We start from the raw sequence: 109493 nt of genomic DNA, 5'->3' as shown, positions 1-109493 counted from the left end.
AATGTGGGCCTAGGGCATTTAAATAGTTTCCTAATTTCTAACTGTATCAAAACGCTAGTGAAAAGTACATTTAAAGAAAACATCCACATCTTAGATGCATGGGTCTATGGCCCCGATTCATTAAGGTTTTTACATTTTGAATTAGGGCTCGTTTCCATTTGCGAGAAACACATCCGTGTCTCGCATGTGAAAACCAAGCTCTGGCGCCGGCACTTGGGAGCCGAGCGTGCGGCCGCATAGCAATACGTGGAGCCGCACGCTCCGCTCTGGAGTGCCGGCGCCAGAGCTTGGTTTTCACATGCGAGGCACGGACGTGTTTCTCGCAAATGGAAACGAGCCCTTAGAGTTAATTTTCACACAGTGTAGTAAAAAAACAGAAAAATAACCACTAGAGGACAAAAGAGGCAGACTCTTGTTACTAAATAAATTACAAAATTGTGTCCAGTTCTCACCTCTCAAGATAACAAAACTCTTCAAGCATGTATTTAGTTTGCATTTATTTATGTAACATCGCTACTATTAACCATGGCCCTGCTGGAGTATAGCAGCCTGCATATACTTTTTTGTTACTCCTGAGTTTAAGGCTCTGTGCACACGATGCGGAATTAGTGTGGATCCACAGCGTTTTTTTCCACGCAGAAACGCTGCAGATCCGCAAAGTGATTTACAGTACAATGTAAATCAATAGGAAAAAAAATTGCTGTGCTAATGGTGTGCGGAAAATTCCTCATGAAAAACGCATGGCATGTCACTTCTTTTGTGCGGATCTGCAGCATTTCTGCACCCTTCCATTATAGAAATCCGCAGGGGTAAAAAACGCATGAAATCTGCACAAAATCCGCAGCAAAAACGCACAAAATCCGCATAAAAATGTGTCAAATCTGCACCTGTGTTTTCTGCCAGGAGATGCGGATTTTGTGCAGAAAATTCTGCACCCCAATCCGCAACGTGTGCACATAGCCTAAATGTTGCCATGCTGGAAGATACATGACTGAATTCTTCTGATTAAGGCCATGTTCACAGGTTCCTGATTTCCCTGCTGTTTTTTCTGCACTAAAAACCGCAGCTCTTGGCAGAAAACGCAGGTGCGTTTTTTGGTGCTTTTTGGTGCGTTTTTTGATTCGTTTTTTGATGCGGTTTTTAGTGCAGTTTCTGTGTGTTTTCTAGGAAGTTTTTTTAGGGTTAAAATGGCTGAAAATACCCTAACCCTACCCCTAACCCTACTCCTAACCCTACCCCTAACCCTACCCCTAACCCTAACCCTACCCCTAACCCTACCCCTATCCCTACCCCTAACCCTAACCCTACCCCTAGTTCTAACTGTAGTGGGGGGAAAAAAAATTCTTTTTATTTTATTATTGTTACTACCTATGGGGGTGATAAAGGGGGGGGGGCATTTACCTTTTTTTTATTTTGATCACTGTGAGGTTATCACAGTGATCAAAATGTGCCTGGAATGAATCTGCCAGCCGGCAGATTCGGCGGGCGCACTGCGCATACGCCCGCCATTTTGGAAGATGGCGGCGCCCAGGGAGAAGACGGCCGGACGGACACCGGGAGGCCCGGTAAGTATAAGGGGGGGGGAAATTAGGGCACGGGGGGGAGGAGGGGGCGTCGGAGCACGGGGGGTGGCATCGGAGCATGGAGGGGTGGGATTGGAGCACGGGGGGCAGCCACACTGCAGCGGTTCTGCACCACAAACCGCAGAAAACCCGCAGATATTTTTTTCGTCTGCGGGTTTTACTGCGGGTTTGACCTCACAATGGAGGTCAATGGGTGCAGAACCGCTGCAGTTCCGCAAAAAGAAGTGACATGGTACTTCTTTTTTTACCGCAGCTATTCAGCGCGGCTTTTTTGGGGATTTTCCGCAATGTGGGCACAGCAGTTCCTGTTTTCCATAGGCTACATTGTAATGTACCCTGCATGGAAAACAGCTGCGGACCCGCAGCGGGAAAATCGCGGCGGTTCCGCATTAAAAAAAGGATGGTGTGAACATGGCCTAACTGCTTCCCTGTCAGAAGATACCAGTTCCTTATACAGTTGGTGTTCTCGTATGTAGGCGCACACCAGGCTCCACTTGATTTGTGCTACCTGCTCCACTCATTGTCGTCCTTCTGTCCTGGTCACTGCTGATCCAGCTATTGATTGTCAGGACCCACTACACTGCACCGTCGCATCCAGTTCTTGCTGCTCAGCCATACCTGTGTCTTAGAGCAGTGTTCCCCAATTCCAGTCCTAAAGAGACACCAACCGGTCATGTTTTCAGGATTTCCTTAGCATTGCCCAGGTAATAGTTGCAGTACCTGCACAGGCAATTATTCCATAATCTGTGCAATACGAAGGAAATCCTGAAAACATGACCTGTTGGTGGCTCTCGAGGACTGTAGTTGTGTAACGCTGTCTTAGAGAATCCTCCTCACCAGGTGAGTCTATAATGCTACGCACATGGTATAATTAAGAACATTTCACTAGTGTGTAATCAATAGTGTAATAAAATGGTAGAAGGCCATACGATTACTGTGGTGCGTGTGAGATTAGGGGGTCTGGTGCTGAACAGCTCTGCCCCTTGCCTGGGGTCAACCCACTTTACCCAACATTTAACTTATACGTAGAGCAGAATTCGGATGGATTTATATGGAGCACGCTCATGCACTGAACCCCCTTCGACGGAGACTTTCTTGGACTCAGGGAGACTGGAAGAAGCCAGTGGCGAAACGTGCATTGGGATGAGAGAACGTCACTCCACGCTCCAGATTGCAAGGTGAATCAGTCTCCTATTATTGTGGGCACTGTCCCCCACTAATTGCGGGCATGGTCTTCCATATGGTCTGAGGTCATTAGTTCATTTGTTCTCCTCACTAGTAGATTTACTTTACTATTTCCCAGATCATGGAACATATACCTGCTGCTACACTATAAAGTTTCATAAATGGTTAAGCATAACAGGCTTCCGTATTTCCCTGTACTCTTACCATTATTGCAGAGGCATGTCACCTTCATGTATTCTGGTTTATAACTAGCCAGTGTGGATTTACTCTTTTCTCACAGCTACTTGTCTGGAGATTGGAATATACAGCTCTGGCACAAATTAAGAGACCACCACATCAAATCCCTGTCATGGGCAGCCCAATCTCCAGACCTGAACCCCATTGAAAACCTCTGGAATGTAATCAAGAGGATGATGGATAGTCACAAGCCATCAAACAAAGAAGAACTGCTTACATTTTTGTGGCAGAAGCAGAGGGAAAGACTGGTGGAAAGCATGCTAAGACCGTAAGACGCATGAAAGCTGTGATTAAAAATCATGGTTATTCCACAAAATATTGATTTCTGAACTCTTCCTGAGTTAAACATTAGTATTGTTGCTTCTAAATGATTATGAACTTGTTTTCTTTGCATTATTTGAGGTCTGATAGCACTGTTTTTTAAAAAAATGTTGACCATTTTGCCTTTTCAGAAGAAAAAGACAAAATTTATTGCTTGGAAATTCGGAGACATGTTGTCAGAAGTATAGACTAAAAAAACAATTTACATTTAACTCAAAAATATACCTTTAAAGGGAACCTGTCACCCCCAAAATCGATGGTGAGGTAAACTCACCGTCATCAGGGGCTTATCTATAGCATTCTGTAATGCTGTAGATAAGCCCCCGATGTAACCTGAAAGAGGAGAAAAAGACGTTAGATTATACTCACCCAGGGGCGGTCCCGCTGCGGTCCGGTCAAATGGGCGTCTCAGGTCCGCACCAGCGCCTCCTATCTTCATTCCATGACGTCCTCTTCTGGTCTTCACGCCGCGGCTCCGGCGCAGGCGTACTTTGTCTGTCCTGTTGAGGGCAGAGCAAAGTACTGCAGTGCGCAGGCGCCGGAAAGGTCAGAGAGACCCAGCAGTATCCACATTATGTACACAAACAAGTCTGTAACGTACACACACAGCACTTCTACATGCACATGTTCTCCCTAACTCTCTCAATGTTCAGTGAAAAACTGAGAAACAGAAGTAAAAGCTTGTTGTCATGTGGCCGTCAGTATGAAAATCACATGACTGATGTGGCCATGTGATGACTGATGGAACATACAGAGCAGAATTGTGACAGCGAGGATATTACACGCTGTTAGGATTGACTACAGGGCTTCATTTTATAATTAAAGGGTGCATTCAGGTTTGAGATCAAAGCCTGCAATCATTCTAGGTGACTGCAAGTTTCTGAATTCTCACAGCGCATGCACTGCACACTTTTAAGATTCTCCATTGCAGGTGGCAAGAGTGGACGGTCATGTCAGCACAAGCATGCGATTTGTTTACTTCTAAACACATCCTGACTAGACGTGCCCGGCCTTGCTCAATTCATTTTCATTGAGTGAGGCCACACATGTCTAGTCGTCACGTGACCGCATGTATATAAATCGCCAAAACCAGAGAATCCTGACAGCATGCAGTGCGCACTGTGAGAATTCAGATGTCTGCAGTCACATAGAAGGACTGCAGACTCAGCATAAACTTAGACAACCCCTTTAATGCTCTTAACATAAATAAAAATATGAGAATTGGTCAGGATCACAAAAAACATTTACATCCAGGTACTTGATAGATGAAGTCGTCTCTGGAGTCGTTCTCTTTCTTGTCTTCTTCATCTTGTCAAGTTCTTCTTTGCAGACGTTCATCTTTTCCAGTCTTCTGCAGCACATCCCCACAAGATGCACTTAGACTATGTTCACACTTGCGTAGCGGGGCTTTGCGGATAGCTGCGTACTTCCTCGCTGAAGCTCTGCCCACTTCCTTCCATTTAGATCCGCCTACTTCTGCATGTGTCCTGCGTACCTATCTTTAACATATGCGGATGCGTTGTTTTGACGTGCCCGAACTTGTCCCTGCCCCTCACTATATTCCCTGCACAAAATATGACCCCCACACTATCCCTCTTATTATACATGCCTTCCACACTGCCCTTTTCTTTCAATACTGGGCCCCTCTTCACACTGTCGTCTAACACTCCGTTCCCAGTATATGGCCCAGTCTCTATACTGTGCCTCTTCATTACACTACTCCTCCTTGGTATACTGTCCCCTCCTGTATGTGCCCTTACACTGTTCCCCACACTACTAAGTCTGTATTCTGTGCCCTGTTATGACCTGGTGGTTAGGAGCACCCGGAATGACCTGATAGTTAAACCTCATACAGGACGAGCTCTGGGATGTGGGAGCTCTGCTGACCGCAAGCCCTAATCCTATCACACACACTAAAAATAGCCGTGGAGCGCTCCTGACCAGACCTAGGCGCCTCGTCACAGCCTAAGAGCTATCTAGCCCTAGAGATAGAAAACAAAGCCTACCTTGCCTCAGAGAAATTCCCCAAAGGTAAAGGAAGCCCCCCACATACAGTGGGGCAAAAAAGTATTTAGTCAGTCAGCAATAGTGCAAGTTCCACCACTTAAAAAGATGAGAGGCGTCTGTAATTTACATCATAGGTAGACCTCAACTATGGGAGACAAACTGAGAAAAAAAAAACCAGAAAATCACATTGTCTGTTTTTTTAACATTTTATTTGCATATTATGGTGGAAAATAAGTATTTGGTCAGAAACAAACAATCAAGATTTCAGGCTCTCACAGACCTGTAACTTCTTCTTTAAGAGTCTCCTCTTTCCTCCACTCATTACCTGTAGTAATGGCACCTGTTTAAACTTGTTATCAGTATAAAAAGACACCTGTGCACACCCTCAAACAGTCTGACTCCAAACTCCACTATGGTGAAGACTGAAGACCAAAGAACTGTCAAAGGACACCAGAAACAAAATTGTAGCCCTGCACCAGGCTGGGAAGACTGAATCTGCAATAGCCAACCAGCTTGGAGTGAAAAAATCAACAGTGGGAGCAATAATTAGAAAATGGAAGACATACAAGACCACTGATAATCTCCCTCGATCTGGGGCTCCACGCTAAATCCCACCCTGTGGGGTCAGAATGATCACAAGAACGGTGAGCAAAAATCCCAAAACCACGCGGGGGGACCTAGTGAATGAACTGCAGAGAGCTGGGACCAATGTAACAAGGCCTACCATAAGTGACACACTACGTCACCATGGACTCAGATCCTGCAGTGCCAGACGTGTCCCACTGCTTAAGCCAGTACATGTCCGGGCCCGTCTGAAGTTTGCTAGAGAGCATTTGGATGATCCAGAGGAGTTTTGGGAGAATGTCCTATGGTCTGATGAAACCAAACTGGAACTGTTTGGTAGAAACACAACTTGTCGTGTTTGGAGGAAAAAGAATACTGAGTTGCATCCATCAAACACCATACCTACTGTAAAGCATGGTGGTGGAAACATCATGCTTTGGGGCTGTTTCTCTGCAAAGGGGCCAGGACGACTGATCCGGGTACATGAAAGAATGAATGGGCCATGTATCGTGAGATTTTGAGTGCAAACCTCCTTCCATCAGCAAGGGCATTGAAGATGAAACGTGGCTGGGTCTTTCAACATGACAATGATCCAAAGCACACCGCCAGGGCAACGAAGGAGTGGCTTCGTAAGAAGCATTTCAAGGTCCTGGAGTAGCCTAGCCAGTCTCCAGAGCTCAACCCTATAGAAAACCTTTGGAGGGAGTTGAAAGTCCGTGTTGCCAAGCGAAAAGCCAAAAACATCACTGCTCTAGAGGAGATCTGCATGGAGGAATTGGCCAACATACCAACAACAGTGTGTGGCAACCTTGTGAAGACTTACAGAAAACGTTTGACCTCTGTCATTGCCAACAAAGGATATATTACAAAGTATTGAGATGAAATGTTGTTTCTGACCAAATACTTATTTTCCACCATAATATGCAAATAAAATGTTAAAAATACAGACAATGTGATTTTCTGGATTTTTTTTTCTCAGTTTGTCTACCATAGTTGAGGTCTACCTATGATGTAAATTACAGACGCCTCTCATCTTTTTAAGTGGTGGAACTTGCACTATTGCTGACTGACTAAATACTTTTTTGCCCCACTGTATATTGACTGTGAGTAAAGATGAAAGTCACAAACGTAGAAATGAAACAGGTTTCAGCAAAGGGAGGCCAGACTTACTAAATAGACTGAGGATAGGAAAGGTAACTTTGCGATCAGCACAAAAACCTACAAAAGACCACGCAGAGTGTGCAAAAAAGACCTCCGCACCGACTCACGGTGCGAAGGGGCCACTCTGCATCCCAGAGCTTCCAGCTAGCAAGACAAAATCATGATAACCAGCCGGACAAGAAAACAGTGAACAAATAATGACTATCAGGAACTTAGCTTCTGCAGGAGAAGGCAGGTCACCAGAGAGATCCAGGAGCGAACTGAACTAATGCAAAAACATTGACAGCTGGCATGAAGTAACGATCTGAGAGGAGTTAAATAGAGCAGCCAACCTAAGGATAAACCACGTCACCTGTGTAAGGAACCTCAGAAGCAGCAGCTTCACTCATAGCCACCAGAGGGAGCCCATAGACAGAACTCGCCGAAGTACCATTCACGACCACAGGAGGGAGTTCGACAACAGAATTCACAACAGTACCCCCCCTTGAGGAGGGGTCACCGAACCCTCACCAGAGCCCCCAGGCCGATCGGGATGAGCCAAATGAAAGGCACGAACAAGATCGGCAGCATGAACATCAGAGGCAAAAACCCAGGAATTATCTTCCTGACCATAACCCTTCCACTTGACCAGGTACTGGAGTTTCCGTCTCGAAACACGAGAATCCAAAATCTTCTCCACCACATACTCCAACTCCCCCTCGACCAACACCATGGCAGGAGGATCAACGGAGGGAACCATAGGAGCCACGTATCTCCGCAACAACGACCTATGGAACACATTATGGATGGCAAAAGAAGCTGGAAGGTCCAAACGAAATGACACAGGATTAAGAACTTCAGAAATCTTATATGGCCCAATGAAACGAGGCTTAAACTTAGGAGAGGAAACCTTCATAGGAACGTGATGAGATGACAACCAAACCAAATCCCCAACACGAAGTCGGGGTCCAACACAACGCCGGCGGTTAGCGAAACGTTGAGCCTTCTCCTGGGACAATGTTAAATTGTCCACCACATGAGTCCAAATCTGCTGCAACCTGTCCACCACCGCATCCACACCAGGACAGTCCGAAGGCTCAACCTGCCCTGAAGAGAAACGAGGATGGAAACCAGAATTACAGAAAAAAGGAGAAACTAAAGTCGCCGAGCTGGCCCGATTATTAAGGGCGAACTCAGCCAAAGGCAAGAAGGACACCCAATCATCCTGATCAGCAGAAACAAAGCATCTCAGATATGTCTCCAAAGTCTGATTAGTTCGTTCGGTTTGGCCATTAGTCTGGGGATGGAAAGCCGAAGAAAAAGACAAATCAATGCCCATCTTAGCGCAAAAGGACCGCCAAAACCTCGAAACAAACTGGGAACCTCTGTCCGAGACGATGTTCTCTGGAATGCCATGCAAACGAACCACATGCTGGAAAAACAATGGCACCAAATCAGAGGAGGAAGGCAATTTAGATAAGGGTACCAAATGGACCATCTTAGAGAAGCGATCACAAACCACCAAAATGACCGACATCTTTTGAGAAACAGGGAGATCAGAAATAAAATCCATGGAAATATGCGTCCAGGGCCTCTTCGGGATCGGCAAGGGCAAAAGCAACCCACTGGCACGAGAACAGCAGGGCTTAGCCCGGGCACAAGTCCCACAGGACTGCACAAAAGAACGCACATCCCATGACAAAGAAGGCCACCAAAAGGATCTAGCCACCAAATCTCTGGTACCAAAGATTCCAGGATGACCAGCCAACACTGAACAATGAATCTCAGAGATAACTCTACTAGTCCATCTATCAGGGACAAACAGTTTCTCCGTAGGACAACGGTCAGGTCTATCAGCCTGAAACTTTTGCAGCACACGCCGCAAATCAGGGGAAATGGCAGACAAAATTACCCCTTCTTTAAGAATACCCGCCGGCTCGGAACACCCGGAGAGTCAGGCACAAAACTCCTTGACAGGGCGTCAGCCTTCACATTCTTAGATCCCGGAAGGTATGAAACCACAAAATCAAACCGGGAGAAAAAGAGCGACCATCGAGCCTGTCTAGGATTCAACCGTTTGGCAGACTCGAGATAAGTCAAATTCTTGTGATCCGTCAAGACCACCACGCGATGTTTAGCTCCTTCAAGCCAATGTCGCCACTCCTCGAATGCCCACTTCATGGCCAACAACTCCCGATTGCCCACATCATAATTGCGCTCAGCAGGCGAGAATTTTCTAGAAAAGAAGGCACAGGGTTTTATCACCGAGCCATCAGAACTTCTTTGCGACAAAACAGCCCCTGCTCCAATTTCAGAAGCATCAACCTCAACCTGAAAAGGGAGCGAAACATCTGGCTGGCACAACACAGGGGCAGAAGCAAAACGACGCTTCAACTCCTGAAAAGCCTCTACAGCCGCAGAAGACCAATTGACCACATCAGCACCTTTCTTGGTCAAATCAGTCAACGGTTTAGCAATACTGGAAAAATTAGCGATGAAGCGACGATAAAAATTAGCAAAGCCCAAGAACTTCTGTAAGCTCTTCACAGATGTCGGCTGAGTCCAATCGTAAATGGCCTGAACTTTAACAGGGTCCATCTCGATAGTAGAAGGAGAAAAAATTAAACCCAAAAATGAAACCTTCTGAACTCCAAAGAGACACTTTGACCCCTTCACAAACAAGGAATTCGCACGAAGGACCTGGAACACCATTCTGACCTGCTTCACATGAGACTCCCAATCATCCGAAAAGACCAAAATGTCATCCAAATATACAATCATGAATCTATCCAGGTACTCAGAAGATGTCATGCATAAAGGACTGAAACACAGATGGAGCATTAGAAAGCCCGAATGGCATAACCAGGTACTCAAAATGGCCCTCGGGCGTATTAAATGCCGTTTTCCATTCATCACCCTGTTTAATTCGCACAAGATTATACGCACCACGAAGATCTATCTTGGTGAACCAACTAGCCCCCTTAATCCGAGCAAATAAATCAGACAGCAGCGGCAAAGGATACTGAAATTTGACTGTGATCTTATTAAGAAGGCGGTAATCAATACAAGGTCTCAAAGAACCATCCTTCTTGGCCACAAAAAAGAATCCTGCTCCCAATGGTGACGACGACTGACGAATATGACCCTTCTCCAAGGATTCCTTTATATAACTCCGCATAGCGGCGTGCTCTGGCACAGATAAATTAAACAGACGGCCCTTAGGAAACTTACTACCAGGAATCAAATTAATAGCACAGTCGCAATCCCTATGAGGAGGTAGAGCACCAGATTTGGGCTCTTCAAATACATCCCGGTAATCTGATAAACACTCAGGGACTTCAGAAGGAGTGGAAGGCGAAATTGACAGCAATGGAACATCACCATGTACCCCCTGACAACCCCAGCTGGACACAGACATAGATTTCCAATCCAACACTGGATTATGGACCTGTAGCCATGGCAACCCCAAAACGACCACACCATGCAGATTATGCAACACCAAAAAGCAAATATCCTCCTGATGTGCAGGAGCCATGCACATGGTCAATTGAGTCCAGTACTGAGGCTTATTCTTGGCCAAAGGCGTAGCATCAATTCCTCTCAATGGAATAGGATACTGCAAGGGCTCCAAGAAAAAACCACAGCGCCTGGCAAACTCCAAGTCCATCAAATTCAGGGCAGCGCCTGAATCCACAAATGCCATTACAGAATAGGACGACAGATAGCAAATCAGAGTAATGGACAAAAGAAATTTAGACTGTACCGTACCAATGGTGGCAGACCTAGCGAACCGCTTAGTGCGCTTAGGACAATCGGAGATAGCATGAGTGGATTCACCACAGTAAAAACACAGCCCATTCCGTCGTCTGTGTTCTTGCCGTTCAGCTCTGGTTAAAGTCTTATCACACTGCATAGGCTCAGGCCTATGCTCAGAGAATACCGCCAGATGGTGCACAGCTTTGCGCTCACGCATGCGCCGATCGATCTGAATGGCCAAAGACATAGACTCATTCAGACCAGCAGGCGTGGGAAATCCCACCATGACATCCTTAAGGGCTTCAGAAAGACCCTTTCTGAAAATTGCCGCCAGGGCACATTCATTCCACTGAGTTAGCACATACCACTTTCTAAACTTCTGACAGTACACCTCTGCTTCATCCTGACCCTGACACAAAGCCAGCAAGATTTTCTCTGCCTGATCCACTGAATTTGGTTCATCATAAAGCAATCCAAGCGCCAGAAAAAACGCATCAACATCACGCAATGCAGGATCTCCTGGCGCAAGGGAAAATGCCCAGTCTTGAGGGTCACCACGCACCAAAGAAATAATGATTTTTACCTGTTGAACGGGGTCACCAGAGGAGCGGGGTTTCAAAGCTAGAAACAGTTTACAATTATTTTTGAAATTCAAGAACCTAGATCTATCCCCAGAAAATAAGTCAGGAATAGGAATTCTAGGCTCTAACATAGGATTCTGAACCACAAAATCTTGAATGTTTTGTACCCTTGCAGTGAGATGATCCACACAAGAGGACAGACCTTGAATGTCCATATCTACACCTGTGTCCTGAACCACCCAAAGGTCTAGGGGAAAAGAAAGACAAAACACAGTGCAAAGAAAAAAAAATGGTCTCAGAAGTTCTCTTATCCCTCTATTGAGATGCATTAATGCTTTTGGCCAGCTGTACTGTTTTGACCTGGTGGTTAGGAGCACCCGGAATGACCTGATAGTTAAAGCTCATACAGGACGAGCTCTGGGATGTGGGAGCTCTGCTGACTGCAAGCCCTAATCCTATCACACACACTAGAAATAGCCGTGGAGCGCTCCTGACCAGACCTAGGCGCCTCGTCACAGCCTAAGAGCTATCTAGCCCTAGAGATAGAAAACAAAGCCTACCTTGCCTCAGAGAAATTCCCCAAAGGTAAAGGTAGCCCCCCACATATATTGACTGTGAGTAAAGATGAAAGTCACAAACGTAGAAATGAAACAGGTTTCAGCAAAGGGAGGCCAGACTTACTAAATAGACTGAGGATAGGAAAGGTAACTTTGCGATCAGCACAAAAACCTACAAAAGACCACGCAGAGTGTGCAAAAAAGACCTCCGCACCGACTCACGGTGCGGAGGGGCCACTCTGCATCCCAGAGCTTCCAGCTAGCAAGACAAAATCATGATAACCAGCCGGACAAGAAAACAGTGAACAAATAATGACTATCAGGAACTTAGCTTCTGCAGGAGAAGGCAGGTCACCAGAGAGATCCAGGAGCGAACTGAACTAATGCAAAAACATTGACAGCTGGCATGGAGTAACGATCTGAGAGGAGTTAAATAGAGCAGCCAACCTAAGGATAAACCACGTCACCTGTGTAAAGAACCTCAGAAGCAGCAGCTTCACTCATAGCCACCAGAGGGAGCCCATAGACAGAACTCGCCGAAGTTCCATTCACGACCACAGGAGGGAGTTCGACAACAGAATTCACAACAGTGCCCACTCACACTTCCCCCCTACAAAATAAATCCACCCCCTCCAGACAGAATAAATCTATCCCCCTCCACACACACACTGAATAAATCCCCACACAAACACAGAATAACACTCCCCACACACATACTGTTACGCTCGCGCCCTGACTGGTGGGCGTGAGCTCGGGGGTTTTGTGGCCCCACTGTGCCACAAACCAGACTACCCTGGAAGGGGCGTGACTATGACAGCTGTCTGGGTTTTCACTGGAGCCTCTGATGGTGAGGACAGGCTTGTGCAGCAGGCAGCTGCCAGGTGCTACTCCAGGGTGGTGTCTGGCTGTGGCTGCTGATCCCACTTGGGAGACAGGAACACCAGGATTGGTGCGGGCATTAGGCAGGACTGGCAGAAGAGCACGGCTGGAACACAGACGAGTAGGCTGGCACGGCTGAGACAGGGCTGGCAGAGACACGGCAGAGAACACAGGGCTGGCAGAGACACGGCAGGAAACAGGACTGGCTAGGACAGCAGGAACACAGGACTGGAAGGCAGGGCAGGAACGGCAGGACTGGCAGGAACACAGGATTGGGAGGCACGGCAGAGAACACAGGACTGGTTGATGTGGTATATGAAGGAACAGGTAAGGGCCTGTTCACACTGGACGTGCAGGTACAGATTTGTAGTTTGGAACACAGGGCTGGCAGAGACACGGCAGAGAACACAGGGCTTGCTAGGACGGCAGGAGACAGAACTGACTTAGGACGGCAGGAGACAGGACTGGCTAGGACGGCAGGAAACACAGGACTAGCTGATGAAATATTAGAATCAGGCTGCACTCAGATGACACCCGAGTGCAGTCCAATTGTGAGTGAGATGAAGGAACAGGTAGGGATATATAGTTTGGAGGAACAGGTAGGGAACTGTTCACACAGGAGAGGAGTGAAAGACTGCAGATAGGAATGGAAAAGCAGCAAGCGGTAGCGTAGCGACAAAAGCTGAGCAGAGCCACAAAGAATGTGGAGAGAAGCTGCAGCAAGAGATACTGCAGAAGCTAAGCAAAGTGGAACCGCAAGGATTGCAGAGGGGAACTGCAGCAAGAGGTTTCTGCAGCAACAGGAGCGGAGCAGAGCAAGACGGAGCAGAACCGCAGAAGTGCGGAGCAGCGGCTAAGCCACCAAGATGCAGAGGAGGCAGAGCCGCAAGAGTGCGGAGTGCAAGCAGACCGAGAACACAAGGAAAGACACAGCAGGGAAGGAAGGCACACACAAGGAGACCGAGACAAGACTAAGTACAGACAAGGCAATGGAACAAGACACAAGGACAAAGACACAGGGACCAGGATATTCTGCCTCCTGGAGGGCGGACAAAGATAAAGGCAAATGCACAGAGAAAAGCCTCCAGAGAGGGAGCAACACAAAGCTAGACCTGGCAAACTCAGAAGCAAAACACTAACTGAGCAAACACATTGCACAGGCCCAGAGCACAGGGTGGAGCTGCACTATATACAGGAGGCCTCTTGATAATTGGTCAGGAACTGATTAGACAGATGCACCTGATTCCTATAAGAACCAGAGAGTTCAGGCGCCGACCCCCTATACACATAGCCATGAGGCATGCACAGAGCAGAGGAACAGACTATGGAGCTGGCAAGAAACAGAAACCACATCATGGCCTGGAGCAGTGGGTAAGATTGTGTGAGAGATGTGAGGCCATGCCGTGATGCCAGCAGAGTTGTTACAGTACCCCCCCCCCTTTACGGCCCCTCCTCTTCAAGCCTGCCAGAACAACCTGTAGAAGAAGGATAGGAGCACACATAGTCATAGCCATCACAACATTCCTCTCGTAGAATGAGGTATTTGAGACATTAGAGATCTCAGGATGCTCAGTCTCTTTGAGTCCAGTACGATCAGCTTCCCACACAGAAGATGCAAGGGCCAGGACTTCTTTCACCTGGTTAATTGAAAGCAGGGACTTGGAAGCTTGCGATTTGACCACAACATAATGTGATTCCTTGGAAACTGAAGACACGTTCACTGGATCCAACTTAAGCCCATCATTACAAGAAAATTGGACCTTCTCCTTTAGACCGGTGGGAAGCAGAGATGAGAATACTTCTGTCTTGGGATCTTCACCAAATAGCCAGATGGAAACTGGAGGCATACATACAGGAAACATCTTCAGCCTGGTACCCTGAAAAAACTAGACCTCCTCTTCTAGATTAGAGGATGAGTAAGTCTCTGTCTTAGTATCAAGAAGCCACTTGGAAGCAGAAGGCATACATTCAGGAAGCCCCATCAGCTTGTTACTCAGACAAAACTGGACCATCTCTTCCTCCGGACTGGTGAAGAACAGAGATGCAAGAGCTTCAGCTTCAACTTCTTCATCCACCTGCCACATGGAATCTGAAGGCATCATTACAGGAAGCATCTTCTTCCCAAAGTTCAGGGAAAATTTTTTAAGTGACGGGGATGTTCCTGGGAACTGGTCACTGGTATTGTCACTGGAGGTGTACGGAGAGGACGCCACTGTTTCCTTTACTTCAGTGAGGTCAGCACACTGTGACTCAATAGCCAGCTGATTAGGTGGAGAAGATATCAACACTGTAGATTGACCTAGCAGTTTAGGAACAAGAAACTTCTGGAGACTTGATAGTTCCAAACGCAGAACCACGCTGGGTCTTTGGACCGGAACGGGCAGCAGAGTATCCGGTTCAGAACGACCGACGGGCGGACTGGTCAACCAGTGGAAAACAAATCTCTCCGCATACAATGCTCCGATTTGGAGCTGTAGTTGTCCCTTCAACACTGGACTGTTCATAAGTAGGACTCGGCAATCACCAAACACCTTCACAGGATTCTGGAGCAGTGGAACAGGAATCACACTTAGACTCCGTCTGGTTAGCAGCTTTAACACATCTGCAGGACCGAAGCTCCCACAAGGCACTGGAACAGACTCAGACTTTAGCGGAAGGGAGTTATTCTCACCAAGGGCAGTCTCTCCTACTGGCCCGAGGTTTTGGAGCTTTAGATCCCCTGGACAGAGGTCTTCCAGGTGTTCCTCACAACAGCAGCGACATAGTAAGCCCTTCTTACGACTGCTCTTAGACTGATGCTTTGCCAGTCCACTCTTGAGAGTCTTTTTGGGTTCTATTAGAGTAGCTGCTTTAACGGGTAGAGGAACTGGAGGATCACAGACGGTCATGGCTTGACGTGGAGGTTTCTTCACAGGTTTTGCCCGTCTGGAGCGCCTCTCGGATCTAGATGGGGAAGACTTCACAGGAGCAGCAGGACGAGGCTTGTCAAAGACTTTACGGAAGGCCACCAGGAAGGCCCCAAGACTCATGACGATAGGATCCCCTGCTTCCCAGAGGGGACAAATCCATAATAAAGCATCTCCTGCTAGGTAGGACATGATGTAGGCCACCTTAATCCGGTCAGAGGGAAAACAAGCTGCATTCTGCAGGATGTAGCGCAAGCACTGTTCCAGGAAGCTTTGGCATTCTTCTGGATTCCCATAGAACCTAGGTGGGTCTGCTGGGTTGTGCTCTTCCTCATAGGCCCGGAGTTGATCGTAGAGAGCGTTAGAAATTATGATTGGGCCCGAGGTCTCCTCAATTGGAACGACACAGGGCGGAACAAATTCTTCAGCTTGCTCATACCGGTAGACAGAAAGTTCATCATGCTCTGAGAGCGGTAGGACATGGGATACAGCGGAGGCCATGGCCTGTGCAAACTGTTACGCTCGCGCCCTGACTGGTGGGTGTGAGCTCGGGGGTTTTGTGGCCCCACTGTGCCACAAACCAGACTACCCTGGAAGGGGCGTGACTATGACAGCTGTCTGGGTTTTCACTGGAGCCTCTGATGGTGAGGACAGGCTTGTGCAGCAGGCAGCTGCCAGGTGCTACTCCAGGGTGGTGTCTGGCTGTGGCTGCTGATCCCACTTGGGAGACAGGAACACCAGGATTGGTGCGGGCATTAGGCAGGACTGGCAGAAGAGCACGGCTGGAACACAGACGAGTAGGCTGGCACGGCTGAGACAGGGCTGGCAGAGACACGGCAGAGAACACAGGGCTGGCAGAGACACGGCAGGAAACAGGACTGGCTAGGACAGCAGGAACACAGGACTGGAAGGCAGGGCAGGAACGGCAGGACTGGCAGGAACACAGGATTGGGAGGCACGGCAGAGAACACAGGACTGGTTGATGTGGTATATGAAGGAACAGGTAAGGGCCTGTTCACACTGGACGTGCAGGTACAGATTTGTAGTTTGGAACACAGGGCTGGCAGAGACACGGCAGAGAACACAGGGCTTGCTAGGATGGCAGGAGACAGAACTGACTTAGGACGGCAGGAGACACAGGACTAGCTGATGAAATATTAGAATCAGGCTGCACTCAGATGACACCCGAGTGCAGTCCAATTGTGAGTGAGATGAAGGAACAGGTAGGGATATATAGTTTGGAGGAACAGGTAGGGAACTGTTCACACAGGAGAGGAGTGAAAGACTGCAGATAGGAATGGAAAAGCAGCAAGCGGTAGCGTAGCGACAAAAGCTGAGCAGAGCCACAAAGAATGTGGAGAGAAGCTGCAGCAAGAGATACTGCAGAAGCTAAGCAAAGTGGAACCGCAAGGATTGCAGAGGGGAACTGCAGCAAGAGGTTTCTGCAGCAACGGGAGCGGAGCAGAGCAAGACGGAGCAGAACCGCAGAAGTGCAGAGCAGCGGCAAAGCCACCAAGATGCAGAGCAGGCAGAGCCGCAAGAGTGCGGAGTGCAAGCAGACCGAGAACACAAGGAAAGACACAGCAGGGAAGGAAGGCACACACAAGGAGACCGAGACAAGACTAAAGGCCCCTTCACACTTAGCGACGCTGCAGCGATACCGACAACGATCCGGATCGCTGCAGCGTCGCTGTTTGGTCGCTGGAGAGCTGTCACACAGACCGCTCTCCAGCGACCAACGATGCCGGTAACAAGGGTAAACATCAGGTAACTAAGCGCAGGGCCGCACTTAGTAACCCGATGTTTACCCTGGTTACCATGCTAAAAGTAAAAAAAAACAAACACTAGATACTTACCTACCGCTGTCTGTCCTCCAGCGCTGCGCTCTGCTTCTCTGCTCTCCTCCTGTACTGGCTGTGAGCCGGAAAGCAGAGCGGTGACGTCACCGCTCTGCTTTCCGGCTCACAGCCAGTACAGGAGGAGTGCAGAGCACAGCGCTGGAGGACAGACGGCTGTAGGTAAGTATCTAGTGTTTGTTTTTTTTTACTTTTAGCATGGTAACCAGGGTAAACATCGGGTTACTAAGCGCGGCCCTGCGCCTAGTTACCCGATGTTTACCCTGGTTACCAGTGAAGACATCGCTGGATCGGTGTCACACACGCCGATCCAGCGATGTCAGCAGGAGATCCAGCGACGAAATAAAGTTCTGGACTTTCTTCAGCGACCAACAATCTCCCAGCAGGGGCCTGATCGTTGGTCGCTGTCACACATAACGATTTCATTAACGATATCGTTGCTACGTCACAAATAGCAACGATATCGTTAACAATATCGTTATGTGTGAAGGTACCTTAAGTACAGACAAGGCAATGGAACAAGACACAAGGACAAAGACACAGGGACCAGGATATTCTGCCTCCTGGAGGGCGGACAAAGATAAAGGCAAATGCACAGAGAAAAGCCTCCAGAGAGGGAGCAACACAGAGCTAGACCTGGCAAACTCAGAAGCAAAACACTAACTGAGCAAACACATTGCACAGGCCCAGACCACAGGGTGGAGCTGCACTATATACAGGAGGCCTCTTGATAATTGGTCAGGAACTGATTAGACAGATGCACCTGATTCCTATAAGAACCAGAGAGTTCAGGCGCCGACCCCCTATACACATAGCCATGAGGCATGCACAGAGCAGAGGAACAGACTATGGAGCTGGCAAGAAACAGAAACCACATCATGGCCTGGAGCAGTGGGTAAGATTGTGTGAGAGATGTGAGGCCATGCTGTGATGCCAGCAGAGTTGTTACACATACACACTGAATAATCCCCCTCAACACAAGCACACTAAATCCCCCCACACTGAATCTTTGGCGTCTTCAGTTCCATAGCCATAGGCCACTTACCACCCACTCTCTTCTCTATTCACCACGCCGTGACATCAGCAGTGTCACCACATAACGTGATCATGCTGCTAGTGTCGCTGTGACCCAGCGGTCAGAGCTTCAATTGTACTCGCCGGCCAGAGAACTGCCGACTCCAAGTCCAGAGGGCAACAGAATGCAGCCGCCGGGGAAGACACTTCAGACCGCCACAGTAGGTGGACCAACTGTACCCCTCTGCCGGCTGTACCCGGCGCTAATGCCACAACTGCCCCCCAAGATACCCCTCTGCACTAGCACAGCTCTGCCGCATATACAGTACATACACTAACAGCTCTGCCGCATATACAGTACATACACTAACAGCTCTGCCGCATACATATACACACTAACACAGCAGTGCGCATACACATGCACACAATAAAACAGATCTGCCACATACATATACAGTGGGTACAGAAAATATTCAGACCCCTTTAAATTTTTCACTCTTTGTTTCATTGCAGCCATTTGGTAAATTCAAAAAAGTTAATTTTTTCACATGCAAATTGCCTCGTCAGAGAAAAAGAGGACTTGAACTCTATAGCGCCACCTGTTGGAAGTAGCGATCCTACAAGTCACAATCAACCCTTTAACTCCTTTCTGACCTCGGACGGGATAGTACATCCGAGGTCAGATCCCCCGCTTTGATGCAGGGCTCCGGCGGTGAGCCCGCATCAAAGCCCCGACATGTCAGCTGTTTTGAACAGCTGACATGTGCCTGCAATAGCGACGTGTGAAATCGCGATTCTCCAGCCGCTATTAACTAGTTAAATGCCGCAGTCAAACGCTGACAGCGGCATTTAACCGGCGCTTCCAGCCATGCGGCCGGAAATGAGCACATCGCTGACCCCCGTCACATGATCGGGGGTTAGCGATGCATCAGAATGGTAACCATAAAGGCCCTTGAGACCTCTATGGTCACTGATGCCGGGCTGCTGTGAGCGGCCCCCTGTGGTCGGCGCTCATAGCACACCTGCATTTCTGCTGCATCGAGTTGTGCCAGCTTCTAGCTTCCCATGGAGGCTATTAAAGCATGGCAAAAGTAAAAAAAAAAACTAAAAAAAATGTGAAAAAAATAAAAAAAATATAAAAGTTTAAATCACCCCCCTTTCGCCCCATTCAAAATAAATCAATAAAAAAAAAATCAAACCTACACATATTTGGTACTGTCGCGTTCACAATCGCCCGATCTATCAATAAAAAAAGGATTAACCTGATCGCTAAACGGTGAGAAAAAAATTTGAAACGCCAGAATTAATTTTTTTCGGTCACCGCGACATTGCATTAAAATACTATAAAGGGCGATCAAAAGAACGTATCTGCACCAAAATGGTATCATTAAAAATGTCAGCCCGGCACGCAAAAAATAAGCCCTCACCTAACCCCAGATCATGAAAAATGGAGACACTACGGGTATCGGAAAATGGCGCCATTTTTTTTAGCAAAGTTTGGAATTTTTTTTCACCACTTAGATAAAAGAGAAGCTAGACATGTTAGGTGTCTATGAATTCGAAATGACCTGGAGAAATCATAATGGCAGGTCAGTTTTAGCATTTAGTGAACCTAGCAAAAAAGCCAAACAAAAACAAGTGTGGGATTGCACTTTTTTTGCATTTTCACCGCACTTGGAATTTTTTTCCCGTTTTCTAGTACACGACATGGTAAAACCAATGATGTCGTTCCAAAGTACAACTTGTTTCACAAAAAATAAGCCCTCACATGGCCATATTGACAGAAAAATAAAAAGTTATGGCTCTGGGAAGGAGGGAGTGAAAAATGAACACGGAAAACCGGAAAATCCCAAGGTCATGAAGGGGTTAATGAGTCTTGCAATATGACTTAAGGTACCTTCACACTCAGCGACGCTGCAGCGATACCGACAACGATGTCGATCGCTGCAGCGTCGCTGTTTGGTCGCTGGAGAGCTGTCACACAGACAGCTCTCCAGCGACCAACGATGCCGGTAACCAAGGTAAACATCGGGTTACTAAGCGCAGGGCCGCACTTAGTAACCCGATGTTTACCCTGGTTACCAGCGTAAAAGTAAAAAAAAAAAACATTACATACTTACCTTCCGCTGTCTGTCCCTCGGCGCTGTGCTTTCCTGCACTGTGTAAGCACAGCGGCCGGAAAGCACAGCGGTGACGTCACCGTTGTGCTTTCCGGCCAGCCGGAGCTCACAGCCAGTGCAGGAAAGCACAGCGCCGGGGACAGACAGCGGAAGGTAAGTATGTAGTGTTTTTTTTTTTTACTTTTACGCTGGTACCCAGGGTAAACATTGGGTTACTAAGCGCGGCCCTGCGCTTAGTAACCCGATGTTTACCCTGGTTACCAGTGAAGACATCGCTGAATCGGCGTCACACACGCCGATTCAGCGATGTCTGCAGGGAGTCCAGCGACAAAATAAAGTGCTGGACTTTCTGCAGCGACCAACGACATCACAGCAGGATCCTGATCGCTGCTGCCTGTCAAACCGAACGATATCGCTAGCCAGGACGCTGCAACGTCACGGATCGCTAGCGATATCGTTCAGTGTGACGGTACCTTTAGGATAAGAGCCAAATCAGTATCTCAATTCGCAGACACAGTGTTTCGGTCTGTTGGCCCTCGTCAGTGCGAAGCATGAGAACTGATTTGGCTACGTGAGAGGTTCCAACAGGTGGCGCTATAGAGTTCAAGTCCTCTTTTTCTCTCAAGAGGCAATTTGTATATTAAATTTCCCAGAGGAGCATTGTATGGTGAATAAGCCTCCTTACCTTGACAAGCCAGAGCTGGTATGTCACTCTCCACAAGGAGAAACCTTACCAATTAGACCTCATTTTTTCACATTAATGTACACTCTGCACCCCATCTTGACTGAAAAAAAAACGAAATGCAGAAATTTTTGCAAATTTAATAAAAAAGAAAAACTGAAATATCAAATGGTCATAATTATTCAGACCCTTTGCTCAGACATTAATATTTAGGCCACATGCTGTCCATTTCCTTGTGATCCTCCTTGAGATGGTTCTACTCCTTCATTGGAGTCCAGCTGTGTTTAATTGAACTGATATTACTTGATTTGGAAAGGCGCACACCTGTCTATATAAGACCTCACAGTGCATGTCAGACCAAATGAGAATCATGAGGTCAAAGGAACTGGCCAAGGAGCTCAGAGACAGAATTGTGGCAAGGTACAGATCTGGTCAAGGTTACAACAGAATTTCTGCAGTACTCAAGGTTCCTAAGAACCCAGTGGCCTTCATAATCCTTAAATGGAAGAAGTTTGGGACCTCCAGAAGTTTTCCTAGTTCCTGGCCATCCAGCCAAACTGAGCAATCGTGGGAGGAGAGCTTTGGGTGAGAGAGGTAAAGAAGAACCCCAAGATTACTGTGGCTGAGCTCCAGAGATGCAGTAGAGAGATGGGAGAAAGTTCCACAAAGTCAATTATAACTGCAGCCCTCCTCCAGTCAGGCCTTTATGGCAGAGTGTCCCAACAGAAGCCTCTCCTCAGTGCAAGACATATGAAAGCCCGCATAGAGTTTGCTAAAAAAACACAAGGACTCCCAGACTATGAGAAATAAGATTCACTGTACTGAGACAAAGATAGACCTTTTTGGTGATAATTCTAAGTGGTGTGTATGGAGAAAACCAGGCACTGCTCATCACCTGCCCAATACAATCCCAACAGTGAAACATGGTGGTGGCAGCATCATGCTATGGGAGTGTTTTTCAGCTGCAGGGACAGGACGACTAGTTGTTATTGAAGGAAACATGAATGCACCCAAGTACAGAGATATCCTGGAAGAAAACCTCTTCCAGAGTGCTGTGGGCCTCAGACTTGGCCGAAGGTTCACCTTCCCCTTCCAACCAGACAATGACCCTAAGCACACAGCTAAAATAACAAAGGAGTGGCTTCAGAACAACTATGTGACCATTCTTGACTGGTCCAGCCAGAGCTCTGACCTAAACCCAATTGAGCATCTCTGGAGAGACCTGAAAATGGCTGTCCACCATCGTTCACTATCCAACCTGACGGACCTGGAGAGGATCTGCAAGGAAGAATGGCAGAGGATCCCCAAATTTAGGTGTGAAAAACTTGTTGCATAATTCCAAGAAGACTCATGGCTGTACTAACTCAAAAGGGTGCTTCCACTCAATACTGAGCAAAGGGTCTGATGACTTATGACCATGTCATATTTCAGTTTTTCTTTTTTAATAAATTTGCAAAAATGTCTACATTTCTGTTTTTCAGTCAAGATGGGGTGCAGAGTGTACATTAACCCCTTCCCAACCTGTGATGCCACGTAGGCGTCATGAAAGTTGGTGCCAATCCGACCTGTGATGCCTATGTGGCGTCATGGCAGGATTGCGTTCCTGCAGATCGGGTGAAAGGGTTAACTAAAACTTCACCCGACCTGCAGGTACAGGAGGAGTTGTACTTGAGCCCGAGGGGGTGACTTTGACCTCCCCCCCTCCCCCCGTGGCTACGATCGCTCTGGTTGGCTGTTGAAAGTGAAACAGCCAATCAGAGCAATCGTAATATTTTTCCAATGAAAATTGGTGAAATATTACAATCCAGCCATGGCCAATGCTGCAATATCATCTGCCACGGCTGGAGACTGCGATCTGCCCAGCCACCGACTGACAGCAGTGATCTGCCACCGCCGTCAGTCTTTCTTCCCCTCCGTCCTGTCCTCCGCTGCCCTCCTCTCCCCTCCGTCCAGTCCTCCGCCACCTCGCTGTCCGATCCCACCCCCCTGTGCCTCCCGAGTCCCGGTGTCCCTCCCGGTGTCCGTCCGTCTTCATCAATGGGCACCGCCATCTTCCAAAATGGCGGGCGCATGCGCAGTGTGCCCGTCGAATCTGCCGGCCAGCAGATTCATTACAGGTACATTTAGATCATTGTGATAGAACCTATCACTGTGATCAAAATAAAAAAAAAATAGTAAATAAAGCCCCCTTTTATCACCCCTATAGGTAGGGAAAATAATTAAATAAAGAAAATATATTTATTTTTATTTTTCCAGTAGGGTTAGGGTTAGAATTAGGGTGAGGGTTGCAATTAGGGTTAGGGTTGCAATTAGGGTTAGGGTTTGAATTAGGGTTAGGGTTGCAATTAGGATTAGGGTAGAATTAGGGTTAGGGTTGGAATTAGGGTTAGGGTTGCAATTAGGGTTAGGGTTAGAATTAGGGTTAGGGTTGCAATTAGGGTTAGGGTTGCAATTAGGGTTAGGGTTGCAATTAGGGTTAGGGTTAGAATTAGGATTAGGGTTAGAATTAGGGTTAGAATTAGGGTTAGGGTTGCAATTAGAGTTAGGGTTGTAATTAGGGTTAAGGTTAGAATTAGGGTTAGAATTAGAGTTAGGGTTAGAATTAGGGTTAGGGTTGCAATTAGGGCTAGGGTTAGAATTAGTGTTAGGGTTAGCATTAGTTTTAGGGTTAGAATTAGGGTTAGGGTTAGAATTAGGATATGTGCACACGGTGCAGATTGGCCGCTGCGGATTCGTGGCAGTTTTCCGTCACGTTTACAGTACCATATAAACCTATGGAAAACCATGCCCATGGTGCGGAAAATAACGTGCGGAAGCGCTGCGTTGTATTTTCCGCAGCATGTCAATTCTTTGTGCGGATTCCCCAGCGTTTTACACCTGTTCCTCAACAGGAATCCGCAGGTGAAATCTGCACAAAAACACTGGAAATCCAGGGTAAATCTGCAAGTTAAATGCAGTGCGTTTTACCTGTGGATTTTTCAAAAACCGCACACGAATCCGCAACGTGGGCACATAGCTTTAGGGTTAGGGTTGGAACTAGAGTTAGGGTAGGAATTAAGGTTAAGATTAGGGTTAGGGGTGTGTTGAGGTTAGGGTTAGGCTTGTGGTTAGGGTTATGGTTAGGGTTGGGATTAGGGTTAGGAATGTGTTGTGGCTAGAGTTGTGGGTAGGGTTAGGGTTTGGATTAGGGTTATGGGTGTGTTGGGGTTAGGGTTGTGAGTACAGTTATGGTTAGAGTTGGGATTAGGGTTAGGGGTGTGTTGGGGTTAGTGGTGGAGTTAGAATTGAGGGGTTCCCACTGTTTAGGCACATCAGGGGTCTCCAAACACGACATGGCGCCACCATTGATTCCAGCCAATCTTGCATTCAAAAAGTCAAATGGTGCTCCCTCCCTTCCAAGCCCCGATGTGCGCCCAAACAGTGGTTACCCACACACATATGGGGTATCAGCATACTCAGGATAAACTGGACAACTATTGGGGTCCAATTTGTTCTGAAACCCTTGTGAAAATAAAAAATTGCGGGCTAAAAAATAATTTTTATTTTATTTTTATTTTCATGGCTCTGCGTTATAAACTTCTGTGAAGCACTTTGGGGTTCAAAGTGCTCAACTCACATCTAAGTAAGTACCTTGGGGGTGTCTAGTTTCCAAAATGTGGTCACTTGTGTGGGGTTTCTAATGTTTAGGCACACCAGGGGCTCTGCAAACGTAACATGACGCTCGCAGACCATTCCATCAAAGTCTGCATTCCAAAACATCACTACTTCCTTCCGAGCCTTGATGTGTGCCCAAACAGTGGTTCCCCCCCACATATGGGGTATCAGCATACTCAGGACAATCTGGACAACAACTTTTGGGGTCCAATTTCTCCTGTTACCCTTGTGAAAATAAAAAATTGCAGGCTAAAAAATAATTTTTGAGCAAAGAAAAATGATTTTTTATTTTCACGGCTCTGCGTTACAAACTTCTGTGAAGCACTTGGGGGTTCAAAGTGCTCAATACATATCTAAATAAGTTCCTTTGGGGGTCTAGTTTCCAAAATGGGGTCACTTGTGGGGAAGCTCCAATGTTTAGGCACACAGGGGCTCTCCCAACGCGACATGGTGTCCGTTAACGATTGGAGCTAATTTTTCATTCAAAAAGTCAAATGGCGCTTCTTCCCTTCCGAGCCCTACTGTGTGTCCAAACAGTGGTTTACCCCTACATGTGAGGTATCGGTGTACTCAGGAGAAATTGCCAAAAAAAATTTATGATCCATTTTATCCTGTAGCCCATGTGAAAATGAAAAAATTGAGGCTAAAAGAATTTTTTTGTGAAAAAAAGTACTTTTTCATTTTTACGGATCAATTTGTGAAGCACCTGGGGGTTCAAAGTGCTCACTATGCATCTAGATAAGTTCCTTGGAGGGTCTAGCTTCCAAAATAGGGTCACTTGTCAGGGAGCTCCAATGTGTAGGCACACGGGGGCTCTCCAAACACAACATGGTGTCCGCTAACGATTGGAGCAAATTTTTCATTCAAAAAGTCAAATGGCGCTCCTTCCCTTCCCCAGCCCTGTCGTGAGCCCAAACAGTGGTTCCCCCCACATATTGGGTATCGGCATACTCAGGACAAATTGGACAACAACTTTCGTGGTCCAGATTCTCCTTTTACCCTTGGGAAAATAAAAAAATTGTTGCTAAAAGATCATTTTTGTGACTAAAAAGTTAAATGTTCATTTTTTTCCTTCCATGTTGCTTCTGCTGCTGTGAAACACCTGAAGGGTTAATAAACTTCTTGAATGTTGTTTTGAGCACCTTGTGAGGTGCAGTTTTTAGAATGGTGTCCTTTTGGGAATTTTCAGCCATATAGACCCCTCAAACTGACTTCAAATGTGAGGTAGTCCCTAAAAAAAATGGTTTGGTTTTGTAAATTTTGTTGTAAAAGTGAGAAATCGCTGGTCAGATTTTAAACCTTATAACTTCCTAGTAAAAAAATTGTGCCGATATAAAGTAGACGTATAGGAAATGTTATTTATTAACTATTTTGTGTCTCATAAGTCTCTGGTTTAACAGAATAAAAATTAAAAATTTGAAAATTTTTAAAATTTTCGCTAAATTTCCGTTTTTTTCACAAATAAACGCAAAAATTATCAACTTAAATTTACCACTAACATGAAGCCCAATATGTCACGAAAAAGCTAGGATCTGTTGAAGCGTTCTTGAGTTATTACCTCATAAAGGGACACTGGTCAGAATTGCAAAAAATGGCCAGGTCATTAAGGTCAAAATAGGCTGGGTCATGAAGGGGTTAATGGGAAAAAAATGAATTTTTTTAATTTACCAAATAGCTGCAATGAAACAAAGAGTGAAAAATTTAAAGGGTCTGAATACTTTCTGTACCCACTGTACACACTAACAGCTCTGCTGCATACATATACACACACTAACACAGCTTTGCCGCATACAGTCATGGCTGAAAGTGTTGGTAGCCCTGAAATTGTTCCAGAAAATGAAGTATTTCTCCCAGAAAATTATTGCAATTACATGTTATATTCTCTTTGTGTGTATTAGAACAATATAAAACAGAGAAAAAAAAGGCAAATTGGACATAATTTCACCCAGAACCCCAAAAATGGGCCGGACACAATTATTGGCACCCTCATCTTAATATTTGGTTGCACGCCCTTTGGAATAAATAACTGCAATCAATCGCTTCCTATAATTATGAACAACCTTCTTACGCCTCTTTACTGGAATTTTGAACCACTTTTATAAACTGCTCCAGGTCTCTCATATTTGAGGGGTGCCTTCTCCCAACAGCAAATGTAATCTCTCCACAGGTGTTCAACAGGATTCAGATGTGGACTCATTGCTGGCCACTTCACAACACCCCAGTGCTTTGTTTCCATCCATTTCTGGATGCTTCTTGAACTATGTTTAGGGTCATTGTCCTGCTGCAAGACCCATGACCTAAGACCCAAACCCAGCTTTCTGACACTGGGCACTACATTGTGACCCAAAATCCTTTGGAAATCTTCAGATTTCATAATGCATTGCACACAGTCTAGAGAGTCAAAATTCACCGCACACTCTACCTTTTATCGTGCAAAGAGTTTTCATTTATTATCGTCAATTTAACAAAAATCAAAATGCAGGGGAGAAAAATAAATGGTCAAAATGCAGAGCGAATAAAATTACACACAGACGTTTCGAACCCGTCCCGAGTATTAGTCATTGAGTCGTTGAAAGAAAAGAGACAACATGTGAGAATAAAATAAACAGCTGAGCAGTAACAAATCAAATGCTAGAAACGGTGGGACAGTCACAAGAAAAAAGTACAACAATGACCCAAACGTTGCCGGTAAAGAGGCCGAGACCATGTACCAAAAAAAATTGGATTTTGACCTTTATAGCCTCAATACTCTGATGAAGCCAGTCACACTGGCTGGCGAAACATGTCGGGGAGGCTTAGGGCAAATTTTAATTAGCACTGGTCAGGGTAGTTTTGGGATGGCAATAGTTATGGTATATAGGTAGCGGCCGCACCTTGTCCCATACGCCTATAATTGAACATAATACTGTGACAATAAGTACTTATAGGACGTGAGTTCATTTGATTATATATCAGTGTCCTCTTTACACTAAACTGAACTGAGCGGATTTTAAAAATTATCCTTTAGTAGTTTAAATAAAAGTTTATTTTTAGGTCTTTAGTTAGGGATTGATTGCCTTTTGACAATTTGTTATTTATATTCTGTTACCCTACTCTGGCTTTGGACAGCAGCTTGTGTGTTGAAGACACAGCAAAACAACCCCAAAACATATTTGAATCTCCACCATATTATACTGTAGGTACTGTGTTCTGTTCTTTGTAAGCCTCATTCAGTTTTCAGTAAACAGTAGAATGTTGTACTTTTCCAAAAAGCTCTATGTTGGTCTCATCTGTATAAAAGATGCTTTCACAGAAGGATTTTGGCTTACTTGTGTAATAGCGTTTAATTTCATTCAAATGTCAAATGATAGTTGTCGCTGACACTAATGCATCCTGACCATGCAGGACAGCGTGAATTTCTTTGGAACTTGATTGCGGCTGCTTATCCACCATTCGGACTATCCTGTGTTACAACCTTTCATCAATTTTTCTCTGTCGTCCACGTTCAGGGAAATTAGCTACAGTGCCATGGGTTGTAAACTTCTTGAATATGTTGTTCACAGTGGACAAAGGAACATCAAGATCTCTGGAGATGGAATTCTAACCTTTGTAATGTGGCTACTGGACACAAAGATAGGGTGAAAATGTAAATTCTTATCAGGCCATGCCACACTCTTGTGGACGAGGGAGAAAAAATGCTTGAGTTATCCATTGGTTTCTAGCCCTGCAGGATTTTAGCTTCCTTGTGGAACATACAGCCGAGAAGCTACTTGGTAATGCTGATGCCCTCTAGAGAATCCAGAGTCTAGTAGTAGAAGGTGCCAAGCCCCACAGCTTTAGTTAGGCAGAGGAGGAGGTTTGAAGGTGGCGACCGGACACACAGTGGGAGGTATGTACAGTATAACAAAGGTGGTTAGGGTTGGGATTAGGGTTAGGCGTGTTTTGGGGTTAGGGTTGTGGTTAGGATTATGGTTAGGGTTGGGGTTACGGGTGTGTTAGGGTTAGGTTTGTGGCTATAGTTATGGTTGGGATTAGGGTTCGGGGTGTGTTGGGGTTAGGGTTGGAGTTAGAATTGGGGGGGTTTCCACTGTTTAAGTACATCAGGGGCTCTCCAAACACGACATGGTGTCACCATTAATTCCAGCCAATTTTGTGTTCAAAAAGTCAAATGGTGCTTCCTCCCTTCTGAGCCCTGCCATATGCCCAAACAGTGGTTTACCCCCACATATGGGGTAGCAGCATGCTCAGGACAAATTGCACAACAGCCTTGGGGGTCTAATCTCTCCTGTTACCCTTGGAAAAATAAAAATTTGGGGGCGAAAAAATAATTTTTGTGGAAAAAATGTGATTTGTTATTTTCACAGCTCTACGTTATAAACTTCTGTGAAGCACTTGGTGCTCACCACACATCTAGATAAGTTCCTTTGGGGGTCTAGTTTAAAAAATGGTGTCACTTGTGGGGGGTGGGGGGTTTCCACTGTTTAGGCACATCATGGGCTCTAGAAATGCGACATGGCGTCCGATCTCAATTCCAGCCAATTCTGTGTTGAAAAAGTCAAACGGCGCTCCTTCCCTTCCGAGCTCTGGAGTGGTTTACCCCCACATATGGGGTATCAGCGTATTCAGGAGAAATTGCACAACAACTTTTGTGGTTCATTTTCTCTTTTTACACTTATAATAATAAAAAAATTGGTTCTGAATAAAATGTTTGTGAAAAAAAAGTGAAATGTTCATTTTTTCCTTCCACATTGCTTCAGTTCCTGTGAAGCACATAAAGGGTTAATAAACTTCTTGAATGTGGTTTTGAGCACCTTGAGGGGTGCAGTTTTTAGAATGGTGTCACACTTGGGTATTTTCTATCATATAGACCCCTCAAAGTGACTTCAAATGTGATGCGGTTCCTTAAAAAAATGGTGTTGTAAAAATGAGAAATTGCTGGTCAACTTTTAACCCTTATAACTTCCTAACAAAAAACATGTAAAGTAGACATGTGGGAAATGTTACTTATTAAGCATTTTGTGTGATATATCGCTGTGATTTAAGGACATAAAAATTCAAAGTTTGAAAATTGCTAAATTTTCAAAATTTTCGCCATATTTCCATTTTTTCATAAATAAACGGAAGTTATATCGAATAAATTTTACCACTAACATGAAGTACAATATGTCACGAAAAAGCAGTCTCAGAATCACTGGGATATGTTGAAGCGCTCCGAAGTTATAACCACATAAAGTGACAGTGGTCAGAATTGTAAAAGTAGGCCTGGTCAGTAAGTACCAAATTGGCTCTGTCACTAAAGGGTTAAGAACAATTTTGGGAAGGTGGCAACAATTTTGTCCTCCTATTTTTTTTGGTTTTGTGTGAAACTATGTCCAGTTTGCCTTTTTTTTCTCTGTTTTTTTTTGTGGTGTTCCACTACACACAAAGGAAATAAGCATGTGCATAACAAAATGTGTAATTGCAATAATTTTCAGGGAGAAATGCGGTACTTCATTTACTGGAACAATTTCAAGGGTACCAGCAATTTTGGCCATGACTGTATGCAGGGGGCTTGTAAAATGATCTATCTGTCTATCTATTATCTATCTATTATTTATGTATTACTAGATGGTGGCCCGATTCTAACGCATCGGGTATTCTAGAATATGCATGTCCACATAGTATATTGCACAGCCCACGTAGTATATTGCCTAGTGACGTAGTATATTGGCCAGTGACATAGTATATTGCCCAGTCACGTAGTATATTGCCCAGCCACATAGTATATTGCTCAGCCACGCAGTATATTGCACAGTAACGGAGTAGATTGCACAGCGACGGAGTATATTGTCCAGCCACATAGTATATTGCCCAGTCACGTAGTATATTGCCCAGGCACGTAGTATATTGCCTAGCCACATAGTATATTGCACAGCGACAGAGTATACAGCACAGAGCCACGTAGTATAGAGACTTAAAAAAAAATAAACATATACTCACCTTCCGAAGGCCCATTGAAGTCCTGCTATACTCACCATCTGCCACCTTTCCCGCTCCTCGGGACGCTCCCGGGATCGCTCCATTGCAAGCGTCAGCTTCCGGTCCCAGGGCTGGGACCGGAAGCTGCCGCTTGCAATGGGAGCGGTCCCAGGAGCGTCACGAGGAGCGGGAAAGGCGGCAGATGGTGAGTATAGCAGGTTTTTTTTTTTTTTTTATTATTTTTAACATGACATATTTTTACTATTGATGCTGCATAGGCAGCATCAATAGCAAATAGTTGGGGACACACAGGGTTAATAGCAGCGGTAACGGAGTGCGTTACACCGCGGACCGTTACCGTTGCCATTAACCCTGTGTGAGCGGTGAGTGGAGGGGATTATGGAGCGGGCGCCAGGCAGTGAGTGCAGGGGAGTAGGGGAGGGACTAATCGGACTGTGCCCGTCGCTGATTGGTCGCGGCAGCCATGACAGGCAGCTGCCGAGACCAATCAGCGAATGAATAACCGTGACAGAAGGACAGACAGACAGACGGAAGTGACCCTTAGACATCTATATAGTAGATTTATCTAGCTATGTGCGCAGCAGTCGGACAGCACACGGATGGTCAATGTGCTGACCGATTTATTTCTTGCACCCGTTAATTTGCATTGTGGAGTCTCGTCCAATATGCGCAGCCATATGCAGCATGTTACGATTCCAGCAGATGAGCACTGACTCATTGAACAACATTGATGCGAATACAGTACGATTTTTTTCTTGCATTGCACTCGGCGGAGCCTGAGACCGGCACACGGCTGTTTTGGGCCTTTGCATTTCCCATTCAGTTCCTCTCCTGCAGTGTTGGGCAGGATGTGCTGTTTCTTCCCGCCCAGAGTCCTGTCCCCTGTCACGATATGGTATGAAATATCATATAAGTAGTTTCTCTTGCTAGCAGGCTGTGGGCTAAAAAGCCCCCCTTCCCTTTCACTCAGCCAAGAGCTTTCCTTTCCAAGGTATGGGGGAAGAGGAGTTTATTGCTTCTAGCTCTGAGAGCAAAGGTATTTACGACCGGCATCCCTGCAGTGGAAAGTGACCAGCTAGAACTGGAAAAATGGCTCCAAAATTCATGGAAGTCCTTTGTTCCATTATTGTAAGATATTAGGTAAACCATTTAAGTTAAGAACACAAAAATATATATTCTTAATCTCCCTCGGTGGATCTACCCATCACTCTAAACACGGGCTTCTAACTCCATCTGGTAAAGAAGTAGGGATTTCTCTGTAAATATGTATCACAGATAGGACATATTTGATCTCATTAGAATGCCCACTTAATCCGAGATGAATGCTGGGTTTGTTATGACTATGACATGTTTTGTAGCAGAGTTATAGAAATTAGATAAAAGTTAGGGTAAAATTAGTTAACTGAAGAGGTAGGAGGGACGAGGTGATCCAACCCCTTTCTGGGATGTCACAGGCTGAAGCTATAACTGTCTGCCCAGATCCCAGCAGTGACTTCTTGTCTTTTTCCTGGAGAGCCCTGAGCACGTCCAATGAACTGGGACGTATGGAAACTTCACTAGCCTGGTTGCATGCAATGCTTTGAAAACATGTGAGTGTTATCTTTTCTCTTGTAATCCCTTTATGTTATAATTACCTTGTACATATTTGCAATTGTCTCATTTGTAACATCTTTGTAAAATATTTTGATAAAGCACTGCCTAAATTTTGTGGGGTATATTATTTAATACTAGTTCTCTCCATGCTCTAAACGTACCCTAAGTCTCCTGAAGGGAATTACGCTACTGTTTTTGGGTTAGCTTCGGACCCATTTAATCGAAGCTGGTGGCAGCATACGTTTTGTACTGGGTAGTTGGGTGTTGTTGTAGCAACTGCGATGTTGATAATTATTGTTCCTGCCTGAATGGGAGTATTTTATCGCGTCGCTGCAGCGTGCCCAATAGTCAGTACATAGCAGGCAGCCTGTCTGGCGACTAATTACCCAGGGTGCAGTACCTAATCTGACCTGAGAGTAAGGGGGGCGCCAGAGAGCTGCAAGTGTTAAGTGGAACTGTAAGCGGGATATACATAAATCCCTGCAGTTCGTGGTATATTGAAGAGCAGTGGGATACCTTGAATAAGCCCCTGCTGTAAACTAAGAGGTCAATAGCCTTGTGTGTGTTTTTTCATCACATTGTGGAGTTGAGGGATAACGAAGATAAGCCCCCTTGCACATGTGATAGCCGTTTGTTGGCCTAAAGTCACCCCGATCCGTGACGTAGGGGTGACGGCCACGGTGTGAATCGTGACAAATTGGTGGCAGCGTTCAGGGATTCCTGACATCCCCCTCTTCAGTTCCCCCCATACGGCTACAGTTCCGCCCCTGAGAAACCATTGCATGGAACAAATCACATTATAGCTCCAAACTAACATGACGCACAGTAAGCAGACGCTGCTCTAATATCAGAGCAACCAATCAGAATTTAAAGGGAATCTGACGTCAGGACATTGCCCAATAAGCTAATCTCAGCTTAGTCAAGTTTAGTCAAGGTGTAAAGAGATGTCCTTTATCTTTGACTGATCGCTTCAGCCGGGTGACATCACCGCTGAAGTCTTTGAAATCCAGAGCAGCAACTTGCATGATCCGGGCTCAGAACATCTCTGCACTGCGCAGTCAGCTCCTACATTACAGCAACTCATCACTCCTTAGCTCTTCTAATAGAAAAACCAATCAGAACAATAGTTCTTTTAATAGAGCAACCAATCAGAACAGTAGTTCTTATAATAGAGCAACCAATCAGACTGTAGTTCTTACAATAGAGCAACCAATCAGAACAGTAGTCCTTACAATAGAGCAACCAATCAGAACAGTAGTTCTTACAATAGAGCAACCAATCAGAATAGTAGTTCTTACAATAGACCAACCAATCAGAACAGTAGTCCTTACAATAGAGCAACCAATCAGAACAGTAGTTCTTACAATAGAGCAACCAATCAGAATAGTAGTTCTTACAATAGACCAACCAATCAGAACAGTAGTTCTTACAATAGAGCAAGCAATCAGAACAGTAGTTCTTTTAATATAGCAACCAATCAGAACAGTAGTTCTTATAATAGAGCAACCAATCAGAACATTAGTTCTTATAATAGAGCAGCCAATCGGAACAGTAGTTCTTACAATAGAGCAACCAATCGGAACAGTAATTCTTACAAAAGAGCAACCAATCAGAACAGTAGTTCTTACAATAGAGCAACCAATCGGAACAGTAATTCTTACAAAAGAGCAACCAATCAGAACAGTAGTTCTTACAATAGAGCAACCAATCAGAACATTAGTTCTTATAATAGAGCAACCAATCAGAACAGTAGTTCTTACAATAGAGCAACCAATCGGAACAGTAATTCTTGCAAAAGAGCAACCAATCAGAACAGTAGTTCTTATAACAGAGCAACCAATCAGAACAGTAGTTCTTTTAATAGAGCAGCCAATCAGAACAGTAGTTCTTATAATAGAGCAACCAATCAGAACAGTAGTTCTTATAATAGAGCAACCAATCAGAACAGTAGTTCTTATAATAGAGCAGCCAATCAGAACAGTAGTTCTTACAGTAGAGCAACCAATTAAAACAGTAGCTCTTACAATAGAGCAACCAATCGGAACAGTAATTCTTACAATAGAGCAACCAATCAGACTGTAGCTCTTTTATCAGACCAAGAAATCAGACCCATAGCTGTTATAATCGAACAACCAATCATAGTTTAGCTCTTAAAATACAACAACCAATTACAACTATAGATCTTATAATAGAGCAACCAATCAGAACTGCAGGTCATATAACAGTACAACCAACCAGACTGTAGGCTTATAATAGAGCTACCAATCAGACTTTAGCACTTATAATTACAGACCACCCATCAGAATGAAGCTCTTATATTGGAGCAACCAATTACACTCTGGCTCTTATATCTCTGTGAGTTGTAAAATAAAGGCAGTGCGCCCTGATTGGCTCCCATTAGGCCAGTGTAGCCGGCACTGCCTGTAGCTTCCCTGTGACTGTAGATGACAGAGCAGCTCTGTAGGTGTCATGACGGCTCTGCTGGCACGGCACTAGTAAATTGCGTTGCCAAGGTTCCCAATGAAGGCAGGATATGTTCATAACAGCCACACCCACCGCTCAATGGGCGGGACTGATCGGGATAACTCCGCCCTCCCGGTGACAGCGACAGTCATGAAGCGGACAGGCTGAGGCGGGGAGGTGACAGCTAGAGAAGTGGGCGGGGTGATAGCGCAGCTACGAGTGGGCGTGGCCAAGGAGCTGATAGAGAGATGGGCGTGTGATAGGGGGAGCGGTGTGAGCCTGTGGGAGGAGCTATCGGGATAACGGGCGGAGCGCGGGGCTGTGGGGAGCTCCGGCCTTGGGGTGCGCAGTTACAGACGGTCAGAGGAGCTTGTGCCTGAACAAGAGAGGACATGTGGCAGCCGGCGAGCGAGAGACTGCAGGTGAGCCCCGAGATAGGAGGGGAGTCCGGCACAGGGGGCCGTGTGGCGCGGCAGTGAGGGGCAGCTGGCAGTGCCGAGGGGGAGTGATGGGGAGTGCAGGAATGTGATCACTGCAGGGCAGAGCAAAGGGGCAGCGAAGCCAGGGATGTGCTCCGACCGCTGGGCTCCGAGGATGGGGGGGCACCGAGGACAATGGGCACAGGATTGGGGGGCACCGAGGACAATGGGCACTGAGGACGGGGGGCACCGAGGACAATGGGCACAGAGGATTGGGGGGCACCGAGGATACTGGTCACTGAGGACAATGGGCACAGGACGGGGGGGTCACTGAGGACAATTGGCACAGAGGATTGGGGGGCACGGAGGATACTGGGCACCGAGGACAAAGGGCACAGAGGATTGGGGGGCACAGAGGATGGGGGCAACGAGGATACTGGGCACTGAGGACGGGGGGCACTGAGGATAGTGGGCACCGAGGACAATGGGCACTGAGGATAGTGGGCACCAAGGACAATGGGCACTGAGGATAGTGGGCACCAAGGACAATGGGCACTGAGGACAATGGGCACAGGGCCACCGAGGACAAAGGGCACATAGTACGGCGGGCACAGAGGATACTGGGCACAGAGGATGGGGAGGCACCGAGGAAACTGGGCACTGAGGACAATGGGTGATGAGGATAGTGGGCACTGAGGACGGGGGGCACTGAGGATGCTGGGCACTTAGGTCAATGGGTAGCGAGGATGGGGTCACCAAGGATAATGGGATCCGAGGATAGTGGGCACCAAGGACAGAGATGCACTGAGGACGGTGGGCACTGAGGACGGTGGGCACTGAGGATGCTGGGCACTGAGGATTGTGGGCACTGAGGACAGGGAGGCACCGATAATGGGTAGGCACAAAGGATTGAGGGCACAGAAGATGGCGGGCACCAAGGATATTGGACACCCAAGAAGAGGGGCACTGAAGATGGGGGGGCACCGAGGATACTGTGCACAGAGAAGGACAGGGGGCACCAAAGACAATGGGCAAAGAGGATACTGGGCACAGATGGACGGGTTGCACAGGGCATATAGATGGATGAACGGAGGGCACCAGGGATACTGGGCACAGTGATAGAAGATAGGAGGGCACCAGGGATACTGGGCACAGTGATAGAAGATAGGAGGGCACCAGGGATACTGGGCACAGTGATAGAAGATAGGAGGGCACCAGGGATACTGGGCACAGTGATAGAAGATAGGAGGGCATTGGGATACTGGGTAGAGTTGCCAACCGTACAGAAATTCCTGGACAGTCTGGACAAATACGGCCCTTTTTCCACTGTCCAGAAAATACTAGTTGTGTCCATGATTTTTTTTAAAGCTGCAGAGATTTGTGCAAATTATTATTACTGTATATTTATCACATTTTCCAGTTTAGTGAGTGCCGCTGATAACGTCGTGTAGGATGGACGGGCCGTAGACGTGGATCATTTAAAATCTCTATGATTTAGTATGGTTTTATAATGTGCCCATAAAGAAGTTGTCAGTCCGTGATTTTTTGAGAAGGAAGGACATTGGGGACTCTGGGCACACAGATGAAAGGAGGGCACTAGTAGTAGGGGGCACCACAGGTTCCTGGGCATAGAGATGGATAGGAGAAGGGCACTAGAAGCTCTAGGCATATAGTATGGGGGATATGGGACACTAGCAGATGGATAGAAGAAAGGGCTCTAGGAGTGCTGGGTATAGAGCTGGATGGATGGAGGGCACTAACAGTGCTGGGTATAATGAGGGCACTAGAAGTGCAGGGCATACGGATGGATGGAGGGCGCTATCAGTGCTGGGCATACTGATGGATGCATGGAGGGCGCTATCATTGCTGGGCATACTGATGGATGGAGGGCGCTATCAGTGCTGGGCATACTGATGGATGGATGGAGGGCGCTATCATTGCAGGGTGGATGGATGGATGGAGGGCGCTATCAGTGCTGGGCATACTGATGGAGGGCGCTATCAGTGCTGGGCATACTGATGGATGGATGGAGGGCGCTATCAGTGCTGGGCATACTGCTGAATGGATGGAGGGCGCTATCAGTGCTGGGCATACTGATGTATGGATGGAGGGCGCTATCAGTGGTGGGCATACTGATGGATGGAGGGCGCTATCAGTGCTGGGCATATGGATGGATGGAGGGCGCTATCAGTGCTGGGCATACTGATGGATGGATGGAGGGCGCTATCAGTGCTGGGCATACGGATGGATGGAGGGCGCTATCAGTGCTGGGCATACTGCTGAATGGATGGAGGGCGCTATCAGTGGTGGGCATACTGATGGATGGAGGGCGCTATCAGTGCTGGGCATATGGATGGATGGAGGGCGCTATCAGTGCTGGGCATACTGATGGATGGATGGAGGGCGCTATCAGTGCTGGGCATACTGCTGAATGGATGGAGGGTGCTATCAGTGCTGGGCATACTGATGTATGGATGGAGGGCGCTATCAGTGGTGGGCATACTGATGGATGGAGGGCGCTATCAGTGCTGGGCATATGGATGGATGGAGGGCGCTATCAGTGCTGGGCATACTGATGGATGGATGGAGGGCGCTATCAGTGCTGGGCATACGGATGGATGGAGGGCGCTATCAGTGCTGGGCATACTGATGGATGGAGGGCGCTATCAGTGCTGGGCATACGGATGGATGGATGGAGGGCGCTATCAGTGCTGGGCATAGAGACTGAGGGAAGGTGCTGTGACTAGAGACCTAGGACTGTCTTCTGCGGCTGTGCATGCAGAGTGTGGGGGCCGTTTGAGTCCTGGGCATGGAGATGGTTTACTGTTGGGTGTATAATAATGCACATTATATGGCCGCTATGTGCGTGCATCTGAATATACAGAAGTTGCGTCTTCTCGGGTCCCTTCATCCTGCCTCGGGGGGTCTTGGCCGAGCAGTGTGTTTGGCGCTTCTTACAACAGACAGGATGTCAGTAAATGGTGGCTCGTCATGTGGGATGGTGGTCTCCTCTACACATGTATCCCCCCATTTTATTCTCTGCAGGATACAAGTAGTTGGGGTCCGGCCTCTTGAGTCAGTGACTGTGGGGAGAGTTCAGGACTCTGATATTTTGCAGCAAACAACATTTGGTGGGAGTTGATGGGCGATTGTGCAAGTTTACAGCCTGTGTGTTCTTGCCAGCGTGTGAACTGCGTTCTGGCGGTCCGCTGTCTGAGCTGTGCGGGGCTGAGCTGCTCGCCTGGGACATCTGGAGTCATCTCCATGTTACATTACTATACACGCCCTGTAATGATTTAGCCAATTTGTTGGATTCCTCTGACCTTCTCAGAAGGAACCAGGGGGCATCACAGTGGATTTGTAGACCCCCTGTATAGGAGCTGTGGATGGTGGGGTCCCGCTGCGTCTACTGCAGGTTACATGTATGTTTGCGTTCGGCTTTTCTAGCATTACAAGCAGCTTGGCCTGAAATCTCGAACATGAGCCCCCGTCCAGGGGCTGATTGCTTTACACTGCTGGAATGTCATTGCTGCTGGTTCCGCAGGATGATTGCGTTCCAGGCGAATACTGAAGAGAAGCTGTAGCCATGTACTTAGCGCGTTTCAGGCTGGGGAGAGGTCCATTATCTTGCCTGTCCCCAGCCCCAAGAGAACATCCGGATACATTTACATACATATGTCAGATTGAATTTAGCAGATTTCTAGAAACAGGACTTGGTAAGTGAAATTGAAAGTTACCAAAAAGCTAGTGATGCTCAGGACCCCCTGGTCTTTAAAGGGGTGATCTCAAGTTTTCCACAGCAAATAACTTTTCGATCACTGGGGGTCCAACCGAAGTGGCCCCCATCTGAATGGAACAGAGGTCAATCATGCACACTGCTGCTCCATTCATTAATTACTTCATTAATGGGAGCGCTGTGCTCAGCTGATCTTTGGTTCTCCTCTTAGAATGAATGTAGAGGCAGTGCGCATGATCGACCTCCACTCCTGTTCTTGGGATCGATGGGGGCTGCGGCAGTCAGATGTTTAGTGATCAGAAAGTTATCCTTTGGATAATAAATAACTTTCAAACCTGAGAAAACCCCTGTAAAGGGAATCTGTCAGCAAGATCCTCCCCCCAAAACTATTTCTATGCACTTGTAGTTCTTTCAAAGACAAGTCCAGCAATTCCTTTACATGGCCAGTCCGTTCCTCCATTACTGAAAAATCAGCGTTTGAATGGATATAAAAATGATGCTGAAGAGCTATGGGTAGATCTGAAGCCTCTGTCACTCCAGCTCTATTCCCTACTCAGCACTGCCTTCTTCCCTTAGGGTATGTTTCCACGTTCAGGAAACGCTGCGTTTTTGATACTGCGTTTTTCCGCAGCGTCAAAAACGCAGTGTCCAGATGTTACAGCATAGTGGAGGGGATTTAATGAAATCCCGTCTCCACTATGCAGGAAAAAACGCATGCATTTTTGCTGCGAAAACGCACATGTGGCGCGTTTTTTCAGAACGCAGCATGTTGTTACAATGAGCAAAACACGCAAGAACACCGCAGGTGACCTGCCAGTGACCTCAGGCGCAGATTTGGTCAGGATTTTACCTGCATAAAATCCTGACCAAATCCTAAAGCAAGCCTGAACGTGGACACATACCCTTACTACCTATATTAATATCTAAATAGGAAAACATTTAGAATATTATTCTGTCATATGAAATGGCAGCCTTTACTCTCCTCCAGTGCTGGCCAGGTTCTAGCAATGACAGCCCTGGGGCTCCTGTGATGTTGTTATGACACGGAAGCCCTGCAGCATCTTCGGATGAAATTGACAGCTAGAAGAAGTGGAAGGGAAGCGTCCGTTGATCAGCTGCAGGGCTAACGTGACATAACAATGTTATGTAAGCCCTGGGAGACCAGATGCCAACATTGCTGGAACAGCGCCTGCACCGAAGGTGAGTACAGGGTGTTCTTATTTTGTATGAGGGGATATAGCAAATGGGAAGGGGGTGTTTGAATAATGGAAAACGTCTATCGGTGAACGACTGTCCTACAATCCGTTACAAATGCTCATATGACAGACAGAATCCCTCCTTGTACTGTGTATGGGGAGACATCATAGCAGCTCTTCTCCACCCACCAACTCCGCGACAACTGAAAATGAAAACTAGAGCCTGGGAAAATTGTTGAAAATGTAAAAGATTGTCAGATGTTGGCATATAATTTGTTCCAAAATACAGATGTGAAAAGCTCCATGTGAACGTACCATTACATGAAGTTTGGAAGGAGCACTTCAATAGCTTCATGTCCATCAGGTGCCTCCTTTTTGCAGAAAACATAAAAAAGCGGAAAAAAAAAATAGTAGAGAACGCGGTTTTCATTTCTAGTAAAATGATCGCCATAATGATCGGTAAACTGGATGGACTCCAGTATTTCTCCCAGAAAATTATTATAATTACACATTTTTATTATACACGTTTAAATCCTTTGTGTGCGTATATTGGAACAGCACAAAAAAACAGAGGAAGAAAAGGCAAATTGGACATAATTTCACAAAACCACAAAAATGGGCTGGACAAAATTATTGGCACCCACAACTTCAAATTTGATTGCAGATCCTTGGGAATAAATTCGGTAACTGCAATCAATCTCCCTATAGCCATCAACAACGTTCTTACCCCTCTCCTCTGGAATTTTGGACCACTCTTCTTTTACAAACTGTTCACGGTCTCATATGTGAAGGCGTCTTCTCCCAACAATTTTCAGATCTCTCCACAGATGTTCAATGTGATTTAGATCCAACTCATTGCTGGCCACTTCAGAACTCTCCAGCCCTTTTCCATCCATTTTTGGGTGCTCGAAGTAAGTTTGGAGTTATTTTCCTGCTGGAAAACCCATGACCTAGGATGCAAACCGCAAACCCAGCATTCTGGCAATAGTCTCTACCTTGCAACCAAATTTTTTTTGGTAATCTTCTGTTTTCATGATGCTTTGCACACAGTCAAAGCACACAGTGCCAGAGGCAGTAAAACACCCCAAAACATCTTTGAACCTCCACCATATTTTACTGTAGGCACTATGTTCTTTTCTTTGTAGGCCATAGCTTTGTAGGGCAAAAAGCTCTGTCTTGTTCTCATCTGTCCACAAGATGCTTTCTCAGAGGGATTTTGGCTTACTCGCATACATTTTAGCAAACTGCAGTCTAGCTTTTTATGTCTTTGTCAGCACTGGGATCCTTCTTTGTCTTTTACCACAGCATTTCATTTCATTCAAATGTCGACAGATAGTTTGCGCTGACACTGATTCACCCTGAGCCTGCAGGACGGCTTGAATTTCTTTGAAACTTGATTGAGGGTGCTTATCCACCATCCTGACTATCCTGTGTTGCAACCTTTCATCAGCTTTTCTCTGCCATCCACTTTTCTCAGCCATCCACGTCCAGGGAGATTAGCTACAGTGCTAGGAGTTGTAAGCGTCTTGATTATCTTGCGCAGCGTGGACAAAAGAACATCCAGATCTGGGGAGATGGACTTGTAACCTTGAGGTTGTTGATATTTTTCATAAATTTTGGTGCTTCGTTCTCTTCTCCTCTTTCTGTTCTCCATGCTTGGTGTGACACACACACACACACACACACACACACACACACACACACACACACACACACACACACACACACACACACACACACTGCTAAGACTGAGTCAACTTCTTCCCTTTTTTTAATCTGGTATCAAGTGTGATTTTGATATTGCCCACACCTGTTACTTGCCACAGGTGAGTTTGAGCAAGCGTCACATGCTTGAAACAAAGTTGTTTACCCATAATTTTGGAAAGGCGACAACAATTTTGTCCAACCCATTTGTTGTTGTTTTGTGTGAAATTCCGTCCAATTTGGCTTCTTTTTTTTTTTTTTTCTCTCTCTGTTTTTTTTTTTTTTTTGTGGTGTTCCGATACACACAAAGAAAATAAACATGTAAAACAAACCATGTGTAATTGCAATAATTTTCTGGGACAATTTCATGGGTGCCAACACTTCCGGCCATGACTGTATGATATATTCTAGTCTGTGTGGTTTGTCAGGCATCTATAGTGTTAGTCATGTATTGGATGAATGAAGGAACAGAAAACCGGAAATAAGAGCGCAGATGTGAGCCCAGCCATATTTTGTACAACCAGTCTGTAGAAACCCGATTCTGTCTGGAACAAAATCATGCCTCCAGATGTTCCCCTGTCCTTGGGACAGAAAGATGACATGCGCTTGAGCAGTAGAATGGTATCTGTGCCAAGATAATAGATGGACGCTCAGTTATTAGTCAGATATTTCGTAATTTAATTTTAATATAATGTTCAAGTGCCAGGGTAATTCTTTTTTTTCATGGTGAGCCAAACACCAAGTCTGAAAGTTCTGTACATCACGGAGGTCCAGAGTCTGTGCTCTGGACTTACTTAAGTTTCCCAGTACTTCAGTCAAAAAAAGTTTAGTGTTGTTTACTATGATTTGTAGATTACTAAGGTTTGGCGGCTGCATCATGAGTGAACTCAAAAAAAAAAAAAATTATGATTAATACCTCTGGTTTGTGAGTGTAATTAGAGCATTTTCTTTTCTTACATTTTAAAAAGATTCCACCAAAACACTTAACATTATTATTTTCCTTCTATTTTTCACAACTACACCTCAAGGAAATATCTTCTGTCTGCATCTAGTAAATCTAATAACTACATGTCCCAGAATGCCGGCCTGCGCATCACGTGGAAAATGTGTCCATATTACACTGAGAACAAGATGTAATCAAGTCGGTCATTGTAAGCAGGAAGCTGGAGACCCCAAGGTCTAAGGCCCGGGAGGTGTTGGAGACCGCTCTCGGTGGAGACCCAAAGGTCTGAGGCCCAGGAGCTGCTGGAGACCGCTCCCGGTGGAGACCCAAAGGTCTGAGGCCCAGAAGGTGCTGGAGACCGCTCACGGTGGAGACCCAAAGGTCTGAAGTGCTGGAGACCGTTCCCGGTGGAGACCCAAAGGTCTAAAGGCCCAGGAGGTGCTGGAGACCACTCCCGGTGCAGCAGCACGCATGGCATTGTGTGCAGTCTTCAGCCAGTGCAAGGAAGATGATTGGTTGGATAGAAGCCTTAAGGAGAATTTATGATAGTAGTCTACTACATGGCCGTAAGATGACCTTCATTGTACATTAAAGTGAATCCTCCAATATCAGCTGACCAACTGTGCATGGGTCCTCCTCACTCTTCCCTAGCAGATGATATTAAGGGAGAGAAGGATCCAGCCTGTTGGATTTCCAATTCAATCCTTTTGTTCTGGCAGTGGATGTCTTAGACCGTATAGGGCAAACTGCCAAGCGGAGCTTTCCTGTGTTAGGCTATGTTCACATTTGCGTTGTTGGGCGCAGCGTCGTCGACGCAACCAACAGCACATATACACAACGCTGCGTTTTTTGACGCATGCATTGACAAACTAGTAATGTTCAGGAATTTTGGCGCAGGGAAAACGCTACAAGTAGCGTCGTCTGCGCCCTGTCTGGTGCGTCAAATTGACACATGCGTCGTAAAACGCAATACAACGCATACCGGCGCATGTCCATGCACCCCCATGTTAAAGATAGGGGTGCATGACGCATGCGTCGGTATGTGTCGACGATGCTGCGCCCAACAACGCAAATGTGAGCGTAGCCTAAGAGGTAGTCGGGGAACGTGGCTGATGGCTGAACGATTGTTTGGCCCACACCTTTAGATACATTCTGCCTGGCCAAATCCATTCCGGTATTCAGCAGATCAGAGAACTGTGGAATCAAAGGTTATAATTGCAAGTGAGAATTCCTATTTTTCTGCAGTTTTGAGAATTTCAAATTTTTGTGCAAAGTCAAAATTGCTTTTGGTGTTTTAACCTCCTTTTTGCTACTGTTTAGCCTAAAAAGTCACAAAATTGACAAAATGTCGCAAACCTTTCGAGGCATGCATAAAATTACTCCAGGAGAGGGACTGGAGGACATTTGACCAATTTTTTTTTTGTAAAGTTGCATTTAATGAATCGGGTGACAACATCTGGAAACCCTAAACTCGGGACAGGAAAGAATATATCTGTGTACCATGTTAGCCACTAGATAGCAAAATATTACAATTAGAGAGTCCTCCAGTGGTTGACACCTTTTAATGGCTAACTTTATAGATGGTATCCGCCACTGAGGACTCTCTATTTTTTTTTTTTTTTGAACATTAAAAAAAAATCTAAACCACAGTGGATACTGACAAGTTTACTTAGGAATTTACCTGGGAAGCATATAAAATTTATACACAACTTTTAAGACTTTAGGAAATTTACTAGACTTTTTCATATGTCCAAAGTTGTGTGTCTCTTCCTTCACACGTTTCTAATGCTGACAGGAACATGAGTTATTTTGTGGTGTGCTCTTTTTTTGGCATCATTGAAGGTAATCTCGCCCATGACGGGTGTCTCATGCCTGTCTCACATGAAGAATACATTAGTTCATTGCGCTCAGGTGGCGGCTTGTGCAATTTGGAAACTTGGATGTTCTCCTCGTTTTGCAGGAGGCTGTCCTGAGTGACACGTATTAGGAAGGTCCCAGGGGGACCAAGGGCTGCTTGTCCTGTTCGATTGGAGCCCCTGCTTCATTCTCCCTCACTGGAAAATGTTCTCCAGATGGCGGGCCGGACGTGCTGCCAGATGAATTTACACAATCCCACAGACAGAGTTTATTTGGCAGATCCCAGGCAGCTCTAAATCTCCTACTAAACTCTGGAGAACTGAAATAAAACCTCTTACAAGGCCCAGCTCGAGTAATGGCGCTGGAGGTTTTTACAGCATCACAGAGACTCCTTTGCCGGACAGACGCGGCTACTGTGCTGTGTACATTACTTCTCTGGGCATTCTGTGTGGAATGGGAGACCTGAGAGACCTATTTACCCGAATAAATATGAAGTCAAAATATTTCCATTAGGTGAGTGGTGATAGAGTGATCAGTATGGAGAACGTGGTCCATGTCTGCCAATTAGGTGAGTGGTGATAGTATGATCGGTATGGAGAACGTGGTCCATGTCTGCCAGTTAGGCGAGTGGTGATAGTGATCAGTATGGAGAACGTGGTCCATGTCTGCCAATTAGGTGAGTGGTGATAGTATGATCAGTATGGAGAATGTGGTCCATGTCTGCCAATTAGGTGAGTGGTGATAGTATGATCGGTATGGAGAATGTGGTCCATGTCTGCCAATTAGGTGAGTGGTGATAGTATGATCAGTATGGAGAACGTGGTCCATGTCTGCTAATTGGGTGAGTTTTAATGGAGTGATCAGTATGGAGAATGTAGTCCATGTCTGCCAATTAGGTGAGTGGTGATAGTATGATCGGTATGGAGAATGTGGTCCATGTCTGCCAATTAGGCGAGTGGTGATCAGTATGGAGAATGTAGTCCATGTCTGCCAATTAGGTGAGTGGTGATAGAGTGATCGGTATGGAGAACGTGGTCCATGTCTGCCAATTAGGTGAGTGGTGATAGTATGATCGGTATGGAGAACGTAGTCCATGTCTGTCAATTAGGTGAGTGGTGATAGTGTGATCAGTATGGAGAATGTGGTCCATGTCTGCCAATTAGGTGAGTGGTGATAGTACGATCGGTATGGAGAACGTAGTCCATGTCTGTCAATTAGGTGAGTGGTGATAGTGTGATCAGTATGGAGAATGTAGTCCATGTCTGCCAATTAGGTGAGTGGTGATAATATGATCAGCATGGAGAACGTGGTCCATGTCTGCCAATTAGGTGAGTGGTGATAGTATGATCGGTATGGAGAACGTAGTCCATGTCTGTCAATTAGGTGAGTGGTGATAGAGTGATCAGTATGGAGAATGTGGTCCATGTCTGCCAATTAGGTGAGTGGTGATAGAGTGATCAGTATGGAGAACGTAGTCCATGTCTGCCAATTAGGCGAGTGGTGATAGTATGATCGGTATGGAGAACGTGGTCCATGTCTGCCATCAGTAACTGCTGCCATCTTGGGTCAGCAGTTGGTTCACTTTTCTGACTGAACGTTTGATATCCATGTGTACTATCCACGTGAGGCTATGATCATGTGGAATCTTGTTTTTTTTTTTTTTTTTTGTGGGTCCTCTCCAAAATCCTTCTCCTCGAAACAATTACCAATACTCACGCAGCGCTTTTTGAAAACATGGTAACCAGTCTTAATCTCCTCATCTATATCCCGTTGAGTCCATCAACGCCCTAGTTTGACAACCCAGATTTCACTCCTGCTTCAGGTTCCGACTCTTTTCTAATTTCGGACTGTTGCGCTGGGGTTAGATTGAGACCCGTTCTCATGGGATCGAGCTATTTTCCTTCCTTTAGAGAACTTGGTAGCTCTTGTCCAGGAAGGTGTCTATCCTAGATGACATATTTCCAGCTCAGGTCATTTATAACTTCTCACAGATGTCTGACTAGTATAAAGGGTGATCGCACTGCGTTTTTAAACATTGAAGGGGTATTCCCATCTCCAAGATCCTATCCCAGAATGTAGTAGGTGTAATAATATTATTAGCAATCCCCTCCAATTAAATGTAGTGTAGTTCTTCTGATTCACTATGTATGTTTCCTCATTTGCAGGACCTGATTACGACCACTAGCAACTAGCTAACTGTCAGTATATCATTGGTTGTAACCATGGATACCTAAGGTCCTGCAATGCCTTCACATGAGGAAAGAGACATAATGAATCAGAAGAACTATGCTATATTTCTAATTGGAGATATTTGCTATTATTATTTTTATTATTACACCTACTACATATTGTATAGGATCTTGAAGATGGGAATACCCCTTTAATCACTCAAGTAGGTCCTTGTACTAAATTTCTATCTTGTATATACAAAGGGATGCCTGTAATGACCCTCTACCCTTAGGCGCAGATTCTGACCTGCGTTTTCTGCCAAGAAATTCAGAATCTGCCCAGAAAGTTCCACAGTCAAGTCTGCAGTGTGTGCACATAGCCTAAGACTGACCTGATTTGAGCAGTTTTTGGTGCTGTCTTTTTCAGCCAAGGCAGGAGTGAGTTGAAGAAGAATAGAAAATATAAAGCAACGAGAGAGGAAAAAAATTGCATGCTCTATTAGATGCCATATGGCCGGAGCTTTTTCCGTTAGCATTGCTTCTAGAGGGAACATTAGCGCTCAAAAACCAGGGATTCAAGCTTCAGGAGGCTAATTTGCATATTCCAGGTGCCTTCTGGGAGAAGCGAAGTCTCCCTAAGCGAGAAGATCGTTGGGTACAGCCGGGACCAGCTGCTTCGAAAGCATCACCAAACCAGGGATTCAAACTTCAGGAGGCTAATTTGCATATTCCAGGTGCCTTCTGGGAGAAGCGAAGTCTCCCTAAGCTAGAAGATCGTTGGGTACAGCCGGGACCAGCTGCTTCGAAAGCATCACCAAACCGCGCGCCGTAATTTTGCCTGTAGGACATTATTGCAAGAGAGCTTGGCTGAGTAGATTACACAAGAAGGAAAACACACAGCAAGTCAGCAGGATCTAGGAGCAACATGGCAGATGTGACAACCTACATGGTGAGCTGCAGCATGTGCTACATGTTCACAGATCGACCAGAAGAAGAATCCAATTTCACCTGTCAGAAGTGTAGACTAGTGGCCCTTTTAGAAGAAAAGGTGCGGGGTCTGGAAGAAAGAATAGCAACTTTGAAACTCATCAAAGAGAATGAAGACTTTCTAGACAGAACAGAAGCATCTCTACTGGTCACAGAAGGTGCAAAAAGTGTCAGAGAACCTCCAAAAGCAGATGAGTGGAAGCATGTGACCAAAAGAAGCAAGAAGACCATGGAGAAATCACCAACCACACAACTGAAGAACCGATATCAAATCTTTGTAGAGGATGAAGATGGCACACCTAAGAATGAAGCAATACCAGCAAGCAAAAAAGAAAAGGGCACACAGCAACAAGTGACAGCAAAAAGTACAGCCAAGAAGCAACGAAGAGTGGTGGTGGTGGGAGACTCACTACTGAGAGGCACCGAAGCAGCCATCTGCAGACTGGACATAACTGCAAGAGAAGTATGCTGCCTTCCAGGTGCGATGATCAAGGATGTGACCGATAGGATACCAAAGCTCTTCAGCTCCAAGGACGTCCACCCATTTCTTCTGATACATGTTGGGCACCAATGACACGGCAAGGAAGGACCTACCGACAATCTGCAAGGACTTTGAAGAGTTGGGGAAGAAAGTAAAGGAACTGGATGCACAGGTAGTTTTTTCTTCTATCCTTCCAGTAGACGGGCATGGCACCAGGAGATGGAACAGGATCCTTGATGCAAACAACTGGCTAAGACGATGGTGCAGACAACAAGGATTTGGATTCCTGGACCACGGTGTGAATTACTGGTATGATGGACTCCTCGCCAGAGACGGACTACACCTCAACAAACCTGGGAAACACACATTCGCCAGAAGACTCGCTACACTCATCAGGAGGGCGTTAAACTAGAAGAAGAGGGGACGGGAAGAAAAACATTAGACTCGAACAAAGACGACCCAGGAAAACATACTCAGAAGGGAGGTAAGAACATTTCTAAAACAATTCACAGTGAGGAGATTGGAACAAAACAAAATCCTCTAAACTGCATGCTCGCAAACGCCAGAAGCCTGACAAACAAGATGGAAGAACTAGAAGCAGAAATATCTACAGGTAACTTTGACATAGTGGGAATAACCGAGACATGGTTAGATGAAAGCTATGACTGGGCAGTTAACTTACAGGGTTACAGTCTGTTTAGAAAGGATCGTAAAAATCGGAGAGGAGGAGGGGTTTGTCTCTATGTAAAATCTTGTCTAAAGTCCACTTTAAGGGAGGATATTAGCGAAGGGAATGAGGATGTCGAGTCCATATGGGTTGAAATTCATGGAGGGAAAAATGGTAACAAAATTCTCATTGGGGTCTGTTACAAACCCCCAAATATAACAGAAAGCATGGAAAGTCTACTTCTAAAGCAGATAGATGAAGCTGCAACCCATAATGAGGTCCTGGTTATGGGGGACTTTAACTACCCGGATATTAACTGGGAAACAGAAACCTGTGAAACCCATAAAGGCAACAGGTTTCTGCTAATAACCAAGAAAAATTATCTTTCACAATTGGTGCAGAATCCAACCAGAGGAGCAGCACTTTTAGACCTAATACTATCTAATAGACCTGACAGAATAACAAATCTGCAGGTGGTTGGGCATTTAGGAAATAGCGACCACAATATTGTGCAGTTTCACCTGTCTTTCACTAGGGGGACTTGTCAGGGAGTCACAAAAACATTGAACTTTAGGAAGGCAAAGTTTGAACAGCTTAGAGATGCCCTTAATCTGGTAGACTGGGACAATATCCTCAGAAATGAGAATACAGATAATAAATGGGAAATGTTTAAGAACATCCTAAATAGGCAGTGTAAGCGGTTTATACCTTGTGGGAATAAAAGGACTAGAAATAGGAAAAACCCAATGTGGCTAAACAAAGAAGTAAGACAGGCAATTAACAGTAAAAAGAAAGCATTTGCACTACTAAAGCAGGATGGCACCATTGAAGCTCTAAAAAACTATAGGGAGAAAAATACTTTATCTAAAAAACTAATTAAAGCTGCCAAAAAGAAAACAGAGAAGCACATTGCTAAGGAGAGTAAAACTAATCCCAAACTGTTCTTCAACTATATCAATAGTAAAAGAATAAAAACTGAAAATGTAGGCCCCTTAAAAAATAGTGAGGAAAGAATGGTTGTAGATGACGAGGAAAAAGCTAACATATTAAACACCTTCTTCTCCACGGTATTCACGGTGGAAAATGAAATGCTAGGTGAAATCCCAAGAAACAATGAAAACCCTATATTAAGGGTCACCAATCTAACCCAAGAAGAGGTGCGAAACCGGCTAAATAAGATTAAAATAGATAAATCTCCGGGTCCGGATGGCATACACCCACGAGTACTAAGAGAACTAAGTAATGTAATAGATAAACCATTATTTCTTATTTTTAGTGACTCTATAGCGACAGGGTCTGTTCCGCAGGACTGGCGCATAGCAAATGTGGTGCCAATATTCAAAAAGGGCTCTAAAAGTGAACCTGGAAATTATAGGCCAGTAAGTCTAACCTCTATTGTTGGTAAAATATTTGAAGGGTTTCTGAGGGATGTTATTCTGGATTATCTCAATGAGAATAACTGTTTAACTCCATATCAGCATGGGTTTATGAGAAATCGCTCCTGTCAAACCAATCTAATCAGTTTTTATGAAGAGGTAAGCTATAGACTGGACCACGGTGAGTCATTGGACGTGGTATATCTCGATTTTTCCAAAGCGTTTGATACCGTGCCGCACAAGAGGTTGGTACACAAAATGAGAATGCTTGGTCTGGGGGAAAATGTGTGTAAATGGGTTAGTAACTGGCTTAGTGATAGAAAGCAGAGGGTGGTTATAAATGGTATAGTCTCTAACTGGGTCGCTGTGACCAGTGGGGTACCGCAGGGGTCAGTATTGGGACCTGTTCTCTTCAACATATTCATTAATGATCTGGTAGAAGGTTTACACAGTAAAATATCGATATTTGCAGATGATACAAAACTATGTAAAGCAGTTAATACAAGAGAAGATAGTATTCTGCTACAGATGGATCTGGATAAGTTGGAAACTTGGGCTGAAAGGTGGCAGATGAGGTTTAACAATGATAAATGTAAGGTTATACACATGGGAAGAGGGAATCAATATCACCATTACACCCTGAACGGGAAACCACTGGGTAAATCTGACAGGGAGAAGGACTTGGGGATCCTAGTTAATGATAAACTTACCTGGAGCAGCCAGTGCCAGGCAGCAGCTGCCAAGGCAAACAGGATCATGGGGTGCATTAAAAGAGGTCTGGATACACATGATGAGAGCATTATACTGCCTCTGTACAAATCCCTAGTTAGACCGCACATGGAGTACTGTGTCCAGTTTTGGGCACCGGTGCTCAGGAAGGATATAATGGAACTAGAGAGAGTACAAAGGAGGGCAACAAAATTAATAAAGGGGATGGGAGAACTACAATACCCAGATAGATTAGCGAAATTAGGATTATTTAGTCTAGAAAAAAGACGACTGAGGGGCGATCTAATAACCATGTATAAGTATATAAGGGGACAATACAAATATCTCGCTGAGGATCTGTTTATACCAAGGAAGGTGACGGGCACAAGGGGGCATTCTTTGCGTCTGGAGGAGAGAAGGTTTTTCCACCAACATAGAAGAGGATTCTTTACTGTTAGGGCAGTGAGAATCTGGAATTGCTTGCCTGAGGAGGTGGTGATGGCGAACTCAGTCGAGGGGTTCAAGAGAGGCCTGGATGTCTTCCTGGAGCAGAACAATAGTGTATCATACAATTATTAGGTTCTGTAGAAGGACGTAGATCTGGGTATTTATTATGATGGAATATAGGCTGAACTGGATGGACAAATGTCTTTTTTCGGCCTTACTAACTATGTTACTATGTAACATATGGAGCCTCTTAGTAGCGCATAGAGTCCATATTGACTTCACACACCAAGCACATATAACACAACTTTGTTGTCCACAGCAACCAATCACAGCACAGCTTTCTTTTCCCAGAGCAGTTTAATTAATTAATGATTGGTTGCCATGGACAACAGACAGTTTATCTTGTAAACGGTTTTGATAAATAAAGCCCAGTGTACCCTGATTATTACAGGGGTATTCCCAGCTCCAAGACACTAGATCAATATGTAGTAGGTGTAATAATATTGGCAAATGCTTCCAATTAGAGATGTAGTATAGTTCTTCTGATTCGCTATGTTGCTTGCCCCATATGCAGGGCATTGCAGTAGCTTAGGTATCCATGGTTATGACCACTAACAACTTACTGTCCATTATATCAGTGCACATAACCATGCATACCTAAGGTAGTGTAATGCCTTGCTCATGGGAAATGGACATGGTGAATCAGCAGAACTATACTACATTTCTAATTAGAGGTATTTGCTATTATTATTATTGTTGTTATTTCGCTTACTATGTATTGGGGCAGGATCTTGGAGATGGGAATACCCCTTTTAAAGGGATTTTCCTTAGAACTACATATTGATAACCGAAGGATAAGTTATCAGTATCAGATCAGTGGGGTCCGACACCTGGCGTCGCCATTGGTCAGCTGTCAGGCACGTCCTTCTCTGGTCCTTGTTATTGACAGAACTCCCGTCACATGAATGGGTTAGTGAATAACGGACCGCACATCTATATGCCATCCGTTTTTCATTGACGCATGGGAAAGCTCTATCCAATATATATATATATATATATATATATATATATATATATATATATATATATATATATATATTTTTTTTTTTTTAGATACTAGGAACATGAATGACCCATGAATGGTAAAAACGGACACGGAATACAGCCAGATAACAATCAGACCATCACACCAATCAAAAAATGTGTTTTTGTTTTTTTGTTTTTTTTTTTTGCAAAAAAACTCTTACAAACTAAATATTAAAATACTTCACACAGGTATTTTTTCTGGTGGGTTTGGAGAAGGTCCATTCTGAAAACTGCCTAAAAACCTGAAAAGAAAGTTTCCATGTCCTCGATTTCCGAGCGGTTTTGTAACTTCACGTGTTTTCTGACTAGTACATGGCTGTAGTATTATCTCTTCCTCACTTAGTGGAAGGAATGTAAGTCGTGTAGGAAGTGGCTTTGATGTCTCCGAGCATCACCCCAGGAGAGATTACCGGCTCACCGCAGCAGCACTAATCATAGGGAGCGTCCATGACACCATCTTCATAGACTGCCAATGGTAAGGGGATGCTGCTAACTCTCCAGCATGTGATTTCTGGGGCGATGTGAAACAGGGGTAAGGCTTTTTTTTCCTTCTAAGTCTAAGTTCACACTACTTTTTTTTTTTTTCCCCCTTTTGAGTGGGTCCACTATGGTAAAAAAAAAATATATTCCCATTCACTTCTTTGGAAAAATATCCTATGGTTCATATGTTCTGGCTTTTGAGCATTTTGTAGATGCTTCAGGTTTTCAAAAACGACAAGTAGTTAATGGAAGTAACCTGCCCATTCTTCAGGGGTTTTTCTATTTTGGATTGTTAAGCAGGATCCTCTTAAAAAAAACTTAAGACTTTCCATCTGATGTATAAATCAAAAAAGCTCCAAATATGTAGCGCTCATGGAAGCTGCAACGTGTGCCACAGTATAGGCCGACAGTGCCGTGCGTCGCCCTTAGGGTGTATCACACATGAGTGACATGTCTGAGTATCGGCCAGCACTCGGACCGTAGAGTCTCACCGGTCCATTCACATCCAAGACAATGACGGATCCCAGAATGGGGTCAGTAAAATTTAGAGCCTGTTCTGTACTGATCCGATGTTGAGGATCAGAATAGGACGTACACAGCGGGTCTGTGTGCTCTCCGATAAAAAAAAATCAGGCAGCACACCAACATTCACAAGGAAGTGTGAATGAACCCTTACAGTATTTTGACCTGATGGAGGTCAAAAGGCAGTATTGGTGTTTGTCGGCTTACACGGTTAGTGGAGGATCTTAATGGTCAGGTGAATGGGGCCTAGGATAGTCTAAAAATTCTGATTTACAGCTTGCCGTTTGTTCCCTTACAATATTAGTGCAACATCCATCTAGAGGGTTGAGTACAGAACCCCTGAGTCCATGAGCTGGTGACCACCATGCCGGATTAGTGCCGCTGTTACAGAATGCAGCGATCTACTTCTGCCAATCCTTGGGATCAGATGAAAGTGGCAGAAGTGCTGTTAGAACAGGGAGCGGTGCAGGACAATAGAGGGGTGAAGGTTTGTATTATTAGGGCACCTGTTATGAACAAGGTGATTCAGAACCACAATGGACCTTGAAGTTCAGAGCACACAAAGTGACCTGACAATTACCAAAAACATAGGACGAGCTCTGAGACGTGGGAACTCTGCTGACCGCAATCCCTAATCCTATCACACCACACTAGAGGTAGCCGTGGAGCGCTCCTGACCAGTCCTATGCACCTCGAGCACAGCCTGAGAAACTAGCTAGCCCCAAGAAAGAAAAATAAGCCTACCTTGCCTCAGAGAAATACCCCAAAGGAAAAGGCAGCCCCCCACATATAATGACTGTGAGTTGAGATGAAAATACAAACGCAGAGATGAAATATTTAGCAAAGTGAGGCCCAACTTACTGAACAGACCGAAGATAGGAAAGATTGCTTTGCGGTCAACACAAAACCCTACAAACCACCACGCAGAGGGGGCAAAAAGACCCTCCGTACCGACTAACGGTATGGAGGTGCTCCCTCTGCGTCCCAGAGCTTCCAGCAAGCAAGAAAAACCAATATAGCAAGCTGGACAGAAAAAATAGCAAACAAAAATAACACAAGCAAAACTTAGCTTATGCAGGATAGACAGGCCACAGGAACGATCCCGGAGAAAGCAAGACCAATACTAGAACATAGACTGGAGGCCAGGATCAAAGCACTAGGTGGAGTTAAATAGAGCAGCACCTAACGACTTAACCTCATCACCTGAGGAAGGAAACTCAGAAGCCGCAGTACCACTCTCATCCACCAAAGGAAGCTCATAGACAGAACCAGCCGAAGTACCACTCACGACCACAGGAGGGAGCTTGGCCACAGAATTCACAACAGGCACCGTCACGAAGAGCTCTGCTGGTCACTAGTTGGTAGAATCCTCCATAGACCTCAGTGAAGTCTACACGGTGATTGTATGTGATGCCCTGCAATATGATGTCAGTGGCTTCCATATCTGGACACTCGGCATGTGATCCTTGTAGATGAGCGCCATGCGGGGATGAATAGTGCCGCTCGCTGGGTGTGCTTTCTGGCGGTGGAAATGGTTTCCATTCCAATGTCATGATGGCTTTGGTTTGTCGTTAACACGATACAGCTGCTACACATGTGCCTGTGAAAGTAAGAAGCTATCCGTCTTGGCTTTAAAAGTCCACGCTCCTGGCGGCAGTGCCCATAAATATTATCCTTTCTCATTGGTACAATGGTGGCATGATCTGCTGGCCGCCAACATGGCACCACGGATGCTGAGATGATCCTGCCCAGCGCTCCCGTATCTCCATCTTCTCTTTATTACTCCTGCAAAGCTCCAGTCCTGTTAATAGTTTGGAAATGCCTTTGAACAGATATGTGACCATGTCATTCCTGTGTTCTCCAGATGTGACCCTTCTCCTTGGTCTCCGACTTGTTCCTGTCATCCCCAGCACAGATGTTCTGCTTCAAATGCGTCTTTGAAATACTTAATGGAAAATGCGCTGGCTTGCTGAAATATTATATGAAAATGAGCCGGACTTGCTATCTGGAGCTGGGGTGAAGGTTACAATCTGTTTCGCCTGATTTCCTTTGAGACTTCGCATCCTTTCTTCGAGGACCCATGGCTTGGTCACCCACCACTATCTAATAACTAGTGACCTCATCACATAGTTTCCCATGTATCTTGGTTTAAAAAAAAATAAAAACCCTCGTCATTTTTATGAAGTTTCCTATTCCCAGCTGCATTGCAAGACGTGGACCGCCAGTGAGCCCCAAAGATTAGAAGCTCTGGTGCTGCATTACTTGCAGGGTTTCAGAGATTTTTGGTGCTTCCTGGCGCTGGTGTCGGGACGTAATCTTTCATTGCACGCGCGTCGGTGCTCAGTAGTGAACACTACGTTCACGGGTTCACAGGAACCTGTAGAAATAAATGAGCAGGTGGCCATCAAAATAAAGCTGCTGGACCAAGCACTGCGGTCCCTGGGAATCTGCTGGGGGCAATAAAAGGTCATCGAGGACCGTAAATGGTCCGTGAGCCTGAAATGTTTTGTGTTTCTTCCGGTTTTAGGCTATGTGCACATGTTCAGGATTTCTTGCAGAAATTTCCTGAGCAAAACAGGATATTTTCTGTAAGAAATCTGCATGTGTTTTTTGTGCGTTTTTCTCGCGTTTTTGGTGCTTTTTTTGGCGGATTTTTCCGGAGGTTCCCAATGCAATAATATAGTGGGAAATCCGCAAAAAAAAACGCTAAATTAATGAACATGCTGCGATTTTTACCGCGATGCGTTTTTTTCACGGAAAAAAACGCATCATGTGCACAAAATTGCAGAATGCATTCTAAATGATGGGATGTATAATGTATGCGTTTTTTTCGCGTTTTTATAGCAAAAAAACGTGAAAAATCTGCAACGTGTGCACACAGCCTTAAGGATTTTTGCTTGTGCTCTACAAGTGGAAATAGTCATTCTTTATGACTGGATCTTTTAAAACTACGTAAACCCCCGATTCCAAATTCTGGCATAAAACTATTTGACATGCTTCAAAATTTTCACGTTAATTTTGGTTGCTCAAAAATTTAGCAAGTTTAGCCATTTGTAAGCCAGTCACAGCCAAATCTGCTATATTATTATTATTATTATTATTATTATTATTATTATTATATATTATTTATTTTTAATTTTTTTTTTTTTTTTTTAAAGGGTTGTAGTGTAGATGGGGACCGGGGGAGGAAACATTTGCCTGATTATAGCTGACAAATTTTATCATAATTTGTCGCTAAAGAAATGAACTCCAGTCCTTGGCCAAAATACATTTCTTGTGGTGGTGCAACGCAGCAGAAAGAGCCACCAAACGTAATAAATGGGAAGTAGGATTTGGGTGAGGGTCTGTTTTATAATAATAATGTAGACTTTTGTGTTTCTTCCAGTAGTCTGAGCTCACACCCCTGACTGTCTAATCATTGTTTCTAGTATTATGTGTGGGCTTCAATTTCCAACTTTCCCCATGGTGAGACCCTCCATGTACTCAGCACACACTTCCCGTAGCCGGATTTCAGGGTCTTCTTGTAGACGAGATTCTCTTTGAAGGTGTTTTTCTCATGAAAGTTACAAGTGCAGAGTGGAACGCTCCCCAGAACGATCTGATCTGTGAAGCTTTGATGTGCTGGATTTGCACATGACTTTGCTGATGTGATGGGGAGAGCGCCATCACCTGCTGACTTTGATGTTTGCACTCAATTAGAGGAACATACGGTAAGTGGTTTTCATGTAAAAGAGTTTAAGTTAATGTTTACCCCCATAAAAGAACATTATATTTATGGGATATCCTTCCTCTTACCTGATTTAAAGGGCATGAACTTGATTCTGTTTTGGCTACACAGTAACTTTGGGGGTTAGGAGTGGCAGATACTTGGTCTTCCTTTGTAATTAACCCTAATGTGTGTGTGCTCTATGTAAACAAATGGCATCACTGATTATTCTACATTTATGCTATCTTAATAAGACCTGATGTCTTTGGATGATGAGAGGTTGTTTGACCTGCGGGTATCCCATTATCACAGAAACACTGTCCTGCATCACATTTATGAAAGCCTCTCCCAGTATATGCAGTGGCGGAAGTATTTGACCCCTTGCTGATTTTGTAAGTTTGCCCACTGACAAGGACATGACCAGTCTATAATTTTAATGGTAGATTAATTTTAACATTGAGAGATAGAATATCAAAAATAAAATCCAGAAAATCACATTGTATAAATTTATTTCCAGTTTGCAGTGAGAAATAGTTATTTGATCCCTCTGGCAAACAAGACTTAATACTTGGTGGCAAGACCCTTGTTGGCAAGCACAGCAGTCAGACGTTTTTGTAGTTGATGATGAGATTTGCCCACATGTCAGGAGGAATTTTGGTCCACTTCTCTTTGCAGATCATCTCTAAATCAGTAAGATTTTGAGGCTGTTGCTTTGGCAACTCGAAACTTCAACTCCCTCCATAAGTTTTCTATGGGATTCAGGTCTGGAGACTGGCTAGGCCACTCCATGACCTTAATGTGCTTCTTTTTGAGCCACTCCTTTGTTGCCTTGGCTGTATGTTTTGGGTCATCATCTTGCTGGAAGATCCAGCCACGACACATTTTTAATGTTCTGGCGGAGGGAAGGAGGTTGTCACTCCGGATTTTACGGTACATGGCTCCATCCATTCTCCCATTGATGCGGTGAAGTAGTCCTGTGTTGTGAATTCTGCTTTTGGGCTCCCTCCGGTGGTTGTAGAGGGTAATGCAGTTGTGCCTGGACTGCAGGATTGGACAGGTGTATCTGCTAATTGCAAAGCTGACTGGGGTATATAGCTTTGCAGGACTCTTTAGTCCTTGCCAGTTGTCCATTGTTCCTTTGGAAGTGTTGGTCCTGCCTGGCCTCTCCTTCTTGCTGCCAATTCAGCAAAGTTAAGTGTTTGCTTCATTTTGTTTTAGACACACTGCTGTGTGTTTATTTTCTGTGTTATCTTGTTTCTATTTTGTTCCTGCTGGACTGTGCTTGATGTTTTTCTCAGTCTAGTTGGATTCGCTGGAGTCGCAGATATACTCTACACATCTTTAGTTAGGTGGTGGAGTTTTTGTATTTTTCTGCTGTGGATATTTTGTAGTGTTTTATGCTGACCGCATAGTATCCTGTACTTTCCTTTCCTTTCTAGGTAGAAGTGGCCTCCTTTGCTTATCCCTGTTTTCAGTCTGCGTGTGTCTTTTCCTCTCCTACTCACAGTCATTATTTGTGGGGGGCTGTCTATCCTTTGGGGGTCTACTCTGAGGCAAGAGAGTTTTCCTATTTCCATCTTTAGGGATATTTAGTTCTCCGGCTATGTCGAGGTGTCTAGGTCTGGTTAGGCACACCCCACGGCTACTTCTAGTTGCAGTGATAGGATCAGGGTTTGCGGTCAATATAGTTACCACTGCTCCAGCGAAGGTCATTTCATGCTGCTCCAAGGCCACCTGATAATAACAGTCCTGTGCCCTTAGCAGAGAAACACTCCCAAAACATAATGTTTCCACCGCCATACTTGACAGTGGGGACGTTGTTCTTTGTGTCATAGGCAGCATTTCTCTTCCTCCAAACATGGCGAGTTGAGTTAATGCCAAAGAGGTCAATTTTTGTGTTCAGCACAGAGTCAAAAACATTTTGTGAACTTGAATTTATTAAGCCTACCCGTGTATAGCAGAATTTCGGCCCATCTGGCCTTTATCAAGGATATGTGTTGGACTCTGCGTTGGCGTCTCTCCAAGGATTAGATGTGTAGGCACACTGCGTGTGAATACACCTTTTTGCTAAGGGAAGGGGGAGCAAGGTGGACCCTGTAATGCTCCTCTATTTGCTCTGCTCTTATTTTCTTATGCCTATGTACCATCTCTGATATTCAGCTGATCTGGCTCTTCCTAAAGCTCTATATCCATCATCCCTAGTCACGTTTTAGAGCCAAACCTCAGTGTTTATGTAGCTGCAAGAAAATCAGTCCTGTTTATACTTCAGAAATTCACTTTTGGAGCCTTAGCTGAAATGTGTTGAAGACCCCAGCGCCCATTCCCTCCCATTTTACTTAAACCTTTGCTGTGAAGCAGATTCATAAGGGTCTGCGCTGTCTACATTAATGCTGGACATAGCTGGCTGTATTCCCATTATGAACAGGGCGATTTCTTGTCTACTGGATGTGTTATGAAGATGCTCCGGTTTTCACGCCTTACTTCTTGCGTAAGAGTAGTTTTCACTGTAAACTGGTGGTTTGGACACAACCGATCACACGTTATAAGTGGGGGAGTGCCGAGCCACGGGTGCATAGATTATGAATGGAGCCATACAGCTAGGCATCTAGTCAGTGTTCAGGCCCTAGAAGCGGCATGGAGAATCGTTAATTTGTGAAGCTGACCATAGACATGAGATCTTACCGATCTCGACGGGATCTATCAACCGTCTTATGTCTGTGTTGATAGCGGAGTGTCCATTCTGTTGGTGGAATGCCCATTTAGCCAAGATTATGGCTCGATGGTCGTTTGGACACATCATATATACATTGTATTTCTATTGTCCAATCAATTGCGCTTCTAATAAAAGGCCTTCAGCCTCGCTACATTGCGTATGCATAAAATACATATGGATATATATAGCCATTCTCTAATTATCTGTATCCTGCAGTAATTTCCTGTGTGCAATTAGAAAGAAATGTAATTAATGCCCTACAGAACGCCGCAGGAATTCACATGGATGAGAATTAAAGCCAGATACTCATAACTGGGGAAGCTGGGCATTTTGGTGCCACCTGGGCATCTGACAGCAGGGTAAAGTACGGAGCGGCAGGCTTGTGCGTGGGGTGATTCCTATGTCACTACTGATGAAGAGGAGGCCATTGTGTCCGTTGATCTCTGCTCCTGGGATTATTAGATTATTGCACCCTCCTCTTCATTTATACACCCTTTCTTTTCTTCCCCCTATATTTCTTCCTAAAAATTGAATTTTGTAAATACAGAACATATACAAGTACATGCAATCTTTTCATTTTGCAAAATGATGGGTGGCAACAATGCAAAACCTAGCAAACCAAAGCGATCATGCTATGGGTAGCCAAATAACAGCATGCTGCTACAACTCCCCCACAAACGTCCCCATTCAGGTCAGATGGTGGTACACGCCACTCCTACGGTTATAGCAGCGGAGACCCTCAAACACTTCTTCTGACTCTAGAAAAGTAGGATTAGACTTGTTAAAATCTAATGTGTCCAATTACGGTACTGCTTCCCCCAACATGTGGATGGTTTGCCAGTTACCCCAGACGTAAGATTGTTGGTAGATTGCATCTAGATCAGTAAGATCTGCTAAAAAAAACTCCAAACCTTCTACCGTGGTGCTTCTACCTTGGTGCCAATCTTATTCTTGGAGCGTGTTCTCTAGTATGTGTTATATTGTGCAGTGCGCCTGTTAACGGTTACAAAGTGAGTGTTAATCTGTCCGGATTTCCACACCATTTTTTTTCTGTTACATAGGTAGGTACACAAATCATTCCCATAATATCTGTGTAAGCCTTTATGTGTGACTTTTTTTCCTTTTTTTTGCGTTGGCCAGTGATCTTTGTGGAATCTTGTCTAGATTCCAGGAGTTCCTGACGTTTATACTTTTTTTTGCGCTCCTGTAATCCTTTTTACTGTCCAGACATAAAAAATATCCGTAATGAGCTTTCCATACAGTCTAAACCCCGAGTCACCTTTTCTGAGGCACAGTTATAATGTGATAATATCCCTAATCTGCCATTTATTTCATATGAGCCCGGTAATAAATGTACGCGTCGTAGTCCTCTGCGCATTGCCGTGTATGAAAGGTAGAACATTTTGCGTAGTGTTGCTGTTTTTTTCTTTCTGTGACTGATGTTGTTGGAAAACTTTGTGGGACGGAGTTCAGTCTGGAGACGACTTGGTAATAAAAGTTTGATTTAAAATGTTGATTAGCAGATAGCTGTGCAAACACTACGATTGGCCAGAAATAAGGGAATGGCGCTTCCTATTTCTAAAAAGGCGTGTTGAGATGTCTGGGCTGAATGATTTTACTTGTGTCCTAAATGCCAAATTTTGCAACTTTCTAAATCGTCTTTAAGTTCTTAGCTTCTTGTGACCTAAACCTGCCAATATAAAACGGCTGTTGTAGTAATCGGACCAGTCATGTGGGCAACTTCATGCTTTCGTCTAGATTATGGTCTCATGCAGGAGAATCCTGTCCTAAGCTGCACCATTCTTCTCTGTAAAACTAGAGTAGTCTATGCTTCTCCACCAGAAAATGTAACTTACCGTAATTTGTTTGTAGCTTCTGCTAATTCTCTGGATTATGGTCTCATGCAGGAGAATCCTGTCCTAAGCTGCACCATTCTGCTCTGTAAAACTAGAGTAGTCTATGCTTCTCCACCAGAAAATGCAACTTTATTTGTTTGTAGCTTCTGCTAATTCTTGGCGGTGGCCAAAAAAACCAAGCTCCTTTCTGTTAACTCAGAATGCCCTAATGGGGGTACGCTGACAATGGGTATTTCCACAGCAGACTAAACCTTTATCTCCTCCGTCTAAAACACAGAATAATATTTGCTCACTTTGTCTTCAGACCAGAAGCTTTTAATGGTAGAGATCAAACAGAAAAGCCGTTGTTGGAGTAATGGATTGCACCTTGGATATATACACAATTGCATGCTACTTTCTGTATTGGGACCAGATGACGGGTTTACTATACGGTGCTTACATTAGCGGGGTGAGGTACAGTACATGCTGTTCTAAGCAATTTTTATAGATTTTTACATCTGTTGTGCAAAATGCTAGGAGCAAGGACATTATAAAGTGGGGCTCTCTAGGACTTTGGAGGTGAATTGCTCAATCCTAAAGTTGTCAAGTTCCGAAATGATTAGTTTAAAAAAAAAAAAAAAAAAGCATTTTTCATCAGTGTTGGCTCAGGAATAAATGGTTACATTGTAATAGTTCGTCTTAGCCGTCTATGGTAAGTCTGAGGTTCGGTATTACCGGAGTTGTTTTTGTGCAGTATACCAAATGTGCTTCTTACGGCTCCCTATGAATAGACCCCTTTGCTTGCATAAGAAAAGCCACATGTTGCTGTTTATTTGCTCCCTGCATTGATCATCACATCATGTAATAAGACCTTTTGAAGGGCTCCATTGTTTACTTAAGAAGATTGTTCAGGACTTCCTTTTCTCAGTTGTTTTGCCCCTAATCTGTGCCTTGTGTTAACTCCTTCTCTTTCTCGTCCTAGCACTTCCAGACCATGATAAAGTCCAAGCTGAACGTGTTAACCCTTCGTAAGGAGCCACTCCCTGCAGTAATCTTCCACGAGCCAGAAGCAATTGAACTCTGTACCACGACTCCGCTCATGAAGCCCCGGCCGCAAGCCGGATGCAAGGTATCGAGCTATTAACCCGCAAACGTCTTTGCCCATTACTGACAGATGGCTGATGCGCGGGTCTTCAGGTCTGACGGGATTCTCCATCTGTAGGAATGGATTCTAGACCCATTTGATTGTTTCTTCATGTTTTTCTTATGGCTTTTATTTATATAGAAAACTAGGCACCACCCAATCACAAGTAGGTGACGCAAAGCAAATTCATATGTCGGACTAGGAAACAAGATTAAGCTTTTTTGTGAAACTTTATACAAAACGTATAAGTTAGGCAGCACCCGATTCCGAGTGGTCTCAACTATCGTGGATATCAGATCTATCGTCCTCTAGTCTACGGTATATAATGCAGAAATATAACACATATATGGTAACAATTATGGATATAAATGATCACTCAGGTCATTGCTAGAAAATGAAGGGATTATACACGATTATAACATGGCTGCTGTCCCTGTCCATGGGTTGTTGCTGGTATTGCTGCACTGCTCAGTCGAATTGAATGAAGCTGACATGCCTCACACAACCCTCAGTCTTAGTGGATATGTTACCCGATTTCACAATACAATCGGCATACATTGGTAAATATATCCTAGACCTGACTGGGCTGGTGTACTTACTTTAAGCAATCATGTCTGACTGGCTATATTATCTTGCATGCTGCAGCTGTCAGTCAAGCTGGGTGGACGGAGACTGGATACATTGCACTCATAAAATGCTCATCTTAATATCCGGATTATACAGCCATTCTGTTATGAATATTCAAAGTAAGTACACCAGTCTTATCAGGTGTAAAAGATCTATTATGTTTTGTGAAATCTTGTGACAGATCTTCTGTAAACTAACTGTCAGCACAGTATGACTGTTCATACCAAGCACTGGCACTCGATGCATCTTTTAATTACACCTTCCCACCTGCTTTTTTTCTCCTCCATCTCCTCCCCTTCTTCTTTGGCTTCATAGAGCCAGGGCATAGATGGACGGAACACAAGCCGGTGGGAAGGTGTATATAAATGATTGGCCCGCCGTGATGCACCGGGAGCCTGTGCTTGGTTTGAACAGTCTTCTGTACTGATGGTCCTTTTACATCAATCAGACATGTTGGCTTTCAGTACGGCCGATCTCGGACATAAGCGATGTCATTGGATTTTTACATATCGTGCATATATGGCCAACTTTATTGGCCGATCCTTTGGTGGGTCATCTCTAACCCCAAACATGAACTTTTATCATTTTTACTCTTTTGAAAAATGCCTGGTGATTTGTATATCCAACCGTTTGGAAATACTCATATGCGGTATGCCCTTCATAGTAACGAAAAATGAGAAAATGTAGATGTTCAGCGACTATATAGAGTGACCATTGAGCGTGGGTCGTAACTTACCCTTTGAAGCATTCATTTGATCCATGTGATGTAGCAGCACCTATAATACTTCAGGGTGCGTTTGATCTGACCAGATTGGGATGGGCAGCTCATTTTCTGCTTGGTTGCTTGGTCTATAAACTGGGATAGCACATATATACGAAAAGCGGCTTAAAAAGCCTTAGCCAGCTCACCAACCAGACCAGCAGTAATGGAGCACGAGAGTCCGTCTTGATCCAAACGTCCAGCAGCAGCAAATCCAACAGAAAATAGATACTCCTGCTCCGATTAAAAACTTGAAATCTTTAATAATCCAAATGGTTAAAATAGATAATCCTTACATGTGGTGGACCAGACAGGTGTTTGTAATAAATAAGGCTACGCGTTTCGACCTGAATCGGTCTTACTCATGCCTGTGTTACATTGCAAGTGAAAGCTATACATATAGTGTTCCTAGACAGAAGGTTCCGCCCTCTCCACATCACATGATCTCTAGTGAAAGGTCCTACAAGGTCCTACAAACACATATGTGATATACAATTTAAAACAATAACACTAAACAATTAGCAATAGTAGTATAATAATTCGTTTCTTTTGTTTAACCCTGATGGAAATCGAGTGTTGAGATTAAAAATCCAGAACGCCTCTCTTGTGAGTAGACGTCTTTTTATGTCTCGTCCTCGATTAGGCGGATAGATTTTTTTATATGCCATGCACTTTAAAGGATGAAGTATCACCATTATGCATCGTACGAAAATGTTTTGCAGCCATTGATATATTTCTATTAGTCATATTACACATATTGACATCTTTCAGGTGCTCTGTAATGCGAGTTTTAATTTGCTCGATGTGCAGCCCACATAGGATTTCTGACATGTAGTGCACTCTATTTCATAGACTACATTTTTTGTATGACAATTTATAAAGCTATTTATATTATAGCTTTTAGATTTATCAGAGTTCCAGAATTTATTTCCCAGCTGCGCATGAATACAAGTGCTGCACGCTGACGTCACCGCTGTGCTCTGCTTTATGGCCGGCCAGCGCTGACACAGTGCAGGGAAGCAAAACGCCGGGGGACGCGACAGAATGTAAGTATGTAGTGTTTGTTTTTTTTACATTTACACTGGTAACCAGGGTAAACATCGGGTTACTAAGCACGGCCCTGCGCTTAGTAACCCGATGTTTACCCTGGTTACCAGTGAAGACATCGCTGAATCAGCGTCACACACGCCGATTCAGCAATGTCTGCGGGAGATCCAGCGACCAAATAAAGTTCTGGCCTTTCTGCTCCGACCAACGATGTCACAGCAGGATCCTGATCGCTGCTGCCTGTCAAACACAACGATATCGCTATCCCGGACGCTGCAACGTCACGGATCGCTAGCGATATCGTTAAGTTGTTCAGTGTGAAGGTACCTTAAGTCTTGGCCCTTCCTGGTCCCTTCTGATAACTGTTGCATCATGTCTTGTAGATCTTGAAGATATTTCTTTTCTTTGACATTTTCTAATTTCACAAAGTTTCGGAGAAACGGCAAGAACCAGTATGAGAAATATTACATCTCCCATCATGGTGGTTAGCTCCACAGTTTATCAATCGCCATTTCCAGTATTGCTGCTCCGCGTCACAGAAATCACATATCACCAGAGTAAATGGGGATTCTTCTATGTTCACATGTCCAGTGAGAATCCATTACTGGATCCAGTAAGCAACAAAACGGATCTGTTACAAATGAAAGTAAAACAGATGGATGAGCAACAGATCTTTTTCTTAGACATCAATGTTTACAAAACAGATCCAGCAGAGATCAGTTATGTAAAAACACGGACTAAAAAGTTTTGTTTGCACAACTTTTTTTGCCAATCGATTGCTGCTGGATGCGGTCTAACGGATCATTACAAGACATGTGAACACCGCCTGACCTCCAGGGTCATCGTGTCCAACCCTCTGGTTAATGCAGGATTCACTAACCATCTCGGACAGTTGTCTGTCCAGCCTCTGTTTGAAGACCTCCATTGAAGGAGAACTCGCCACCAACATACTTGCCTGTATGGTAAAAATTTCAGCTATTGCCTTCTGCATTTTTGAGCGCCAAGGAAGTGCTCTATGGATTTTTATATACTGTCTGGATGTTCTAAAAATAAAAAAGCTTTGATTATCTTCAGTCCAGGCTCTAAAATCCTCTGTATTCAACCAACATAGGAGGTTGCTAATTGCTGTACATTTTTGGTTTTCCATGCCAGCCATTCATATGAACCGACCTGTGGCGCTAAACACAGGCAGGCCAGGCTATACGATGTGTACCGAATGATCTGTAATAGATTCTTCAGCGCACATAGGTTGCCATTGTTCTCGACAGCGTGGGTGCTGATTGCACCAGATGATGAGCTGCCGAGAATGTGGATTTGTAAGGAATCGTAAAAATCACTTTACCCTGTAAACAAGTGATCTCTCACTCATCGGGCGATCCGCAGCCTGTTTGCACAGCAAGATTCGAATGAAACGAGTGTTCATAGGAAAGATCATTCACGATAATCTTTCAAAGTGAATTCACCTTACGTCCATCACATCTAGAGCTAGCTATCAGCTCTAAATAATACGGGGTTCTTAAAGAGGACCTGTCACCAAGTTTTCCATTTCGAACTAAGTACAAGATGCAATATTGGCTGCAGAGCAGAATAAAACTTTGTGTGTATGATATATATATATATATATACACACAATACAGACCAAAAGTTTGGACACATCTCATTTAAAGATTTTTCTGTATTTTCATGACTATGAAAATTGTACATTCACACTGAAGGCAACAAAACTATGAATTAACACATGTGGAATTATATACATAACAAAAAAGTGTGAAACAACTGAAATTATGTCTTATATTGTAGGTTCTTCAAATTGGCCACCTTTTGCTTTGATGGCTGCTTTGCACACTCTTGGCATTCTCTTGATGAACTTCAAGAGGTAGTCACCAGGAATGGTCTTCCAACAATCTTGAAGGAGTTCCCAGAGATGCTTAGCACTTCTTGGCCCTTTTGCCTTCACTTTGCGGTCCAGCTCACCCCAAGCCATCTCGATTGAGTTCAGGTCTGGTGACTGTGGAGGGCAGGTCATCTGGCGTAGCTCCCCATCACTCTCTTTCTTGGTCAAATAGCCCTGACACAGCCTGGAGGTGTGTTTGGGGTCATTGTCCTGTTGAAAAATAAATGATGGTCCAACTAAATGCAAACTGGATGGAATAGCATGCCGCTGCAAGATGCTGTGGTAGCCATGCTGGTTCAGTATGCCTTCAATCTATATATATATATATATATATATATATATATATATATATATATATATATATATATATATATATAATTGTCTAAGGGGTACGCCTATACAGCGTCAATAGTAAAAAGATCTAATGTTAAAAATAATAAAAAAACAAAAAAACCTGCTATACTCACCCTCCGTAGTCCGACGATGCGCTCGCGGCTGCTGACATCTTCCATTACCAGAGATGCTTTGCGAATTTACCCAGAGGACTTAGCGGTCTTGCGAGACCGCTAAGTCATCTGGGTAATTTCGCAGTGCATCCTGGGAACGGAAGATGGCGGCAGCCGCACGCATAGGGACAGCTTTGCTGGATTCCAGGGGATGAGTATATAACTATTTTTTGTTTTAATTATCTTTTTTTTAACACGGATATGTGCCCACACTGCTATATACTACGTGGGCTGCGTTATATACAGTGTGGCTGCTATATACTACGTGGGCAGTATATATATATATATATATATAATTATATACTTAACAAAAAAGTGTGAAACAACTGAGAATATGTCTTATATTCTAGGTTCTTCAAAGTAGCCACCTTTTGCTTTGATGACTGCTTTGCACACTCTTGGCATTCTCTTGATGAGCATCAAGAGGTAGTCACCGGAAATGGTTTTCACTTCACAGGTGTGCCCTATCAGGTTTAATAAGTGGGATTTCTTGCCTTATAAATGGGGTTGGGACCATCAGTTGTGTTGTGCAGAAGTCTGGTGGATACACAGCTGATAGTCCTACTGAATAGACTGCTGCTTTTTTCTTCCCATAATACAAATTCTAACAAAGTAAAGAAAAACTAGTGGCCATCATTACTTTAAGAAATGTAGGTCAGTCAGTCTGAAAAATTGGGCAAACTTTGAAAGTGTCCCCAAGTGCAGTTGCAAAAACCATCAAGCGCTATAAAGAAACTGGCTCACATGAGGACCGCCCCAGGAAAGGAAGACCAAGAGTCACCTCTGCTTCTGAGGATAAGTTTATCCGAGTCACCAGCCTCAGAAATCGCAGGTTAGCAGCAGCTCAGATTAGAGACCAGGTCAATGCCACACATCTCTAGCAGCAGACACATATCTACAACAACTGTTAAGAGGAGACTTTGTGCAGCAGGCCTTCATGGTAAAATAGCTGCTAGGAAACCACTGCTAAGGACAGGCATCAAGCAGAAGAGACTTGTTTGGGCTAAAGAACACAAGGAATGGACATTAGACCAGTGGAAATCTGTGCTTTGGTCTGATGAGTCCAAATTTGAGATCTTTGGTTCCAACCACCGTGTCTTTGTGTGACGCAGAAAAGGTGAACGGATGGACTCTACATGTCTGGTTCCCACCGTGAAGCATGGAGGAGGAGGTGTGATGGTGTGGGGGTGCTTTGCTGGTGACACTGTTGGGGATTTATTCAAAACTAGATGGTGGCCCGATTCTAACGCATCGGGTATTCTAGAATATACCTGTCCACGTAGTATATTGCCCAGCCCACGTAGTATATTGCCCAGCCCACGTAGTATATTGCCCAGCCCACGTAGTATATTGCCCAGCCCACGTAGTATATTGCCCAGCCACGTAGTATATTGCCCAGCCCATGTAGTATATTGCCCAGCCACGTAGTATATTGCCCAGCCACGTAGTATATTGCCCAGCCACGTAGTATATTGCCCAGCCACGTAGTATATTGCCCAGCCACGTAGTATATTGCCCAGCCACGTAGTATATTGCCCAGCCATGTAGTATACAGCACAGAGCCAGGTAGTGTATTGCCCAGCTACGTAGTATATTGCACAGCGACGTAGTATACAGCACATACACATAGTATATTGCCCAGTCACGTAGTATACAGCACAGAGCCACGTAGTATACAGCACAGAGTCACGTATTATACAGCACAGAGCCACGTAGTATACAGCACAGAGTCACGTATTATACAGCACAGAGCCACGTGCTGTATACTGCGTGGCTCTGTGCTGTATACTATGTGACTGGGCAATATACTACGTATAATACAAATGTAGGCTAACAGAGGATAACTTCCTGTTGTACACCAATGCAGATATGTATACAACTTGTGTCCTCTTCCTATATATGCCTAAATGGACATAAGGCTGGCAACTGGGTAAATACTATCATTTTACCGTACCCTGACAGCTTGGTTACTGGTCCCATAAATACATAAATAAATCATAATTACCTGAATCACCCGTGCTATATCACCTGACGTCCTCTTACCCCCACGCGCATTTCTCCACCAGCTTCTTCCGGGGGCGTAATTTTGCTTTTTTTTTTTGTTGTTGTTGTTCTAAATGTATTTTTAAATAAGTTATTTTTTATCTGAATATGGGATCTCTTCTTATTTCCACAAATATAATGTAAGGTGGAAGTGGTGTGATATACCTTTTAACTAGATGTCCGCCAACCCAGTCTGATGTGTTTTCTGCTTCTCCAGATTTCCACCCCATCATGCTTGATTGTCAGCTCTTCAGTGCCCCTACTGTCCACCTCTGCTGAATCTCTTCCCCATGTAATCTGATTAGGAGCTCCTCAGTGTCCATCCTCCCTGCTGAGATCTCACACTGCTTAGTGCAAGCTGCAGCTGTCAGTCAGGCTGGGTGGGCAGAGACTGAATACAGTAGGACTCATGAGTTCAACTGCTTATTAGCTGGAGTCCTAAAATACTCATAATATTAGGACTATACAGCCATGCTGACATGGATTCTCAAAGCAAACACACCCGTCTCATCCGGTCAAAAGGATCTTTTTGATAACATACACAGCTTGTTATGAAATCTGATGACCGATCTGCTGTAAGCAGTGGACCTCCTCTGCAACTTACGAATGCCCAGAAATGGCATATGCTGAGGTTGCCTTAAAGGGGATGTCGACTTCAGGACAGCAGGCACACGACTCAACACTGTCACGTCACCCTCCAGGAACAGCGGTGCCGACATTGCCGGTGCAGCCCCATTGCTGGAGGTGAGGATTCATTGGTTTATTTGAAATGGGGTCCTGAATAGATTACGCTGGGAATGGTTAATAGGTGACAACCCCTTTTAATAAAACCTGCCATATCCTCCTAATCTAGGGCAAGTACATAATTGTTAATCCCCCTCCTTACACACTCCCAGCCACAATAAAGCAAAGCCCAGTCTCTAAATGTCATACACTACTAGTGAATCCCTCACATTTTTGAGGTTCTTTAACAAAACAGTAAATGTTTTTATTTCTCATGCCGTATGTGCCGGCGTGCTCCCCCAGCTGTGTCTCTGGGATGTCGGATCTAGGACCGTTCCTTTGCTTGGCAGCTTATGGAAGACTCGGGACTCAGATCCATTGATTTGTATCCAGCTGATGAACTTGGGGATAGAATGCATGATGCGGGGATAGAATGCATGATGAGGAGATGGAGAGCATGGTGTGGGGATGGGGAGCAAAGTGCGGGGAGGATGGAAAGCGTGCTGCGGGGAGGGTGGAAAGCGTGCTGTGGGGAGGGTGGAAAGCGTGCTGTGGGGAGGGTGGAAAGCATGATGCGGGGAGGGTGGAAAGCATGATGCGATACATAACTCCTTTTCCTCCAACAGTTGATGCTAGATTCTGAATAGATCTTTTTTACATGATTACATTACAGCAGGAATCGTTAGGTATCAGCAATCTTTAGAAAAAAACTGTGCAGTGGCCTCAATCTGGATGATCACGGACAGATTCTAGAGAGCGATGGGGGGTCTCGATACCCGGACGTCTAATGGAAATTGTGCAAATTTTACTTTAAGCCTGAATTTTGTTTGATTTGGCCTCAGATGAGTTTTCCTTCTGGTGTTGCAATTCAACAATGTCCCGTACCCAAAAACAACAGCAATTTCCTTACTGACACGTTGCTAGTGCTGAATCAGTAAGTCATGCCATCTGTGCCATAAGTTATTGAAATATGTGGGAAACCAGGGTAAACTGCGTCCTACAATAACACCGCTAGTCACTGTTGTAGGAGAAGTAAAATCTTCTTTGTATCTGTATAGAAATAATTTATTTTTTGCAGGAAAAGGCCCAACATAAGACAAGACGCGGCTCACTAATGGCTTCTAGCAGTTGACCACTACATCCTCAGTTGTGTTAGGGACAAGACTTTGTGGCACTTACTAATATATCAGTGTTCTAGGTTGTGTTGCTGGGCTTCGTCTTGCCAAGGTGTATGACCTGTGGCACTGTCTTCCACAATCTCACCTACGTAGCAGCGATTGTCAGTTCATCACCCAGTTTATTTTACTAACTTGTATAGCGCCGTCATATTCCACACTGCTTTCCAGACATTATCATCACAATCGTGGATTTTGCTCTGAAATTCAATTTGTGGAGAAGTCATTCTCATGGAATTTGATATTCATTATTATTCTCTGGGGTCTGGAGAGACCCCAGAGCATAATAAAATGTAATATTTCAAAATGGTAAAAAATCCTAATACTCACCGCTCTTGCCTATCCGCTCCTCACCATCACCCATCCAGTCCTTGTCTTATCTTCTGATCCCTACCACTTGTCCTGAAATCCCTTTAAACGAGTGAAAACTCACCCCGCCATGACGTTCCGACATGCGCCGTGACTAAGCAAGGACCAGTCCTAGCTCAGTGGGAGTGCCGCTGAACCTAGAAGGTGTGTTGAGGAGCTGATGGTGAGGAGTGGAGGGAAGCGGGAGAGCTGAGTGGTAAGGCGAGGATAATTTTTCTTTGATAGCTTTTTGATGTCCCTTTTATTGTTGAGAAAAATGGTGGACGATCGCTGTCATTATGCTGCTGGACTGATTCAACAAAACTATTTCAGAAGTGTCAAAGTTTGAGCAACACAAAGTTCTTTGCAAATGATGCGACTTACTGCATTTTCCTGACCGTTTTAGGCAGCTCCTCCAAAATGTAGCCAGGCGGGATGGACGTGGCTATGCCTTCCCGTCAGAGTCCTCAATAGAGGCGGCATTCCTTATGCCACATGTGTTACTCCAGTCCATGATGGGAGTAACCTTTCTGGCGAGGCGCGCTCCACTGATGAGATGCGCTAAATTCATTAAATGGTGTGCGCCTCTAAATGAATTTTGCCTGCCCCGCATTAAGACTCGCGCATGAAACACCAGTCTTAATGAATCGGGGCCGTAGTGTCTTTTGATTTTGTACACAAACAACTGGCTGTGTTTCTACCACAGGATTGCTGCTTCATCTGCAGACATGGCCGTTGTGGTCATGGAGGAAAGGCTGATTTATGTTCCAGAGGTAAAGAATCCTCTAACATAAGGACTTCACTTTCAGCAGTTAGGATTTCCTAGAAAACCTTTGTTTATGGGTTTTGGTTTTTATTTTTTGCAGAGTGTGGTCTGCAGAAATGTTATATTCGACATAGATCAGCATCCAGTAAGTCCGCTTATTACACAACAGCAGGTCAGCATATGTGTGTATTGTGCAAAATGATCATTTATCGACATAACCAGAAACCTCAAGAGGAAGCAGAAGACATGTATCTTACCATTTACTACTCCCTCCCGATGCCCTTTGCACCATGATGCCATCACAAGCCTTCAGCTCTCTTAAAGGGATCTGTCAGTAGGATCAACCCTCCTAAGTCATCTATATGGCCATGTAGGTCCTAGGAAGATGAATAAAATGATACCTTGATATCGGTGATCCGATATCTTATTCCAGAGAAATCCACGTTTTTTCTTATATGTAAATGATTTGTCCCAGGCTATGGGACGGACATAGATCTGAAGGAGGACCTGCCTCCAGAGATTGTTAAAAATGATAGGTGGCGTTACCAGTGAGACATATAACACCGGACAGTAGAACTGCACTTTATCTAATAACAAACACGTTAGCAGCTGCAGCTCTCATAGCTCTGCTGGATTGCAACACTGTTCCAACACTGGCTGCCTGTGAGATGGAAGCTGACAAGAACCCGGAGATGTGTCAGAAAGGCACAAAATAATGGTGGAATTGCTTTATTTAATATTTTTCCTCAATGAGTTAATAAAGTTATGTTATGTATGCTTGAAAATGATGCCACCGATAACTGCAACGCCTCTCAAAAAAACAAGCCCTCACACAGCTATGGAACGTGGCAATGGTAAAGGGAACCTGGCAACTGTTACATGCCGGCCGATCCTCTGCGACCAAGCCGCCTGGGAGACTAGTTAGCCAGGCAGGTCCCCGGGGGCTACTGCCGCTGACTGAAAGGTTTCTTCCTACAAATGCATGCAAAGGAGAGATCTGTTCTTCATTAGCAGGGGGCGGGGAGAAGCCGCCGGGGACCCACCTGTCTTGCTAGTCTCTTGTGTGGGTCACTGCACGGTGGCTTCTAAATTATGGTATTCTCTGAAAGGCTGTGACCTTTTAGAGTTAACTTGGATGACAGAATCTACGGAATTATGACCCCAAGAGAATTGGGCTGATTATGCAAATGACACATGGATCAAACTCTGATCAGAGTGTCAGCGTAGTGTGATCTGATTGTCTCGGATGACCGAATCTGAGAGCACTGTGAGGAGAAGATGGAGAACAAGACTTCTCCATCTTCTCCTTCACTTCTGATCATGCACAGTGGGCCAACTAGTTTGGGGACACTAACGCACCATCAACTAGCCAAAGCCCTCATTTACATATCATATACGGATTTTAGAAATACTTCTAAAGATCTGTTTGTGTGTAACGTAATAAAGGGACTGTTAGGCAGGGAATTTTGCTACAGTTGAAACTAGAACTTAACATACAATATATACATACATACATACATACATACATACATACATACATAAAAAGCCTTTAAACAATTATGCACTGCCCATATGATGATGTCATGTGTTTGGAAGCTTCTGATGGATGTTGCAAAAAAAAAAAAACCTGAGTTAGAGACATCACCTGTGGATGTATTCTAATGCACAACTGAAACACACTGCTTCTTTGTGTAGCGTCATGGGAAAATCTAAAGAAATTAGCCAGGATATCCGGAAAATAACTGTGGACTTGCACAAGTCTTGCTCATCCTTGGGTACAATTTCAAGATACCTGAAGGTGCCTCGTTCATCTGTACAAACAAGATGAGAATGTCCAGCCATCATACCGCTCAGGAAGGAGATGGGTTCTGTGTCCCAGAGATGAACGTGCTTTGGTCCGACATGTGCATATCAATCCAAGGACAAAAACAAAAGAGCTTGTGAAGATGATGACGGAAGCTGGCAAGATTGTATCAATATCCACAGTGAAACGATTACTGTATCAAGATGGGCTGAAAGACCACTCTGCCAGGAAGAAGCTATTACGCCCAAAGAAACACAAAAAAGCCAGATTAATATTTGCAAAAACACAAAGGAACAAAGACCTTAATTTTTGGAGAAATGTCCTGTGGTCTGATGAAACTAAAATTGAACTCTTTGGGCATAATGACCATCATTACGTTTGGTGGAAAAAGGGAGAAGGTTGGAAGCTTAAGAACACTGTCACAACTGTGAAACACAGGGGTGGCAGTATCGTGTTGTGGGGTTGTTTTGCTGCACGAGGGACTGATTCACTTCGCAAAATAGATGGCATCATGAGAAGATTATGTGGCAATACTGAAGCAACAACTCAAGACATCAGCCAGGAAGTTAAAGGGAACCGGTCACCCTGTTTTTTGAGATTGAGATATGAATACTGTTAAATAGGGCCTGCGCTGTGCGTTACTATAGTGTATGTAGTGTACCCTGATTCCCCACCTATGCTGAGAAATACATTACCAAAGTCGCCGTTTTCGCCTGTCAATCAGGCTGGTCAGGTCGGGTGGGCGTGGTGACATCGCTCTTTTCTTCCCCAGCTTTCCGTTGGTGGCGTAGTGGTGTGCGCATGTCCAAGTTCCGAATTCCCTGCGCGCACGTGAAGACACAGCGCGCGATCTGCGCTGTCATCCCTTTCATCGGTGGGGGCGGCCATCTTCCTGGGGCCGCGCGTGCGCAGATAGCGTGCTCTGCTGCACGGGGCTTCAGGAAAATGGCCGCGGGATGCCGCGCGTGCGCAGAAGAGATCGCGGCGGCCATTTTCCCAAAGCCGAGATGCAAACTCGGCTTTGGGAAAATGGCCGCCGCGATCTCTTGTGCGCACGCGCGGCATCCCGCGGCCATTTTCCTGAAGCCCCGTGCAGCAGAGCATTCTATCTGCGCACTCGCGGCCCCAGGAAGATGGCCGCCCCCACCGATGAAAGGGATGACAGCGCAGATCGCGCGCTGCTTGTTCACGTGCCCACAGTGGATTAGTCACTTCAACATGCGCACACCACTACGCCACCAACGTAAAGCTGAGGAAGAAACAGCGCTGTGAACACGCCCACCCGACCTGACCAGCCTGATTGACAGGCAAAAACGGCGACTTTGGTAATGTATTTCTCAGCATAGGTGGGGAATCGGGGTACACTACATACACTATAGTAACGCACAGCGCAGGCCCTATTTAACAGTATTTATATCTCAATCTCAAAAAACGGGGTGACAGGTTCCCTTTAAAGCTTGGGTGGAAATGGGTCTTCCAAACGAACAATGACCCGAAGCATACTGCCAAAATGGTAATAAAGTGGCTTAAGAATAACAAAGTCAATATTTTGGAGTGGCCATCACAAAGCACTGATCTCAGTCCTATTGAAAATTTGTGGGCAAAGTTGAAAAGGCCGGTGTGAGCAAGGCGACCTACAAACCTGCATCAGTTACACCAGTTTTGTCTGGCGAAACGGGCCCAAATTCTGACCAACTATTGTGAGAAACTTGTGGAAGGAAATCCCATACGTTTGACCCAAGTCACTCAGTTTAAGGGTAATGGTACCAAATACTAATGAAATGTATGTAAACTTTTGACTTTGCAGTAAGTAATAAAAATACCTTAAAACATTCTCTTTCATTACTCTGGCATTTGGCAAATATTAATAACTAGATTGTGGCCCGATTCTAACGCATCGGGTATTCTAGAATATGCATGTCACCGTAGTATATGGACAATGATGATTCCAGAATTCTCGGCAGATTGTGCCCGTCGCTGATTGGTCGATGCAACCTTTATGACATCATCGTCGCCATGGCAACCATTATGACATCTACGTCGATACTGTGCCCGTCGCTGAATCAGAAACGTGGGATTTCTACGTCCTTTATGACCTCATCGTCGCTGTGCCCGTTGCTGATTGGTCGAGGCCTGGCGGCCTCGTCCAATCAGAGACGCGGGATGTCTACGTCCTTTATGACATCATCGTCGCTGTGCCCGTTGCTGATTGGTCGAGGCCTGGCGGCCTCGACCAATCAGAGACGCGGGATTTCTACGTCGATGCTGTGCCCGTTGCTGATTGGTCGAGGCCTGGCGGCCTCGACCAATCAGAGACGTGGGATTTCCAAGACAGACAGACAGACGGAAAAACCCTTAGACAATTATATATATAGATTATGGTAATCCTAATTGGCCTAAATGGGAAAGGTTTATTCTGATCTCATGTCAGATATTGAGAAGAACATGCAGATGTGTTTTTTTTATATGGTGTGTGCAGACACAACTGCTGGTGGTTCTGGGGGCACGGGGGACCTGACAGGTTCCCATTAAGAGGCCAGTGATTGAGTGTACAGCCCCATCATTCGGTATTCGATGGTTGATTTTTACAGCTTGGTGCTCAGACCTTTTTTGATTATGAGCCCCCTATCTGTGTATTGATGTTTCCAAGGGGATTATAGGCCGAAGTTCTAACATCTATGTTATAACTATCTGACTTTTTTACGCCAATGTTGGTGGCTAGAACGTAATTGTCTGACCTTCTGAAGTGGTAAACACGGCATATTTCACGTGTGACGATGGAGGAGTTTACATACTTGGCTATCTGCAATGAGGCTTGCGTCACTTCACTATTCTAAACATTGGAGATTTATAGTTCAGCGCTTGTTTGCAGAAGTATATTTTAGTTCTTTAGCTTTCTCTGTTACTTTTATGGTTTTGGTGTAAATAGGAGAAATGATGAAAATCGTAACTACAGGTTAGCCGTTACTGGCGGATTACTGCTTCTCACGGAAGCAACCCATGGCGGCACTCACTGTTTATGGAACCATACAGACTTTGTGTGCCGACCTACTCATGTGCACATGGCGTCTCTGAGGTTATACGGAGCCCGAAGTGGGAATTGGACAGAGCCACCACTCTAGTGAGCGCCATAGAAATGTTTTATCTACAGTTCAAGGCTTCTTCAAGTTCTTTTCAGAACCTGTTTATTTTCCTGCCGTCGACACTACTTTTAGTGTCATTTCCCATGAAAAAAGACCATTATGAAGCATCTGTTCTAAGACTCAAACTTTACATATGTCTGTTCCGTTTTAGAAACAAATGGAATACCGGTAAGTGATCTGTTGTATCAGCTTTGTAGATGGCATTGAGGGGTCCCATTGACTATTATGAGGTCCGTTTGGTTTCCTGGACCCCTAGAAGCATTAGTTTAACACAAAACTACAGTCGTCCACTTCGTTTTCCTCGCCCCCCCTGCACACCGCCTTCATGTACTGAATAATGCAACAAAGGACTGATATATATATATATATATATATATATATATATATATATATATATATATATATATTTTTTTTTTTTTAGGAAACGGTGAGTGCCGCACTTCTTTTTGTTTGAAATTAAGTTAAGTATAGTGGGGGGGGGTTTTCTCTTTCAAATAATTGTTTTTTTTCTTAGGAAATGTTTTTTTTTCCGGAGATGCACAGTATTATGTGCAGCAAAATTCAAAGCAAATGGGGTTTGTTGAAAATTTTGAATTTTGATTTTCCTAATAAACTCAATGGGGAAAAAGCTCAACCTGAATATGGACATGCTGCAGAGTTAGAATTTGCACCAGAGGTCACTACTATCTGTACATATATTTATGTATTTCTGGTGATAAACTTTGTCAACTGCTTCGTGACCATATGATGTAAATTTTCATCACAGGAGTAGAGGGAGCATGGAACGGCTCAGGAGCTGAGCCTGCACTGATACAAAGTCAGGATTTGCCTGTATCAGCAGCAAACAGAGCAAGTTCTGATTGCTCCTGTTTAACCATTTAAATGCCGCTGTTAATCACCGACAGCATCATTTCAATTGTATGGCTGTGTTTTATTTTTTTCACCTTACTTGGATTTTTTTCCTTTTTTTCAGTGCATTAGATGATAAAATGCATAGTGTCATTGAAAAATACATCTCATCGTGGAATAGCCAGCCCTCCTATGGCTATGTCAATGGCAAAGTAGAGTCTCGGCTCTTGGAAGTGCAAAAACAGGGCAAAAAAATGAAAAATGCTATTATAATATATTGTTGACTTTTCAGAGGGGGGATAACCCTTTTTTGGGAATTAGAAATACCTAGCAAATCAGAGGTGTCAAGAAAGCTGAGCACTCGCTGGTGGTGTACGGACTCTGCTGTGTATGACCGGGCTCAATCTTGGCGCAATGTTTTCCTGCAAATTTCTACCCAAAAACAGAAGTGAAAATGGGAGAAGTAGAAGTGAAATCTGTTGTAATGTATTTTGTAAGTGGGGTAAATGTCTTCACTGGGCCATGTCCCCTGTTCTTCTGCCTTATTCTTGGGTGGTCTCCGTGACCATCTGTGAATGACTGCAGATGACTTTTACATGACCACTATAACTTCCTTATTTCCTTCCTTCATTTCCCCCTGCTGAGTAATCGCACTTCTGCGGTTTGCTGACAATGAACATGTTGTGTTCAGCAGTTATCAAATAACATAAGACAATCATGAAAATAAAAGACTCAGAGGTGAAATATGGATGAAAAACTTCCATTATTTTTTTTTTCCCGACAAGATCTCATTCACATATTCGCGTTTAAACACGTACATGAAAAAATGGTACCAGTGTCATCAGTGTTTGGTCCGTGTTTCCATTTTTACCATCAGTGTTTGGTCTGTGTCCAGTTTTACCATCCGTGTTTGGTCCGTGTGTCCATTTTTACCATCAGTGTTTGGTCCGTGTGTCCATTGTTTTACCATCAGTGTTTGGTCCGTGTGTCCATTTTTACCATCAGTGTTTGGTCCGTGTGTCCATTGTTTTACCATCAGTGTTTGGTCCGTGTGTCCATTTTTACCATCAGTGTTTGGTCCGTGTGTCCATTTTTACCATCAGTGTTTGGTCCGTGTGTGTCCAGTCTTACCGTCAGTGTTTGGTCCGTGTGTGTCCATTCTTACCATCAGTGTTTTTCACAGATGATACTGTATATAAATTACAAAGCTTTACCAATTCTTTGCTATAGTAAATCCGGACCACATACAGATTGTACACTGATCCGTGTGCTGTATGTGGTTTTCACGGACCCATAGACTTGTACTGGCACTTTACGTCCGTGATATCAAGAAAACATGGTCATGTGAGATAATTATGAGTACATGTTCTATCTGTGATAAAACGTGTACATGCAACATGGATGTGTGAATGAGGCCTATTTCTGTGTATATCTGTATGCTGTGTCTTGTGTTAATCTACTCGCCTACCGCTTGATAAAGTTACCGTATATACGGTAATCAATCACATCCTAATTGGAGTAAGGGTTTAGGAATTATAGCTTTTTTTTTTTTTTTACTTTTTTTTTTTTTAACCCAAAACATTTTTCAACACAGAAACAAATCTTAGAGACTGTTTGATACAGAAAATATAACCCCTAATAAAACCTCACATTTCTAGGATTTAAAAAAATCGTAGGTTTAATTGTAGCCGTGAGATCTACCAAAATCTTTAATGGCAGAGAATTATACAGCGGGGAAAATAAGTATTTGGCACTGCCGATTTTTCCCACCAACAAAGAAAGGAGGGGTCTGTAATTTTTATCATAACTCTCCCTTCAAAGTTATGAGCATAGAGGAAAAACAGCACATGCTAGCCCGTATTTTCCCCGAAAAAATCTCAAAGCGTCTTCAAAAAATAAAGTAAATCCAACAGCAACTACTCTCAATTTTGCTGGAACAATCATAGAGTACTGCACTACAAGTGCCTCTTTACATTCAGAAACGGGGATCTTTTGTGTTAGACCTCTACCGAAAAGTTCAAAAAGAAGGATATTTTCAAGACACCCTTCCCCCCACCCCCACCCACCCACCCAACACACACACACACACACCCCAAGCAAAATGTCTTGCTTTTCCCTGGCTTTCCTGAGGATGCTGTCCCGGTCTTTATAGTGTAGAATCTTTAGCAGAATGGGCATTAGGAGGTCTACCCACTGGACCAGGTCTCATAGGGACCCTGTGGTACCTTACAACAGCAAACAGGGAAAAAGAGTTTCTTCCTGAATATTTCCACCAGCCAATTTTGAGAAAATCCATTTGGGTCTTTCCTCACCACCTTTTTTGGGAACCCCACCAGCCTCTGGCGGTTTTCAAAATCATCAACTTTGGCTAGTAAGGCAGCAAATGGCCGAGTGACTCTGACTCAGCATGTCTCTATGCATTGGAGGGACGAGGGTATTTTCAGTTTTGAAATGGACTGTCCACCCTGGGATTGTTGGAGACACCTGCCGTGCATTGTTTGACGTTCTGCATGCCGACTTCCTCTCCCAACCCACAGCTGAACTCTCTGGATGAAATATGCAGCAAAATTCAATGAAGTGTGTAATTTTCCTACCTGTGTGGGGGCTGGGGACGGCAAACATTCAGATTCTGAAACCTGCAGGAAGTGGATCTGAGTACTTCAAGTATAAAAAATACTTTTCCATTGTTCTGATGGCAGTTGTGGATGCTGAGTGTCGATTCGTTGACGTTGGCTCATTTGGACAAAGAAATGACTCAGACTTTCAAAAACTCTGACATGGGACAACGATTGTATGGGAATGATTTTAATTCCTCCTCCCTCCCCCCCCCCCCCCCACAACCACTTCCTAACACTGAAGGACCGCCAATGCCATTTGTTATTGTTGGGGATGAGGCATTTCATATGTCTGGCAACCTCCTAAAACCGTACTCAAGTTGGGACTTGAGTCACACTAAAAGGATTTTCAACTTCCAACTGACAAGGGCACGAAGAACTGTGGAGCGTGTCTTTGGTTTGCTGGCATCTAAATGGCGCATTTTGGGCATAGCCATAAATCTAAAAAGAGACAATTGATGAGGTTGTGAAAGCATGTGTTGTTCTGTATAACTACATCCTGTCAAAAGAGCAACCCCACTTTGAACTTGAGGAAACTGTTAATACCACATTGCAGGATTACCAACATCACCCTTTGAGGACTACAGTCGAAGTTGCCCATATGAGGGATAAATTTGCAGCCTATTTTGTTTCTGATCGTGGATGTGTGTCATGGCAAGATGAAATGGTTTAACCTGTAAATAAAATGTACCTGTTATGTTATGTACTTTTAATGTTATGTACCTGTAATGTTTTCTGACTCTAATATTAACACCTTGAATCTAACTTGTATAATAAACACCTTAACTGTTACACCCATTCATACTTCACTCAACAATACACACATGGTTAAATAAAGAGATAAAGAAAACACAATGAGACCGGTATTGTGAATCAAAACAATTTTTACTAACGGAAATAAAAATTTACAATTTTTAAAAAAACAAAATAGGAAAAATGATTAATTACTTCCGGGGTCTGTGGGAGGGAGTAACATGGTGGACAAGGGGGGTGTTGGGCTGTGATGGTAGGTTAGGAGTGGTTGGAGAAGTTGTTACAGGGGAAGTGTAAAAACAATTGGAGGATTGGGTCAGACACGATGGGAGAAGACACATTGACGGAAGAGGACACATTATGAGTGGAAAACAAGTTGGAAGTTGATATCTGGATCGCTCCATGGCCTTGGTATAAGCATCCTGACAGGCCTTCATCACACACTGCTGGAGAGCAGGACTAAGGATTTCCGTCATGCCCCGTGGAAAAATAATGTTGCTCTGGACTATTAAGGTCGCCGTCAAGGCGTTTGTGGGCTTCCTGGAACAGTGTTCACATGAGTGAACCAACTCTCCATCCTATCCACACTCGCCTTTATCCCAGCCTGAAAGACTGAGCTTAAGTGAATAAACTCAGGCATGACTGACCTCTCCCAAGCCCTCTGCCACCTTCGAGCAGACCCAAGTAAAGTAGTGGCAGAGAGCTGGGAGAGGGGAAAATCAGAAGGACTGGCTTCCTGTTCCCCAGCCTGTGAAGCCTGCCTGACTGCTCCATCGCTGGTGGATGATTGGGATGGTGCTGGTTCGTTGGCTGGTCGATGAGGGGCCGCTCCAACAGAGGAAGATTATTACAAAAAAGAAAAAATTAAATAATAGTGGAAGACCACACAAAAGATTCTCACATTCGCTGAGCAACCACTGGCTTCAGAAAAGAAAGCTGGTTATGATACTTGTATTTTCTGATTTTTCGAGCTGCACCACTTCAAACCTGAATTTCCTCTCTCATGTCCTTATTGAAGCGATCCTTCATCGAACGCCAACAAACTTTTACTCTCTTCTCTGTGAAGGGGAAGAAAAATAAAATTGTTAAAGGACAGCTAAATTTACAGAAAAACAGAGGCGGACAAAATAGCAATACTTACCAAAATCCTTAATGACTTTTGGCTTTGCATGGTCCCAATCGTCCACCAGCGACCTGGCCACTTCTTCCCAGAGTTGTCGGATCAAGACAGAGTCAGAATGATTCCAATCACGAGGGTCCCACAACGCTGCTCGCTGTTGCACAGCAATAGGTGATTATCTATGTCATGTTGTGGAACCTATAGATGAAATACAAAAAAAGAATTTGTTAGTAAAAATGACAACAAATTCAATAAAAACTCTGAAAAAGGATATTTACACCCCGTCTATCCTCCTCAGCAACTTGAGGCCGATGACCCTGGGAAGATACATTTCCACTTGACTGCTCCTGCTCTTCTGCAGTGTCAGGTACCTGTGTCAACATATGACCCAGACCCATAACCACAAACTCGGGATGGGCAACACTCGAATATAACATCAAACATAATGATCCGCTAGGCAGATATTAAGCTGCATGCTGAATCAAAGAGTGCTATGTTTTTTTTATAAAAAGTTATAATTTTATTAACACATACAAAACAAATACTAAAACAATGCCTCAAAACCATAAGAATCAATTATATCATGGAGATAGGCGTAAATAGAATTGTAATGTTAATAGGAGAGCACCAGGTAATACACATATACATAAATTCGTTAAATTTGGCAATGGAGCATGCTAGAAACTACTACCAATGAATATTAGATTTAGGTGCCTATTATCTGTTGCACAATATTAATAGTGTAAAAAATATTTACGGTATATACATCCGAATATCAATTTAATAAGATATATACATAATTGAATATTATTCTAAAAAAAAACCCTAAGGGTGTATTAAAGCATTGACAACAGTTAATGTGCACAAAAAGTTATTCACATAATTCAAGATAGCCTAATTACGGTTCAATTGTATCAAAATCACCAATGCTTTATAGCCGCAAAAAGTATTCAATCCACAGCTGATATTTGAATGTGTAAATTCAATTACACGCACTGCCAAATGGTACTTCAATTGCACCATCAAAGAAATCAGTGGCTTTGACCTAAAGCTAAAATTAGAGCCATAATAGCTATACTCCGATTATATACTCAGAACAATTTGCTGTAAATGTGCCCTTATTGTCATGTGGGAAAACATCTATCTACTAGGCATAACCAAATTTGGCAGCGCAACAATATAACAAACGGATTCAGATGCTATGCTAAGCTCCGATTATATACTAAGAACAATTTGATATAAATATGCCCCTATTATCCTGTGGGTAAATATCTATCAACTAAGCATAACCACACTTGGCTGCGCAACAATATGACAGATGGGTTCAATTATCCCATGACCGGTGCCGAAAGTGATAGCTACCGTGAGCCAACACTACAACACCGCTAAACAGCCTGATTACAAAGAGCCACTGATAAGTATACTCTGTGCCGAAACTTGATGTAATACAAATAATAAATACTGTCAAGCAATGTATGAACCATCATTACAGCAGGTGGCCATCCGTGTATAGCAGAGAACTAATGCGTAAAATAAATGGTCTGAAACAGACCTAATTGCCAAGCAAACAATAATTTACATGCATCTATACATGTCTAAGTACAGGGTACGTAAAGACCCCTAAATATACGTATTACCTAATTGCCGGGTGCTCTCCGTTTCCAGCCGCACATGGCACGCCACTCTCCACCAAACCCACCAAACCCCGACGCGCGTTTCGCGACAGCTTCCTCCTGTTAGTAAAAATGACAACAAATTCAATAAAAACTCTGAAAAAGGATACTTACACCCCGTCTTTCCTCCTCAGCAACTTGAGGCCGATGACCCTGGGAAGATACATTTCCACTTGACTGCTCCTGCTCTTCTGCAGTGTCAGGTACCTGTAAAGAAAATACATGATTTAACACATGTCTAGTATTGACAGTAAATACATACCAATCAGTAAATCAAATGCGATTACATAATCGTTGTCATGGTCACTTTCGGAACCTTCAGTGGAGGACATGTTGTAAGAGCAGGCAGCAATCAAGTGATACACTAGAGAAAGAAAAAAAATGTAACTTGGTAAAAGCAAAACACAATGTAAAAAAAAACATAAAAATTTGGACAACAATACTTACATTACAGGCAGTAGTCCAAGCACACAGCAGACAGGCATCAGACAACAGGAACCGCATAACAGCACCAGGACGGACTGAAGAACCGCACCAGGACAGCAACACTGGGACTAAGAGAGCAGCACCAGCACCAAGACAGCAGCACCTAATCTACAGGAATCGGGTGGGGGGGGGGGATTCTGTACAGAGTGCAAAGATAGAAAGACATTTTCAAAGGTTCTATACTTACATGGACGGCGGCACTGGGACCAAGACGGCGGCACTGGGACCAAGACAGCAGCACCTACTCTACAAGGAATGGAAAATAAATCTGTACAGAGTGCAAAGACAGACAGACATTTTCACATCTTCTTTACTTGCATGTAGACGGCAGCACTGGGACCAAGATGGAGGCATCAGGATGGCAGCAACAAACAGTCTAGAAGCAACAGAAAAAAAACCCATAAGTACAGAGTACAGAATGCAGTGAGAGACAGACAGACCTTTTCAAAGTTTCTATACTTACATCCAGAGTCTTCTGGCTTCATCCAATGCCCTATGAGCGCATCAAGAGTCTTGAGAGTTATGGACTTCCTGTCTCCAAGCCCCCTTTAATACAGCTGGCAATTTTCAGGTGGTTATATCATTTCCAAGGCAAAATTAGTCAGAAGTACGCATGCATATCGAACGCAAGCGTACGCATGACCTTGCGTAACAATGCGTTCCCATAGACAGTAATGCGTTTTGACGCAATCGTACGCATGCGGACGATTGAGCAATATTTGCCGCCTCAAAAAATGCAACATGTTGCATTCGTCGGACCCCGCCGCACACCTCCAAACAACGCATGCGTACGCATCCGCAAGCGAACGCATGCAAAAACATGTCACTGCGTACACAGTGTTAAAGATATGTAGGCGTGACACATGCGGATCATACGCTGCGCACACATACGCAAATGTGAACCCGGCCTTAGGGGTTAATACAGCAGGGCTGTGTCCCTTCTGCAGAGTTTGCCATCTGTGAGAACTGCTTTCAAATTACAACTCTTTAATGTATAGCTGCCTCTCAAAAGTTCTTTCATGGGCTGCATGGGCTATTCCCTTGTTAATCCATCATCAATTAAGCAGGTAAAAGTTCTGGAGCTGATTCTGGGTTTGTCATTTGCATATGAAAGCTGTTGCTGTGAACCAACATGATGCAGTCGAAGGAGTTCTCAGTGGAAGAGAAACAGACCATCATTAGGTTGAAAAAAGGATAAATCCATCAGAAAGAGAACAGTAATGCTAGGAGTGGCCAAATCAACAGTTTGGAACACTCTACAAAAAATAGAGCTTACTCTAAGTTCATATTTGCGTTGTGCGCCGCAGCGTCGTCGCCGCAACGCACAACGCAAACAAAAACGCATCAAAACGCATGTACAACGCAGCGTTTTGCGCCGCATGCGTTCAACGCATGCGTCGCAAAACGCTGCGGGTTTTTGAAACGCAGTTGCGTTTTTACCAAAAAACGCAGCGTTTTTAGACGCATGCGTTTTTAGTGCAGTGAGTCATTCATCATCCCCCACCCACAATAAAAAGTGTCTACACAATCGATAAAGAACCACCAATGGCTAGAAGAGGGTTGGTGTTATACAAATGTGTATATACCCTGGCAGAGATGAATTCCTCCCATTTTGCTGGTATTCATGATGGAGCGAACCATGAACAGTATCTACATGGATATGGAGATGGAATTTGCCTTGGCTCATGCCTATGCTGTTGCCTGTTTTAATGAAAGGGAAAGGGAAAAACGGAGATGGAGTCGTCGCCGCTTTTGGATCCACCCTATAGTTGAAGTCCGGGAGAGTCGTGGAGCATACCATTGCTTGTTTGGCGAACTGAATGACAACCGGGAAAAATATTTCGAATATACCAGGATGTCACAGGACAGCTTCCGCTATCTTCTGCGTCGGGTGGAAGGATCCATTAGCAGGCAGGATACGCAGCTCCGGAGAGCTATTTCCGCAGAGGAACGGCTGCTGGTGACTCTACGGTACGTTGCTGTTTGAATGACTGTGATATGTATTTACTTTTTATTTTATTTTATTAATTTTTTTAAATTGTAATGGTCAATGTACTTTTATAAATTATAATGTGCTTTATTCTAAATTTCTTTATCTTCTTTGCAGTTTCCTGGCTACCGGAGAAACGTTGAGGTCACTTCATTTTCAATTCCGGATTGGAGTCTCCACACTTTCAGGAATTATTGCAGAGACATGCCGCGCTTTGTGGGATAATCTCCGGGAGGAATATTTACCTGTCCCTACTAGCGAAATCTGAGAGGCCAACGCACAGAAATTCAACCAAGTGTGTAATTTTCCAAACTGTATTGGCGCAGTCGATGGAAAGCACATTCGGATTACCAAGCCTGCGAAAAGTGGATCTCTTTTCTACAATTATAAAAAATACTTTTCAACTGTTCTCATGGCAATTGCCGGTGCGGACTGCCGTTTTCTCGCAGTGGACATTGGTGCATTTGGGCGTGCAAATGACTCGCGCACATTTAAAGAGTCGGATATGGGCCAAAAATTATATGGAAACAATTTTAATTTCCCACAGCCACGACCTCTTCCCCACACTGAAGGCCCTGCGATGCTATTTGTTGTGGTAGGGGATGAGGCATTCCAAATGTCTGCCAACCTATTGAAACCCTACTCCAGTCGGGGCTTGGACCATACAAAAAGGGTTTTCAATTACAGACTGTCCAGGGCCAGAAGGACTGTGGAGTGCGCCTTTGGCATCCTTGTTTCCAAATGGCGGATATTGGGATCGGCCATTAATCTTAAAATTGAAACAGTGGATGAGGTGATGAAGGCTTGTGTGGTTCTCCACAATTTCATTATGGCCAAAGAGAGAATAAATGTTGAACTGGATGAACCCATAGCCAACCCCTTGCCCGATTACCATGATCATCCTCTGAGGACAAGTGTGGAAATTGCGCAGATGCGTGATCGTTTTGCGGCCTATTTTGTGTCCGATGTTGGCCGTGTGTCATGGCAAGATCAAATGGTGTAGCTGTCTTCTGATTGTAACTACACCAATAATACCTCTACTGTGACAGTTAAAAATATATAAAAAAAAAAGTAATTTTCTGTTAAATGTGCAATAAAAGTTCCGTTTAGGTTGGTTTTGTATATTTCAAATTTTGCATCTAAGTATAGTTCACAAATTTAATGTTCCTATAAAAAATTTGAACCTGTTGTTTTTAAAATATTAAATAAAAAAGTTTTTAAATTCTATACCGATTCAAAAAGCATTTTTATACCATAACATTACATATACTTGTTTGTCTGATCGACCTGTATCTTTGTGTTTTACCTGATAAGCAACGATAACAGCGATGTTTTCCAATTGAAACCAGGGTAAATATCTGAAGCGTGGCCCTGCGCTTATCAACATGATGTTTACCCTGGTTACACGTGGGCCTCTGCATCGTTGTTCGCTGGAGAGATGTCTGTGACAGCTCTCCAGGGACCAATCAGCGACGCTGCAGTGATCTGCATCATTGTCTGTTTCGCTGCTGCATTAAGTGTGAACACCTCATACACTTTAGTGTTTGTGAACACCTCATACAGCAATGAGAGACACCCAAAAAAAGGCAAACTAAAAATTGTAAAAATAGTGTCTGACATTGCATATATGAGGTGTTTGAAGCACAAAATATGTGTAGACAGCACATGGCGTGATTTGCCGAGATAAATTCTGGAAAATAATAGCAAAAATAATAACAAATAGTGTTTTTTAAAACAAAAATTTTTTATTGGGGGGAAAACAGAAAAAAAAATGGGTTATTAAACTTAGGGGGTTTCCACCTGTGCCACCAGTGGGGAATGGTAGGTGTCTTCTTTGGAATGGGGAGAGGAAGGGGAGGATGATGGTGAAGATGACGATGATGGCGAAGAGGAGGATACATAGTCAAGTAGACTGGATGGTAGATCCAAACCCTCCCCAGGGTATACTGGGGAGGAAACCGCCACCTCTGTAGGGGAGGGAGGAGGCAACACAAGCCTTGTTTGGCCCTGGCTGCTCCTACTGCGACTCGAGCCCCTACGGACAGATGGTGTCTGCACTGGAACAGCAGCCAGAGCCTCTGTGTTGGCCCGTCTGTGTTTCCTCTTTTTTTTTTTTTTTTTTTTTGGGTCCTGTTGCAGCTCCCCCAGCATGATGACGCCTACGGGAGGATGAAGGCATGGCAGGAGCAGGAGTCGGCGGCACTATGTTATGGTGCCTGTGGTGGCGTCGCTCGGCACGTGGACCACGGTGGGGTGGCTGGAGTGGCTCTCCAGCAGGAGTGGGAGTCATGCTTGCCAGCGACGGCACTACTGCCATTGTCGCTGACTGCATGACCCCAGCCTGCTGGAGAGCCCTCACGTAGGTAGTGTTGCAGGCCTGCATCACTGAAATCTGTAGTTCCGGCGTAAGGTGTTCCACCATGCCCTTAGCAATGGTACTAAAAAAATGTTTTGCCGGATTTGAGAGCTCGGTTTCAATTGTTTCAAGGCGCCGGTCGATATTGGACAGACGAGTGTCCATGTTATCGCTCAACGCCTTGAAACAGTTCTGGAAAACCGTGCTCAAATGCAAAAATTCGGGCATGGTTGGCCTGTCCGAGGCCCGCTGGCGCTGTCGGGAATACCCAAACGAAGGTGCGCCAGAGGCCTCGGCCAGGGGAACACCTGATGTACCGGCTGCCGGTTCTCCAGATGGCGGTGCAAGCCTGCTGTCGCTGTGGGAGGGCTGTGATGGATCAGATGGCGATTCATGAAGGACCGCTTCTGCAGGGCGAGCTCTCTCGAGGGTGCTGCTGTGTGTCCTGTGAAAAGATAATGGAAAAATTAGTCTTCACTGAGTAACCTCTCCCATACGCCAACTCCTGGAATAAAAATAGCATTACATTACACAATAATACAAATCCTCGGTCTCACAGTCTGTGTGACCAATAATTAATTTCTGATTGTTATCGCCAGCTGACCATTAGGGCCGACGATAACAATCATGAACATTCCCGCTGCCAAAGCCTTTTGACCGCATACCACTGTGGGTACAAAAATTTTGTAATCGAAAACTCTTTCTGGAAGCTGCCTATATGCCGCAAAAATAGTTGAAAATTTAATGTCAAGATAAAAAAAAACAAAAAAAAAAACAGTGATTTCACTGATCTGATTGCAGGAACGACCATGATGTTAGGATCATGTGATCGAGACTTCATCATTATTCCTGCAATCAGAACTACCCTGACTCAGCACTTAACCTGTCATGGACTACAAGGACTCACGCTTAACCCAAAAAATTAACTAATGGCCTATATAGCATTTTAATAGGGATACATTTACGTGGATGGCCAATATGTTACGCTGACTACATGGATGGGCAATACAGTATGTGCCTGGGAAATATACTATGTGGATACGTGGCTAGAACGTGTGCTATGTGGCTGCGATATTGTTACCTGCCAATATACTATGTGGATGCACAATGTACGTGGCTGGGCAATGTACTATGTGTTTGTGCAGTAGGCTATGTGGCTGGGCACTGTAATGGGGCTGTGCAATATGTTTTGTGGACAAAATACTTACTGACGGCGGCCAAGGACTGGTCTTAAGAACTGTAAACATTTGGAATATTTATAGGGCACAGACTTGGCCGCAGCAGCACCACTCTTCGAGCGCTCCTCCTCTGCCCGTATCCCCTTATTGAAACGGTCCTTGATGGATCGCCATCTGATCCTCAACCTTTTAACTGTGAATGCAAAAGAAAAAAAAAGGTTACATATGTAGCATTTGAAATGGATAAAACAACCGTGTGCGATGCAAACCTTTGGGCCTTTATTGCATCACACACGGTTGTGTTTATCCTGGAAAGATGGTGGGTCATAGCAGCGTATCTGCACGGCGCATCAGCAATACTCACCAAAGTTGGCTTTGTCCTTGGCAGGAGCTATGTCAAAGCCCTCCCACAGCGACTTTGCCACCTCTACCCACAAACGCCTCAACACCACCTGGTCCATGTGCCGGGAGTCACGGCTGTCCCACAACGGGCCACGCTCCTGGATGCTTGATATGAGGAGCTCCACATCAATGACTCCATGGTCCCGTTGTGAAACCTAGAAAAATTACAAACAGAAAAGGTTACAAATATGCAAATATTAACAACCACCAGCACCTGTCATGATATGTACCTTGGCCCTATCCTTTGTCATTTGATATATGTATATTGATGGTTTCTACACCTGTATTTTTGAATGTTTTGGTTCTGTAAGTTTCACCTTTGTTACCTTCCCCCAATACTTGCTACCCTGAAAAGTTTGAATGTAAGCTTACTAAACATCCCTAGTGAAAGCAGGATGCTAATCAAAAAAAAAAAAAAAAATTGTTTAAAAAAAAATACTCACTTGCCGTCCTGACGCCACACCTTGGCCCTGACCTCTCTGCTCCCGCTGACTTCCTTCACCCTCACTTGAAGAAGCCTGTAAAAATTGTATAAAGAAATTATTTTAAAAACTACAAATGACAGCGAATAGTAAGGAAATTGACATAATTACTCACCACACTCCCCTGCGCCGATTGGCTCGATTCAGACACAGTGGCCATTCTAGCACGTTTGTTCTGGCATGAAAAAATGACAAAAAAAAAATCAAAACTAAACCTAAATATGGCACATACAATAAAATAGGCCCAAAAATTTTTACAACAACCACAATTGACTTTTGACTGATCGGACAATGCAAAAATAAGAAAGGGACACCACAACGCCATACATTGCAAGAGAAGACAATCAATAGAAGAAACTATACAAGAATAGACCCAAACCAAAAAGCAAAAATAGACACCTATGTCCCAAATTGTACATATCAAAACTTTCGGAAAAAACATTACAGGCACAAAAAGTACAATGAAAGAGCAAAATAATGAACGCCATACTTTACAATTGCAACAAGACATGATCCTAAAAAACAACATCTTGTGACATCTAACCACAGAAAGACAAAAGGCAATAAAAACCATTCTAGATAACAAGCAATAAACATTACGGGACAACCGCTGTAAAAATATACAGCAATCCAAAGATAAACCATAGCCAAATAGAAAAGAAAACACATGGAATTTTTAAAAAAGGCCACCACCAAAAATAATATAAACAAATAAAAATTATACTACACACTTCGCAATGCAATCAGTCAATGAAGGAAGATATATGCCATACGGAAAACGACGTAAAAACATCAGCGATATTTTTTAAAATAAAGGGAAAGTACAATTGAAACTATAATGGCATAGCAGCACGGAACTACACAATACAAAGATATCATAAATGTTGCCCCCCCACCAGCAAGAAAATACACTCAAGGAAAGAAAAAATAAAGCCAACAGCAGAATCCAAAACACAGCAAGACACGAGCCAAGAAAATGCCACACAGTTACTACCAACAATAGAAACTAGAAAAACATGCACCAGAAATTTTACAAGACAAAATGAGCAAAAATCAATACATTGAACAACCACATGACACAAGAACAAAACACATAACCAAACCCAAACTAACGTAAAAAAAAAAAAAAAAAAAAATCAAAAGACAATAAATGCAATCATATTAACCCAGAAAAACATCAGAACCAGAAAAACAATTTTTCTATAACAACCCATAACCGTAATAGCACAGACCAAACATTGCAAAAATATAGACAAATCAAGAAATAAAACACAGAATACAAAATGTGCAAAGAGAAATATATACTTACAAGTTTGGAAAGCAGATTCTCCTCTCAGTCTTGTCTTGTGTGATGACTTGTGAAAGACAATGGCAAACCCCTCGTTTCTTTATATATATAGGTTGTTTTTTTTGTGTCTAGACAAAGTCTAGACAATGTTTTGCATTTTTTATTGGAAAACGCATGCGTCGTACAACGCACCACGACGCAAGTACTTGCGTCGTCTGCGTTGTCAATACAAGTCAATGGGAAAAAAGGCGCATCGACGACGCAAACACGACGCATGCGTTTTTTAAAAGGTCGGCGCCGCCAGAAAAATGCAACATGTTGCGTTTGCCGCGCCCAGACAGGTGCGCCCTAACGCCGCATGCGGCGTTAAACGCAACACAACGCAACACAACGCATGCACATGCGGCCCCATGCGGCGCCAATGTTAAAGATAGGCCCGCACGACGCATGCGTTTTGTTGCGGCGACGCTGCGGCGCAAACCGCAAATGTGAACGTACCCTTAGGAAGTAAGATTTGGGCGCCAACTGTAGGCAGAATCCTTTCCATGGTGAAGAAAAATCTCTTCATAACATCCACCGAAGTGAAGAACACTCTCCATGAAGTAGGCGTTTCAGTATCGAAGTTACCATAAAGAGAAGACTTTGAGAGTTACTAGAGGGTTTTCACCACAAGGTGCAAACCATTAATCAGCCTTAAAAAAATGAAAGGTCAGATTAGACTTTGCCAAAAACATGTAAGGAAACCGTTCCAGGTGTAGAAAAGCATTCTTTGGACAGACGAAGCGATGAGCTATACCAGAATGATGGGAAGAAGACCGTATGGAGAAGGCTTAGAATGGCTCATGAAGACACTTGGCTCGCTCTATATTCTCTCCTTCGAACAAATCGAATATCTGGCACAAGTGAGAGAATAGCCGCAGTTATCACTTTCTCCAGGTGTTAATTACGTCCAAAGGTGGGCCGAGTGAAACCAGCGCTGATGGGCCCCAAGGCTCCCATAACATACTAATGTCAACTTGTTGGATTTACCTGGAATAGTGCACACCTGTCTCTCCTGACTGCTCTCAGACTTGATTTGTCTTTGGCACATCGGGGCTAGCTGGCATGCACAGCGGCTGTAACCATGGCCGCCTGCGAGCTTGCGGTCCAACTGCCGGAGATGATGAGTCAGTTCCTGGAAAAGGAAATAGCGTGCCGCGTCCTTCTCCATGGTAACCCTAACTACACACACGACACTCTACTCGGCAGCCCATTGGTCACATGGGGGTTCGTAGGTCCTGGTCTACCTGTTTCCCGACACGCCCCCTGAAGAAATATGGACAAAACCCGCAGCGGGGTGGAGGGACATGTCACCGACTCCATACACCTTGTAAGTATTCCCTCAGGGTTTCACAGCCTGCATTTATTTTGTCTTCTAAAATGCCATTTGTGGTGATATACCCTAATCACCAAAAGGATTCTTGTGCTTGTTTACAGTCCTATTAATTAGGGGATCCCATTAGACGAGCTATGGTCAATAGTGTCTCATAACTGTGCAAAATATATCACCTGCTGTGCAACATTTTCTAAATTTCACACAAATCGCATTAGTGGAAAAAAAAATGTGCTCCAAAAAGGGATTTAAAGGAAACCCAAATGACACTTTCTCCCTCACGGTAATCTGGGTACATTTAAAGTGGCCGATAAGGGGACAAATCTGGGTCCAGATCATATGGCGTTCAGCTATATACTAATGACCCATTTGTTACAAAGGAGAGCTGTTTATGGAGGAAAAAATTGATTCATACAGTAGATAAACCACCGTTTTTCTAGTTTTTGAGCAGACGCCAGTGGTAAGAAAGGGGGAGGCTTTGGGTACTTGAGTTGTTTTTCACTGCCTTTTTGTGAGTGGCGGAGAGTAGACACTCCCGCGTACTGTGTCCGCCTACCAACAAGGAATTCATCTGCGTTCCTGGCATTGTTCCTGTCCAGATCATTCCACAGAAATCAGTGAGGGGATGCTGATAATGGAAAACGCATGGACTCTTTCTGCAGATGGAGACAATCTTGCTGGTCATTTACAGCGTGACATATTGACGCCTCCAACCACAAACCTCCCCATTAGCCGGCATGTGCCGATGACATTACAGGGGCCCCGGCCATAACCCGATGATCTGTTTTATACATTTTAAATCCTTTTGACAAGGCTAAAGGTACTGTGATGTTTTCCTTCTTTGGGAAACCATCTGTGGGGCAGAATCCACAAATCTGACTGCTTTTAGTTAGATGGATATATATAAGAAAAAAAAAAGTATTGAGCTACGTATGAAAATTGGAGCAAGATTTTAATGTATGAATTTGGCTGATGGGGACCAGTTGCGAAGTTTAATGTTCTATACTGGGAAATCTGCAGCAACAAATAAACTCTTCACATTTCATGGCCCAGTTCAATCCGCAGAATAAATTGACTGCCGACTTCAAATCCTCAGAACCGGCCAATTTCCGTGATAGATTTTCTCTACAAATTGTGTAGATAATATTTTGCAAAATCTGAAGTGGAAAGTGACTGAGTTATGTGAATTTAGACTCTGTTTTTTACTGCGGCTATAGTAATCTTTGTATTATTTTCCATCTGAAACTTATTGCTTATCCAACTCCTGTGTCATAACCTTAGGGTACGTGCCCAAAATGAGTTTTCGATGAGCTTTGACACTGTATTTTTGCTGCGTCGAAAAGCAGCGCCTCACACTTCCAGCAAAGTGGATGGGATTTATAGAACTCCCGCCCCGTGTTTTTTTTTTTTTTTTTTATACGTTGTGTAAACTGACCCGTGGTGCGTGTTTCAAATCCACAACATGCCAATTTCTCTTGTGGGTACACGGAGTTATGTGCAGATTTTCTCCATAGACTTCCATTAGGTGCAGAAAACCTTCAAGTACAAAAGGCACTTACGTTTTAAGTGTTTCCACGGCAGACACAAACTAAAGATGCATGAAATCAGCACATAGTTTTATCAAAGCCAAATACTAGGAAATATCAAAAATAAAGCAGCTGAGCAAGAAACCGCAGCATCATAAATGTGATAAAAAAGCACTCAAATGCAATGAAAAAAATGGAAGCAATCTAATTTACTTACCGTATTTTTCGGAGACTCACTTTTTTACCCCAAATTTGTAGCTGCAGTGGAGCTTACTAGCTGCGGTGGAGCGGGGTCCCAGGGTCGCCGCTGCAGGAAGCTTCTGGCGGCAGAGGAAGCAGGGGCCCCAGGCTGGTAAGACGAGGTGTTAAGCGGTGCGGGAATCTCCGCCAGCATTTTGTGAAAGGCTGGAGCCCCGCACTTTCCATACTCTTCTATGCTGTGGACTCCAGGAAAATGGCCACCAGAGGTGGCGCAAGCGCAAATTGAGATCTCGGCACAGAGATCTCCGCTCCCTAGACCTCATTTGCGCATGAGCCAACTCTGCTGGCCATCTTCCCAGAGTCCACCGCTTTAGAAAGTATGGAAAGTGTGGGGCTCTTTTTCCACATGAAAATCCGGATACAGAATCCACACCAAATCGCAACTGTTGACTTGGCATAAGGGAACTAAGGTGACTGGGATGACCGCAGATTTAGTTTCACAATCCACCATGGCAGTGAGCGGTTTTTCAGCCCGGTGGGGCCAGATACACTCGAGTTAAGCTGGGTCCTATTTATTTTCTTGGCTATTAGCAGAAGCTGGCCGCAGTTCAAAGCCGTATACTTCTTGCATATATTCTGATTTCATCTGCTGGATGGAGTAGGAATCCATTTGATAACTTAATTTGCTTTACTTCTTTAGGGAATAACCATTTGTTGGCCGCTAGAATAAATGTGCTGCGAGTATGGGGGTTAATACTGCGAGTGTGCAGCGCAGCTTGGGTTAATATTAAGGGCCACTTGAGTACGTCTGATTTTGGAATGTGGCTCTGGATCCAATGTTTAGGCTCCACAGGAGCTCCCACCAGATGTTTGGGGTTTCTGACATGTAGAGCGCTGTGGTTGCAGCAGAGCAGGCTTTAACTGTTACTCGCCCAACCTCAGAATAATCTTTGGCGTATCTCCAATTAGGTGGCCCATAGGGTTAATAAAGGCTGTTTGTCCCTAGACTTGTATTTATTAACGGGGGAAAGAGATGAGTGGCGGAAACTGACCTAATGTCTGAGTTTTACCGGTACAAAAATGCTTCATGTCAGCAGACTGTTACAGAACGAAGCCCACAACCGTCACCTCCTGGAGCGATGTGTGCATCCATGAGCGGCATTAATATACTGGGCTGTGATTGGTTGCTATGGGCAACAAAGACAGTTTTGGCTTTATTTTGGGGGGAATACATGTTTGAAAACATCTGCCCCATATTCTACCTCTAAGTAGGCAATGATTTAGATCAGTAAGATTCAACATATATAGAACGTTTTCCCCATAAAACAGGACAAAATGGTCTCTCAGAAGAACAGATGTTACCCATAGTAACCAATGAAAGCTCAGCTTTCATATTTAAAACTGCTTAGGAAAAATGAAAGCTGTACTGTGATTGGTTGCTTTGGGCAACAAAGACTGTTTTTGTGTTAGACAGTTGTGATAAATGAGACCCTTTGTATCGTATCAGCTGATCCCACTAAACATGTAAAGTGAAGCATACCGGACCTAATGCCTGTCACACGCAGCTATATCAGACTTTAGGTAACATGGCACGTTGTTAGTGCGGCCTCGTCAGGGTGTATTTCCATATGGCAGATATACGGTAAGTGTAGTGCAATTCACATAACTATGACGTTTGTAGACATTGTGCCGCATGTGAATTCTCACTGAGGCAAAGTTCACATGATCATATAAATAATTGCCAGAGTTTCATCCCGAAAACTCGATGGTCATCTGTGTAACATCCTTTTTTTTGTACATCACCATTATAAAATGTACATGACCAAATACATTCTCCTCAGTTAATAAAGCGATGCATCCATAAAAATCTGTTCCAATACAGCTAACCTACATGGGATTCAATTTTTTCCCTCCCCCCACAGACGAGAATAAGCGAGTCTCACCCGACATTCAGAAGAGAATAATGCATGCTGCCATCTTTTCCACGCGCGGATTTGGTCCGTGAAATAAATTCTCATCCCTATTGAATAACATTGGTCCTAGTGCCGTCCGTGTGATGACCGTTTTTTCACACAAATACGATCGTGTAAACTAAGCCATAGGGTAGCGTCACACAACCAATTTCTCCACATCCGAGAAAAACAAACCGATTATTCTGTTCATACTGGCATCAGTTTTTCTTGGATAGGGAGGAAAAAAAAAAGTTTCTCAACCTTCTTCGTTCTGTCTGTCCGTGAAAATCGGACCACACTCTGATGTCTCGAGCAGACAATCGGATCAAAATCGGACGACCCCATAGAATATCATAGGTATGAGTACTATCCCTGAGAACCAAGGATAGCGCACTAGTCTGAGAAAATTGTGTGCACGAGCCCTGAGGGCGAAACCTCACGAAATTGTTGGATGTGTGCAACTGAAAATCCACGCGGTGGCCATTGTCACTCCACAATTGGATGGAACTTGAGTCGCATGCGTGGCCGTGCCCATAGGGTCAACAAGGATTCTTTCCCATAATTACTGTAAGATCTTATTCACCTGTCAGTGTTTGTCGTACATGTCTTAGTAGAATAAGAGACGGCCATGTTGGAGAATAACAGAATGCCTATTCTATGGCCATGTTCACATTCACACCAATAGCTCACATGCAAGGAGAAAACTGGAAACAAGTCCTAGTCTGACCCATTTTGAGGACCACACTCGTTTATTCGTATGAATAGGCGTGAAAATCCACTTGTACATTTTTAACAGACCCTTGTGGTGACCTCCTTCCAAAAATAATAGACGGGACACAGGTGGTAAAAATAGACACGTGGATAAAAACTGCTCCGCCAAAGCGGCACAAAGGTGTGAATGAGGCCGAAATGTGTGGTGTAGTCATGTAAAAAGAAGGTCATAGTAGGAACAGACGATGACTTAAAGAAGACTTGTATGATTTCTTGGAACAGAATATCATGATCGCCGATGTAAAAATGGCCACGCGTTTCAGCTTGTTGGAGACCGATCCAGTGCAGCCTTCCATGTTGTCTGCTGGGGAGGCATTCTCCGCATCGTCGCCATTCTGTGGACAGGAGGAAATCCGAGGAATGTAAATTGTCCGTACAATGCAGCTGCGGAGCCTGTGTGCCGGGCGCTGAATGGGGCCGGTGTGTGCTTTTCTCACAGCTGAACGTGTTGTCTGGACTGACAGGAGGAAACATATCCCTGTTTTGTCACGGACGCCGCCGGTGCTGCGGAAAGATCCTCTTGAACAGACGGGGCTTTGTCACACAAGTCTCCATGTCCAGGACTTTCAGAGCCGTCCCTTGCAATTTGTGTTCTTGGCTCCCATACAGACACCGTGCGAATGTAATAAGACATAAATAGTGTATTGGTCGGGAAATAGGCTGGAAATCCCTACCCTGCTCTTCCAAGAGCTTTGGGGGTCTATTCTAATTTATACTCAATACTTACTGCCCATCTGTCATTTATGGGAAGCTCCGTGATAATTCACCTACTCTACTTATTGTGCTGATCACATCGCTTTTTTTGTTCTACGACATACTCCTATAACCGTGTCATAGTGCTGCATTGACGAGTGTTGGCAGTAAGCATTTATTTTATTTTTTTTTTTTGTCCCATGTTAGGCTGGTACTAAACATGTTAAAATAAAAATTGTATAAATGTATGTAGCTAGACTAAGCTATCGCATCCACCATAAGTTATACAATCCTCTGTCATGAGATTTTTGTTACCCCATCAGGGAGGTGCATGAAATCTGCATAATGTAGGGGCAGAGACCCTGATTCTAGTGACGTTTCACTTACTGGGCTCCTTGCTGCAGTTTTGATTTTAGACTGTTTCATCCGCTGCAGATCTTGCAGTTCTCTGAATGCTGAGCCCTGTTTAACCCCTCCCACACTACTGATTGGCAGTTTTCTGCTTATGCACAGTGTAAACATAAAGCTGCCAATCCGTGGTGGGGGTGCGGGGTTGGCCTACAGGGTAGGAGGCCAAGGAGTCCTCTAGAATGATTTTATAAAAATTGCAGCTTAGTAGGTAACACATTGCTGGAATTCATTTCATAGAAATTAATAGTTGTGTTTTTCTATTTAAGCTTAATAAAGGCAGTTTGTGGTGAAATCGTTGCTGTCCCTTTTTTTTTTTTTTTTACTTGATATGTGACGAGCTGGAGGAGTGATGAAGCCATGAAAGGCCGAAATGGAAATAAACCATTAATGAAAACTAAATGAAAATGTCATCATGACATAACGGTTAATGCCATTATGTGTGATGGATCTTGTAAATATATTGACTTACCTGATAAACTGAAGCCATTTTAATCTATGGGTAACAGAAGCCGTTCTTCAGTATTCATCACAGACTGTGTAACGTTCATGTCAAGAACGTTTTTCTAGCGTATGTGCTACACATGGCTGAAAAACATAATGTGAATGGGGACTTAGTTTCACCTGTGATAAGGCCACTCTAATATATTGGTAAAATGCTAAAGTAATAATTCCCAAATATGTTTTTATTATTAGAATCCCTTCCTTTGCAATCGGGATATTGCAGAGGTGTATCTAGGTTTTCCAGCACCCGGGGCAAGAATTCAGTTTGTCCACCCCCCATCCTTAAGCACATACGTGATTTGCACACTTGGGCTGGCGTTTTAGAAAAAAAAAAAATCGCATTGCACTCTGACCAATGTTAAGCTATGGGGCATCTCCCACCAGCCGACTTTTTGTCGGCCGTTTTCCTTGCATGCTGCGATTGTCTCGGACCGAGGAAAACTCTCGGCTCACTCGCACCCATATAAGCCTATGGGTGACCGTGCGAGTGAGACAGCGCACACCACTCGGATATCATCCAAGTGATGTGCGTTATAAGTGGACCCCAGCAATGGATGAGATGGAGAAAGTCATTTCTCCGCCTCCTCCGCAGCTGTGCTCTGATCCTCCCTGTGCGAGAGAATCGGAGCACAGACGCATGACACTCGGCTCCTGCACTGCTGCGAGCAGGAGCCGAGTGTCATTAGCATATCGCATCCGATGATCTCGCATCGGATGCAATACGCCAGTGTGACATTGGCCTTGAGGCTCTCTCCCACTCACAGTTAAATCGGATGAATGCAATCCAATTAAAAATCAGATTGCATACATACCAATTTAATCCTATGATTGTGTTTTCAGTGATGTTTTTGTTTCCTGGTCCAATCGGATCGCACACACCCATATAAGTCTATGGGTGCATGTGAAAAATCGCACTGTGCTTGGATGTCACCTTAGTGCAGTGCAATACCCCCGGACCCCAGCAATGGAGGAGATGGAGAAGTTAGCAGAACAGGAGCCGAGTGTTATTACCATATTGCATCCGATGTGCTCCCATCAGATGTGATACGTTAGTGTGACCCTGGCCTTAGGGCTCGCTCACACATGCAATGAAATCGGACAAATGCAATCTGATTTAAAAAAAATCAGATTGAATTCGGACCAATGTTATTCAATGAGTCAGTGCTCATCTGCAATTTTTTTTTCTTATCAACTCTGATCGGATTGCGATCGGACTGATAAATCACAGCATGCTGCGAGTGGATGCAAATTTCGGATCGCCAACTAAAATCAATGGGTGCGAGGAAAAATTGCACAGCACTTAAACCATGTGTGTCCAATTTTTACTCACCGATCTCATAGAAAACCTGACACTGCATCAGCTGAGTACAGTAAATTTATAGCGTGACCCATCGGAGTAGAATAGAAAAAATATAATAGAAAGATGTCAGTGACATATATAATTATTACAGTGTGTGTAGTTTAATGTTCATGTATTTAATGAATAAATCAATAAGTTACAGAAATAAATGGCGTGGGATCCCCTGAAATTTTGTTAACCAGCAGAGGGAAAGCGGACAGCTGGAGGCTAATGTTTATAGCCTGGGAAGGGAGTAATAAATATGGAGCCTCCCATGTGATTAAGATCACCTCCCAGCTGTATGCTTACACTTTACTGGTTATTAAAATGGGGGACACAGAAACAAAAATGATTTGTGGGCCCTCATGTAATTAACAACCAGCAAAGGCTAGGCAGACATCTGTGGGCTGATATTAATAAGCTAGGAAGGGGCCATGGATAATGGCCCCTCCAAGATTAAAACATCAGCTCTCAGCCCTCCCAGAAATGGCGCATCCATAAAATGTGTAAATTCTGGCTCTTAGTCTCCACTCTTCCCAGTACCCTTGTGCTTTGGCAAGTGGGGTAATAGGGTTGAGGTTGATGTCAGATTTGCATTGGCAGCTGACATCAAGCCCAGTTGTTAGTAATGGAGAAGCGTCTATAACAGGGCTGTCAAACTGCATTCCTCGAGGGCTGCAAACAAGTCATGTTTTCAGGATTTCCTTGTACTGCACAGGTGATAATTTAATCACCTACACAAATAATGAGTTGGTGATTAAATTATCACCTGTGCAGTACAAGGAAATCCTGAAAACAGGAGTTTGACACCCCTGGTCTATAAGATGCCTCCATTACTAACCCTATAGTCATATTGGAAATTTAAAAAAAAACCTGAATAAAGTCCTTTTATTTAAAATAAACTGACACATTTTTTTAAATAAAAAATAAAAAAGCTAATTTATGCTCACCTTGACGCCTAATCTACTGAAGCCCATGTCCCCTGTAAAAAAGTTAAAATAATAAACAACCATATTCCTCACCTCCGATGAGAAGATAATCCATTTGTCTCTGGACGAGTCTCCGTCCTCCTCTATTTGCCAGGCTGAACGCTGGCATGATGTGATCGTCCAGGCTGGCAGCCAACAGAGACACTGAGCAGCGCATCACTAGCGCAGCATCAGTGCCTCGTGGAGTCATTAGAAAAGTGAGCGGAGTTCATAGACAATGAGCTCTGGTCACCTCAGTGATGTCACCGCTGCGGCATCAGCTACTGACGTCGCCCTAATCTGTTGGTCAGGGCTTCTATTGTACTCGTGTCTAAAAGATGGGAGTACAATCGATAGCTGGGAGCCACCACGCTGCACCTTCTCTGAGCCGGTTGTCAGCTTGAACCCCATCTAGCGGCCCAACAATGCCCCTCTTCCTGCTGCGCCTGGGGCACATACCTCTCCTGCCTTCCCACTAGATACATCTCTGGGATATTGCATCACCTTCCAGAAACTAAATCGTAAATCCTCCATAGACCATAAAGATATCATGCATATTACATGTATCCGAATGAGGGTCTATTTGTTATCCCTGGTGACATTGATATAAGAATGGACTTTTCCTTTTATGTAATTGCTGATCTGTTCAGCTATCATCTAGATATTAAAAATATCTGCTTATGTCTGTTTCAGGTGACGTATCTGGGAAAAATATCTGCAACGGGAGTTCAGTTTTCATCTGGATGTACAGAACAACCCGTGATTGAATTGTGGAAAAAGCACACTTTGGCTCGCGCAGATATGTTTCCTTCCAATGCCATCCTTGAAATCCGTCCCTTCCAGGTACGGCTACACCACCAAGATCTCAAGGGCGAAGCTACTGTGCATATGGACACCTTCCAGGTGGCAAGGATTGCCTATTGCACCGCAGATCATAATGTAAGCCCCAACATCTTTGCCTGGGTCTACAGGGAAATCAATGACGACCTGACCTTCCAGATGGATTGCCATGCAGTAGAGTGTGAGAGCAAGATCGAAGCCAAAAAGCTGGCACATGCTATGATGGTGGCTTTCAAAAAAACCTTCCAAAGTATGAAAAGTGACGGGCGAATCCACAAAGACGGCTCCTCCGAAGAGACATCCCAAGGGTTTGAATCTGACGACGGCTGAACCCACTTGGTCCTGTTCCCGGATTAGGCATCTACAGTCTGGAGCAGCAGCAGCTGGTGAGAGGTCTGTATTGGGAATGGGACCATGGAACATTAGCTGGGCCGCTTCCTGCAGATTTGTGCAGAATCTTCGGAGCTGCATTCATGAAGTGTGTGTTACAATGCTGCTTTCCCAAAAAATGTGACAACACTCGTTCCTTAACCCTCTCCTGGTGGAGCCTAATGGATTTCAAGATTTGAATGATCCTACAACTGTACCAGTTGCCTTGGAAATTTAATGATCACTTTTCATTCTGGATCATACGGCTCACTATTTTGGGTGAGCTAAAATGTTGAATACGTCAGTCAGCCAAGTTCCGTTTTTAGGTGTTGGAAAATTAAAATGTTGCTTATAAGCATTTCAGAAATATATTTTTATTTACACAACATATAAATTGTATACAGTATTTTGTTTTGTATTTTACCATGTTATCGTATTTTTACAAACCATATGTGCAACCACTTATCTACCTTATCAAAATAGCGTTGACCCTTTGGCCGCCTGTTAGAGTGCATCCTAGGATTTAGGGGACGAGGGGTTCATACGGTGGCCAAATATGTTTTAGTTTACACTCCGGGCCATTAGTTCCACATTGCCCAGACCTCTTAATGAGATGACCCAGGGCTCCTTGTTGTGACCAAGCACTTTACAGATACCATGCTGCACCTCTATGGTACCCTATGGTTGCTACATAGATAAGTAGGCAGTTACACGTGTACCCTTAACATTAGCATTCTTTACATCTTGCTGCAAAACCTTCAGGTCCTTAATTTTTCGACAACTTTTATTTCTGATTGACTGTACCTTTTTTTTTTTTTTTTTTTTTTTTTTTAATAATTAAATTATATTGTGCAAACTTTTTATTCCCACAAGACCACCTTCTTTACGCACTACGTGACCAGGGGAGTCTCTTCATTTGGTCTGGAAGCCCACAACATTGCCGCCTTCTATCTTTTGTCCTGTCCCATATTTCAGGAGGTTATAACAGGGGTAGAGCTATGTTCATATTCAGATAAATAAGCTTACATGACCATGACAAAAATATAGTGACCATAGAGAGCAGTGCATGCGTGGCACATCATGACAGAACTTCAGGCAGTAGACAGCATGTCTGGATCTATTCAGACAGTAGACGGCATGTCTGGATCTATACAGGCAGTAGACGGCATGTCTGGATCTATACAGGCAGTAGACGGCATGTCTGGATCTATACAGGCAGTAGACGGCATGTCTGGATCTATACAGGCAGTAGACGGCATGACTGGATCTATACAGGCAGTAGACGGCATGTCTGGATCTATACAGGCAGTAGACGGCATGTCTGGATCTATACAGGCAGTAGACGGCATGTCTGGATCTATACAGGCAGTAGACGGCATGTCTGGATCTATACAGGCAGTAGACGGCATGTCTGGATCTATACAGGCAGTAGACGGCATGTCTGGATCTATACAGGCAGTAGACGGCATGTCTGGATCTATACAGGCAGTAGACGGCATGTCTGGATCTATACAGGCAGTAGACGGCATGTCTGGATCTATACAGGCAGTAGACGGCATGTCTGGATCTATACAGGCAGTAGACGGCATGTCTGGATCTATACAGGCAGTAGACGGCATGTCTGGATCTATACAGGCAGTAGACGGCATGTCTGGATCTATACAGGCAGTAGACGGCATGTCTGGATCTATACAGGCAGTAGACGGCATGTCTGGATCTATACAGGCAGTAGACGGCATGTCTGGATCTATACAGGCAGTAGACGGCATGTCTGGATCTATACAGGCAGTAGACGGCATGTCTGGATCTATACAGGCAGTAGACGGCATGTCTGGATCTATACAGGCAGTAGACGGCATGTCTGGATCTATACAGGCAGTAGTCGGCATGTCTGGATCTATACAGGCAGTAGACGGCAAGTCTGGATCTATACAGGCAGTAGACTGCATGTCTGGATCTATTCAGGCAGTAGACGGCATGTCTGGATCTATTCAGGCAGTAGACGGCATGTCTGGATCTATTCAGGCAGTAGACGGCATGTCTGGATCTATACACGCAGTAGACGGCATGTCTGGATCTATACAGGCAGTAGACGGCATGTCTGGATCTATACACGCAGTAGACGGCATGTCTGGATCTATACAGGCAGTAGACGGCATGTCTGGATCTATACAGGCAGTAGACTGCATGTCTGGATCTATTCACGCAGTAGACGGCATGTCTGGATCTATACACGCAGTAGACGGCATGTCTGGATCTATACACGCAGTAGACGGCATGTCTGGATCTATCGTTGCCCATTAGAGACCAAGTCCAGCAGGTCAGAACACCACCATGTTTTGCAATGTCGATTGCACATGTTGGATCATAGTTGTTTTTTTTTTTTATCAGGCTCCCATATGAAGGTCTGATAATATCAGATTGTGTAAAGATTCTGTACATAGACAATTTCTGAAATTATAGCCCTTTAATAGGATGTATGTTCATAGTTTAATTGGTACTTTTTGGATGCACTGTGAATGTGGCATATCCAGTTTGCGGAAACTTCAGATCAATTTTTGCATATTTGTCAGAGAAATTTACCCACAAAACAAGCTATTTTATTTGTCAATGTGTCGCTTTTTTTTCATATAAAAATGTATTATTTGCAAAATTAAAATACAGACCTATTTACGAGAAAAGTAGAACGCGTCTTTCTTAATGTTCGTCTTGGCTATTATTGTTATATGATGTAAAATGATGATTTGTGTAAAGGACGCTGGTATTTCTTTTCACAATTTTATTTTAATCCCCCTATGCAATGCTTCTCAATAACATCAGAAACTGAGCAATGTAAGTTAATTGGCTTTCACTAGTGACCACAAGGAGAGCAACATACACTGTAGGGGAAAAGAAGAATTGGGACACAACAATGGCACCTGCAGGAGCTTTTCTAAAATCTCTTTCTAAAGCCAAAGGAAATTAATATACAATTGGTCCCCCCTTTGCAGTCATAAGGTTTTGTGCCTCCTATGAGTTTTAGGTGAGCTAGACAAAACTGGCCCTCAAAGGACCTTCTCAGCATCACTGCACCATCCCCTTTGCGAATCTGTGGAGAGTTGGTCAACTTTCTGACTTTTTTCAATCATTACCCCCACCCCCAAGACCTTCCTATAATGATGACGAAATGACCTTCTTCGAAAACGCGTGTGCGGGCACAGGACCTTTAAGACATAACTTGGCATTCTTCTAAAAAGTCGGATAAAACGCAAACAAAAAGAGAAATGTAAATAACAATGGTATGGCTGAAAACATACACTAGTTTCCTTGATAGGGCGTTGATCCAGGGAACTAGTCTGATTGCCGTATGTGAAGTCAGGAAGGAATTTTTTTTTTCCCAATGTGGAGCTTACTGTTTGACACATTGTTTTTGTTTTTTTTTTGCCTTCCTCTGGATCAACATGTTAGGGCATGTTAGGTTAAGATATGGAACTAGATGGACTTAGTCTTCCTTCAACCTTAATAACTGTGTTACTATGTCTCGCAAAAAAGCAAGTCGCCAAACATCTCCATTTTCCTATAATATAGTTTTTATTGTGTAAAAGCACCAAAACATAAAAAAATTATATAAATGAGGTATCACTGTAATCGTACTGACCCGAAGAATAAGGCTGCCGTCACACGTTCAGTATTTGGTCAGTATTTTACATCAGTATTTGTAAGCCAAAGCCAGGAGTGGAACAATTAGAGGATAAGTTTAATAGAAGCATATGCACCACTTCTGTATTTATCACCCACTCCTGGTTTTGGCTTACAAATACTGATGTAAAATACTGACCAAATACTGCTAGTGTGATGGCAGCCTAAAGCTGCCTTATAATAATAATAATTTTATTTATATAGCGCCAACATATTCCGCAGCGCTTTACAAATTATAGAGGGGATTTGTACAGACAGTAGATATTACAGCGTAACAAAAACACAGTTCAAAATAGATACCAAGAGGAGTGAGGGCCCTGCTCGCAAGCTTACAATCTATATTAATTTTACCACACGCGGAACGGTATAAAAAAACATTAAAAAAAACTACTGAATTTCTGTTTTTTTGTTCAATTCCTCCTCCCAGAAATCAGAATAGAAAGCAATAAAGTAATGTGACTGAAAATGGTACCAATAAAATGCCAACTCCTCTTGTGAAAACAAGCCTTCACATGACTCTGTTGGCAGAAATATGGAACAATTATAGCTCTGAAAACAGGGCGATGCAAAAACTAGCTGTAATTGCACCAACCCGAAAAATATCACATATAACGCACGAGGAATGGCGTAACAAATAAATGCAACCAATTCTTCACCTCCTGTTGATTTCCTCATTCTGCCTCCCAAAGATCACAGTAAGGCGCAGCTCACATTTATCATGCGCTCTACGCTGGGCGCTTACATCGGGGATTTCATGTAAATCTTTGAAATATGTGATTCAGACAGAACCTCCAGTGGAAGATTCCCTATAATGAAGCAGATGGAGGCACTGAGGACACCATAGGACTAGTGATGAGCGAGTGTACCCATTGCTCGGGTTTTCCCGAGCACACTCGGATGGTCACCGAGTATTTGTAACGGCTTGGAGATTTAGTTTTCCTTGCCTCAGCTGCATGATTTACGGCTGATAGACAGCTTGAATATATATATATGTGGGGATTCCCTGGCAACCCCCACATGTATTCAGCCTGTCTAGCAGCCGTAAATTGTGCAGCTGCCTCAACAATTAAATCTCCGAGCAGTTACAAATACTCGGAGACCACACGAGCGTGCTCGGGGAAAACCCGGCAACGAGTATATTCGCTCATCACTACCTAGGACCTGTGATCCGGTGGTGTCCGTCTTTTTAGGATTGCATAAAAGCATGGTCTGCCACAGTTTTGCGCACTTCTGAAAAGAAGGAAACCACGGAACAGAGGCCAGAGTCCAGAATAACTTAGCTGCCTCATTATAGTAAATGGATCCCTCGGGGGTTTCATCTGAATCACGTCACTCAGAGATTTAGATGGAAACCCTGATATGCACATGTTGGCAAAATTGTTCATACCCCTTGTTTAATGACAGAAAAACCCACAATGGTCACAGAAATAACTTGAATCTGACAAGAGTAATAATAACTAAAAAATCTATGAAAATGAACAAATGAAAGTCAGACATTGCTTTTCAACCATGCCTCCACAGGATTTAAAAAAAATAATAAAACTCATGAAATCGGCCTGAACAGAAATGATGGTATGCTTAACTTAAAGGGACACTGTCACCTGAATTTAGAG

The 109493-nt window shown here is 44.2% G+C and overlaps 2 protein-coding genes across 2 annotated transcripts; one reads left to right on the top strand and one right to left on the bottom strand.

Moving 5' to 3' along the window:
- The first annotated feature begins 35341 nt into the window (after positions 1-35341).
- PID1 (phosphotyrosine interaction domain containing 1) lies at positions 35342-106883 on the top strand. Its single transcript, XM_069727848.1, has 3 exons — positions 35342-35478; positions 63070-63216; positions 103687-106883. The coding sequence occupies exons 1-3, from the start codon at positions 35449-35451 to the stop codon at positions 104161-104163; spliced, it is 654 nt and encodes a 217-aa protein (XP_069583949.1). The 5' UTR covers positions 35342-35448; the 3' UTR covers positions 104164-106883.
- On the bottom strand, positions 89322-92146 carry LOC138638499 (uncharacterized). The gene is made up of 5 exons (XM_069727847.1): positions 92087-92146; positions 91933-92007; positions 91452-91644; positions 91118-91280; positions 89322-90354 (listed from the first exon to the last, which is right to left on the bottom strand). Exons 1-5 carry the CDS (start codon positions 92129-92131, stop codon positions 89589-89591), a joined length of 1242 nt encoding a protein of 413 aa, XP_069583948.1. The 5' UTR covers positions 92132-92146; the 3' UTR covers positions 89322-89588.
- Positions 106884-109493: the final 2610 nt, after the last annotated feature.

The sequence above is a fragment of the Ranitomeya imitator genome, chromosome 5 (genome assembly GCF_032444005.1).
Source record: "Ranitomeya imitator isolate aRanImi1 chromosome 5, aRanImi1.pri, whole genome shotgun sequence".
Classification (NCBI taxonomy): Eukaryota; Metazoa; Chordata; class Amphibia; order Anura; family Dendrobatidae; genus Ranitomeya; species Ranitomeya imitator.
The sequence above is the reverse complement of the archived record's forward strand: the minus strand, read 5'-3'. Positions and strand labels throughout refer to the sequence as shown.

Bases quoted from the DNA above. Each gene is read 5' to 3' on its own strand.
- PID1 (XM_069727848.1), top strand. From the start codon at position 35,449: ATGTGGCAGCCGGCGAGCGAGAGACTGCAG. The intron at 35,479-63,069 runs GTGAGCCCCGAG...TTCTCGTCCTAG, and splicing joins CGGCGAGCGAGAGACTGCAG to CACTTCCAGACCATGATAAA. The intron at 63,217-103,686 runs GTATCGAGCTAT...TGTCTGTTTCAG, and splicing joins GGCCGCAAGCCGGATGCAAG to GTGACGTATCTGGGAAAAAT.
- LOC138638499 (XM_069727847.1), bottom strand. From the start codon at position 92,131: ATGGCCACTGTGTCTGAATCGAGCCAATCGGCGCAGGGGAGTGTG. The intron at 92,008-92,086 runs GTGAGTAATTAT...CAATTTTTACAG, and splicing joins AATCGGCGCAGGGGAGTGTG to GCTTCTTCAAGTGAGGGTGA. The intron at 91,645-91,932 runs GTGAGTATTTTT...TAATTTTTCTAG, and splicing joins GTGTGGCGTCAGGACGGCAA to GTTTCACAACGGGACCATGG.